This window comes from Ochotona curzoniae, unplaced genomic scaffold (assembly GCF_017591425.1).
Source record: "Ochotona curzoniae isolate NIBS_2020 unplaced genomic scaffold, NIBS_Ocur_1.0 contig_883, whole genome shotgun sequence".
Lineage (NCBI taxonomy): Eukaryota > Metazoa > Chordata > Mammalia > Lagomorpha > Ochotonidae > Ochotona > Ochotona curzoniae.
The window spans coordinates 55,120,027-55,264,205 of NW_024466599.1; the positions used below are offsets into that span (position 1 = coordinate 55,120,027).

Below are 144,179 nucleotides of genomic sequence, written 5' to 3' on the forward strand. Positions count from 1 at the left end.
CTGCGAACTGCCCATCCACCTTGCATTCCAACCCTAAGCTCTCCCTCCTTGAAGCTGGCCAGGAACTATTGGGTTACATCTGCCCTCCTGTCCCTTGCCATTCCCCAGGGAGAGAATTTCACTGTCCAGGTGAACCTTGTCCTGTGTTTGTTTTCAATCGCCTTGTGTCACCCTCCACTAACCACCCTGGGCAGCGCCTTCTGCACCTGGGGTTACAGGGCTGCTGGGCCTCCCTGCCCTTCCACCAGGGTCCGCCGCTGCTCACTTCCCCAGCCCAAACCCCGGCTCCCCCTCCCACAGTGGTGGATCCTTACAACTGTGACCTGGGGACATGCTCACAGCCATGGAGTATTGTGTGATGCTCTACTCTAAGAACTAAAGTTTGGACCTATGCAGAGACCTTTCTTGTTACTGGAGTGTACGTGAACAGGGTCCTGTTCTGAGAATTTTTTATAAAAAGGACATCCGGGTCAAGTGCAGTAGCCTAGTAGCCAAAATCCTTACTTTGCATGCTCTAGGATCTCATATGGGCCACTGGTTCTAATCCCAGAAGCCCCACTTCCAATCCAGCTCCCTGCTTGTGGCCTGGGAAAGCAGTAGTGGATGGCCCAAAGCCTTGGGACCAAGAATCTGTGTGGGAGACCCTTGAGGAGGCTCTTGGCTTCGGATTGGTGCAGCTCCAGCTGCTGCAACCACTTGGGTAGTGAATCACCAGGTGGAAGATCTTCCTCTCTGTATATCTGACTTTCCCATAAAAATAAAAAAATCTTAAAAAAAAAAAAAGGCATCCACTTGGCCAAAGCACAAAGCCGAAGGTGATTTGGCACGGTAGCAGGTCGAGCAGCAGCTTGGAGATCTGCATCCCCATCAGAGCACTGGCTTCCTGCCCTGCCGCCCACTTCTAACCTAGCTTGTCAATAACGCGTGTCCTGGGAAGCAGGTGCTGGCTCAGCTGCTTGGGTCTCTGCCACTGACACGGGAGATCTGGACGAGCTGTGGACTCTTGGCTTTGGCCCAGTGAAGGCCCAGCTGTTACAGATGTCTGGGGAGTGAACCAGCAGAAGATCATTCTCTCTACTTTTATAATAAACCTTAATACAAAGCCAGCCACAGCAATTGTATCTATAACTGCAGCCATAAAAGGCAACACAGCTAATTCTATTTGTTCAAACATTCCAATCATTTTAGGAAAGTGAATGAGAAACAAGAAAGTCATGAGCCAGATTTAACTGTTTTGGTCACATGCCAAATCCCATCACTCTGTTATTTCCTATCCAGAATTAGTGATGCCCATGGTATATTCCCAGGCAGCCACAGCTTCACAGGGAATACTGGAGGGGGCGGAGGGGCTCCACTCCTCCAGACACATAAAAATGAAAGATTCCAATGTTCTCTGCAGATCTTACCCTCCACTGTAAATGTTTGGGTTCTTGGGCCTGGTGCAGTGGCCTAGAGGCTAAAGTCCTTGCCTTGAATGTGACGGGATCCCATATGGGCGCTGGTTCTAATCCTGGCAGCCCTGCTTCCCATCCAGTTCTCTGCTTGTGGCCTGGGAAAGCAATCGAGGATAGCCCAAGACCCTGCACCTGCATGGGAGACCCAGAAGAAGCTCCTGGCTTCGGATGGAACTAGGCTCTGGCTGTTGCGCTCACTTGGGGAGTGAATCATTGGATGGAAGATCTTCCTCTCTCTCCTCTCTGGATATCTGATTTTGCAATAAAAATAAAAATAAATCAATCTTAAAAAAAAGACATTTCTAAAATAAATAAATGAATAAATGTTTGGGTTCTTTATGAATGAGAATTTACATTATTTTCACACAGGAAGTAAAGACTGTAGAACCTTGAGATCTGTACTCTGAACATTCAAAGCTTAAACAAAAGCTCAGATCTGGTCCTTAGGAATTTCAAAATGTAATCAAAATAAACATATATTCTGACTTGGCTCCTTTCCATCAAAGCCTTTGTGATTTATTTTTATTTCACAGTACTTCCAGTAATATGATGTTGATTCAGAAGCTGAAGAAAAAGGACACAAGAATTTGAAGGGCTTAAATATATTTTTATATTGATATTCTGTGTCTTTCTAAACCCTAAAATAATACATTATCATTGATACATACAGGATGAGGTGAGGTATTTGTAAAGTATCTCATAAAAAATAATTAATATACAATATTCTACATGAGATGGAATTTTATGAGTCTTTAGGTTTTCTGAGTGTTAAATTGATCATCTAAATTAAACTGCCCTGAATGGACTTACAGTTGTTCCCGAAAACCATGTGAAAAAATGAAGGATCATACATTCTCTCCAGAATTTGTGCAGAAAAGGGAAAGCACATAATTGGCAATTTATTTTTCTCACATTCAAATAATGCATTCACACAAAATCAGAATCTTCATGTTTAGCATTCAGAAGAAAAAAAATACTGAATTAGAGATATAAAATCTCTGAGTAATACTTAGGCTAATTTACCAACACCAAAGAAATTCAAGTGGTCAACAGTCTTGAAAATGCTTTATTGAAATGTGTGACTTATGTGCAGAAGATGCGTTTGTAAAGACCACAGTTTGAAAAATGGGTTTTGAAACTTCTCAACAATCAATTGGAAAAAAGAGATCCTCGCCAGCCCCGACTCCTAGTGTGACCAGAAGCCTGGGGAATCTGCCTCGAAAGCATTGCCCATTCCAGAAACGGAGAACACAGCTGTTCTATGTGGAAACCACGGGGGGTTTCAGAGAAGCAACAATTTCTGAGAGATGTAGGGTGACTTCTTTTTTGGTTCCATTTGGATGAACATGGATTTCACAGTTCTCGAAAGAACACCCAAGGGATGTTCAAGTCTGTATGCTTGTCGTGTGGAGGAAACGGAAGGACAGACAGCCAAGGAAGGGGGGGACTCAGAGAAGAGAGAACGGGAACAAGACATGATTAGATTAAGTCTAGTTATAAATTTATCAGAAGCTGTGCGCACCTTTTTTTTTTTTTAAAGTCCTAAATTTACATTCCAAAAACTGCCCCCCCAACCCAGACACCTGCTGTCCTGCCTCGGAGCTACCGTGAAAGCCTATGCACAAAAACGGAAAACAGAACATAAAAAACAACCCAGCCCCTCCAAACCCAAAACAAAACCAAAAGCTGTACATTTTGTTTTTTTTTAAACACATAGGATTAATATAGGCAAGGTGGCATGATTCAATTTTTTTTAAAAGGCTTTTCTTTTTATGCCAGGAAAAAAAAAATCCCAATAAATAAAAGGTGCTAAGGTTAGCAGTAAGAACTTGGTTGTAATACCATGACAAGATGTGGGAAGGCAAACCCTCAGCGCTCCGTGATGCTGTCCTGTCTCAGCACACTACAAAGCAGATACATAACGCAAGGTACGATTGAGAATGTGAGATTTTTAAAAACAAAGACAACATAATTCAGGTTAACTTTGTTGAACAGTGAATAAATGAAATTCATCTACACCCGAATAAAACATATTTTAACAATTGGAAAATTTTAAACAACCACAAAAAATAAAAACTTTAAACAAACATGAACAGGATTTGTTTTCAGGGCACACAAAGGCCCCTGCAGCAGATTCTGATGGTGGCTGTACTGGTATGTCTTCCACGGAGGACTCAGACAGGCCGAGCTCCACACGGGCCCGATGACGAACACGGCGACAGGACAGTCACACAGGGCAGAGCGCCAGACCTGGCTACGACCCCCAGATTCCACTGCAGAGCTGGCCTTGTGCATATAGGAGGCACACAAAGAAAGGTGATTCAGGCAGACATTATTCAAAAGCTACTCTATCGTGTAACCATTGAATAATGTTTGGGAAAGCTTTGGGCTTTTTATTTATTTATTTTTTAAGTTTTACTCCTTGTATTTAATTTTTTAAATAACAAGGTCACTAAAACTCATGCACGCTGCAAAAAACCTCATGCAGTAGTTAAGGTAAACCATCCAAGCAGTTTTTATTCATTAATATTCATAAATACACACAGCAGCTTCATTAGAGATTTCAATTTTCCTCTTCAGTTTGAATGTGGAGTATTAGGAGAGCCTTTTGCATGTCAAGGTACAGGAAGCAGAGGTCACCCCTGCACTGCTACCTACATTTACCTGCTAGAAGTAAAAATTAGTTAAGTGGAAATGATTATCATATATATTTTCTCTCTTCCTTTTGAATGTACACAATGTAACAAGAGTGACAGACCTGAAATTACAATCACCAAACAAACCCAAGATAGTTGTTGTCCACTTTCATTGGCAAATACAGCACAGAGGACATCGTCTGCGGATTGGGATGTCATCAAAGAGGAGGTGGTGGAGGCTCATTTCCTTTATTACTCTCTTTTAAATTTAGATTTTCTAAAGCAACATCTAAAGGCATAATATCTACACAGCCCATAGCACCAAAATCTGCCATCTCCCCCCGTTCATCCTCATCTGAGGACGAGCTCTCTTCGCGCACTAGAGTGGACAGGAGGAGCTCTTGCACAAACAGGCTGCGATCTGCACGCTCGCTCTCCATGGACTGGCGCTCCGTTTCAGACATTTTAGGATCATTCAACCTGTGTAAGTTAAAAAGAAAATGCCTTATTGGTAAAAAGTCAATGAACAATGTCGTGGTCAATTTTTATAACGTCTTCCACTCTGCAGGCTTTGCAGGTTACAAAGTTCAGAACTGCCTATTATTGGAACATCTGCTTCTCATTTATTACTTTATCTACATTGAGATAAAATCCCCACATTTGTGGCAATATGTTGCCTGGAAGTGCAAATCTCTGCCATAATCAGATCCAATGAGAAAAATGAAAACCAAAAAACATTTAGATCTCACCTACTGTCCCTCCAGAGAAAACTGTTGAAAACTCTCCTGAGTAAAAAGTATTTCTAATAGATTATTAGATGCTTAGGATAGTAATTAGTTGACAAAAACAAAAGCTGTCGTGGCCAGCGTGGCCAGTTGAAACACACTGCCAAGCGCGCCCCTGACTTTTTCTCCATTACCTCCACCCCGCCCCTCTTGGAACGAGTCCAGGAGCCTGAGAGGACAAAAACCACATGCTTCTCCCGCCTCTCTCTTACCAGGGACCAAAAGGAGGGCAGGGCCCTACCTGCCCTTCACACTACAGACACTTAAGACACCGAGGCTATGCTGGGAAACTTGGCCCATTGCACAGTCTGGACAGAGAGCAAGAATCAACAATTCCACTTTCCTCTTACTAAACAACTTAAAAATATCAATTCTCCAATTTAAAGAGGCAAATTCAGCCTAGCTTCAGCACTACTTCGTTGTCTCTATGCTTTCTGTTGCAATGAAAGGGAAATTAGTGGGAACTCCAGGACCAGGAAAAGTAATAGGAAGGATGGGAACTGTGAAAGGACAATCAGTGGCCACACAAGACAGGTGCTTCCCTCTGTGCCCAGACTCCATATTGTTGCCAACCAGCGCAAGTAAGAAGTACCACGAGGTCATCACGGATGAGCCTTACCAGGCTCTGATGCGGGCCAGCCTCTGAACTTTCTGGGTGTACTGGTTCTTTTAATTCTTATCAGTTAGGACCTGTTATTACCAAGTTTTTACAGGAACAGGAAACAGAAGCAGAGATTAACTTGCTCAAAATCTTATATAGCTGTTAAGTTTAGAACCATCATGGAATGATTAGATCTATGGCTCAGAAGTTAAAAGACCTAACTTTTAGAACTTAAAGAAAGCAAAAATTTCTGCAAGGTCATTACATACAAGCCACTAAATCAACACTGAAGGGGAATGACTGGTGACAGTTATGGTTAACTGAATAATATGAGAGTGCATCTAGCAGTATAGGAGGTTAGGCAGTGGGTCAACACAATCTCAATGCAAAAGCAGACAACTGTTAAGAACTGAAGTGTACTGCAGAAAAATCTAAAAGTCAATGTTTTACAGAAAAGATTAAAGGGTACAGAGAAGACTATCCACAAAACCAGAAAGAGATTGCTGCCTTCAGCACTTCAGAGAACACAGGGTTCCACCATTACTGTTTTGATTTTCAGGGAAGTAACAGAGAAAGTGCCCCACTCCTAAGCAGCAGACAGACTGATTTCCTGATGGGACAAACTTCATTTAGGATCTGAAAAGAAATGCAAAGTGGTGAGAGCCTTAAAATTGGGGTTACTAAAATTAGTTGGTCCCATCTGACCTAAATTCTTAACCATCTTCTCTTTCTTTAACCCTCAAGAAACTGTGTATTGGGCCCGGAGCGGTGGCGCAAGTGGTTAAAGGTCCTCGCCTTGCACGCCTGAGATCCCATATGGGCGCTGGTTCTAATCCCGGCAGCCCCGCTTCCCTTCCAGCTTCCTGCCTGTGGCCCGGGAAAGCAGTCGAGGACGGCCCAAGGCTTTGGGACCCTGCACCCTGTGGGAGACCCGGAAGAGGCTCCTGGCTTCGGATTGGCATAGTATCGGCCCGTTGCGCTCACTTGGGGAGTGAATCATCGGACGGAAAATCTTCCTCTCTGTCTCTCATCTCTGTATATCCGCCTTTCCAATAAAAAAAAAAAATAATAATAATAAAAAAAAAGAAACTGTGTATTGGGCTTGATGTGATGGCTCAATTGGCTAAGCCTCCCATTGTAAGTGCCAGGATTCCCTATGGGCACCAGTTTGTGTCACTCTGCTTGTGGCCTAGGAAAGCAGTGGGATGACCCAAACCTTAGAACCCTGCACCCAAATCTATCTTTTTGAATCTTTAAAATTTTTTTTTAAAAAAAAGTAAGATTGATTTATTTTTCCTGGAAAGGCAGATATAAGGAAAGAAGCAGAGACAGAGAAAGATCCTGTCTGTTGGTTCACTCCTCAGGTGGCTTCAGCAGCTGCAGCTGAGCTGGTCTGAAGCCAGCAGCCAGGAGATTCTTCTGGTCTCCCCCTACTGCTTTCCCAGGCCACAGGCAGGGACCTGGGTAGGAAGTGGAACAGCCAGGACACGAACTGCTGCCCATATGGGGTCCCAGCATTCCCGGGTGAGAATTGCCATTGAGCTATTGTTCTAGGCCCAAAACCAAGCAAATCTTCAAAAACATCTCTGTCATTAATTCTAGGGCAACATGAATAGCTACTGTCATGGGTCAAAGAGACCAAAAATAAAACAGCCCATGTGTAACAGGAGTGCTCTGTGGGCAGAGTGCAGCATGCCCCTGCACAATGTAGCTGCTCTTTTTCCCCTGAAGTTTCACAGTGCAGGTTAATATGTTCAAAGTCCTGAAGAGTATAATGGTAAATGAATTCTTTAGTTTTCCTCAAACTTATTTGTCAGGACAAAAACAAAAAAATCCCCCAAAACAGATAATGTAAAAAAAATTTATATTTCGTATAAATATAGTTTCATAGAATTTTTTTGGAAACACTGTCTTCAATGAACCATGGATCAAAAAGATGTAATAAAAGATGTAGAAAGCAGTCTGCAAGCTACAAGATACTGAGACTAACAGCATCAGATAATGCCACAAGAAAATCCAAGGAGGCCACCCGTGGCAGGCACCAGGAGTTGGCTGTAAAGTGTAGAGTAGCTGCACAGAGAAGCAAACAAAACAAAACCAGAGCAGGCCACTGCAAGGTGTGGGGTTAAAAAAAACATAGGGCAAGAGTGGGAAGATGTCTTTTTCAAAGGGGACTGGCAGGACTTTTCAGTACAATCAGTTGCTTAGGGGCAGTCATTACAAGGCAGCAGGTGGATCCACCTATGATTCTGTGATGCCTTCATGTTGAATCAGTATTTCCCAGGAGTGATTGGCAGAGGAATATATACATTGCTAAAATCGGTTTCAGAAGCAAGTAAGAACTGCATTCCCCTCAGTGGAGAGGCTCGCTGTGCTTACTATGTGGTCGTTACACTGATGAACCACTTCCGTAAAGGTACTGCTGCACTAAACAAAGAAATTTAAATACAGCTTATTTAGAAGTACTTTGGGTAAACCGCCCCCCTTGTATTGAAACTTCTTTTGTACCTTTTAAATTTCACAGAAGAAATTTAAATGGACAATTAAGAAAGCAAAATTGGTTATGCTGATTAACACATCTACCATGTCCCATATGTAGTGTTTTAAGCTTCATATTCATATTAGGAAAAGAAAATTCATATTAGATAATAATATTCACCTTAAGAACAATATTCTTAGATTACCTAAAATTATTTTTTCATATTCTTGTGGAAATATACTACACATGAAATTTTGATTAGATTTGGAAGTTTTAACAATGTGGTTAAAGGTAGAATTTCTAAGGTTATAATACATGCATAAAAGAGATGATACAAACTTCATGGGACAACAGCATTAATTCTCGTGAATAAAATTCTAATAATAAATAGGCTAACCTTGTTAAAAGAAACTGGGAATTCTGTAGAGTTTGCTGGCTGCTTTCTGTATTGGCTGTGTTGCTTGTGGCTGTGGACTGTGTGACTGTAGTGGTGACACTGCTCGTGTTAGGACGCCGCGTGGCGTTGCGTGCGGTCTCCAGTTGTTGCCGGGCTGCCTGGGCATGCTGCCGTTCAAGCTGCAGCTGCATCTGCAGTTGCTGTAACTGAGAAGCGGAAGGGCCAGAAGAATTAAGCTGTCCTCCTGCAGACCGTCTCACTCCTGATAACTGAGATAAAAGCTCTGCCAATGGAAATGAAGATAATTAATGTCTAATTCTGAGGAAAACAAAATGTTACAGATCACTTTTTAAACTAGAAGACTACAAAAAGTAGAAAGAAAAGATCTTAATTTCATTGCCCCAAACTGTAAAATCTATGCATATGTGACATCTTCAAGATGTTCGTGGAGGAGTGGGTGTTGTGACACAGCACATTAAGCCTCCAGTCAGGATGTCTGTATTGTATACTGGAGTGCCTGGGACCAAATCCCATCTCCACCTGGGAGGCAGCAGCTGTCTGCCCAGGGCTTTGGTCCCGGCCGCCTGCACGGGAGGCGGGATGGAGTTCTCTGTGCTAGCCCAGCCCTGCCTGGTGGTTGGGGCTACTTAAGGAATGAATCAGAAAACAGATCTGTTTCTTGCCTTTTAAAACAAAACAAAACAAAACAAAACAAAAAACAAAACAAAAAAAACCCATCTTTATAAAGTTTATGGAAAATGACCATTATGAAAAAATTTTTCTACACCAAAATGAATACTTTTAAGTATACTCTTCTGGGAACTTTCTGACAGAAAACATTTTTATTCACAGGAAAGAATTAAAGTACTGGAGAACATTTCTTCAATTTTTAATTTTGCTCCCAGAAATTACTGTAACCTTCAGACACTTCTTTCAAAGACAGCAAGCAGGTAATCAGTCTCTTTGGACACATCAGTATTTTTATAGTGCCCAAACTTAGTTTGTTGGGCCCTTTCAGTTGTTGCACATTCAAATACACATTCAGAATTTTAATGTATACTTTACATTTAGAGATTCTCTCCAGTAACACTGTTCTGTGTCTATAAGACAGATTTCAGTCTCAGCACATTTCTGGCGTTTGGTACCTCCCAGGTGCATGTTCATTTCTGGAACGATCTGCTTTACACTAACATACTTTGTCTTTCCATTTGTCTGCTTGATGAATCTTGCAGATTCTTAGGCTTCCCCCCCTTTTTTTTTTAAAATAATTTTAAACAAGATTTATCTATTTTTTTTAATTGGAAAGTCAGATATACTGAGAGGAAGATCTTCCTTCCGCTGGTTCATTATACAAGTGGCCACAATGGCCGGAGCTGATCTGATCTGAAGTTTTTCTGGGTCTCCCATGTGGGTGCAGGGTCCCAAGGCTTTGGGCTGTTCTTGACTGCTTTCCCAGGCCACAGAGAGCTGGGTGGGAATTGGGGCAACTGGAACAAGAACCGGTGTCCATATTGGATCCCGGCATGTGCAAGGTGAGGACTTTAGTCACTAGGCTATTGCGCTGGGCCCATAGATTTATTTTTTAATCGACAGTTACATATGGGGGAAGAGAGAGATTTTCTATCTGCTTGTTCAGTCCCCAAATGGCTGCAATGGTCTGAGCTGGGTCAGTCCAAGGTTGGGAGCTAAGAGCTTCTTCTGAGTCTCCCATATGGGTGTAATGGCCTAAGAACTTGAGCCATCCTCTGTGCTCTCCTAGGACATTATGAGAGAGGAGTATTGGATGTTAGCAGCTGGGACAAGAACTGGTGCCTACATGGAATGCCAGTCCTGCAGGTGGAGGATTAGTTTGATACACCATTGTGTTGGCCTCTTGACTGACTTCGGACATGTTGTTCTGTCTCTGATGCTCTTGTACCAACTTCCCAGGTTACATGGCAAGTAGGCTTAGCAATTTGGTCTTCAACTATAAATTCAAATATTTTACAATTTCCCAAAACTACTGAAAATATATACGTTTTAGTAATGTTCTATAACATAGCTCTCAAATAAAGGTAAGAACAGTTCGGGGGGGGGCGGGGGGGGGTTAGAGTAGGCAGTGGGACACCACAGTGGCACTGCAGGCTAGTCCTCCACCCTGTGGCTCCAGAATCCCATATGGGTGCCGGTTATGTCCCAGTTGTTCCACTTCCAATCAAGCTCTCCGCTAATGGCCTGGGAAAGCAGGAGAGGATGGTCCAAGTCTTTGGAAACCTTCTAAAGGATGGAAGACCTTGTTTCTTCCTCCTTCTCTGTAAAACTGCCTTTCAAATAAAAATAAAAATAAATCTTAAAGTTTAGAAATTCCTACTTCACATTAGTTTCTTTTATTTAGTGGGGGATATGCTCTATGTTCCCCAATGATTCCTGAAATTTCATAGTGGTGAATCACACATATGCTTTTTTCCTACACAAACATCTATCAAAAGTTAGTACTTTTTTCCATCTTAATCAAGTAATTATCATACACTACAGCTCTTTTAGTTTGAGGCCCAACAGCAACAGTTCTCAAATTCCGTTTTCCTTCTTTACAATTTCATGGATAGATTTATTCTTACTGCACATCCCAGCAGTCTCAGTGTAATTTCTTCTCCATTACTTATTAGGTCAAGAACCTTCACCTTTTCACATAAAGGAAGCACTTTATGACTTCTTTTGGCCCATTCCAATTGCCGCTATGCAGGTCACTGTAAAGGCTGCCCAAGCACAAGTCCTGTGATGACGTCACAGTGCCAGTGGACACTGGATCTGAGAACTGAGACAGCTATTGCATGACCACAGGTGGGTAACACACACAGTGTGGATATGCGGAACAGAGGGATGCTTCATGCCCAGGGGAAGACAGTATGGAGTTTCATCAAGTGATTTAGAATTACGTATGATTTAAAACTACAAAACGTTTATCTGTGAGGTTTTCTTTTACTATTTTTTGCATCATGATAATTGCAGGTAACAAACTTTGTGACACCAGAGATAGGAGAAAAGTAATTAGCTTTCTTCCATGACAAGAGCCTATTTCTCCAGTCCTACTGACTAGCTCTATTATTGATGTACTCGTAGAGGTTGGACCATGAAATTTTGAAGGTCTTCCAACTTCTGTCATCTTTTCTGGGGTCATAAATACAACATGAACGTGTTTCTTACTATCTTATGCTTCTAAGCACCAAAGATATGCCAAAACAACAAACTCAATTCTTTATATGGTTTTAAAACAATTTATAAATACTTGGGAATTTTATAAAAGAACACAGGTGTATGGTCAGAGGTAAGAATAAAGACAAATCCTTGAGGCAGACATATGGACAGACAGTTTAAGTGTCCAGATGATTAGGGTGCCAATTTCCCAAACCAGGTTCAGTATTCAGCTCTGGCACCTAACTAACTTCTTAATGCAGACTCTGGGTGGGAGCGGTTATGTGTCAAGCAGTCAAGTTCCTAACACACATGTGGGACACTTGGCTGGAGTTCCCCCGCCATAGTTTCAGCCCTGGCTCTGTCCCAGCCACTGGAGGACTGGGGGAGTAAGTTGATAAAAACTTTCTCACTCAGATACATAAAGAATTTACAAGACAAATCCCACAAAAATAACCCTTGCCATTTTCTCTATGAACGTGAAACCAACTTACCAGCTATAGGATCCATGGCTTCCCTATTGCTTGGAGAATATGAACTCTGAGAAGAAGAAAGTCCACCAGTAGAACTGCTAGTAAAGTGCATGTTTGATCTACGAGCACGAGGACCTCCTAATCCCCGGCCAGGGTGAAACATTCTACGTACATGTCGAACACCACTCGATTCATCATACTCAAAAGTTAAGGACTAAAGCATTTAACAGAAAGGAAAAAGTAATTTTTTCCTACCTTTTTTAGACATACATAAATTTCTTAAGGTGCAAACACTTTTAAAATGATACACTATCTTACAAACATGAACTTGATCTATGATGGCTATCAACTCTGAAAAAGAAGATGCTCAAACATAAAGTTGTGTGAGCGCAGATGTGTGCATTCTGTTCCTGGGCTCCTGCTATGGTGACCAGAGTTCCTGTCCCAGATGCTGCTGCATATCCAAGGTGAGATGTTCCCTTACTACGATCTCAGTGTTGAGTTTCATACATTTTTATATCCAAGGAATAACAATTAGTATTAGTCCTTATCTATGGGAAGAGTTATACTAATATATAGCTGATAAAACTTTTAACTATCTGTAACCAAAAACAAACAAACCACCACCACCACCAAAAACCAAAACCAAAATAAAAAAGGAACAGCATGAATAATTTGAGCCTAGGAAGATTAAAAAAATTTCCTTATGATGATTAATTTTAACCTGTCCTTACTTCTTTCCCAATGTTGCTGATAAACAGAAGAGACTGAAGTTTCTTATGTAAGTGGACATACAGGTTAACATCAAATTTACCAAGTCTTCAAATTTTCCATAGTCCCACCCAGAAGACAGAGCTCCTGTGATTAAAAAGAAGATCTGGAGTAGGTAACAGCTGTCAAAACTCACGCAGACACTTCCAAGGTCTGTGGAAGGTCAAGTCCAATACTGTTCCAGAAACTTGAGTTTTACCATGTAGGTTTGGTTCTTGAGGCTTCCCATTTTCAAACTGATAGCTTTTGAGTCATTTAGCAGTCCTCAGGTGCCACTGTAATGTGCAGTTTCATGGAGCTTCCTGACAATGGCTTGTATTTCTGAGCAAGTGGTATTAGGACTACTCTGTTTTGTTTTTAAAAGGCAGTTTGGTGTGAAGTCCACTTTAGGCAGAAATCCATCAAAACAATGAAAGGAAAAAGAAAAATGCTGATGCCGAGGAGGCTTACCCAGAAGAGACCCTTCCTAAAATCACATACAAAAAGCTCCTACTCAGATTTACTGGACAGGCAGACACAGGGTTTCCTAGAACTTACTGGAAAGAATCTAAAATGCAAAATGTCTTTTAATATTGTGAAATACTTTGTCTTTCTTATTTTCTTGGTAACTCCGACTCCTGAGGCTGGGGGTGGGGTGGGGTGGGTGCATTTCTTCACCTTTCTCCATTAGCTTGCATTTATCTTCCTCTAACTCTAAACGGTCATATTTGTTAGAAAATTAAAAACTCTGAGCAAGGGATGGGAGCTGCAAAACAAGAAAACTACTGGGCTGGCATGAAGACTCAACTGGCTAATGCTCACCTTGAATGCACCAGGATGCCATATGGGTGCTGGTTTATGTGCCAGCTGCTATACTTCCCAACCAGCTCCCTGCTTGTGGCCCGGGAAAGCAGTAGAGGATGGCTCAAAGCCTTGGGACCCTGCACCCATGTGGGAGACACGAAAGAAGTTCCTGGCTCCTGGCTTTGGATCGGCTCAGCTCCAGCAGTTGCGGCCACTCAGGGAGTGAACCAGCAGACAGGAGATCTTTCTTTTTGTATCTTCTTCTCTCTATAAATCTGCCTTTTCAATTAAAATAAAAATCTTAAAAAAAAGGGGGGGAAACAATTACCAGTTTCTTCTACAAAAGGTCCCAGGGCTAATTTTGATTGTCAGCGACAAGAAAAGGAATCAGAATAAGCCTGGCAGAAAAAGCTCTGGTTTAGTGCTTCAACTGCAATGAACCTCTCGTGAAAACCGTTCATTAGACCTGAACCCTAAAGCTAATAAGTAAAAAAAAACAATTTATAATCTGAACCCAAAAACAGAGAGTACAGAATTAATTGCTCTGGTAGGTCAGAAATCTCAGGGAGCACTCTTGTGTCAACAGGGAAGGGATGAAGAAATGAAAGCAGAAAAGGAATTCAGAGCTAGGTTTGACTTCATTATTGTACTCAGAAACTAGGCAAGAAATGCTTCTCTCTAGGGCCTGCAAAACCAAAGGTCCCAGAATGTGACACTCCTACCAATCCACCACATCACATTTACAACAGGAGAAGGTGGCAGAACACAGAAGGAAGTGAATAGGGACTCGCCTGTATATAAGTAAATAGATTTTAATTTCCTTCTTTGGCATGAAAACTCTACTGGTTATAATCAAATTGCCTTAAAAATCTGACTGTGGATCGTGGATCATGGATAACAACTCCGAATCAGGAATAAGTTTCTAGTGTTACACAGCATGAAGGACTGATTGCTGTTCCTATAACCTATGTTATAGTTTATGAGCAATACAAGAGAGGAACTCCAGGGATGCAATCCTGAAGCAGTAACAAAGAGGGGATATGCTAACCACACTGAGCTGATCAGAACACAATGAATATATATGCTGAACTTGTCACATACCATACGCCATAAATATACATAATTACTGTTTATAATTTTTTTACATAAAAATATGTAGTGAACTAAAATGATGGACAAATCAACTTTCATTTAGTAAACACAGGTCGTTTAACAGTCAACCTTGTGTAAAAACAGGAATAAAGAAATTGGAGATGGTGCACATTTGGCACAGGGGGCAAGACCTGGCCTGAGAAGCTAGCCTTCCATCCTGGAGTGTTGGTCTGAATCCTGCTCCATCTGACTACAGCTTCCTGCCAGGACAAGCACTGAGAGGCAGACGCTGGCGCAAAGATCTGGGATCCCAGCACTCACCAAGACCAGACTGAGCTCTCTCAAGCTTAGGTCTGGGGCAGGCCTGGCTGTGGGTAGATTCTGGGGAGTGTGACGGCAGATGGGAGAACTCTGTCTCTTCCTCTCTCTCAGCCTTTCAAATAAAAGTAAATTAATTTTGAGATTAGTTTTTCTCTTTCTTAGGATATTAACCTTACAAATAATCAAAATGACAAATGTTACAAACACTTCTTTCCCTTGTTGACTCATAAAAGGATATTAAATCTCTAGGGGCTCTGTGTTCAAGTGTCAGATGAGCTGCAAAGTCATCTGTGACATGATTAGGATCGCCTCCAGGTAACGCTGCACATATTGGACAAATCTGAAACGAAAGGTATACAGAGCAAGTTTAGTAAACAGACATCCTTCTGGATCAGTATTTTCCTACAAGTTTTACTATTATCAAATTCTAACTAGGCAAAGACACAGCAGATCCTGAACTGGTAGAAAGGAGCACAGGCTTCAGGAAGAACTGCAGCACATCAATTCTGTCACTTGAGAATGAAAAATGTCTCTCGGGGTCAGATAAACAAATCTAGGCAAAAAGGTCAAACTCTGATCTCTGGCAAGGCCTTCTAACAGCCTACATTGTAATGGAAAAAGTTGTCATCACAAATTTAGAGGAGCAGGTATTTGGCACAGCATTTGCCACTTGGGATTCCTGTATTCCATACTGGTGTCTTCATTAAGAGGTCCAGCCCCTCCACTTCTGATCCAGCTTCCTGCTGATGTGCACTCTAGGAGGCAGCAGATGATGGCTCAAGCACTTCTTTGATCCCTGTCGCTTTGCCATCTATGTAGGAGATATGGACTGAACTCTGGGGTCCTGGCTTCAGCTTGGCCCAGCCCTGGCTGTTCTTGGCTTTTGGGAGTGAATCAGTAGGTGGAAGATCTCTCTCTTTCACATAAAAAGAAAAATAAAAATTTAAAATGAATTTGAGGATTTTTTACTTAGTGCACCTTTATGTCTTGAATGCTGTAAAGACAGAAGTCTGTGGCATATTTCTTCAAAATAGCATTAAGGGATAGCAGAAGTCTGATTACAATGCAATCATGCAACTTACAGGCAGGGAATATTACAAGATAGGACAGAAAATAACTACTAGTAATATGCAAATATGTTCCATAAATCAAAGAATGGGACTTCCAAAAGAATGAGGAAGGCAGGAGGGTGTGGCCAGTTGAAGTTCTAAGAGGAAAAATGTACTTCCCTGTAGTCCTTATAGCAAGAGACATAAGAAGAAAATAGGAATAAAACAGAATGCACAACTGGCAGATTTCAAGGAAAGACTTTATAGTTGACAGAAATTAGTGAAATGGGAGCAGAAAGAGGTAAAAACAGAAAGAGCAACATTAACAGGGTAGGCCATTACTCTATCAGAAATCCAAATGGGCAGATGATGGTCTAAGATTTTTTTTAAAGATTTATTCATATACTTGTTTATATTGGAAAGGCAGATTTTACAAAGAGGGGAGACAGAGAGGAAGATCTTCCATCCACTAATTCACTATCCAAGTGGCCACAACAGCTGGAGCTGAGCCAATCCGAGGCCAGGCACTTCTTTTGGGTCCCCCATGTGGGTGCAGGATCCCAAGGCTTTGGACCTCCTCTACTGCTTTCCCAGGCCATAAGCAGGGAGCTGGATGGGAAGTGCAGAAGTTGGGACTTGAACTGGTGTCACTGGTGTCCATGTGGGATTTTGACACTTGCAAGGGCAGAATTACCCAACTAAGCCACTGTGCTGGACCAATGGTGTTAAGAATTTTAAGTGTAAAGAATTTGAATCTTAAGGAACAGGGCCAAAAAGAGAGGTCTGATGCAAAGGGGCATGGTCAATGGGGATTGCAGGCTTGTGTCTCACCATGGGTAAGGGGGTTAAAGATAGGATTATATAATTCACCTAGCCAGCATATGAACTATGTGTAAAATTTAAGCAATCAGTTGGCTTCTTTATCATCACAGCACAAGGGCAAAAAGCGTTAAGAGATGAGGAAGCTTGGATAAGGTGAGATTTAGGAGGACAATTTAACCTTAGATAAGTTTGAATATTAAAAAAATATTTATTTTTTTAATTGGAAAATCAGATTTACAGAAAGCAGAGACAGAGATTTTCATCTGCTGGTTCACTCCAGAGGTAGTAGCAACAGAGTGAACTCCAATCCGAAACCAGGAACCAAAGCTTCTTCCAGGTCCCTCACGTGGGTACAGGGTCCCAAGGCTTTGTTTGGGCGGTCCTCTACTGCTTTTCTAGGCCACAAACAGGGAGCTGAAAGGGAAGTGGAGCAGCCAGGACATGAACTGGCGCCCACATGGGATCCTGGTTCATGCAAGGTGAGGACTTTAGCCAGTAGGTTACTGTGCTGGGCCCTGAATATAATTCTTTTGAAATTCTTATCGGAGAGATACAGATACTTTCCATCTGTTGGTTTATAGCCCCAAATATTTGCAACATCCAGAGCTGGGTTAAGGCCAAAGCTGAGAGCTAGCAGCTAAAACCAAGTCTCCCACATTGGTGGCAGAAACCTAATTACTTCCATTATTACCACTGTCTTGTGAGATCTACACTGGCAGGAAGCTGAAGTTAGGACCCACAGCCAGGTATCAAACCCAGGTACTCTGATAAGGAGCATGCATGTGTTAATTGCTAGGCCAAATGCCAGAACCTCTTCACTTCATTTATTTCAAAGGCAGTGAGAAAGGAGAAAGAGAAAGAAGGAGGGATGGAGGGAGAAGGAAAGGGAGGCAAGAGGCAGAGGGAGAGAGATTTTCCAACCCCGGGCAACAGGAAGTAGGGTCAAGCCCAAACCAGGAGCCATGAGCCAGAAGCTTCTTTCCTGTGTCTCATGTGGTTACAAGGACCCAAACACTTGGACCAGCCTCTTCATTCTCCCAAGCACATTAGCAGAGAGCTGGATCGGGAGTGGAGCAGCCAGGACTTGAACCACTGCTGTTATGGAATGCCAGGTGCCACAGGCAGTAGCTTTTACTGGCTATGTCAGCACCAACACCCTCCCCTCCAATCTTAATTTTTTTTTTTTTTTAAAGATTTATTTTTTTATTATTTTTTCATTGGAAAGGCGGATATACAGAGAGGAGAGACAGAGAGGAAGATCTTCCGTCCGATGGTTCACTCCCCAAGTGAGCGCAACGGGCGATACTATGCCGATCCGAAGCCAGGAGCCTCTTCCGGGTCTCCCACGCGGGTGCAGGTTCCCAAAGCTTTGGGCCGTCCTCGACTGCTTTCCCAGGCCACAAGCAGGGAGCTGGAAGGGAAGCGGGGCTGCCGGGATTAGAACCGGCGCCCATATGGGATCCCGGGGGTGCAAGGCGAGGACCTTTAACCACTTGCGCCACCGCGCCGGGCCCCAATCTTAATTTTTAAAGAATTTATTTTCAGGGCCCGGTGGTATGGTCTAGTGGCTGAAGTCCTCGCCTTGAATGCCCCGGGATCCCATATGGGCGCCGGTTCTAATCCTGGCAGCTCCACTTCCCATCCAGCTCCCTGCTTGTGGCCTGGGAAAGCAGTCGAGGATGGCCCAAAGTCTTGGGACCCTGCATCCGTGTGGGATACCTGGAAGAGGTTCCTGGATCCTGGCTTTGGATCGGCATAGCATCGGCCATTGTGCTCACTTGGGGGTGAATCATCAGACGGAAGATCTTCCTCTCTGTCTCCTCCTCTCTGTATATCTGACTTTCCAATAAATAAATAAATCTTAAAAGAATTTATTTTAAAATGAGAATGTGCACATAGGAACAACACTAGCACATGGTTCACTCCCCAAATGCCCACAAGAAGTTTGGGATGGGCCAAACTAAAGCTGGGTCTATTGGGAACGGAATTTAGATGGCAGAGATCCAAATACTTCAGCTACCCCCTGTTGCCTCCCAAGATGCACATTAGCAGAGCTAGAGTCAGGAGCTAAGCTGGGACTTCGTACTTTCACTACACAATGTGAACTTCCCAACCACGGTGCCAAACACTCACCACACTGATAATATTTTAAAATAATATTTCTCATTCTAGTTTCCTTTTTTGTGACTTATTTGAGTTAACCACGGCTCTGGGCCCAGCTACAAAGCTTTAAATAAGAGTATGCTTACTCTCAAACTTACACTTGATGTTTATGTACAGATTCCTGAGACAGTACTCACTTTATTCCTTACTAAATTTCAGTATACATTTTATGTCAGATGCTGTTGGTGTCACAGTATCTGGTGTTGAAGGGTTCTCCATAGTTTCAACATTAAGCTCTAACAATAAACTTTAAGAATGCAAACAAACGTTGTGCTGGACCATTGTGTTTCCAGATAGAAAATGAGGCAGGAAAACTCAGAAAGGACTATGAAACTGTTTTAACGTCTACTCTTCAACAGATAATAGTTATCTGTAGTTTTACATTTTGTTGCCCCTGAACATGTTCCAAAGGCATGCTGTTTAAAGCGGTGAGATTTTTAAGCCCTATAGGAAAGTGCAAATTAACAGTCAAAGGGCACATGCAGGAAACACAGGTGGACAGGTTGGCAAAGCAAGACAGCAAATTGGGCATTTAGAAAGGAATATGTTAAGAACAACAGACAAGAAGACACAGCAAGTTGTTATGTGAATATAGTCTTTCACCAAAGTGACAGACGTCGCTCTTGAACTCCATAAAAAAAAGCTTGACTCAACACAGTTGGAGAACTACTGCAGTAGTTGAACACCGACACATAACTAAGTATAAGAAAGTTGGTAACATGCTACATAGAAGTGTATTACAAAACGTTTGTGGGAAATAGTGGGTGTGATGGACATTTGGCATAGTATTTAGGCACATTCAGTCACCCACATTCCCTAGTTAGGGTGACTGAGTCTGCATTCCAGTTCTGCTTCCTGGTCATGTGTGTCCTGGGAGGCAGCAGGTGATGGTTCAAGTACTGGCAGCTCTGCTACCCACACGAAGAGCTGACCATGTTTCTAGCTCCATGCTTTAGCTTGGCCCTGCCCTGGTCACTGTAGAGTGTTATCAGCAGATGGGCGATTTCTTACTGTATCTCTCTGCCTTCAAAATAAGATAGAAAAACTATACATATTACACAGTTTCCACAAATTCTGTGAAATATTCACATATACAAACAGGCATTAGAAACAACTGGTGCAGCACAGGTACCAATCCTCCATCATAGACAGCAGTCAGTACAGCACACTGTGTAGAGTGTGCACACAGCAGAGCGCAGCTCTACCTTGAACATCTATGTGACTCAAAGATGAAAAATCCCAGTAGTCCTGTATGTTTGTTCTTTTTCATATTGAAATGTCTAGGTGTATAACTGGTGCAAACAGGTGGATGCGGGTATTAACAAAAGACAAGGCTAACAAAGATGGCAAGATTCTTAAACTATTCCACAAATCCTGGGTGAATGCCTCAGGCTTTAAGGCAGGCATGTAAATGAATGCAACTTACAGCAGATGGACCAGAAAACCGCTTGGACGTGGCAAGCCATTAATGTCCACCCTCTGTATCAGATACTGAGCAATGTAGAAAAACTATGACATTTATTTTCATGAGAGAAAAAAAAAAATAAGGCAAGGCTGCTAGGTTTGGATTCCTATTTTCTAAAATTAAGTAATTTTGGGCAGGCATTGTAACACTACAGGTTAAGCTGGTAGTTGAAATGTGTGCAATCCCTGTCAGAAAAAAAGATTTTTTGTTTTAAAGACAGAGTGACAAGAGTAAGAGTGAAATTTTCCATTTGTTGGTGGTTCACTTCTCAAACAGCTGCAACGGGGCTGGTGCTGGGCTAGGCCTAAGGGATGAAGAACTCCATTTCAGGTCATGTGAGAGGGTGGAGGAGGAGGAAGGGAAGGAGAGGGAGAGACAGAGAGGGATCTTCTATCCACTGGTTTACTCCCAAAAATGGGTCCAAAAGCCAGGGCAGGGCCAAGCTCAAACCGGGGCCAGGAACTCTATTCCACGTGTCCCTAGTGTGGTAGCAAGAACTTGAGTACTTAAGCCATCACTGGCTGCTTCCCAGGCACAGCAACAGAGCACTAGATCAGAAGAGGGACAGCTGGGGTCAAATTGGCACTCAGTGTAGGATGCAGGTATTCCATGCAGCAGCTCAGTCTGCTGTATCACAAACCCTGTTGTGGCTACTCTTATGATCCAGCTTCCTATTAATATATGCTGAGAGGCAGCAAAGGAGTTTCAGGCCCTTGGCTTTGGACTAGTCCACCCCTAGCTGTGATGGGCATTTAGGGAATGAATCTACAGATGGAAGATCTCTGCTGCTTTGCCTTTCAAGTAAACGAAAATAAAGAAAGACTCTGTCTTAAAAGCATGTGTGTGCACCCATATACACAAGAACATGCTTTTAATTTATAGACTAAAATCATCACTGGATTCTCTAATTCTGTATGTGAAAATCTGTTTTGTCTCAACAGGATAAAGGATGAAACTATGGCCTACTGGCAAATAACAAAAAAAAAATTATTTTTTTGGGTTAAATTATTTATTTGAAAAGCAGTATGTAGAGTCAGGGGGAGGGACAGATATCTTGCACCTGCTGGTTCACTTCCAAAAAGGCTCCAACAGCCCATCCGGCCAAGGCTGAATCAGAAGCTATGAACTCCATCTGGGTATTGCACCTGGGTGGAAAATACTCTGCTACCTGCCCAGGCATATCAGCAGGAAGCTGGATCCCAAGCGAAGCATCCAGAACTTAAATCACTACTAACAGTTAGGATGTTGGAAATTGCTTGATCTTGGTACACTACAATGCCACCCCCAGCAAACAACGATTTTAAGAATGTTTAACTAGGGCTCAGCATGGTAGGCTAGTGCCAAAGTTCTCACCTTGCACACACTGGGATCCCCATATGGGTGCTGGTTCTAATCCTGGCTGTTCCACTTCCAATCCAGCTCCCTGCTTGTGGCCTGGGAAAGCATTATAGGACAGCCCTAAGTTTTGGGAACCTGCACCTGCATGGGAAGAGGCTCCGGGCTCCTGGCTTCAGATAAATGCAGCTCCGGCCACTGTGGCCACTCGGGGAGTAAACCAGTGGATGGAAGATCTTCCTCTTTGTCTCTCCTCTCTCTGTATCTGACTTTCCAATCAATCAATCAATCAATCAATCATCAAGAATGTTTAATTCATGACAAGGGAAATTTCTTCCTCCACCCTTTGCTGTACCTTCATCTAAGCAAAAGAAGCACCCAAACTTAACACAAATCAAATCAAAGATAATGTAAGCTCTAAAACAACCAGACAATGCTGCAATTAAGGCAGGATATATGGGGACTGTAGTAAAAGGAGGTAGTCACTTTATAGAATACAAAAAAAGAACTAAGAACAGTCGCACACATGACAGTGGCTTTCTGAGGCTTTCTTGGGTTTAAGATGACAGTACTGCTGGGGCTGGCACACTGCCTGAGGTGCCAGCATCCTACATGGGTGATGGTATAGACACAGAAGATGCTCCTGGCTCCTGGCTTTGCATTGGCTCTGCTCTGGAAGTTGAGGCAACTTGGGGAATGAACCAGTGGATGAAGATCTTTTTCTTGGTCTTGCCTTCTCTCTGTAAAATCTGCCTTTCCAATAAACATAAATAGGACCCAGTGCAATGGCTCAGTGGCTAAGTCCTCATCTTGGAAATGCCCGTTTGAGTCCTCGCTGCTCACGTCTCATCCGGCTCCCTGCCTGTGGCCTGGGAAAGCAGCCAAGGATGGCCCAAAGCCTTGGCACCCTGTACCCATGTGGGAGACCTAGAAGAGGCTCCTGGCTTCATATTGGCTCAGTTCTGGCCATTGTGGCTTCTTGGGAAGAGACAGTCTGTCTCATCTTTCTGTATTTCTGCCTTTCCAATAAAAATAAATCTGGGAATACTACTCAGCTATTAAAAAAAACAAAATGCAGTTCTTTGTGGCTAAATGGGCACAACTGGAAACTATAATGCTAAGGGAAATGAGCGAGTCCCAAAAGATTAGATACCACATGTTTGCCTTGATTTAACCTGTAATTTTTTGTTTGGTTGTTTGTTATTTTTTGAACCTGTCATTGATACTGTCTCAACCCAGATGTTTCGAAGAATGGAACTTGCATTATTTTTAACATATTGTTTACCCAATACTATGTCAATTAATTCCATAATGTTGCATATTGATACTGAGGCCTTGTTGGGGCTTTTAACTGACCGGATCTTTACTCTGTTAGACCTATCTTCAGACCATAGAAGGTCTCCCCAAGAGGCCACTGAACTTATCTGGACAATAAGACGCTGAACTTTATGCTAGGCATGTGTTTGCAAGCAATGAATCTCAACTGAACTTGAACTATGGTTATGCAACAAGGTGGAGGAATCCACCATGGGGGGAGGGGTATGGGAGGGGTGGGGGGAATCCCCAGTGCCTATAAAACTGTACTACATAATACAATGTAAGCAACAATAAAAAAAAAAAAATCTGTAAAAAATTATTTTTAAAAACGAGCATCCCTGAGCTATTAGTAAAATCTGGCTTAAAAATATATATAACAGTTTCCCAACTGTTGGAAACTTTATATAACAATGTAAGCACCACACTAGCAGTGCCAGTGGAAATAAAGGGGTACTTACATTATTTACGACCACAAAAGCAGATATGCAGTAAAGTTCAGGAGAGACTCTAGAATTCAGAGGCAGTTTAGACACCTGCTGTTACCAATTAGCAAGTTGTATGCCCTTGAACACGAGGCTGCTTTATTTTCCTGGTTTTAAGTAATGCATTTTTAGTACATTTAGGGGATTATTAATTGACACATATAAAACTGTTTTGTGTCAAAATGTTCCAAATTCATTACCTATAGTTCCATACAGAATCTTCACTTTACCTAATATTACCAATGGTTAAAGAGGTAAGAGGTAGGAGGGAGACTCTTCTTTTTTTTTTTTTTAAGACTTATTATCTTTTTTAAGATTTTTAAATTTTTTATTATTTTTTCATTGGAAAGGCGGATATACAGAGAGGAGAGACAGAGAGGAAGATCTTCCGTCCGATGATTCACTCCCCAAGTGAGCGCAACGGTCGATGCTATGCCGGTCCCGAAGCCAGGAGCCTCTTCCTGGTCTCCCACGCGGGTGCAGGGTCCCAAAGCTTTGGGCTGTCCTCGACTGCTTTCCCGGGCCACAGGCAGGGAGCTGGAAGGGAAGCGGGGCTGCCGGGATAGAACCGGCACCCATATGGGATCCCGGGCGTGCAAGGTGAGGATCTTAACCACTGCGCCACCATGCCGGGCCCGGGAGACTCTTCTGATTTTAGTATTTCTTGAAGTTGGATGCCTGCTGACTCAGTTGGCAAGCAAACAATCCAAAAAGTTTTAGAGCAAGACTGTGCATTATTCTGGATCCTTGGCATTTAGCCACTGGATAAGATCAGGGAAGGAAGAACTTCAGGGGACCTTAGGGTCTTGATCTAAGAAGCAAGAGATCTGACTTGATAAAGACCAAGAAAGGTCAAGTGTAGCAATGGATTACTACTTCAACATGTGACCAAAAGTTAAAAAAAAATTTTACAGAAGAAAAATCAAGCAGGCAGCACTGGCAAGAATATAATAAAAAAGAGGTGTACTATAGCTATGTCCCTTAACCTTTTAATAATGCATTTAATAAAGAGTTTCAAATTTGTTCAAGATTCCATTCTATGCTTTTAGTCACAGGGCAAAAAAAAGCTGGTGGGGTCAAATAAAGAGCTTTCTCTCATACTAATGCAGCCTCCATGGACTGTAATATTTACTATTTAATATCATTTCAACAAAGATACTGCAAACAGTATCAGTATACTGAGAAGACATATGGTAGTGATTTAGTTTGGTTAATGTTAGTAATAATGTACTGACAACAGCATTTCAGACACAAGGCTGCTCCACTTACCACTTCTGTTGATGTTTCTGCATGTTCAGAAGTAACATGTTCTTGAAGAGATGTCTCCGTATAGCCCATTTTTCCACAATAGGGACAAGTAAAAGACTGCGGTTGCTCTACAGAGAAAGCTTCCCCACCATAGTACAAATCTGAAAAACAAAGTGCAAATGCTTTGAGAAATATTTTCAGTTCTTATAAAAATGTAGTAATATGATGCAATAATGTCAAGAAAAAGGCATGCCTGAAAAACCTGCCAATAACTCCACTATCAAAGAGTGCTTAGGCATCTGTTTACATTTGTAATATTTTTTTTCTAAATATTTTTTTTTTTTTGGAAAGGCAGATATAGAGAAAAGGAAAGAAAGATCTTCCATCTATTGGTTCACTTCTCAAGTGGCTGCAACAGCCAGAGCTGAACCAATCTGAAGCCAAGAGACAGGAGCTTCTTCCAGGTCTCCCCCATGGGTGAACGGTCCCAAGGCTTTGGGTCATCCTTGACTGCTTTCCCAGGCTACAGGCAGGAAGCTGGATGGGAAGTGGAGCAGCCAGCATTAGAACCTGCCCATGCGGGATCCTGGCATGTGCCAGGCAAGGATTTTAGCCACTAGGTCACCAAAGTTAATTTCCCAGATAGTTGCTATGGCCTTGAGAGAAAACAAAAACAATTGTCTTTTCCTTATTTAATTGTGAAGCATCACTTATTTCATGTCTTGTCTGGCTCTAATTTTATCATAATTTACTTTTTCCTGATTATATTGTGTATACTGTCATTAACACAAAAGAATCAGCAGAGTGTGCCACGCATAAGGAAACAAATGTTCAGAGGGAATAGATGAACAAAGTAAGAGGATTCTTGCTAACTTGGTTTTTTTAAAAGGCTTATTTTACTTTTATTGAAAAGGCAGATTTACAGAGAAGGAAAGAGAGAGAAAAAAGATTATTCTGTTGGCTCACTTCCCAGGTGAGCCATAACCGCTGGAGCTGAGCCAATCCAAAGGCAGGAGCCAGGAGCTTTCTCTGGGTCTCTCATATGGGTACAAGATCCCAAAACTTTGGTCCAGCCTCTAATGCTTTCCTGGGTTACCAGCAGGGAGCTGGTGTGGAGCAGTTGGGACATGAACTGGTACTTATATGGGATCTCTGTTGCATGCAAGGTGAGGATTTAGCCACTGAACCATTGCAATGGGGTGGGTCCTTTGCGAACTTTGATGAGATACTACCATTACACACTCTGCCCAACTAGGAAATTAAAGAAGCAACCAGTTAAAAGATAGCAAAGGAAAAAATATTTAGGAATATATTCAAGAAAATGAATACAAAACTTACATTCTCTCAAAAAAATTCAAAGAACATGTCAATAAATGGAACAATATTCCATGTAAATGCAACTATTGATAGTGATGTTTTCCAAACTTATACACAGATTCAACATAATCCTTATAAAAATCCTAGTGGGCTTTTTCATGGAGATTGAGAAACTGATCCTAGAATTAATATATACTCAAGCAACTTGTAAATACCCAAAATAATCATGAGGAAGAACACAGCAGGGATACAGATGCTTCTTACCTTCAAAACTTACTACAAAGCCACAGGAATCAAGGCAGTCTAGTACTGGCTGAAGACAGAGATACAGATCAGTAGAACTGATTCAGGGTCCAAAATTATACTTTAACTTATGGTCAGCTTTTTTTTTTCAACAAGCGCCATGCCAATTCATTGCATGAGAAATAATCTTTTAACAAATATGTAAATGTGCAAAAGAATGAAGCCAGTCCTCTACCTCATTCCATATATAAAAATTATTGTTATTATTTGGTTCTAGCTTACCATCATTGTTTGCATTTTATTTTCAGTAAACAGAGGTGCATCTTGGAGTAAAAGTTAAAAAAAAAAGTCACTGGCTATTCCTTCTCCAAGTCTACCTAACACTAGCCTACCACACACCCCGGTCACCTTCGAGTCTTGTTCATTATCAATCAAGGCTACTTAACCTCATGATTCTTCAGTTTCTACTTGTAAGACTAAAAATTGTCAGGCCTGGCCAGAAGAAAACTCTAAGCGGCTACTCAGACCCACTGCCCTCACTACTTCTGGTGAATGGGCTGCTGCTCTTCCTACTCCTGCAATCTGCTTTACCGCAGCAAGGCAAAGAGGTGGGTAGAGAGGAGGTGGACACAAGCAACAAAACAAATGAGTCTGGTTAATTTTACCACCTATTTAGGTCACACCAACAGGCAAATTGCTACTCTGTGGCCCAAGAAAGTGCTACGGTCAGCTAAGAGACTCCATGAGTGAAGTTTCACCTCCTATCTCCCATCAGTTCAAGCCCGGACTTGAGGCAGTTGTACATGGCTTATTAATATATATTTCAGAAAAGATGTGTTGAGAGATAGACAGACAGACATACCTTTCATCTGCTGTTTCACTCTCCAAATGGTTGCAACTGCTAAAATGAGCTAGGTAGAAGTCAGAGGTCAGAAGCTTCATCTGGGTCTCTCATGTGGGCATAGGATCCCAAGAACTTGGGCCATGTACCATTGCTTTCTCAGGTGCATTAGCAGAAAGCTGGACTGGAGGTGGAGCACTTGGGAGTGGAATGAATTCCCAAATGAGATACCTACACTGCAGGTGGCAATGCCACAGTACTGTTCCCTAGAAATAAAGTCTAACTGGAACAAGATCTAAATAAATGCTAAAACCATAAAAAGCTTAGAGTAACATATAGGCTTAATTAATGAATTAGGCAGCGGTTTTCTATTCATTATACTCAAAATCACAAAAATGGAGAACACAGCTAAATTCAACATTTTTGGACCCAGTATTGTGTTGTAACACATTAAATCACTGCTTGCAATACTAGTATTCAATGTCAGAGTTCAAGTTCAAGTTCTAGCTATTCTTCCGGCTAATGGGATGGGTATGCAGGGAAAAAATGCTCAAGTGAGACCTTGCCACTCTGAAGAGTTCTAAGTTCTTTGGCTTTGATTTGGCACAGCCCAAGCTGTTATCGTCATCTGGGGAATGAACCAGCACATGCAAGCTCTCCCTGCCTTTCAAACAAATCAAGCAAACATAAATAAAACTCAGCATTATCAAACTTAAAACCTCCTGTGTTTTAAAGTATACAATCTAAAACACGAATAATCCACAGTATGAGAGAAAAATTTTATAAATCATCTGATATCTCTCTGATAAATAACTTATATGGAAAACAAAGAATGATTACAATTTAATAATTAAGATGCCTTATCCATCTAAAAAGTGGGCAAGAGATCTAAACAGACATTTCCATAGAGCAGAAATACAGATGACTAACAAACACAGGAAAGATGCTTACATCACTGGTTACCAAAGGTTTGCATATCAAAATTCCTCAAGATTCCATTTCTCACCCTACTAGCATGGCTATCATCAAAAAGATTGTGACAAACGCCAGCTAGCTAAGGAATGACAGCAGTGGAGGTCTTTCCTCCCTTGGAGCCCCCTCCTGTCACTATGGCAGAAGACTTTCTCAAATAAATCTTGTTTTGCACACTGAGGAAAGAAAGATGACAGCATGAAATGCAGATCTTACAGTTTGATTGTATTTGTTCTTTACTGAAGCAATGTTCTATTTATCAGTTGTATATATGTTGGGACGGTTTTCATAAACAAGTGAATTATGATGGGTCAGAGTTTCTTAGAAGATAAAAGCAAAATCTGCTTTTCTTACTTATTTTTCTTTTATTTTTTTAAAAGATTTATTTGTTTTTATTGCAAAGTCAGATATATAGAGAGGAGACACAGAGAGGAAGATCTTCTGTCTGATGAGTCACTCTCTAAGTGACCACAATGGCAGGTGCTATGCTAATCTGAAGCCAGGAGCCAGGAACTTCCTCCAGTTCTTCCATGTGAGTGCAACGTCCCAAGGCTTTGGGCTGTTCTTGACTGCTTTCTCAGGACACAGGCAGAGAGCTGGATGAGAAATGGAGCTGCCGGAATTAGAACCAGCATCCATATGGGATCCCGGCGTGTTCAAGGCAAGGACTTAAGCCTCTAGGCCACCACGACAGGCCCTATTTTTAATTTTTAAAAAGGATCTATTTATTGGGCCTGACACCATGGCTCAATTATCTAGTCCTCGCATTTCAAGTGCTGGAATCCCATACTGGTGCCAGTTAGCATCCTGGCTGCTCCACTTCCCATCCAGCTCCCTGCCTGTAGCTGGGGAAGGTAGTGGAGGATGGCCCAAGGCCTTGGGACCTCGCATTCACGTGGAAGACCTGGAGAAAGCTCCTGGCTCCTGGTTTTGGATTGGATCAATTCTGGCTGTTGCATAATTGTTGCACTTGGGGAATGAACTAGCAGAGGGAAGATCTCCCTCTCTCTCTGTCTCTCCTTCTATCTGTAAATCTGCCTTTCCAACAAAAAATAAATAAATTCCATCCACTGGTTCACTCCCTAAGTGGCCACAATTCCCAGAGCCGAGATGATCCGAAGCCAAGAGCCAGGAGCTTCATATGAATTTCAAGCTTGGGTGTGGGGGCTCAAGTACTTGAACCATCCTCTACTGCTTTCCCAGGTAGTAAGCAAGGAGCTACACTGGAAGTGAAGCAGCTGTGACACAAACCAGTGCCCATATGGGATGCTAATGCTGCAATCATAAGATTAGTTTGCTAGGCCACCATGCTAATCCCAGTTCATTTTATTTTTAATAAATTCTGGACTTTACATATGCCATTGGGAAGTTTTAGAATAGCTGTCTTTACTACTTCACTCAGATATACACACAATATTTTGAATGTCAATTTATTAAAAATTTCCTCTAATACTTACCAAAATCTACCCTTGTTAATATGCACTGCATTGGGTGGTCAGTTGTATGCCTTGTTGTCGTTGCACCACTTTCATAACAAGATGCACAAAGATCGTAATCGTAGCAAATTAAACACTTGTATCTGCGACCTCGAAAATTTCCTTTTAAACATGCATCACAGCTGACACCTAAGAAAAAAGAAGTGCCTTTAATTAGAAACTGTAAAAAAGACCACTCTCATTTCATTTCATTTCTGTAAATGTTTAAGATGCTCAATTAACCCCATATCCTTAAAATTTTTTTATTTTAGAGATTTTTATTGGAAAGGCAGATTTATAGATAGAGAAGAAGATACAGAGAGAAAGATCTTCCAAACCCTGTTCACCTTCCAAATAGTCAGAGCTGAGCTGAACTGGAGCTTGGAGTCTCTTCTGGGTCTCTCACGTATGTGCAGGGTCCCATGTGGAGCAACCAGGACAGGAACTGGTGTCCATGGGATCCTGGCTCTTGTAAGGTGAGGATTTAGCCATTGAGCCATCGCACTGGGCCCCCGACAGCAGATTTGTTAAATAAAGCTTTTATTTTGTAGCCTCAGAATTGGATTCTGTATTCACACTCATTAACTTCTATGTAGTCATTGAGTTTCTAAGTATTCACAGATGACTTCTCCCAATCAGAGCACACGGTCTCTATATGCCAGAAACTCACAGGGGGGTGAAGACTGAACAATTTACTGGGCAGTGGCATCAGAGTCTATAAGCCATTCAGAACACTTACAGTGTGCAGATAACAGCAGGCAACTTCTGGCCTCCAAAGACAGCATTAACATGCATTTGTAAGAGAAGAATGCCATTTCAAACAACTCAGGGATGAGACATTTACAATGGGATTTCCCATTCCCTTGGAACTTCTGGGACTAATTGTATCTAAGCAAGCACCATTCAAGTAATTTTTTTTTAAAAAAAATCACGTGAAAAGTGACAGAAAGATGAAGAAAAAAAATCTTCAAAGTTACCACTTAATGCTATCTGAGCTAGAAATGGCTCCACATGCATGTGTGGTAAAAGTTCCAGTCATGTAGGGCACGTGACAGCTTTTTCTACTTCAATGGAAAAAGATCTGCCCTAGATTTATATTGGGAACACAATTTCCTCAGCCAACTAAATATTCTGAGCATTTACAGCATCCATTTAGTGCTTAAAGCTTAAAAAAGGTAACTCAATACGCATTTAAATACCGCATGGAGACTAGAGGCAGGTTACTATGCTGCTGCAGGGGGCAGAGATAGCATGGGTGGGAGACCAACAGCCTCACACTGACAGCTTCATCCTGAGCAGAGCCTGAAGTACTCCTCTTCAGAACACTAAGTCCCTTTGTTATGTGTTCTCTACACACAGGGCATTCACCCTAAATCCAGCCTCAAAAACCCAACACAGACAAATATTAACTCACTTGCTCCTCTTTTATAGACAAATCAAATTAAAATCTAACAAGTCCTCCAAAGTCCTACCTTCAACTATTAACATCATTTTTCTTTATGTCTGCTCCAATTCCTTCACGGATTTTAAATTGAAGGGACCTACAACAGACATAAAACTGCAGTCAGGACTAGGAATAGCCAAGACAAAACAGAGAATGCTCTGTTTCTATCTGGTTTAGGAGGCATGCCAGCCTACTCTGGGACATTTTAGGTTGAGCTGACATTGGGATATCCAAGTGGAAAGGCACAGTGACCTTTTAGGTTGATAAATTCTTTGGGAGGTGTCCTTTAGAGATCACCTATCTTTGTATCATTAAGGGTGACTTAAGACAATTTGCAAGAGAAAATGGAAATGATTAAACAAAGAAAATGTGGAGGATGGAGAGGGTTTCTATCATCTGGAATCTCAAGGAAATCAAAGTATCCAAGTTTACAAAAAATTAAAACACTGCTTTATTATAAATGTTATTCTTTATTTCTCCATTTATGACTATTTTCGGCCACAGCAGGATACTACACAGAAAACTCAACCAAATGACAACATATAAATAATGACTTTGAAATACAACACTCAAAAAATCAGTTCACTCAAAAACTATTAGAAAAATAATTCGGATCCAGAAATTCTAACAGCAAAGAAACAAATACCAATTCCATCAGCAAGGATCTGAAACCTTTCAGAGCACAAATAGAATCCTGCTTCATTAATATCTGCTTTCCTCATCAAAAGAATGGGGACAAGCATCTGGTGCAGTTGTTAAGATACCATCTGAGACACTGGCATCCCATGCTGGAGTGCCAAGATGCAAGTACCAATTCTGCTGTAGATTCCAGCTTTCTGCCATGTGCTTCCTGGGAAACAGCAGGTGATAATTCAAGTAGTTAGACAACTGGCATCTATGCAGCAGACCTGGAATAAGCGCCTGGTTTCAGCCTGGCTCAACCTGGCTCTAATTATAGTAAGCATTTGGTGAGTGAATCTGTGGACAAAACCAGTCTCATTCAAATGAAGTAAGTACTTAAGAAGAGGGGAGGGAGGCATAGATTTCAATAAAGTGCTTTCTTTGGTTCCTGGCTTCCTACCAGTGCAGACACTGGGAGGTAGTAGGAGCAATGGACCAAGCAACAAGGCACTAGCACACATGCCAGAGCTTGGGATTGAATTCCCTACTCCAGCCTTGACTGCTACTTCTCATAGGGAGGCATCTGGATGGACATATTCTTTGTTGTGTTGCTCAAGTTCTGCTTTTTTTTTTTTTAAAGGCGGGGAGGGGGGGCAGAGAGGAGGAGAGATTGGGGGGACTTTTGAGTACTGGCTCTGGGTCCCAGTTCTAGCTTTCTGCCAGTGAAGATTCTGGGGTTCTGATTATACAATTTGAAGTCTTGGCTCCCAACTTTAGTTCAGTCCAGTGTGGACGTCATCAGTTAAGAGAAACTTTGTCTCTAAAATAATAAAGGAAAACCATGATAATGTCTACCAGGGCCATCTTGCTTCACATTTCAAGTACTGCTAGTGATTATCATCATTTCCTAGCTCCAAGCCCGCTTTTCCATGTTCTGCTCTGCAATGTTGGGCCTAGGAAATGGTTCTCAATTAGAAGCTACTGAGAAGCATCTCTCCATCAGTATTCCTCCAAGTAGCACCATGGCCCCAGTCCAGCCTCTGCAGGAACTCCTCACTAGGCAGCAGTATCCAACTAAGAAGGCAAGGACAAGTTGTATGGAGATGGATGGTGGCCTCTGAGCTCATAAATTTTGCTAATGCCAACTTTCTTTTTTGTAACAGACATGTTCTATATCTGTACTGTCCAGGGTAATAACCATAATTCAAATGCCTTGTCAGCTACAAGGGCCTAGAAGCAGTGAGATCCAGTGGCAACAAGCAATACCAAGAAGGAGTTCCTATCTTGATGTGCAAACAGTATCCTCGCCAACTCCACTAAGAGGAACCAAAGCTCCTTGGAGAAACAGATGGTTCCAGAGGATGGGGCAGGACAAACACATGAACATGTAACATCTAGTTCTAGAACAAACAATCCAGAAATAATAAGGAGAGAATGACAGGATGGAAGGAACTTGAAGGAATTTCTATGGTCAAACCTGAGATAATCTGAGTGGGAAAGTATGTAATGTAACCCATACCTTGTAACTCATTAAATAAGGCAGGAATTCATGACTCCATAACAATATAAATGATAAAGTTTAAAAAGTTAAGTAGAGAGGCCAGTACAGTGGCATAACAAGCTAATTCTTAACCTGTGGTGCTGGCATTTCACATGGGCTCTGGTCTGAGTCCTGCTGCTCCACTTCCAATCCAGCTCCCTGCTAATAGTCTGGGAAAGCAGCAAGGGAAGATCCAAGTCCTTGGGCACCTGTACCCATGTGGGAGAACCAGAAGCTCCTGGCTCTTGATGTTGGATTAGATCAGCTCCAGCTGTTAAAGCCACTTGGGGAGTAAACCAGAGGATGCACTTTTCTGTCTCTCCTTCTCTGTAACTCTGCCTTTCAAATAAAAATAAATAAGTTCATTCAAGAAATCCAGGCAGAATAAACAAGAAAAAAACAAAAACAACAACACCTTCTTTTGCTAGATACATTAACTAGAACTTAGTTCCAGCTTCTGCTTCTCCAGTGTCACGTAGGGTAGCTACAAGCCAAATGTGACTACGTAAAGAGGTATCAAGCTCCTTGCTCTGTACCTGGAAAACACCAGAAGACAGCTCAACTCCTTGGACTCCATGTTGGAGTCAACCTTGGCAGAGTTGCAGGCTCCTGGTCTGGCCCAGCCCTGGCAACCAACAGTCATTTGGGGAGCAACCCAGTGGATAAAAGTTCTCTTTCTTGTGCAACACCTTCCCTGCCTCTCCTTAACTATGCCTTTCAAATAAACACACACCCTCTTTAATGGTGCAGAGGGTTAAGCTTCTGGTTATGATGCTGACATCCCATATGAGTGCTAATTTGAGTCCCAAACTCACTCCCCTTCCAGTCCAGTTCTCTGTTAATGCACCTTGGAAAAGCAATAGAGGACCAGCCAAGTGCTTGGGCCACTGCACTCTTGTGGGAGACCTGGAAAAAGTTTCTGGCTTTGTGCTGGCCTATCCTTGTTCACCGCTGCCATTCAGGAAGTGAACTAATGGTTGGAAGATCTCTTTTCTAATTCTGTTTTTCTTTTTTTTTTTTATTATTTTTATTTTTTATTGGAAAGGAAGATATACAGAGAGGAGAGACAGAGAGGAAGATCTTCCGTCTGATGATTCACTCCCCAAGTGAGTGCAACAGCTGGTGCTATGCCGATCTGAAGCCAGGAGCCTCTCCGGGTCTCCCACGTGGGTGCAGGGGCCCAAAGCTTTGGGCTGTCCTCAACTGCTTTCCCAGGCCACAGACAGGGAGCTGGATGGGAAGCGGGGCCGCCGGGATCAGAACTGGCGCCCATATGGGATCCCGGGCATGCAAGGTGAGGACTTTAACCACTGCGCCACTGTGCCAGGCCCCTAATTCTGTTTTTCAACCAAATAAATCTTAAAAATCACTTCTGAGAAGACATGACACAAAGCAGAGTGTGTCAGAGACAGAAAATAGAACAGAGAAAATAATTGGAACATTAGGAAATTCAATATCTTGAAAATGAAAAATTGGAGGGAAGGAAATTAACAGAAAATCTCAACAAACATTTTGAGTAAAAATACACTGACAATATTCACAAAATCCTCAACATAATAAAAAGGTTATACACCAATGTCATAAAAAGGTAATGTATCAAGTTTCAAAGAGGGCTGGGCTATTTGCCTAGTGACTATGATACTTGCAGGGCCCTATGTGATGGCTCAGTGGCTATGTCCTCATCTTGCATGCACCAGGATCCCATGAGGTGCTGGTTCCTATCCTGACTGCTCCACTTCCCACCCAGCTCCCTGCTTGTGGCCTGGGAAAGCAGTAAAGCACAGTCCAAAGCCTTGGGACCTTGCACCCACATGGGAGACCCCAAAGAAGCTCCCAGCTCCTGGCTCCAGATCAACTTAGCTCCAGCTGTTGTGGTTACTTGGGGAGTGAACCATGGGATGGAGGATCTTTCTTTCTGCCTGTCCTCTCTATAAACCTGCCTTTCCTATAAAAATAAACAAACCTTTGTTTCTTAAAAAAAAGTTAAGCTGCAATTTATTGGACATAGCTGTGGATCTTTTTTTTTTACAAAAGATTTACAGTGGCCACAACAGCCGGAGCTTAGCCAATTTGGCTGTCCTCCACTGCTTTCCCAGGCCACAAGCAGGAGCAGCCAGGATTAGAACCCGTGGCCATGTGGGACCCCGGCGTGTGCAAGACGAGGACTTAAGGTGCAAGGCTACCGCTCTGAGCCCACCTAGCTCTGGATCTTAGCTCCAGTGTTCTGATGGTATGTTCCCTGGGAGAAGTGGTTGGGTCTCTGCCACTCACTTGCATCGGAGACCTGTACTGAGTTTCTTGCTTCTGGTTTTGGCTTTACTGAATGTTGACTATAGCAGGCATCTGGCGAATAAAGACAGAGTTCTCTGCCTATTACTTGTTTTAAAGACTTATTTACTTTACTTTTTATCTGAAAGGCAGAGAAAGATGAAGAGGGACAGAGTTCTTCCATTCACTGGTTCAATCTCCAAATGGCCAGCACAGCTCCAGCTAGGCTGATCCAAAGTGGGAGCCAGAGGCTTCTTCTAGTTCTCCCACATAGGTAAAGGGGCTCAAGGTCCTGGGCCATTTTTCATTGCTTTCCCAGACACATCAGCAGGGATCTTGACTGGAAATGGAACAACCATTTATGGGATGCTGGTACTGTTGAAGTCTGTAGCTTAGTCAGCTACGCTACAGACCCTCCTCCCACTGAAACTTGCTTTTGAAAGGATTTTTCCATATTTCACTGAACACTGGTGCCATTTAAATTGGAGGTCAAAGGAAATTAATATTTATCCTGGACTTTGAAAATCAGAACGTAAAGAGCAAATCTAACTGAAACAGACCAATTCTAGGAAAACAGCAATCTTTTTTTTTTTACACATTTTATTATTATCATTTTATGATATAATTCCATAGGCTCTGGCATTTCCCTTATCCTCTCCCCAAATCCCCTCCCCCCCCCACCTAGTTCCTCTATATCATTACTAACATATAGTTCTTCATACACAGTCATATGTCCAACATTGCAGGCATGGACAATGGCAGAGAGTCCAGTATCCTATTGTTAAGATATAGTGAACAGTTTCATTGTAAGTCCATGTTTGTCTGGAAGTAGAAATGCACATTGTATCCTCACATCTGGATGTTAGTCTCCATTTCACAGCTACTGTACATACCCTCAAATGAAAAGTCATAATACAAAATCAACAACAGAAAGAAAAATAGAAATGTACAATGCCATGAAGTTAAATGACATGTTACTAGATATGACAGTTTCCATTACACAGCTACTATACATCCCCTTAAATGAAATGTTAATTTCTTTTTTCTTCCTGATGTTGACTTTGTTTTGTGGCTTTTCATTTAAGGAAAATAGCAATCTTGACTATGTAATCACATTAGAAATAGTTTACGGGTTTCAGGTATCCCCAGACTTCCTTTAGGTGGTGTGAAAAACCACTCATGTCTTAGCCTGGGGAAATTAGTCAGTCTAACTCTAAACCTGGAGGTTAACATGTTAAGGGGCATTGTAGAACTCCGTGGTGGCTATTTTCGGTCCTCACAACGCTTGGTGACCCTTCTGCCATTTGTTAGGACAAACTACCAAAAAGGCCATGCTTTATGCAATGCACAGAAAATGCAGCAGTGAATGGTCTGGCATCCCAAAAGAATTTCCCCCTCAAGCATTCAAAAAGGAAACAAGCAAACCCACAAAAGAACAACAAAAACAACAAAAACAAAAAACTAGTAACAAGAAAACCTAACTTTAAAAAAACTCAGTATATTAAATTCCATTTTCTCATAAATATAAAACAGTATTAATTCTAATAAAGACTATTTTCCAACCATGTCACTGTGATGGTTAATTTCACATGTCAACTTGACTAGATTAAGGGATACCTAGGTAACATGGAAAGCATTCCTCCTGAGTGCGTCTTCCAGGAGACTGGGTGTGAATCAGTGCATCAAGTGGGGAAGACCTCCCCGCCCCTCCACGCAGGTGGGCACCATCTAATCAGCTAGGAGCCTGGATGGAACAATAAAGGAGAAAAGAATCTCTCAGTCTTTCTCACTGCCTTAGACTGAGACTCACTCCATCAGCTTCCAAGGTAGAGACTTCCGAACTTCAACTGAGCCATGTTAGTGGAACCTTACATCTCCCCATCACAAAGAGCCTGCACTGGCAAAGTTTGGTCACCATAATTGTATGAGCCAATTCCCTGAATAAAATCTTTTTCATCTTTCTCTTTACACATATCCTGTTGGTTCTTTCTAGAATCTGAAACAGCCACTGCCCCCTTTTAAGAATAGATTGCTTTGCCTCATTTAGAACTTCACCAAAGACGGTAGCATTTCAAAAAATCTGATGACAAAGCTGTTTCCAGCAGCTGAGTTCCAGTACAACATTTCCATACAAACTCTTTTTATAGCTATTCCTTTTAAATATACAACAGAGGTATTTGGTAAACAAATTTCCAAACAACACTAAACTAGTAGGAACCTATGAACTGGGACTTTCACTAAATTTTATGAACAAAAGCATTCCATATCCAAGTGATCGTACTTACAATTTTTTTAGACTGAATTATATTATTTGTCTTTTACATTCCAATACAAGCATTATCCTAGTGTCCACAGCACAGCTGTTACTGTCTGCCTCATTCCCATCCATCCCATTAGCAGGCATCTGCATCTAAAGTGGAGTAGTCAGGACATGAACGGTGCACATAAGTGGTGCCAGTGCTGCATGCAGGTGGCAGTTTAATTTCTTTAGGCCACAACACTGGCCTCTCGATACTAAAAAAAATCAGACTCACTGGATGATAATGTGATACTACTTTTATTTCTCTGTGTTAGCAGTCTGTAATCTGTCATAAATTAACACTGCAATAAAGATTATTTCCTTTAGGGCCAGCTCTGTGGCAGAGCAGTTTAAGCCATCAACTGTGACACCAGCATCCCAGGGCGGAGTACTGGTTTGAGTCCTGGCTGCTCTGTTTGCAAAACAGCTCCTTCCTAATGTGTCTGGAAAAGCAGTGACAGGTGGCCCAAGGGCCTTGACCCCTGCTACCTACATTGGAGGTCCATTTGGATTTCTTAGCTCCCACCTTTAGTCTCGTACAATCCCAGCTATTCTGGACAGTTGGGAAGCAAACTAAATGTCTCATGGAATATCTTTCTCTCTCTTTCTCTTCCACTGCCCTATCTCTGTTATCCCACCCCTATTACATTATAAATGAAATAAATCTTTAAAAAAAAAGGGGGGGATTTAATATTCCTAAGAACGGCAATGAATGCAAAGAAACAGACAGTTCTATGAGAGGAAAGAAAAAGTACAACAAAAATTTTAAAATGAAAATTTAATTGTGTATCTAGCCTATGACCCAGCACTTAAAAAAAAAAAAAAAGATAAAGCCCAGGATTTGCTCTTGGTACATTCCTCAATGATGATAATCAGTGTTACCTTTAAGGGCTTTCTCCTTAGCAAACTGTTCATTGTTCGCATGTCTCCCTTGCTGTGTTTTCTACATCTATTCTACCCAAGCAAGCCCTTTCTCTAACAAAAATTACTCAAACTTTTTTGCTTAAGGCCTGGCCCAGTGGCATAGTGGGCAAGGCTCCCATATCCCATATAGGTATTAGTTCCAGTTCCAGCAGCTCCAATTCTGATCCAGCTCCCTGCTTACACCCTGGGAGAGCAGTAACAAATGGCAAGTTCTTGGGGCCCTGCATCCATTTGGAAGAACAGGGAAAAGTTCCTGGCTCTGGATCAGCTTAGCTCGGGCTGTGTTGGCCATCTGGGGAGTGAGCCAACATTTGGAAGATCTCTTTGTGTCTGTGACTATGCCTTTCAAGAAAGTAAAATGAATCCTAGGGGAAAACACACACACACACACACACACACACACACACACACACGCGCGCACACACACACACTAGTCTTCTTAGCCTTGTGGCCTTTGTCTGAACTCAACTCTGAAGTACAGATCATCAGAAAAGAATGAGATTCTTCATAGCTCTCACCACCCTATTATTTTAAGTAGGTAAGTCTTACATCTGTATATTATACTTTCTTTCCCACTATGATGCAAATTCCTGGAGGGCAAAGACCACACCTTGTAAAATGAAATATACCTTATATTTTATGAGCTCTCAAATCATCAGAGGACTAAGTATGTAAAGTAATACAAATATTAGTTTAACTATTCCATAATGCATACATATTTCAAAATATATACAAAATTTAAATGACAAGTTAAATACACATATATACAAAAAGATCTTTTTTAAACTTCCATTTTATTATTATTACAAAAAGATCTTTAAAAAACTATATGTGAGATAGTTAGGACAATGGACACTTATTTTTATGCCAAGATAAAGATGATGACAACTAGTTTGATCCCAGGTTTTGGCATCCCTCCACCAAAAAATATGACAGTTACTAATAGTGAAAACAGTGACAAACATATGTCAGGTACTGCCATAAACATTTTTTTAATCAACCACCAAACACAATCACCTTCTATAGTTTATTACTAATGCCTATTTATGCTCATTTCACAAAATAAGATGGACAAACGAGAAACACAACCTAAGGTCAGTCTATAAGTGACTAAGCTGGGTATGAACCCAAGCAGCCTGGCTCCAGTATCTGAGAAAAGAGCGAATAGGAACACTTCACTCAGACCGGCATCTGGGTCTCAGGGCATGCATGAACTAATCATTTCTTTCAGAGCCTTTAGGCTCGGGTCTAGACTGAAGGAGTCATGAAGTCGGATTCTAGTCCCACTGCGTCCCCGCTGCCTTGTACGACTCAGCCTTTCTAGACCACAGCTGGAGGCAGAGAATATGAGAAAGAGAGGGGAAGCTGCTGGGGCTGATTTCCTACTGCACAAAAAGGTCCATTATCGTCCTCTTGATTTTATTGGAGAGAAAAGGACTAAAATAAATCAACTCATTATCCAGCTGCCAAGCTGGCCTAAATCACAGTAAACACAGCAAGTCTGGATGTGCACTGCTCTAGCACTGGCACAGAAAACTCAGTGGGCTGCTCTCCACCTCCAGCCACCAAGGTGAAGTTACCAAACAAACAGTCTAGGGGACTCAAGTCCAACAAACTGGAAAGCAGGGTAATGTAACCATGTGAAGTCTTGACTTCAAGATTCAGCATGGGGTCAGCACTGTGGCACAGGAAACTAAGCCTCTGCCTCTCCAAGTATCAACTGTTCAACTTCTGACCAGTTTTCTGCTTATGATCTAGGAAAGCAGAGGAGAGAGACCCAAGTCCTTGGACTCCTGCACCCACATGGGAGACCTGGAAGAAGCCCCTGTACCCTGGCTACAGACCAGCCCAGACATGGCTGCGGTGACCACTTAGGGAGTGAATCAATGGACTGAATATCTCTCAATCTCTAACTCTGTGTTTCAAATAAAAATAACATAAATCTTAAAACACACACAAAAACCAGCATGTATTGTTTTATTTGTGCTCAACCACTAAACTCCTGTCTGTTCAACAACTGGCCTACATTTCTCTACTTGACAGATCTGAAACAGGACTTGATTTCCATTTTTAGTAGGCTTTTCCCCACCTCCTGCTTTCCCCCATCCTTAGTAAATGGTTCCTTATTCCCCACCTGTTTTCCCAGCGAGGACCTGGTTGTTACTCAGCTCAAACTCATCACTGTCATACCTTTATCCTAGTTCAAGCCACCTTTATTTTTTCCCTAAAGCCTTTAATCAACTGGGTTCCCCACCTTCCGTTCTTTAACTTCACATCATCCTGCAGATAGAATGATTTCTTAAATACAAATCAGGTTAAGTTACTTATTAAATTAAAATTCCTTATTCTACCCCATACAACATAGATCCATCCTATTCCTCATCTTTTTGGTCTCTCCTTTGCCTCGTTAGGTCCCAACTGCCCTGTTACTCCTCCAACAATCTACCTTCCTCTAACTCCATTATTTTTCTTCTTTATGGAGTCTTCAGCCCAAGGACTCTTCCTCTGAAATGCCTTCTCTTCTCTAAAATAGCCATAAAGATCACTCACCTACTTTCTATTAAGAATCCTTATTTTCTCTCTGATTTCTTCAGAATATTTATCATCCAAAATTTTGTTGCGTTTCATTTTTGCCCTCTGTCTCTACTAAGATTTGGCTTTCATAATAAGAATTAATCATTCACTGCCCTATTTCCAGCTTCAGTAACAGTGTCTGGCACAGTATTTGAATGAATGAATTTCCTATTCTCTGCCTTAGGTCAAACCCTATGCTAGGTGCTAGAGACCTCCAGCTGTTGTTGTCATCACTCATTCCCTTCACAGCCAAACCTTTGGGTAGTGTCCCTGATTTCCTACATTCATCAAAATTTCACACACTACAGTCTGGGTCTCAACTAACTCCTCTCACACTGCTCGTTAAATCCCACATTTTTCATCCCCTCTAGTGGCCTAAGCCAAAGCACACTGAACTCCAATCTTTGTGACTCTATTTTCCTTAAATATTTATTTGTTTAGTTGCAAGGCAGACAGAATGTATATGTGTGTGTGTGAGAGAGAGATTGGTTGATTGATTCCATCTGGCAATTTACTCCTTAAGTGGCTGCAAAGGCAGGCCCGAGTCAGGCCACAGCAAGAAGCTTCAACTGAGTCTCCCAACCAGGTGATGGGGCCCAAATACTTGAGCCATCTTCTGCTGCTTTTACTGAGACCTTTAATAGGGAGCTGGATCAGAAGTGAAGCAGATGAAACTCAAACCAGTGCCCGCATGGGATGCTGATGTCTCAGGCTGCAGTTTTAACTCCTGCACCACAACACTGGCCTCTCTGTGAGTTTTCTGGAGCAGTATCAACCAAATTCTCCTTTAGAAAGCCACTTTCCTATGTTTCAACATTAGTATTCTCTTCTCTTGGTTCTTTCGTCCTTTCAGTTCTCAGTTCCTTCAACTTTAAGTATCCCCTAGAGTTTTATGACTGGTTTCTTCATCTCAATCCATAAACTCTCACCATCCGTGCACAATTGATTCTATTACCAAGGGTTTGTCTCAATGCAGATCTCCATTTGACATGGTTGGTCACATATAGCTGAAAGCCTCAAAAGCCTGCCAATACCAAAGTACTTAAAACCAAAGTTACTTTTCTACCCCTGCTACCCACATCCACCCTTAAAGCAGGCTTCTCTGGTCTCTACGTACGTTTTGAAGAACATGACTACCAACCCATCAGGCCAGAAATCTGAACATTCTTTAATTTTTGATCCTTTACAATTCCTATGTTTAGTAAATCACTAAATATGTGTATTTGACCCCACAACTACAACAATTATCTTACTGGTCTCCACTCCTCCCTCCCTCCCTGCAAATCCATGCTCTAGAGCGTAACTTTCAAAAACAAAAAAATCGGATGTTAACCCACGGCTTAAAATTCCCTAATCTGCCTTACTCTCCACACTTGATCTTAGCCAAAAGGCCGAGAAGCGATGCCTTACTCTCCTATTATTATTTTCTCATTTACTGTCCAGTATTGCTATGCCTTCTACACCATAAGCTTGATGATTCATTCTTTGTAAACTGACCTATGTACACCTTTTTTCAAAAAGTATTTTTAAAAATTTATTTGAGGGCCCGGCGCGGTGGCGCAAGTGGTTAAGTCCTCGCCTTGCACGCCCGGGATCCCATATGGGCGCCGGTTCTAATCCCGGCAGCCCCGCTTCCCTTCCAGCTCCCTGCTTGTGGCCTGGGAAAGCAGTGGAGGACGGCCCAAAGCTTTGGGACCCTGCACCCGCGTGGGAGACCCGGAAGAGGCTCCTGGCTTCGGATCAGCATAGTATCGGCCCGTTGCGGCTCACTTGGGGAGTGAATCATCGGACGGAAGATCTTCCTCTCTGTCTCTCCTCTCTGTATATCCGCCTTTCCAATAAAAAAAAAATAATAAAAATAAATCTTTAAAAAAAAAAATTTATTTGAAAGGCAGGTTACAAAGAGAGAAAGTGATATAGAGGGGGAACTCTTCCATCTCCTGGTTCACTCCCCAAATGGCCACAACGGCCAGTGCTGGAATAGGCCAAAACCAGAAGCTTCATCCAGGTCTCCCATGTGGGTGCCGGCATTGCAACACATGTGCCATCTGCTGCTGCTCTTCCCAAGTGCATTATCACAGAAGTGGAGCAGCCAGGACTTGAGTGCAGCCAGATGGGATTCCGGAATTGCAGGTAGCAGCATAAGTCATAACACTACAATGCTGCCCCCACCACTCTTATTTTTTAAGAGTACATTTATTACAGTTCTCAGTACACAGCATTGCAATTACTTGCCTTACCTTAGACCACTAGAATTTCACCAATGCCCAGCACATCTCCACATAAAGTATATATTCAATAATATTTATTACACAGACGGATTAAAATAAAGGTTAGCAAACTATGGGCCATGGACCACATCTGGTCCACCATTTGGTTTTATACAGCCTGCTAGCAAGAATAGTTTATCACTTGTAAATGACTGGAAAGAAAACGTTTAAAACACTATTTGATGGTACCCCAAATTATATAAGATCCAAATGTCAGTGCCTATGAAGAGTCACAGGAACATAGCATGGTCATTTGTTTACACACGGTCTCCTGGCTGCCTTCACCTACAACAGCAAAGGAAGGTAACTGCAATTAAGACCATTTGGTCTAGAAAGCTACACTTGCTATCTGGATCTACAGGAAAAGGCTTTCCAACTTCTGAGTTAAATTAAGTGAATATGGGCTTTACTTTCAGACAGAACTTGATTTAAAACCCTAGCTTTAGCATACACTACTTGTGTGACCTGGGACAACTAATCTAAGTTCTCTGAGATTCAGCTTCCTACTCTATCATGACTCTCCTCTTAGTTCTCTGACTTCTCCTAACTTCGTTTCTGTCTCCTGACCCTAAATATGAATTCTTTCTTCCTCCTTTATGTTTCCTTCCTTAGGAATCTAGCCAATATCCTGACTGCAATGCAGAAAGTGGTAATTAAAAATATATATTTATCTAATTTATTTAAAAGGTAAAGTGACAGAAAGAGGAGGAAAGAAATCAAGGTTGAAGAGAAGATCTTTGGCTCAGTATTGAGATACATCAGATTAAATAAGCCACTGTGATGCTGGATCCTACCATCAGAGTGCATGTTCTAGTCTCAATTGCTCCACTTCCAGTCCAGCTCCCTGCCACTGTACCTGGGAAAGCAGCAGCAGATAACTCAAATACTTGGAACACTATATCCACATGAGACCCAGATGGAGTTCATGGTTTTGGCTTAACCCACGCACAACCATCACAGCCATTTGGGCCATCCTCCACTGCCACAAGCAGGGAGAAATGACTGTGTCCAAATGGGACCCCAGCACTTGTAAGGGGTCGATTAGCTAATTGAGTCATGCTGAGCCCAAGACTCAATTTCTTGAGGGTCCCAAGGCTGTGGGCCACCCTCTCCTGCTTCCACAGGGAGCTTAGATGGGAAGCTGAGCAGCTGGAACACAAACTGTGGTGTCCATATGGAGTCCTGGTGCTTCCAAGGTGAGGATTTAGCCAAATGAGCTACTGTTGGGTCCAAATGTAAGGGAAGGCTTGTAGAGAAATGTTTCTTATAGGTGTTTCAAACAATACCTGCTATTGCTTTCAGCTTCTGCCATCTGCTCAGCCAACAAGACTCTTCTATACATGTAGGGTTTCTAAAACATGTGACTCACAGTTAAATTGTCTGTAAGGATTCATTGCAAGGAAAGGTGTGGTCTGGTCACAACTATGACAACTTCATAACCTATCCCCTGCCACATGAATCACTGCTTTGCAGCTACAACGCTTTAGGCCTCAGCATTTATTATATCATCTCTCCTTTAACTATATCCTCCCTGAGACATCCTGCATTCAGGTTTTTCTTTAAATGTCACATCTCTACACAGGCTCTCCTTGATCATGCTATCTAAAAGAGCCCCACTTTATTCCTTGCTCTATTTCATGGGCTTTACCAATAGTTGTCATATCTAACATATTATTACGTGTTTCCTCACAGACTATCCCAGGAATTCCACAAACAGCCAGGCAGTACATTTTTTCAGCTTTCTATTTCATAGCGGCTCAACTCTGTCGCTGTGGTACAAAAGGAATTTAAATGGATGACATAGCTGTATATAAAACTTTACAAACATGATGTTTGCCTAGTGGTTAAAACCCTCAAGTCTCACACCTGAGTGCCTGCATTTGACACCTTTTTCAGCAAACTAAGGTCAGTTTCCTGCTGATGCAGATCCTGGGAGGCAATGGTAACGGCTCAAGTGACCGGCTTCCTGACACCTATGACACCTACAGGGGAGACTTGGAATGAGTTTCTAGCTGCAGCCAGGTGGGAAGAAAACCTACAACCACAGTTCTCTGTTTGCCTCTCAAATAAATGAAAAATAAGACAAAACAAAACAGGAAGCAGCCATGAACCACAGCTTGCCAACTCACGGTATACACCTTTTACAATATGATGTATTAAAGGGATAGGAACTTTGTTTTGTTCACAGCAGTATCCTGCAGCAGAAGAGCACCTGATACCAGAAATGCATTCAATAAAAATGTGCAGAGTGAATGAACAGTACTAGATTGGAGTGCAGAACTGCGTCTTTCTGTTCCTTCCTTGGATAATAATTCCATGTATCAACAAGCATGCGGCCAAGGCCAGCAGACTGCACTCCAATTTGATAAATGGTCTTTTCACCAGTGAGGCTCCAGTCACTAGCAATAACCACCTTACGCACAAATGTCTCCAGTGCATTCTGGGACTACCCCAGAAAGTCTGATCAATGGGGATCAAAGAATCTGCGTTTCTAGGAGGTCCCAGATGATGCTCATACTGTTGGTCCTGGGATACCAATTGCAGAATTACAAGAATAACAGTACCCAATTATAGTTATAACATTTTCACACTGCTTTTTAGTTTTGTTTTTTAAATCACTCCTGGAATATTTTAGTTATTTAATTAGTGGGGAAATAAAACTTGACTGCCTAGTGGATCTGCTGCTTGAGTAAAATAAAAAAAGAAAAATGCTTGGGCTGGGCACAATGGCTTAGCGGCTGAAGTCCTTGCCTTGAACACGCCAGGATCCCATATGCCATGGGTTCTAATCCCAGTGGCAGTGCTTCCCATCCAGCTCCCTGCTTGTGGCCTGGGAAAGCAATCAAGAAAGGCCCAAAAACCTTGGGACCCTGTACCCACATGGGAGACCTGGAAGAGCTCCTGGCTCCTGGCTTCAGATTGGCTCAGCACCAGCCACTGTGGTCACTTGGGGAGTGAATCATCAGATGGAAGGTCTTCCTCTTTGTCTCTCCTCCTCTCTGTATATATATCTGACTTTGCAATATAAATAATAAGAAAAAGCTAGACCTAGGTCTCTAATTTTTTTCATTTGTACATGTGGGCATGTGTATGTTCAAAAAGGTGATACATGCCAGTCTTTCCTGCTGTTCTCTGTGCATGTTGATATTTGTATTCTCTACTCACTTGCACTCCTTATGTTACTGATTTCTTTTTTTTTTAAGTTTTTTTTATTGCAAAGTCAGATATATATATATACATACATACATATGGGCCCGGCGGCGTGCCTAGCGGCTAAAGTCCTCGCCTTGAACATGCCAGGATCCCATATGGGCGCTGGTTCTAATCCCAGAAGAAGTTCCTGGATCCTGGCTTCGGATCAGCATAGCATCAGCCGTTGCCCTCACTTGGGGAGTGAATCACAGGACCGAAGATCTTCCTCTCTGTCTCTCCTTCTCCTCCTCTCTGTATATCTGACTTTGCAATAAATAAATAAATCTTAAAATATATATATATATACATATATATACACAGAGAGAGAGAGAGAGAGAGAGAGAGAGAGAGAGAGAGACCAAAGATTTTCCATTTGTCCATTCATTCCCCAAGTGGCTGCAACAGTCGGAGCTGAGCTGATCCAAAGCCAGGAGCCCAGAGCGTCTTCTGGACCACTTTCCCAGGCCACAAGCTGGATGGTAAGTGGGGCTGCCAGGATTTGAACTGGCACCCACACGGGATTCCAGTGCATGCAAGGCGGGGACTTTAGATGCCAGGGTACCACACCGGGCCAACAGATTTCACTTTATTTTCTTATTGTTGTGATATGTAATGAATGACCTCAAATGTTTTCTCTTAATAATCATTTACTATTTTTAAAATTAAAAGATAGAAAGATCAGTTCAATCCCCAAACACCTCTAAGAGAGAGGACTGAGCCAGGCCACATCCAGGCATTTGGAACTCAAAACGGGTCTCCCATGCTGGCTGGATCAAAACCCTGGCACCAGCACTGCTGCCTCCCAGGGTACACATTCCTAGGAAGCCAAAACTAGGCATTCTGAAAACTTACGTGCTTTAGGGGGTGTCTTATCTGCTGTGCCAAATGTTTGTCCCCAGAGGCTCTACCTTTTAACAGACTACTTCCTAAATCTAGTTTTAACTACCTTAAACAATAGGCCAAACAGGAAAGAAAGTCTAATCAATAGTGGGTGGTTAACCTTGATAGTGGGCTAAATATCAGCTCCAGATCAGTTTTCTTAAGTTAATTTAGAGAAGCATCATCACCATCTGTTTTTCTATTGTTACATGTTAACAGCCCTTTCAGAATGGACACTTAAGACCTAATCTCATCACAATGAAATACAATAGGAGGTCAGTTTATTCAAATGATGAAAGTTCTATCTCCACCACACAGAATTCACAATTGTCTTTACAACTTGCACCTAGGACTCCAGAGCACACTTAAACACTTGCATCATCTCAAAGCCATTACTTACTTACTCTCCCAATCAGAACCACCAGAAAGGGATTAAAATGCATATACCCGAGTAGCTGTTTATAAAGTGGGGTTCTATATGGTGATGGTTATTTATTGCTAAAATAGGCTCAAATCAATATTAAGGTGAACAGGTAATATCAAATGTAGGTTCCTAGAAAAACTGAGGCAAAATCCATAACATTCACTCATGAATGACCCAACAAGAAGGCTACACTTTACCAAAAACGTACCTACCCAGCATATGATGAAAAAAGATCAATTAATAGATCCCTAATTCACAAGTCTAAAGATGTTAACCAGATATAATCAGTTATTTTTCTTGAAGAGTTAGTACCCAGCTTAAAACATGCAGAGCATAAAAATGCACACCAAATGGGGCACATGCCATGGCATAGTAGGATAAGCTCCTCCTTCAACGCTGGCACCCCATAGAGGCACCAGTTTGTATCTCAATGCTCCACTTCTGATCCAGCTTCCTGCTTATGGCCTGGGAAAACGCAGAGGAAGGCTCAAGTCCTTGATAGCTCAGATCCTGCTTATGGCTTGAGAAAACAGAGCATGCACCCTCATAAGAGACCCAGGAGGAGGCTTCTGGGTTTGGACAGGCTCAGCTCCGGTCACTGTGGCCATTGGGGGAGTGAACTAGTGGATGGAAGATCTCTCTTTCCTTTCTGTAACTGTGTACACTGATATAAAACATTGTTGGGGAAAAAATTCATTAACAAATTACGTTACAATCTGAAACGATATTTTAGACAAGATGGGTTACATGACCAAACTACTAAAACTAATTTCACCTCCTTTTAATTTTTAAAAATGCTGCTACCAGAGAATTTAAAAATACATTATGTAGTTTACGTTACATTCTTATTGGGTAGCAATGGTCACCACAATTCTGCAAATAGATTTGCTACCTCTTCTCCATTAGGCTTCAGAAAAGCTTGTGTGACACAGCAAGATAACCCTCTGTCTGTGGTACCAGCATCCCATATGGGCTAGTTTCTGTCCTGGTTGCTCCACTTCCAATTCAGTTCCCTGCCAATAGTATGGGAAAGCAGCAGCAGATTGCCCAACAAAGCAAAGACCTGGAAAAAAAGCTCCTGGCTTCCAGCTGAATACCAGGCCAGCTACAACAGTTGTACACAATTCAGGAATGGGGCCAGGCACGATGGCCTAGCAGCTAAAGTCCTCTCCCTTCCACACACCGGGATTCCATATGGGTGTTGGTTCTAATCTGCAGCCCCACTTCTCATCAGTGCCCTGCTTGTAGCCCGGGAAAGCAGTTGAGGACTGCCCTAAGTCTTGGGACCCTGCACCCACATAGGAGACATGGAAGAGGCTCTGGGCTCCTGGCTTTGGATCGGCTCAGCTTTACCTGTTGCGGCTGCTTGGGGAGTGACTCATAGGATGGAAGATCTTCCTGTCTGTCTCTCCTCCTCTCTGTAAATATGACTTCACAATAAAAGTAAATCTTAAAAAAAAAATTCAGGAGTGAGTCAGTGAATGGTAGATCTCTCTGTCTCTCCCTGACTTTTGAGTTAAAAAAAAAAAAAAGCTTGTAGAAAATGATTTGAAGTAATAAGTTAAAGAATGTGAAAGATTGGGCCCGGCGCGGTGGTGCAAGTGGTTAAAGGTCCTCGCCTTGCACGCCCGGGATCCCATATGGGCGCCGGTTCTAATCCCGGCAGCCCCGCTTCCCTTCCAGCTCCCTGCCTGTGGCCCAGGAAAGCAGTCGAGGACAGCCCAAAGCTTTGGGACCCTGCACCCGCGTGGGAGACCAGGAAGAGGCTCCTGGCTTCGGATTGGCATAGTATCGGCCCGTTGCGCTCACTTGGGGAGTGAATCATCAGACGGAAGATCTTCCTCTCTGTCTCTCCTCTCTGTATATCCGCCTTTCCAATGAAAAAATAATAAAAATAAATCTTAAAAAAAAAAAAAAAGAATGTGAAAGATCCACAGTAGGTCGGAAACAGAGTGAAGATGCTAGATCCTTCCCTAATCAAAGGCCACTCACTGTCACTTGACCATCTTTCCTAGGGAAGAAAAATCTATACTACCTCTTCCATCATTATATACATGTGTATCTACAGCCACACAAACAAAAACATTGCACAATTTACATCTATTTCAAATTATAATGAACTGGGGTCAGTGTAGTGATGTGGTGAGTGAGAGCTGCCAGTGGTGCAGATTCCCATAGGGCACCTGGCTTAGTTTCAGCTGCTCCATTTCTCATCCAATTAACTGCTAACACACCTGGGAAAGGCAGTGCGATGGCCAAAACGCTTGGACCCCTACAATCAATGTGAAAGACCCAGAAGCCCCTGGCTCATAGCTTCGGACTGGATCAGCTCAGGTCTTTGTAGCCATCTGGGGAGTAAATCAGCAGGTGGAGGGTATTTTCTTTCTTGTCTCTTTGCAACTCTGCCTTTAAATAATTAATATTGAAAAATGGAAATAAACTGGGCTTGGCACAGTAGAATAGTGGCTAAAGTCCTTGCCTCTCTGTGCTGGGATCCCACGTGGGTGCTGGTTCATATCCTGGTTGCTCCACTTCCCACTTAGTTCCCTGCTTGTGGCCTGGAAAAGCAGCAGAGAATGGCTCAAAGCCTTGGGACCACGTATGCGTGTAGGAGACCTGGAATAAGTTCCTGGCGTCTGGTTTTGGATTGACTTAGCTCCTGACATGGATATTTGGGGAATGAACCAGTGGAGGATGGAAGTTGTCTGTCTCTTTCTCTCCGTAAACCTGACTTTACAAGAAAATTAAATAAATCTTTTGGGCCTGGCGGCGTGGCCTACTGGCTAAAGTCCTCACCTTGAACATGCCAGGATCCCATATGGACGCAGGTTCTAATCCTGGCAGCTCCACTTCCCATCCAGCTCCCTGCTTGTGGCCTGGGAAAGCAGTCAAGGATGGCCCAAAGCTTTGGGACCCTGCATCCACATGGGAGACCTGGAAGAGGTCCCTGGCTCCTGGCTTAGGATCGGCATAGCATCGGCCGTTGCGCTCACTTGGGGGGTGAATCATCGGACGGAAGATCTTCCTCTCTGTCTCTCTTCCTCTCTGTATATCTGACTTTCCAATAAATAAATAAATCTTTAAAAAAAAAGTCTTTTAAAAAATTGTAAAACTGTGTATTAGTAGGTTAAGCCATTGATTGGGTTGTCCACCCCCCATGATCAGAGTTCAAATCCCAACAACTCCATATTTCCTTTTTTTTTTTTTTTAAAGATTTACTTTTATTGGAAAATCAGATTTACATAGACAAGCAGAGACAGGAAGATCTTCATCTGCTGGTTCACTCCCCAAGCGGCCACAATAACCAGAGCTGAGCCAATTCGAACCCAGGAGCTTCTTCTCCCATGCAGGTGCACGGTCCCAACACCCTGGCTGTCCTCCATTGCTTTCCCAGACCACAAGCAGGGAGCTGGATGGGAAGTGGAAGAGCAGCTGGGATACGAATCAGCACTCCTATGAGATCCTGGGTATCAAGGTGATAGTCACTAGGCTATTGTGCTGGGCCACTGCTCTGTTTTTAATCTAGCTTCTTACTAAGGTACCAAGAAGCAAAAAATGATGATCTTATTTTTGAGTTCTTGTCATCCACATGGGTTATGTGAATGCAGTTTGTAACTCCTAGCTTTGAACTAGCCAAGCTTGGGCTGTTGTAGAGATTTAAGAGCGTAATCTACTCTCTTTTTTTCTCTGCTTCCCTCCCCTTCTCTTTGTCACACAGCCTTTTAAGTAGGTAGATAAGTTTCAGGAGAAAAGAAACAATAATCCCCACCACTGTTAATAACGCTGAATGTCAAGATCTCCGAGTATAAAAACTATCTGGGGCCCGGCGCGGCGGCGCAGTGGTTAAGGTCCTTGCCTTGCACGCCCAGGATCCCATATGGGCGCCGGTTTGAATGCCGGTGGCCCCGCTTCCCTTCCAGCTCCCTGCTTGTGGCCTGGGAAAGCAGTCGAGGACAGCCCAAAGCTTTGGGACCCTGCACCCGCGTGGGAGACCCGGAAGAGGCTCCTGGCTTCGGATTGGCATAGCATCGGCAGTTGCACTCACTTGGGGAGTGAATCATCGGACGGAAGATCTTCCTCTCTGTCTCTCCTCTCTGTATATCCGCCTTTCCAATTAAAAAAAAAGGCACTATCTGGTTCCTTTCCACGTAGTTCCTTTCATAAGGTAATGTCTCTCTGCTCCCAGCATGTACTTCATTTCTACAGAAGAGAAAACTAGTATATAATCCCAGCCTGCCTTAACTTCAATGTCTTAACTCCTAACTTACAATGCTTCTCATTTGCTTGACCTGCCATATCTCCATAATCAGATGGCATCCAAGAATTAAAAACAGCAGGGTCTAGCTACCCACCCCAACAACTATTAACTACCTAACCAGTAAGACTTCATGAAACCTATACTGAACACAAAAACTAAATGTTTAATTTCTTGAGCTGTTTTCCTAAGTATGAAAAGATAATTACACACATACTAAAGACTCTATGTGGGGGGCAGATGTAATAATACAACTGACTAATCCTACACCTGCAAGTGCCAGCATCCCATATGGATGCCAGTTTGTGTCCCAGCTGCTCCACTTCCCATCCAGCTCCCTGCTTGTGGCCTGGGAAAGCAGTTGAGGATGGCCCAAAGCCTTGGGACCCTGCAGCCACATGGAAGACCCAGAGGTTTCTGGCTCTTGGGTTCGAACTGGCTGAGCTCTGGCCATTGAGGCCACTTGGGAAATGAAGGATGGAAGATCTCTGTCTTTTCTTCTCTCTGAAAAATCCATGTTTCTAATAAAAAATAAACGAATCTTTAAAAAAAAAAACCTTGAGTACTTTTACACAAGCAGGTGTAAGACTTCAGTGACACCACAGTAGAAAGACATACTGTTAAGGAAAGAATTGTATTGCTGGGCAAGAAATGTAAAGGAAAGTAAACTCAAATTGGGGCGTGATGGAAAGTACATAAACAAATATTGCCAAAACATCAAAATACTTACATGATTTGACTTAATTACCCTGTCATACAGTAGAAATTCCAAGGCCTAATTCTTCCAAGTAAAATAAATACTTTTTTTTAAAATTTGAAAGGCAGGTTTATAGAGAGAAGGAAACAGAGAGAGGTCTTTTGCTGGTTCACTCCCCAAATGGATGCAATGCCCAGAGTCAATCTGAAGCCAGGAGTCAGGAACTTCTTCCAGTCTGCTGCATGGATGCAGGGGTCCAAGAACCTGAACCTCCATTGCTTTCCCAGGCCATAAGTGGGGAGCTGGATAGGAAGTGGAACAGTCAGGGCTAGAGCTAGCATCCAGAAGGATGCCACACACCGCTAGGCAGAGCATTAGCCATTGAGTCACGGTGCCAGTCCCAAAATAAATAAAACTTAAAACAAATAAACAGCACTCAGTCTTGACTGTTGGGGGCACTGACAATTTCCTGCCCTGTGATTGGCCCTTTGCCCTGATTGGTCTGCCTTGGTTATCTTTAAGCTGATTGGACAGGTTTGACAGATAAGCAGGGGGGGAGGTTTGGCGGGGGAGGGGCTGGAGCATAATGGACTTTTTCAAGGGAAGATCGGAATAAAGCGCCTTGGAGACTCTCAAGTGTTGGGTGATTTCTTCCTTGGGACGGGAGGACCCCCGATAATTGGTGCTGTGACTCGAATAAAAGATAACTGGTGCTGTGAATCGGATAGAAGCCAGCTGGTGAACGCCAGGAAGGTAAGCTGAGCAGATCGCTCAGAGAGCCTCTTACAGCGGGAATTAGTTTACAACTGAGTTTTTTGCTCAGGAAGCCGCTGATAGCAGTGGGACGTGCACGTCAAGTTCGCGGGGTAGCAACCATTAAAGCTCGGGTTTAGCGACCATTAAAGCTCTTGGTCTAGCAGCCATTCAGATTCATTCAGGTTCACTCACAATCGTGTTTACCGCCCATTCATGATAGTGACCGCCATTCAGGGTCGCTTTACCGCCCATTCAGGTTAGAGGTTTAGCAAGCCCATTCAAGTTCGCGGTTAACAATCAGTCAATTTTGCGATTTGACGATTGGTCAAGTTTACAGGTTAGCAACGATCAGAGGTGTTAGAAATATGGGCAATTTAACTTCTTCAGTACACATGCAGCCTTTATTGCAGAAACTGCTGACAATACTGTTGTTTTTGCAAACTGTGCAGAGGATTGCCCCATGGTTTCTGGAGAAGGAGAAGGGCCTTTTGATCCTGCCACAATGGAAGCACTTACGCAAAGACTTATCTAAGGTAGAACAGCAGGAGCCCCTCCCTCTAGGAATGGTAAGGTTCTGGACATTGATTAAGTCTTGCCTGACAGATGGCACTGATAAATTCAGAGGACTTATACAGGAAGGTGAGAAAGTCTTATGGAGATGCAAAAAAAAAAAAATCAGAATGGATGGTTTAAAGACCCTTAATGATTTCCAGCAGGTATTGGGGCATATTAATTGGATCCGACCATATTTTCATATTATTAGAGAATGCCAAAATTGTGTCTCCTTTTTATCCCAGCCTTGCTTTGGGGTTAATCCCCATGGTCTTATGCCTAATCATATATGGCAGATGGATGTTACCCATGTTTCCAGTTTTGGTCGCCTTTCTTTTGTTCATGTCTCTATTGATACCTGCTCTGGGGTTCTTTATGCCTCAGCTCATACAGGAGAAAAGGCTCAAGATGTTATATCTCACTGCCTTCAGGCTTTTGCAGCCTGGAGCGTCCCCCAGTGTTATAAGACTGATAATGGACCTGCCTATACAGCCAAAGCATTTGATAAGTTTTGTTCTGAATTTGCGATTAAACACTCCACTGGCATCCCATATAATCCTATGGGCCAGGCTGTGGTAGAGCCTGCCCATGCAACTCTCAAAGCATTATTAATAAAACAAAAAGGGGGAGAAGAAGCCACCCTATATCCCAATAGTCTTAAACATCAATTGGCTTTAGTTACTTATATTTTTAATTTTTTGATTTTGGATTTGGATGGCCATTCTGCTGCCGAACGCCACGCTGTTGGCACAGGCCCCTGCAAAGATTGGGTGACGTGGAAGGATATTTTAACAAAGCAATGGATGGGCCCGCATCCTGTCTTACGACGGACGCGAGGAGCGGTTTGTGTTTTTCCGCAGGATTCTGAAGGACCAGTGTGGGTGCCAGAACTGACGCAAGTGATAAGAAAGCCGGAGCAAGATGAACCTGTGGACGTGGTGGATGCTGACCAGCCTGACGTTCATTCAGATACCGAGAGGAGACAGCCAAAATCTCCAGCTAAAACTGCACCATAAAAGGGGTGCAGCAAAGTTGCCTCGCTGTCTAGGGCCTTGGAAATGGCCCCCAGAATGGACTGCTGTCAAAGTACTGTGACTCCTAGCAGAGTAGCACCTGATCTTGTTGTGACCAATTTATTTCGTACCTGTTCAAATTCTGCCTTTGTGGGGTATAACTATACATATGGTAACCTTATTCAGTCTGTTTCTGCTCAGTCTTGGAATGTCTGGGTACTTTGTACTAGTAGGGGTGGGTGTTCAGATATACCAGCTTTTGCATTTATTGATAAGGTAGTGATAAAAACTTGTAATTATTGTAGTAATAGTTCTAGAATATGGGAAGATGTTACAGTTAATTGCAGTCGTGATGTTATCTATAATGCTATTTATGTATGTGTACAAGCTCCATTTATGTTTATTGTTTCCATGAGTGCTAATGTTACCCTTTTGAATTGCTCTGTAGTTAAGTGAGCCCTTAGCCAGTGTTGGAATGGCTCTGGCACTGCGGTGCTGGTACACATTCCACAACTTATTCCCATGCCTGTTCAGGTGAAGGAAAGTGATCTTCAGGTTCTTATTCATCATACATTTTAAAAGAGGCGTTTTACTTGTTAATCAGAGAGTGGATCTTTTGCAGGAGGCAGTGGAACAACTTCTCCATCATAGGGGGACCTCCTGTGTGCTTAGTCTACCTGGAATGTGTGTCACTCCCTCTATTGTCACCAATGGTTCCTGAGTATTGAATTTGTCCAGAGAGTTATCTGCTATGCTATCCCCTAATGGAAGCTGGTCCATACAATTTGATAATTTGACTTAGGAACTAAGATCCCAAATTATAGCCATAAATAGCACCAAAGTAGATTGCCACAGTAGAGCAATGGACAAACTGGCTACTATAGGATCTTTCCTTTGCACGCCAATGGGCCGGCATAGTAGCCCTGGGCCTTATCTTATTAATTATCATTCTTTGGGGTTTGTGGATGCTTCATCTTCAAGCACAGCATCAGCAGCAGTAACAGCGGCTGCTAGTGCAAGCTGTGCTTGCCCTTCACAACAGAGAATCCCCAGAAGTCTGGCTAGGCATGCTGGACCGGTAGCCAGAGATGGGTAAATATCCGATACGGCTTCACCAACCTAAGACAGGCGCCACATTCCCAGCCACGTGCTTTGCCCATGACAGATAAGGGGAGCCCAAACTCGGAACACCTAAGACAGGCACGGTCTCTTGCTTAATAAAACAAGAAGGGGGAGCTGTTGGGGGCACTGACAATTTCCTGCCCTGTGATTGGCCCTTTGCCCTGATTGGTCTGCCTTGGTTATCTTTAAGCTGATTGGACATGTTTGACAGATAAGGGGGGGCCGTGGCGGGGGAGGGGCTGGAGCATAACGGACATAACGGACCTAACGGTTTTCAAGGGAAGATCGGAATAAAGCGCCTTGGAGACTCTCTCAAGTGTTGGGTGATTTCTTCTGCGGGACGGGAGGACCCCTGATACTCGACCTAAGCCATCCTCTTGAATCAGGTAACCAAAGCTATTTTTGATTTATGTAATTTATTAACTCCTCATATATCTATGAAAAGTTCCAAGTCCTCTATCACACAAGCCCCCTCCCTCTTGACTAGTTTCAACAGATAGGAGGACATTTTCCAGTCGCATCACTTTTTTGGATCAGTATTAACATACCTAACAATCATCCATAAATGTTCACCCTATGGGGCCCGGAGCGGTGGCACAGTGGTTAAGGTCCTCGCCTTGCACGCCCGGGATCCCATATGGGCGCCGGTTCTAATCCCGGCAGCCCCGCTTCCCTTCCAGCTCCCTGCCTGTGGCCTGGGAAAGCAGTCGAGGACAGCCCAAAGCTTTGGGACCCTGCACCCGCGTGGGAGACCCAGAAGAGGCTCCTGGCTTCGGATTGGCATAGTATTGGTCATTGTGCTCGCTTGGATGGAAGATCTTCCTTTCTGTCTCTCCTCTCTGTATATCTGCCTTTCCAATAAAAAAATAATAAAAATAAATCTTTAAAAAAAAATGTTCACCCTATGAACAAAGGTTCATAGGGCCTAGGTCAGGTGGCAGGTACAAAGGTAAGCCTACACTGCACCTGCCCCTCAGTTATGATGTTGGGAAGGCAGATAAGTAAGCAATTACAGCTGGAAGAACAAAGCAGGAGTGATGCTAGGACATTTAACTTTCAGTAGGAAAAGCAATGATAGACAAAGGTCATAACCAACAAATTACATGGCGACTATTCTAATAGTTAACTTGTTAACTTGGCACCTTTAAACTGTGATTCTCCTAATGAAAATCCTCTTCTTGTTAAGAAACAAAAACAAAAGCAAAAACAGTGAAGCTCACTGACACTGGCATTGAGTTACAAAAAGAAAGAGAAGTTTCCCCCCATTCCCCTTTCCAGAATTTCAGAGAAGATATATGTACAGATATAAATGGTCATGAGGTCAAGGGCCTTTACCCATTTACTGGGCTATCCCTTCTAGCTGGAACTGACACAAGAGGCCTGCATTTGTGATCTGCTGTTTGATTCTAGCAGAATGTACCCACATGGACTCCTACATGCTTTCTTCACAATACTCCTGAGAATGGGTGAAGCTGGCAATCACTGTGGAAGAGATGAGACTTTACATGAACTGTGAAGACCCAAACTTCGTTACAATTCAGAAACACAACTGAAAGCCATCTTTTATGCAGCAGCAGTTATAATTAACCAACACCAGGAAGGTGTTGGTAAGGGAGGTAGGAGAGAAGGCACTATAAAAAATCCTAATAAAAGGCAATTTCTCTCTTGTTCATTTCTTCTTCAAGTATTCATTTATTCATATGGAAAATCAGATGTACAGAGAGAAGGAGAGACAGAAAGATCTTCCATCAGCTGGTTCACTCCCTAAGTGGCAGCAACGAACAGAGCTGAGTCGATCCGAAGCCAGGAGCTTTCTCTGGGTCTTCCACATGGGTGCAGGGTCCCAGGGCTTTGGGCCGTCCTTGACTGCCTTTCCCAGGCCACCGCAGGAAGCTTGACGAGAAATGGGGCAGCCGAGATATCAACCAGCACCCACAGGAGATCCTGGAGGTTGCAAGAGGACTTTAGCCACTAGGCTACCATGGGTCCTCTTGTTCATTTCACTGAACCTGAGTTCTCACCTCCTGGTACCCAGTTCTCAAGGGCATGCCATGAGGCCTCAGAGTAAGTTTTTCATTTTTGACACTGTGTAGATAAATAAAGCTTTACTCCACCATGCTTGTTGTTAATCTGCCAACCTCTGCCTGGTCTCTCTAGTCTTTCCATCCTCAAATCTCCTAGTCTTTGCTTAACTGCTCATTCCCTTGCTGTATGCAATCTAGGTCATTTATAAATTAGGGCACAACTAACACATAAAACTCAGTATTTCAAAAATGTTGAGTATACTTCTTAAGAACTCTTTCCTTGGGTGCAGTAGCCTAGCGGCTAAAGCCCTTGCTTTGCACACCTGGGATCCCATATGTGTGCCGGTTCATATCCCAGCTGTTCCACTTCCCATTCAGCTTTTTGCTTGCGGCCTGGGAAAGCAGTTGAGGAGAGCCCAAAGCCTTGGGATCATGTACCCTCATGGGAGACCTGGAAGAAGCTCCTGGCTCCAGGCTACAGTATGGCTCAGGTCCAATCATTGTGGTCACTTGGGGAGTGAACCAGCAGATGGAAGATCTTTGTCTCTCTTTCTGTTAATCTTTCCAATAAAAATAAATAAATATTTAAAAAAAAAAACAGCCCCTTCCTCAATTTTAGTTAAGTTCAGTGATTAAAAATAGTTCATCATTTTAAGAAAAAAACAAGGCCCTATGCACAACAGTAAAGTAAAAATTCCTGTGAATGATTCCTCAGTCAGTATTCATGAAAGCAGCTCCACAGTAAGATCTATAATTTAACAACAAAAAGCCACTTTTCAGATAATTCAATGATAGTGAGACTATCACTTAACAAACACAAAAATCTTTTTGAACCACCACTTTGAAAAAAAAAAAAAGGTTGAGGGTGGTTATTTGGTAAAACGGCTAAGAAGCTGTTTGGGACATCCACATCTTTAATCAGAGTACCTGGGTTCAAACCCCAGCCCTAACTTCCCATTGTAGCTTCCTGCTAATGTATATTCCTAGAGGGCAGTAGGCAATGGCTCAAATAGCTGGGTCCCTATCACCGATGTGGGAGAAGTGGACTGACTTCTGGACTCCCAATTTCCATCTGGCCCAGCCCTGGCTGTGTTGGGCATTTGGGGAGTGAATGAGTGGATGGAAGACTGCTCTTATGCCTTCCAAAAATGAAAAATATTTTGAAAATCTGGGCTACTGTATGTGGTAGGTGTTATAAAGCCAGCACTCCATATGGGTGCCTGAATTCTAGCTTCTACTTCCAATCCTGCTCCCTGCTAATGTACTTGGGTAAACTGCAGAAGATGGTCCAAATGCTTGAGGCCTTGTACTCGGGTGGGCGACCTGGATAAAGTTTCTGGTTTCAGTCTTACCCAGCTGAAGCTTTTGTGGCCCTCTGGGGAGTGAACCAGTGGAGACACTCTCTGCCTCTCTATCTGTAATTCTGCCTTTCAAATAAATCTTTAAAAAGTTTTAAAATTAAAGGGAATTTCTCCCAAGCTATACTGCCAAACTAAAACAAATATTATATTTTACATTTTGATCTAAACAAAAATGTCAAAATACAAGAAAACTTTAAAACAAACTTTATATGAAATCCTAGAAATTAAAATATGATGTATTTGCCCTGAATTTACCTTTTTATTGACCTTTATCCAAAATCAAGTGAAATGTGATTCATGATTTATAAAGAATGTCATATATAATCTTTTAACATATGGAAGTAAAATAAATTTTAAGAGATGATAGTAAAGAGTTTTACAGTGGCAATCAACTTACTTAGCTACAGAAAGGTAAAAGGCACAATAAAACCGTGTGCTAACTCTCATTCTTGGCTTCCCAGCCCTTGCTTGTTTCCTACAAAATCATCATGACAATTCATTCCAGCATTATTCCTATATGTGTTCTTAGTACCAGACAACACTTTAAGAACAGGAAATTAAGATGCACTAAAAGTGAAACCATTTTCAAAAAGAACTATCATTTTTCAATATATGTTTCAAAGCATCATGCTATACATGATACATGTCAATTTAAAAATAAAAAACAAAATAAAAACAGCTGAGATTAACTAATTTAATGATTTATGTAGTCTTGTACTTCATTCTGAAAATAAACAGTTACAGAGGCTTCTGAATTTTGTACACGAATACATCACCGGGCCTGGCATGATAGCTCAATGGCTAAAATCCTTGCCTTGCATGTACCAGGATCCCATATGGGCGCTGGTTTAATTCCCATGGCTCTGCTTCCCATCAGCTCCTTGTTTGTGGCCTGGAAAAGCAGTCTAGGATGGCTCAAAGCTTTGGGACCCTGCACGTGCATGGGAGACTCGGAAGAAGCTCCTGGCTTCGGATCAATTCAGCTCCGGCTGATGCGGCCGTTTGGGGAGTGAATCGTCGATGGAAGATCTTCCTCTTGGTCTCTCCTCCTCTTTGCAAATTTGACTTTGCAATAAAAATAAGTCAGTCTTAAAAAAAAAAAAAAAAGAATGCACTAACATTTTTACATGTGAAGACCTAGAAAAAGCTGGGGGATCATAAATTCAGTAAAGATAAGTAATCTATTTGTCATCTCAAAGAATTCTTTAAAAAAGATTTACTTCTTTGAAAGGCCTGAGGGAGACAGAGAAAGAGACAGAAACAGAGAGAGAACTCTTCCACCTACTGCTTCACTCCCCATAGGGCCACAACAGCCAGAGCTAAGCTGATTTAAAGTCAGAAGCTGGAAGCTTCTTTCTGGTCTCCCAAGTGGGTTCAGGAGCCCAAATACTGGTCTATCCTCTGCTGCTTTTCCAGGTACATTAACAAGCAGCTGGAATGGAAATGGAGCAGCCAGGAACCATACAGGATGCAGACACTGCTGGGAGCAGCTTCATCTCTAACATTACAGCCCCAGACCCATCTCAAATAATGTTACCAAAGATCAAGAGGAATCAGAGTTGAGAAGAAACTCGGGGAAAAGTGTTAAAATCTGTGCAAAAAATCAGTAAGAAAAAAGCTGGTAAATACTTAAGCATCATTTTGTGTATCACTTCCTTATAGCACATCTCACTTGGTGCTGTGAACTCTATTTATGAATGCATCTTCCTCAACGGGTTTCACAAGAAGAATTGTGTCTCATTCATTGGCTCCAAGTTCCTTGTACCATGACTATGACTTACACAAAGTAGCAACTAAGAAAAGGCTGGATGATTTATCAAGGTAACTGATAAATCAGTAACTCCAATTCACGCAACAGTCGTAATTTTATTTTAGCTAATAAGTTTTCAATGATTTGATGAGTTATTTTTTTCTTAAATCTGTGAAATGATGGCATGGGTCTTAAGCTATGAGTAACATACTTTAAAGGTACCTAAAAGAAAATAGGGGACTGGTGCTGTAGCATAGCAAGTTAAACTGATTTCTGTAGCTCTGGCATGCCATATAGTGGTTGTTCCAGTCCCAGCTGTTCCACTTCCAACCCAGCTCTCTGCTAATACACCTAGGAAAACAGAGGAAGAAAGCTCAAGCCTTTGGGCTCCTGCAGACAAGCAAGAGTACCAGATGAAGCTCCTGGCTTTGTCTTAGCCCAGCCCTGGCCAATGCGGCCCTTCAGAGATGGCCATTTAGTCAAGGGATGGAAGATCCTTCTCTCGGCCTGCTTCTCCCTTTTCCTGAAACTCTGCCTTTAAAACAGACAAAAAAAAAAAAAAAAAAGAAAAGAAAAGAAAAGAAAAGGAAAGGAAAGGAAAGGAAAGAAAGAAAGAAAAGAAAGTAAGGTAGTTTAACTTTTAAAAATACAAATAGAAAAGGACTGATTTTGCTGCTGGATGACCCACAACTAGACAGTGTTGGAATGAACACAAAATGAGCATTAGTGTTTGTAAAACGTTAACTTGTCATCACAGAGCGAATGAAGAGAAGCTGCAGACTTCTGGCTGGTAAAGCTACAGTAAACTCACGTACAGTACTACCATGTCCACTCAGGGTCCAGACAGGTCGGGACCTGGCTCCGCACTCTGAGGAACAACTACTTGAACCTTAACCAACCCGGTGATGCTTCAAAAATACAAAAGGGCTGGTTTAGCCCAAGGGCCCAGCCCTCAATAGCCAAAATAAGAGATGGAACACAGAGCACAGTGGGTACTTGTGGATTCCCAACAGTTCCAATTCCAATGACGGTTATCCAGCTCTAGTTGACTGCTGAGGTAAGCTAGAGCCCTCGGACCTAATATGGCCATCATCAGTTGTTTTTACTGCTTGCAAGCCAAGAATGGTTCTTTATATATTTTTTATTGATGAAGAATGAAACAAATGAAGAATCAATCATATGACATGAAAAATTAATAATTTCAATGTTAGTGTTCATCAGTAATGTTTTTAACTGGGATCAGGCCACACCCATTTGATGACATCTTAGAGTGGCTTTCACACAGTACAGCTCACCAAGCCTGCAGTGTTTACTACCCGGTCCATTACAGAGAAAGCATGCTGCTTCTTGAGCTCAGCACGCTTCTCCCTGTTCTGAGCTGGATCTCTTTTCTTAGAGGCAGATCACTGCTTTGTCAGGCCAAATCTCTAAGTTTAACTGGTGTCCATCCTGCTGGCTATCAGGTCCCAAGTTACATCGCCAATAATTTATAACACAGTGCGATTCACTGGAGTGGTCACAAAGTAACAAATGACTTGCACACCTAATGTCATGAAAAGGAAGTAGGATACAAGTACAACCTTACAGGCCACACAGTTCAGACTTTTTACCAGACTGCTATACGCAGTTGTGGTCATCTTAATGAAAGGAAAGCAGACCGAAGTGAACCAATAATAAGGGCTTCAACATCGTATTACTAAATAAATACTACAAGAAATGGCATTAGTTGGACCAAAGAAAAAGGTGAAGAAGAAGAAAAAGATAACAGCATCCTACTGATAAAAATAATGTTCTAAGGTGATATTCCATGAAATAACTAATGAGTTAAATGTGGTTCTTCAAACTGCCGTTCCTATTTTAGGCCATTCACTAGGACCTTAAAAGACAACTTCTTGTCAAATATACTGCAGATCTGCAGCAGACACACCAAGGAATGCTTCTTTTTAAGAAACATCTGGCATTATTACAAGTTACCAAGCAAGGTGTGCTCTGTGGGGAGCTTTAGTAATTGTCAATAACTAAAAGGTAAACTGAATTTTGTAATTACACACTGCTCCACAGGACCAAACAGGGATAAAAAGGTTTAAATTACAAAATGCTTTTTACTTTTGAAAGTGTCTTTAAGTAGGGAATTTTAATTATTCCAACACAGAACTAAGGGTAAAGGGCTTTACTTCCCAGGGACTTCATTCACCTACGATACTCAGATGGAACTATCTGGATGTTTTACAACAAGAGAAAGCGTCTCCAGCTTGTTTCTTCCATGGCTACAACCCTGTAGTTTTAACTCTCCTAGTTGTTATGATTAAGAGATTGCCACAATCGCTCACCTTCATTTCTTCTTGAAGGTGGTCAGTGCACTTATAACTGTCCAAGACAAACTTTAAGAACCCAAAGCGAAACTTCATCATAAATTTAATCACAATTTTTACAAAGTCAAGCTACATTTCCAACAGGTAGATAAAATGTACAAACAGGTATGGCTTCCAAGTATTGTTACTTTTCTGTTGCTGAAGCAAAATACCTTTACTATTTCAAAATGTCCAACCCTTGAATAGTTTTCAATAAGTGCTTTGTGCAGAAAGTAATTTCCTATTAGTTGTCTAACTCTTAAAATACAGAATCCTTGAAGACAAAATGGTCTTTCAGTCCACCTCAACACTGCAATTAGTAATGCAAGTTCTCAAACTTGCTATGAATATATTATTAACCAACCTGAGATTTCCAACCTTGAAATTCTACTGTCTCTATTTCCCTAGGAATATCTTCCCTACCTTGTGAAGCACATACTAACAGATCTGACTCAACTTTCCCCACTCCTACATCACCTATGCAGAATTATAAAGTCAAGAATATACAACACTTGCAAGCCACTTCTACAACCCTGTATTAACTTTACCAGAATAAGCTTCTCCCCAAGACTCTCCAAAACTTACTTAAAAATCTGTAGTAGTGAAACAAAGGGAGCACAGCCCCCTCCCCTTTTCTGAACCATATGGCAGTAAATGGAAGTTAATTTATTATTATTATTTTTGCCAGCTCACGTCTATACACCGGCCCTACAGCTTTTTCTCTTTGTGCCCTAGCACTGGGCTACCCAGCACTTACTAGATAGGGCTGCCTGCTACTCTACCCCAGTCGTGTTTTTAAACCGTACAGCAAAGTACAGAACAGTTCCCCCAGACCATTCAGACCTCAGCACGGTCATTCACCAAAGCCAGATCTGGGAGGCAGTGCACGCCAGCAGGGCTCCGGGGCCGACCGGGAGCGAGTGCCGCTCTGCTGGGGTGACTGAGCAGCGAGTTTGCTGGCCGCAGCCGCGCCGGATCCGCCCCGGGAACTTGGTTACCCGAGCCCAGGGACGCGCCGAGGCCTAGCCGCGAGGCCGGGGCGGGCTCCAGGCAGCCAGAGCTTCCCGTCCCCCGGTCGCAGCGCCTTCCCGCCCGCCCCGCGGTCGCTCGCAGGCGGGGGCACTCGCCGTCGTCTCTCGGCGACCGGACGCGCCCGCTGGGTCCCGGGTCGGCTTCCCTGCCTCCTGCCGCCGTCCGCGGCCCGGCTCCGCGATCGCGCCGGGCCCTTCCGGGGCGGCGGGAGCGCTAGGCCGCGCCAGGGCCCGCGGTTCCGGGGCCGGCCGGCCGGGCCTCGGCGTCCGGTATCAGTCCCGAGGGCCGGGCTCCCGCCGGTAACGGGCCCCGCCGCCTCCCCTCCCCCTCCTCCGCCCCATGACAGTGCAAACCCTCCCGGCCGCCCCGGCCGCCCCGCCTCCGGCTCCAGGCCCAGCTCAGGGCCGCGGCCACGACCGTGGCGGCAGCGGCGGCGCGGCTCTCCGCCTTCGCTCGCTCCAGGACCCCGAGCTTCGGGCCCCGCTCGGCTCAGCCGAAGTCTCCGTGGCTTCCCGACCGCCCTGCGCGGCGCCCGGCCCCGGGCGGGGTAGGCCAAGGCCCGGGCGCTGGGGGTGGGGGCGGGGGGTTCCTCTCACCTTCATGTCGGGACATCCTAGTTGAGACGGTGGCGGCGCGGCCCCTCCCGGGCTCCGGCTGCAGTGTCCCCCGCGGGGTCCCGGCGCTGCCCGCGCCGGCCGGCCGACTCCCACTCGACTCCCGGGCTCGGCCGCGGGGGCGGGGTGGGCAGGGGAGCGCTCCCGCGGCGGCGGCGGCGGCGGCGGCGGCGGGGAGGCGGCGCGGGGTGGGAATGGGGCCGGGCCAGGCCGGGGCTGAGCTCCTCCAGGAGGCGGGTCCGACGCGGCGGCTCCGCCGGCGCCCGCCGTGACTCGGTCACTCTCGGGCCCGCCGGCTCCCGGCAGCGGCGCCGCGCTCCGCAAATCCCGCTCCTCCCCTCCCCCGGCCCACCCCCCGCCCCTCTCCCCCGGCTCCCGGCCGCCTCCTCCTCCTCCTCCTCCTCTTCCTCCTCCTCCGCCTTCTTCCGCCGCCCGCACGCCGGCCCCGCCTCTCGCTGCCAGCGCCGGGCCCAGCGGCCGCCCGGAGGCCCCGCGGCCGGCGAGCGCGGCGGGGGCGGCGCGGCACTTGCCCGCGCTCGTCAGCAGGCCGCGGTCGGCCGCCCGAGCCCAGCCCCGGCCTGGCTGCTGCTGCCGCCGCCGCACGGCGTGTAGGGAGGAAGAGGAAATGTCCTGCAGCCGGCAGTCGCTGCTCGCTCTCACGGCGATCTCCGGCTCGCTGCCCCCGACCCGGCCCGGGTGCGCCGACTCCGGGAAGTGCGCGCTGCGGCCCCTCAGGGACCCCGTCCGTCCCCGGGCGCGTGGCTGCCGGGCCGGGCCGCGCGCTCCGCCTGGGAACGTGTTAGTGTTTCCAAGCCGGCAGCCCCGAAGGGAAGGGCGGCCGGCTCGGGTCGCTGCGCGGTGTTCCCCGGCCGGGTGACTGGGCGGCCCGGGGAGAGCGTGGACACACGGAGCGAAGCCGGGAGGTGGTCGGGCCTGGCTGCGGCCTGAGACACCGACTCCTCGGAAACCAGCTCTCTGCTTCTCCGGCTCGGCGCCGGCCACTCCGCCGCCGGGCACCCGCTCAAAGTTTGTTCCAGCGCCCCGGCTCGCCGTGAAGACGCTGCCCCCCCCCCCCCAAAGTTGGCGCTTATTTTTGTTTCCTGCCGGTGGACTACTTTTCTGTTTTGTCTGTCTTCTATTTGCACCTTCTTATTATCAACTTTGGTGTTCACGCATTTTTTAATTCAGCAGATTACTTGTACTGAACCTTACCACGTGGTCGCTATGGCGAGAGTGAACCGCGCTTTGGAGCAAAGGCCGGACGTGGAATTGTGTTTCTCATATCCTCTGTGTAACCTTGGACAAGTGATTTAACCTTGCTGAGGTTTTGTCTTGTCTTTGATTTGCTTGTTTGATTTTAGTGGCTGTTTCGATGTATGCTTTGCTGTTTGAAGTTGCTCTGGGTTTTTGCGTAAAATACAGCCGTTCCTGGGCTAAATCTGGATTGGATTCTAGGGTTCTGTTTGCCTTGAAGTTAATTTTATCATGCCCACCGTTCACTGGCTTTGTCACCTTGGGCAAATGACTTATTTCCTCTCTTCCCTAACATCCTTATTCTTTTTTTTTCTTTTTTAAAGATTTATTTTTATTTTTTATTGGAAAGGTGGATATACAGAGAGGAAGATCTTCCTTCCAATGATTCACTCCCCAAGTGAGCGCAACGGGCCGATACTATGCCGGTCTTTCGAAGCCAGGAGCCTCTTCCGGGTCTCCCACGCGGGTGCAGGGTCTCAAAGCCTTGGGCCGTCCTCGACTGCTTTCCCGGGCCACAGGCAGGGAGCTGGAAGGGAAGCGGGGCTGCCAGGATAGAACCGGCGCCCATATGGGATCCCGGGCGTGCAAGGCGAGGACCTTAACCACTGCACCACCACGCCGGGCCCAACATCCTTATTCTTAAAATGGGCGTTGAGTGAGATGTTTGGGAGGATAGGTGGTAAAATGTATATAAAATATCTAGCACAGGGCACAGTGAAAAGTGTTACAGAATTTTATATTGCATTTGTCTTTAAGGCACCACCTGCCATCAAAGCTATTTGAGTATTGAGTATTAGGTTACTTCAGTGTGCTGAGGGACCTGTATTCGGTAGCAACCAAATGATCGTAAGCTAGGATTCAAGTAAGGGCTTTGTCACTAGAAATGTGAAAGCTCATTGAAAACGGAACTAAAAGACAAGATTTTGGTCATGAGTTGAAATCATGGTACACTTTTTGCATTAATGATGTGAAGACCTCGCATGGAGCTTTTGCCTAAATTCTCTCCGCGTAGCTGATTACAGGACACCCAGCCTAGTGGTAACTGGAGTTCGGTGCCTGTGGGCTTAGCCTGTGTTAGTGCCTTGCTCAACCATGTGCCGTCCTGGCATATGTGACCCTGTGTATCAGGAGCTCCAGAGCCTCAGTGTCTTGAACTGTGAAAGTGCAGATAACAACGCATACACCCCCATAATCTCTGTGACTACAAATGAGTGAACGTCTAAATACATAAAGAGTAAGGCGTTATCAGTAATGTAGGCAGCTAGAATTCTGGAGCAGATAAAGTACAGAGGCTTCATTTGGGTTGTTAACAGAAGCAGTATAACTGTAAACCTCAAGGGAGTATAAGACAGTTGTTTTAAAAGTTATCAATTCTTTTGAGAGATCTGCCATCCGCTGGTTCACTTCTCCAATGGCTGAGGCTGAGGGGGGACCAAAGCCAGGCACTCAATCCCTGTCATCTAAGTGGGTGACAGTTGAGCCATCGTTGCTGCCTTCCAGGGAGCTGGGGTCAGAAGCCAGAGCTGGGTAGTCAAACCAAGAACAGATGAAAGATGTGGATGTTTTAACTGCTGGGTTAAATGCCTGCCCTGGGATAGCAGATCTAAAGTTACTGTTTTCCTTCAGGTGAAAAGCAAGAAAATGTAGGGAATAACGATTTTTGTGTTAAGCAGGAATATTTTGGGTTTTCATGACCTGCCTTTAGTTAGAGGCCAGGCCTTTGAATCGAAACCTCTTTGTTAACGTCTGGCCCTTCCTCTCCCTGCGCCTTGTGTGTGGCATTCTGTGGGCAGTGGGCCAGGCCAGCCTGTCGTCCATAGCATGGGCCAGTTGGGTTCTCTATTCTATAGCACTAGCTAATGCACGTAAACGTTGATGCAGTGTAAGGTCTAAGCTAGTTGACAGTGCTGGGCTGGTGTCAGTTTCCTGGCATTCAGTGTCCCATTGTTTTGTAAGATGTCCCGATAAGGATGTTTTCACAGATGCTCCCTGCGTCTTATTTCACAGTTTAAAAAAAAAAATTTAAATTGCTGGGATGAAATGGCTAATGCTTAGCTTGGAGGGGCTATTAATACGAGGGACACTGAATTGAGGCAAGAACTTTGTGAAATGAGAATATTTTACATCTTTATTGTGGTATTGTTTATGTAACTGGATGTTTGTCAAAACTCAGAACTATTCCCTAAGGGAACCCGTCTCACTTCTGTGTGACTATTTTAAAGATTTTTAAGCTATTAAAAGAAAATATTAAAAAATATTTTTTTAAAAAAAGAGCAAGTAATTGTCACCCCATCTCCTGTGGTCTGTGAAGTAAGATTGAACTTCCCTTTTAAGTTTGTTTTTAGAGACTTATTTATTTGGAAGGGCAGAGTTAGAGGGAGGAAGAGAAAGAAATCTTCCATCCCTTGGTTTGATCCCCAGATGACTACAATGGCCACAGCTGGGCTGGGCCCATCTGAAGTCAGGAGCCAGGACCTGGAACCTTCTCTAGCTTTCCCATGAAGGTGCAGGGGCCCAGGGACTTTAAACATCCTCTACTGCTATTCCAGACACATCAGCAAAGTAGAGTATCCAGAACCTCAAGCAGGTGCTCTTTGACACCACAGGCAATGGTTTTACTTACTACACCACAGCAATGGCCACTGTTTTTTTTTTGTTTGTTTGTTTGTTTTTTAATTTATGGGGTCTGGCATGGTAGCCCAGTGACTAAAGTCCTCACCTTGCATGTGACAGGATCCCATATCGGTGCTGGTTCTAATCCTGACTGTTTCATTTCCCTTCCAGCTCCCTGCTTGTGGCCTGGGAAAGCAGTTGAAGATAGCCCAAAGCTTTGGGACCCTGCACCTGTGTGGGAAACCGGGAAGAGAAACTCCTGCCTTCTGGCTTTGGATGGGCTCACCTTCAGCTATTGCGGCCACTTGGGGAGTGGACCAGCAGACAGAAAATCTATCTGTCCTTCTCTCTGTAAATCTTCCTTTCCAGTAAAAATAAACAAATCTTTTTTAAAAAAAAGATTGCGTTTATGTGAAAGAGTTAGAGGGAGGGACAAAGCCATCTACTGGTCCACTCCCCAGATGGCTTCAATGGCCAGAGCTAGGTCAGGAACTTCAATGGTCTCCCGCCCTCCATGTCACAAAACTATTCCCTGCCATGTAAGGTTTTTTTTTTTCATTTTTTATTATATTTTGGACAATCTTTACATAGTTAATTAGGGTAAAAAAGTTCAAGGGCTACAGGAAAGTGGGTAAGACTATTGTTTCCTTCATGTATCTGAGGTTAAGGGGGTATTGAGGGGGAATACCCACCCAGTCTCCCACCGACCCCAACCATGTAAGATTTTAATATGTTTTTTAGCATACTGACTTTCCCTTGTGCTGATATGCTATGTACCTTTTTGTGTACAGTGATTCTTGACTCTTGGCCTTTGCACATATGCTTTCTGCTTAACAGGAGCATAGGAAATTCAAGCTATAGTTGAAATTCCCTCTTGTATTGTAAGCCTTTCCTGTTTCCCCTACACACACTGATAACTTCCTAACTTCCTTTTTGGTGCTCATTCATGCTATGTAATATTTGTCTATTTATCCATATATCTATCCGTCTCAAGCTCTTTTGGGGTAATGACCACATGATTCTGTCTCCAGGATCCAGTAGGGTGGAATGAGTGTGTGAATCAATGATACAGAGGTAGGAAAGAGCCTAAAGTAGCAGTTTATGAAGCATGGCTCAGAGTTCCCAGGAGCTTTCCTGGGGGGCGGTGAGCAAACAGAACACCTCCACAGGAAGCTGACAGTAGAATTCAGCTGTCTTCAATCAGGCAAGCTTCAGAGGTTTGTAAAACTGTATAATAACATGACCCTTTCACATTAAAAAGTTATTCTTAGAAATATTTACTAGGTGTTATATTGACTTTTTAAGTGAATAAATATTTTCTTTAATTTCTGATGTGAAAAAATATTGGTAATATATACATTTTTAATGTTCTTAGGGTTTGTGGTTTTTGAGTCAGAGAGAGAATTGCATTTGCTGATTCACTTCCTAGTTGTCTGCAATGGCTGAAGTTGGGCTGGACTGGTACTAGGAGCCAGGAAATCGATGCCTACTACTGTGCTTGAAATCTGGTTTCCTCCCAATATGCTTGGGAGGCACTTGATGATGGCCAGTGGACTCTAGTCCCTACCATCACCATGTGAGATGCAGTTGGCGTTTGCCTTCTAGCTGTTGCCAGGCATTTAGGGAATAAACTAGAGCATGGATGACTGTCTCTTGCTCCACATTTCAAATAAATCCATCTGGGCAGAGGGTAGGGGAAAAACAGGGTCTTCCCCTTCCAACTGGAAACCTCCAAAAGAATTTGTCTACCAGTGGCCTGTTGCTTTGCCTTTCCATCCCAGGAAAATGGACATGTCCTTTTCCTGGACCACGCCCATATCTGTATAGGATCTCAGGATCTGGCTCTCTACGCATCTGTACTTTCACTAATCTCAGCCAAAAAAAATTTTTTTTTGCAAGGGGCTGGCACCATAATATGCTAAGCCTCCACCTGTGGTGCCAGCATCTTACATGACAGCCAGTTTGTATTCTGGGTACTCCACTTCCAACCAGCCCCCTGTTAAGGCGTAAGAAAACAGCTGAGAATGGCCCAAGACTGGCTGCTGGCTTTGAGTCGGCTCAACTCTGGCTATTGCAGCCATTTGGGAAGGGATCCAGCATACAGATCTCTCTCTAAATCTGCCTTTCAAATAAAAAATAAATATATATATATTTTTAAAAAGTTACTGCTTCAGTCCTGTGCTGCTTCTGGTTATCACCCTGTTGTTTCTTTGCCTCCATTGACAATTCTTGAAAGAATTGCTACTCTCATCTTTTATCACTTGAGAGGGGAGGTCCATCCCTTCCCTCTAAAGCCTCACTAATTGGATCTGCTGAAACCAAATGGCACTAGATTAACAGAGAAAAGGGAAATGTATTTAACATATTGTGTAAGCATGGGAGCCCACAACTGAGAAGTTGGGGCCATGTAGCTGAGATTTAAGTATCTTCCGGGGGAGAAAGGAAAGGAGGGAGAGGTGGAGGCCAGTGCTGTAGAAAGGCACATAAAGCTGTCACTTGCCATGCTCGCATCCCACATGGCTTCTGGGTTCAAGTCTTAACAATTCCACTTCCCATCTAGCCCCCTGCTAATGCTCCTGGAAAAGCAGTGGAAGATGACTTGGGTCCTTGGGCCTCTGGCTTCTGCCATTAAGGCCATTTGGGGAATGACTCAGTAGATAGAAGGTTTCTGTCTGCCTGTCTCTGTTTTCAAGTAGAATATTAAAAAAAAAGAAAAAGAAAAAGAAAGGCAGAGGTGCAGACAATTTAGACAAGGAGTGATGGTTTTAGGGGACAGGTAGACCCAAGAAGCAGACGGTGGCCTGGTATGGAGTTCCTCTGGACTCCTGGTGTGGTAGTTTTTCAGTGTCTGCCTCTAATATGAGTATAATCTTCCTTGACTAATGAAATTTCAGTTAAACTGAAGATAATTGGATTCCTCTTTGGTAGATCCAGCCTTTGGGTGGATTCCATTTATCTGAAAAAAGAAGGAAGATGAAGGAGGGGATGGGGAACCGTGGCCATGATGGTCCCCCCTGGCTAGGCACCTGCTTGTGGAGGATTTTCTGACTTCATCTTATTGCTTGCCACTCTGCCACTGTTATCCTTTGTGCTACCTTTAGATACCTTTGCTTTTCCTATTTTTTTAATTAAAAGTTTTAATTTTTAATTCTGGGGAGGATGGGTAAGGGAAAAGATCCCGCCCTCCCTACTTGTGACCACTGGAGGCAGAGGAATTGGGGGGATGTACCACTCCTTGTTACCTGGTCACATCAATGCCAGGGGACACAGAAGGTCCCCTGATTTAGTTACAGGGACTGTGAGGGGAGAAGAAGTCCAAGGGTGTTCCTTGAGTAGTCTCAGTTATGAAATGGTATTGGCTTTGTTGCGCTCTCTGTGAGGTACCACTTACTCCACCTGCTGGCTCTCTCTGTTTCAGTATATCCATAGCTTTAGATGCTTGGTGAAGAATATGGCCCATAGCGTTGCTCATCCTGATCTTTCCATCTTCCAGTGAGGTACTAATGATCGTCTGTTTAGTAAGAGGATGTTGTCTCTCCTTACATGCAGGCAGTAACGGGCGGCTCACAACATGTGCTCCGAGAGCAGACCTGATGTCCTTGTGGGGTTCCTTGAGGTTGGGAGCTAGATGGAGTGGACCCATGAGTCCTTACTGAATTGGTTTCTACACCTGGGACTCAAAGGCTCCAGCAGGCATTGTAGCCCAGCCCAGCTCAGCTCAGCTTGGCCTGCCTCTAGACCCAGCCTCTAGATCCAGCCGTGAGTGTGCTGGAGGATGCTATGGCCTCGTCAGGGCATATACTTTTCTCTTAATTATAGTACTTTTTTTTTAAATCATAAAAGTAATGCATACTCAAAGAGGATGACTGGCATGGCCGTTAGATACTGCTTGGAATACGCTTGTCCCATTTCAAAGCGTTTTGGTTGAAGTCAGCTCTACCTCTGATTCCAACTTCTTGCTATACCATGCACCCTGGGAGGCAGTAGTGATGCTTGAAGTAATTTGGATCCTGCCACCCATACAGGACTTGGGTTGAGTTCCGAGCTCCTAGCTATGCCTTATCCAGCCCCAGCTGATGCAGGCACTTGGGCAATGAACAAGTACATGGGAAATTTTCTCTCTCTACCTTTTAAAGAAAAAAGTTATAGAAAGTAATACATGGCCATTGAAAAAAATCTCAAAAGCAAATGCATATGGAAAATAATAAAAGTAGCTCAGTATCTCCTAGAGAGAGACCTTGCTGCTGTTTGATGTATTTCCTTCTTGGAACTGTTGTTGAGAAACACATCAGATCACGTCCTTCCACTGTTTCAAGGGGAGATCTGTGCATCCACAGTGTTCGCTGTTTGTGTCAGATCGCTAACTTCAACTTCCTAGCCAACCTCTCAAGTCATGTAGGGTGTGCCCCTGCTTGTTCCTCCAGCTTTTCTGCCACACATCCTTGGCCAGTGACTGCTTTAGGGTCTCCTTTCCATCCTGCCTCAGGCCTTTGCGTTTGCTTCTCTGGAGTGCTTATACCTGGTCCCTCCTGTGATGGGTTTACCTTTACGATAAACTCAGAGAAGCCTTTCCTAATTAGGGGCCCTTCTCACTGAACTTTGTTTTAAAGATTTATTTATTTTTATTAGAAAGGTAGATGTACAGAAAGGAGAGACAGAGAGAAAAATCTTCCATCCACTAGTTCACTCCCCAGGTGGCCACAATGGCCGGAGCTGAGGCAATCCAGAGCCAGGCGGCAGGAGCTTTTACTGGGTTTCCCATGTGGGTGCAGGATTCCAGTGCTTTGGGCCATCCTCTTCTGCTTTTCTGGGCCACAAGCAGGTAACTACATGGGAAGTAGAGCAGCCAGGACACGAACCAGCATCCACATGGGATCCCAGCATATGCAAGGTGAGGATGTTAGCCACTGGGCTACTGTGCCAGGCTCTCATTTTATTTGTTGTTGTTGTTAGGATTTGTTTATTTTTATTAGACATATTTACAGAAGAAGGAGAGACAGATCTTCCATCTGCTGGTTTACTCCCCAAGTGGCAACTATGACCAGAGCTGAGCCAATCCAAAGCCAAAATCCAGGAGCTTCTTATGGGTCTTCGACATGGGTGTGGGTCTCAAAGCTTTGGGCCATCCTCCACTGCTTTCACAGGCCACAAGTAGGGAGCTGAATGGGAAGTGGAACAGCAGGGATTCAAACTGGCTTGTGCAAGGTCAATATTTAGCCACTGACCTTTTGTTCTGGGCCCCACTTTTTTTAAAAAAAAAAAAACTTATTTTTTAAAATACTATTTTAATTTTTTTGTGATGTTTATTCACACTCGGTTATAGTTTTGCGTTATTGTTTGTCCCTGGCTTCCTCTACTTCCCTATAGGCTCCTTAAGGCAGGGATCTTTTCTGTTGTGTTCATAGCCCAAGACCAGCATTTAATAAATAATGTTTGTTTAGTAAACAAACAGTTGCTTGAAGGAAGTACTGGATAGGAGAGGAAGTAGAGGAGAGAGAGTTGATGAAATCCTGAACAGAAGCCATGAAATGTCTTGAAGATGTGAAGTTGTCAGGATTTGGTGTCTGTAGGGTATGGGAATATTGGAAAGTTAAAAAAAAAAATCCAGATGAACTTGCAGGGTGGTGCTGCAGACCCGGAAGATGATGTCACTGCTAACAGCGCAGGGTTAGGAGCAGGAGCAGGTCGGGTGGGTGAGATGGAGGGTTCCCAGTTGAAGAAGCCGGAGCTTTATCCAGTGAAATTTGGAAAAGATGAGGGCAGTGACTCCTGCATTACGGTGGGAGGGACCACCAGCTACCTGGGGCAGTTATTGGAGACAGGAGTCTAAGGAAGAAGATGTCCAGGGTGAGTCACACATCAGACCGCCGGCAGCAGTGATGCTGAAGAGGTCTTTAGGAAAGTCATCTACGGGGCCAATGCAGTGGCTTAGTGGCTAAATCCTCTCCTTGTATGTGCACGGATCCCATATGGGTGCTGGTTCTAGTCCTGGCTGTTCCACCTCTGATCTAGCTCACTACTTGTGGCACAAGAACACAGCAGAGAATGGCTCAAGTCCTTAGGACCCGGCACCCACGTGGGAAACCCAGAAAAAGCTCCTGGCTCCTGGCTTTGGATCATCTTGTCTCTGGCCATTGCAGCCATTTGGGGAGTGAACCAGTGGATGAAAGATCTCTGTCTTTCCTTCTCTCTGTAACTACCTTTCAAAGAAAATTATCTGTGCCAGAGAATAAAGGTGACCATGAGAGATGGTTACAGAAGCCAAAGCAACAGAATCTTCAGGATGAGTACAGAGCCCATAGGGGAAAAAAAAGAGGCTTAGTTGGACCTAGCTTTTGGAGGTTTGCAGTCCCAAGACGGCTCAGCATCTGGCATGGTATTCTTGATAGATTCTTAAGGTAGTTTAAAGTGTCCCATGGCAAGTTGGGAGCACTTGTTTGGTAATTCTACTTGATCCCTTAAAAGCCTGATGGAAGTTAATCCTGGGGTGGAGTTATCTTCTGATAACTGTATTATCAGTTACCTGGATTGGAATTGGAGCAGCTGGCACTAGAGCCAGTCCCGTGTGGAATGTGTGTGTCATAAGCAGATGCTTAGTGTGCTATGCCACAGTGCTAGACTCTTTAAATTATATGCACTCAGGAGGCAGTAAGTGAGATTCCCCTCCTGGGAGAATGAGTTCTGGGCTCCTAGCTTCAGCTTGGCACAAAGCTATCTGTTACAGCCATTGGGGGAGTGTTTTTTCTGTCTTTATATATCATTGCTTTCAAGGAACAAATGAGCTTATATGAATAGGTAATGGACTAGAAATATGTCTATGTTTTTATTGGAAGAGCAATTTTAAGATATATTTTCCTAAAAAATAATAATTTTACTTTTTAATAAAGTAAATAAAGGCTGGATTACATGTGACAATATGGTTATATAGGGTGGAATATACATCATTTGTGGCTAATTAGCACATGTTTTGGGGAATCTGTGTTTACCAGGGACACAGGGGTGATAAAAACCATGTCCCAGCCTACAGGGTTTTGACATTCTGGTGACAGAATTGAAGCACTTCTGGTGAGTGTTTTGAGAGTTTGTGACAGAGCTGTAAAGAGCCTTTTCCTCCCTTAATTTTAAAGTTTTCCTTAATGAGTATGTTACTGGTTTCATAGCCTAGCATTCCTTCCCTCCTTTCCATCTTTCTTTTTTTCTATTTAAAGAAGCTTGGGAACTAGAAGGTAATAACTTGAGGGATCCACATTAAAGACTCCAGTGTGTTTAGAAGTTTAAGGGAGGATTCAGGCAAGGACATGATGATGATGATGATGATGTTTTGGTGGGGAGCGGTGAGGATGGAGGAGCAAGAAGGGGCCCAGATGGGGCCAGCTGTCAGAAGCAGGCAGGAGGCCTCATCCTCACTGAGGCTAGGAAGGTTGTCAGGGAGATGCGGTGCCTGGTTGGGTAAGGCAGTGATGCCTCACGGCCTTCACTTTCTCAGAGAAGGTAAGATCATGCTGTTTCCTGCTGCTGTCTGCTAAATTTATTTATTGTTTTATTGGAAAGGCAGATATACAGAGAATAGGAAATACAGAGAGAAAGATCTTCCATCTGCTGATTCACTCCCCAATTGGCTGCAACAGACGGAGCTGAGCTGCTCTGAAGTTAGGAGCCAGGAACTTTTTTTTCTCCCACGTGAGTGCAGGGTCCCAAGGCTTTGGGTCATCTACTGCTTTCCCAGGCCACAAGCAGGGAGCTGGATGAGAAATGGAACATCCAGACACAAATGAGTTGCAAGGTGAAGATTTAGCCATTGAGCCATTGTGCAGGCCTGTTGCTTAGCTCTCAAGAGGAACACCTGAGGGCATCAAACAGGCTTCTCAGGTCCTGGTAATTTCTGGGAAAATAAAATTAAATAAATAAGAACAGGATAAATTGCAGGTGTGGCCTGAGTCTTATACATTTAGGACAGGTGACTGTTAGAAAAGAAATGCAAAACGAGCCTCCGAAGCAGTGTTTGAGGAAGCAAGGCACCCCGCAGCTGCAGCTTCAGTAGCATGCTAAACCTGCTGGTGTGTCCATGCTGGAGCATGATAATACCTCGTGTCTGTAATCTCAGATCAGAGAGCTCTCTTTGGTCAGCTGGAGGAAGGAAGAGACAGTGGTGAGAGCAACTTCAATGTTTTACTTCCTTGATCTTGTTCTAAATACCACCCTCTTTTCTCCATCTTTCCACACTTGGTTACATATATATATATGTAATTTCCCCAAAATGGCTGCAATGCTGGGGTTGAACCAGGCTGGTGCCAGGAGCCTAGAACTCCATCCTGGTCTCCCACCTCAGTGGCAGGGACCCAAACACTGGGGCCATCTTCCACTGCTTTTCCAGTGCCCTAGCAGGGAGCTGGATGGGAAGTAGAAGAGTAGGTAGTTGAACTGATGCTTATATGGGATACTGGCCTCACAGTCAGCAGCTTAATCGTCTGTGCCACAGCAATGGACCCACTGTTACAGGGTGGGTCCAAGTGCTTGGGCCCCCTGCACTCAAGTTAGAGACCTGGAAGAAGCTCCTGGCTTCTGGCTTTGGCCTGGTCCAGCCCTGGCTGTTGCAGCAAGTAGAAGATATCTCTCTGCTTCTCTGTATCTGTCTTTCAAATAATGAATGAATTATCAAGCAAGAACTGGGTCTTCTGCTACTTTCTCCAACTCTAAATTATTGAGAAAGTCTTAGAGGCATGAGTGGCCTCCAGTTGGAATGGGTGCTGGTATCAGTACCCTCCTGTGTGAAGCACACAACCCTGCTTTGTGCCTCAGTCATACAGGAGTCTCTTCAGCGTGTCTTCCATCTCCATCCTCAATGGACTTGCCCTCTCCTGGCAACTCCAGTCCTTGTCGTGCCTCCTGAAATTAGTTTGTTTGCTAAGCCTCTCTAGCCTGAGATGTGGAAAGAAAGTCTACAAGCCGGCCCTATGCTTCCTGACGGGCTATCCTGCCAGCACCCTGACAGGTGGCACACAGGCCCACCTACACCTGAAGGAGCAAGCTGGGAGTAGTTAGCCCCAGCTGAACCCGGCATTACTGTGGTGATGTTTCCCAATTCTATGCTCTATATTTTGAGCCCAGGAGCCAACAGCTACTGAGACACTTAGCTCACCTGTTGTTTCAGAAGCTATTGCGTGCTCTGCTGTGGTGCCCGTTCCAGACCCTGGTACTGTGTCTTGCTCTCCTGTAGATGGGCTCTCGAACTCAGCACTTCTCCCAGAGTACTCAATCCTGCCCTCTTTCTCCTGCTGAATCAGAATCCAAGGGAACTCTGGGATTGGAAACTGACTCTTCTATTTTCCCTGCACTTCATATGCAGGTTTGTGTCTCACCCCAAGGGTCTTGGCCTCAGACTGCTTTCCTGTGCATTGTGGAGAACTCCTAATGTAGACCTGGATTAAATCTGTGCTCTGTGAGAATTCAGTATCTATCTCTCCATCTTTTGCTTTTGGAAACTCACTTCCCACTTTGATTTCTTTCCTTCCTCCCTTCCTCTCTTTCCTTTCTATTCCTTCATTTATTTATTTGAAAGTGAAAGTTACAGAGAAAGAGGGGGAGAGACCGAGATCTTCCATCTGCTGGTTTACTTACTAGGTAGCCTTAACAGCCATGAACTCCTTCCTGGTCTCCTACAGGGGTGGCAGGGACTCTAGCACGTGAGCCATTTTCCATTACCTTTCTCAGGCCATTAAGGAGCTGTATTGGAAGTGGAACAGCTGGGGCTCAAACTGGCATCCATATGGCAGCTACTTAACTGGGTAAACCACAGTTGTGTACCTTCCCAACCCGTTGCCACTCTGATTTCTTTACCAAGCCCAATCTGCAACCTAGATTCTGATTTTGAACTTTACTTTGTCCTCTATTTGCTGCACATTATGCCAGGTTATTCTCTGTAAGTTTCTGGGTTTTAGTTCTTTTGAACCTAGTACCACAAATATTCTTATTCTATTTTATAAGATTGATTTATTTGCTTGAATTTCAGAGTTACAAAGAGAAGGAAAGACAGGCAGAGGGATCCTCCTCCATCAGCTGTTTCAACTCCTCATGTCTGCAATGGCCAGGACTGCAGAGGCCAAAACCAGAAGGACAGGAGCTTTCTCCAGGACCCTATCACTTGGACCATCATCTGCTGTTTTGCCCAGACCATTAGCAGTGAGCTGGATTGAAAGTGGAGCAGCAAGGACACAAATTGGTGCCCACAAACCATAACAACATTGCAGGTGGTAACTACCTGTTATGTCACAACATTGGCCCTAAATAATTTTTTAAAGATTTATTTATTTTTATTGCAAAGTCAGATATACAGAGAAGAGGAGAGACAGAGAGAAAGATCTTCCATCCGATGATTCACTCCCCAAGTCACCACAACAGCCAGAGCTGAGCCAATCCGAAGCCAGGAGCTAGGAGCTTCCTCCAAGTCTCCCATGCAGGTGCAGAGTCCTAAGGCTTTGGGCCATCATCAACTGCTTTCCTAGGCTACAAGTAGAGGGCTGGATGGGAAGTGGAGCTGCCGGGGTTAGAACCGGCGCCCATGTGGGATCCCGGGCGTTCAGGGTGAGGACTTTAGATGCTAGGCCACTGCGCAGGGCCCTACTTTTTAAAATTTTTTAGAAAGATATATTTGTTTTTATTTGAAAGAATTGTAGAGGTAAGAAAAGGCAGAGAGAGAGAGAGAGAGATCTTCCATCTGCTGGTTCATGCCCCAAATGGCTGCAGTGGCTCAAGTTGGTCCAGTCTGAAGGTGGGAGCCAGGGGCTTCTTTCAGATCTCACATGTGAGTACAGGGGCCCAAAGGCTTGAGCCATGCCCTGCTGTTTTCCCAGGTCATAAGCAGGGAGTTGCATCAAGTGGAGCAGCCGGGACACAAGCCAGTACCCATATGGAGTAACAGTGGAGGATTAACCAGTTGCATCATGGTTGCAACCAACTCTTGAAGTACATTTTAAAAAATTCATTTATAGGGTCTGGTGGTGTGGCCTAGTGGCTAAAGTCCTCATCTTGCATGCGCCGGGATCCCATATGGGCGCTGGTTCTAATCCCGGCAGCTCCACTTCCCATCCAGCTCCCTGCTTGTGGCCTGGGAAAGCAGTCGAGGACCCTGCACCTGTGTGGGATACCCAGAAGAAGTTCCTGGATCCTGGCTTCGGATCGGCATAGCACCGGCTGTTGCGCTCACTTGGGGAGTGAATCATTGGACGGAAGATCTTCTCTGTCTCTCCTCCTCTCTGTATATATGACTTTCGAATAAATAAATAAATCTTTTTTAAAAATTCATTTATATAAAGACAGTGACAAAGAGGGAGAGATAGAGGCACAGAGACAGAGAGGAAAAGAGAGAGATTCCTTTTGCTGATTCATTCCCCAGAGGACTTCAATGGCAGTTGCTAGACCAGGGCAAAGCCAGGAGCCAAGCATTCCATCTGGGCCTTCCATGTAGGTGGCAAGAACTCAAGTAAGTAGGCCATCATTTGCTGCCTACCAGGCACGTTGGAAGAAAGCTCAAATGGAAGTGAAGCAGCAAGGACTTGAACCAGCATTTGATATAAGATGCAGATGATGCAAGCAGTAACTTAACACAGAAGGCCACAAAGTCTGTCTTTTCAAGGTTTTTAGTGAATTCACAAAGTTATGAAACCATTTCCATGATCTATTTCTAGAACACATTCTTCATCTTACATCCATTAGCAGTCACTTCCTACTTCCTCTTGTGGCTGCCAACTGATTCACTTTCAGTCTCTTTGGTTGTGCTTATTCAGGACATTTCATACAAATGTAACCATGAAATATTTGGCTATTTATGTGTGTTCTTTCACTTAGCGTAATGTCTTCAAGTATCCTCCAGGTAGTAGCATGTATGGGTAGTTCTCACTTCTTTATGTTGCCACATACTATATAGATCTATACACTATATATATATCTGTTGTATAGAGCTGCACTTCATCATTCGATGGCCATTTGTGTTGTTTCAACTTTTTGGCAGTTGTGAATAATGCTGCTGTGAAGCATTTGTGCTTAAGTGTTTTGAGGATACATGTTTTAATTTGTCTTGGATATCTGAGTGTACCTAGGAGAACTGCTGGATCATATTGCATCTCAGTGTGGAGTATCCAGCATGTTTTCTTCTTCAATATTTACTTATTTATTTATAATGCAGAGTTACAGAGAGAGGGGAGAGAAAGAGACTGAGAGAGTGAGTGAGCAAGCTTCCATTTACTGGTCCATTCCAGAGGCCAGGGTCAGGAGTGTCTGCATCTTCCACTTGGATGCAGGGCCCAACACTTGGGCCATCCTTCACTACCTTTGCAGAGCATTAGCTGGGAGCTGTATTGAAAGTAGAGCATATGGGACTCGAACTGGCACCCACATGGAATGCCAGCATCATAGGTGGCAGCTTTACCCACTGTGTCCAACACCAGCACCCAAAATATCAATTTTCTAGACATCTTTGCTAACACTTGTTATGGTTCATCTTTTTATTATATCCCTCTAGCAAGTATGAGGATCCTTTACAAGTACCTCATCCTGTTGTTTTGTTGTTTTGGGGAAGTTATTTTGAGATTCCACCCCCGCCCCCACCGCTTTAAGAAAAAAAGAAATCTTTTATACCTAATTAGTTTTTAACAGACTTGGCATAATTTTCACATCCAATTCTTTCCTTTTTTAAAAAAAATTATTTATTTTTATTGCAAAGACAGATATACAGAGAAGAGGAGAGACTGAGAGGAAGATCACCCAACTGATGACCCCCCCAAGTGACCGCAATGGCCAGAGCTCAGCCAATCTGAAGTCATGAGCCTGGAGACTTTTCCAGGTCTCCCACATGGGTGCAGGGTCCCAAAGCTTTGGCCCGTCCTCAACTGATTTCCTAGGCCACAAGCAGGGAGCTGGATGGGAAGTGGGGTCGCTGGGATTAGAACTGGCACCTGTATGGGATCCTGGCACATGCAAGGCAAGGACTTTAGACGCTAGGCTACTGCTCAGGGTCCATCTTTTTTTTTTTTTTTAAGATTTATTTATTTTGGGCCTGGTATAGTGGCTCAATTAGTTAAATCCTCCCCTTGCAAACACTGTGATACAATATGGGCACCAGTACATGTCCTAACTGCTCCGGTTCCCATCCAGCTCCCTGCTTGTGGCCTGGGAAAGCAGCTGAGGATGGTACAAATCCTTGGGACCCTGAACCACCATGGGAGACCTAGAAGAGGCTCCTGGCTCCTGACTCAGCCCAGCCTGGTTCCAGCTGTTGCATCCGTTTGTGGAGCAAACCAGCAGATGGAAGACCTCGCTCGCTCTCTCTAATTCTGATTTTCAATTAGTTTTTTTTTTTAAAAAAGGAATTACAGAGAGAAAGAGAGAATTAGAGAAAAAGGGAGAGACAGATCTTTCATCTGCTTGTTTACTCTTTAATGGCTGCTATAACCAGAGCTGGGCTGGTCTGAAGCTGGGAGCCATGAGCTTCCTCTGGGTCTCCTACATAAGTGCAGGGGCCTGAGGACTAAAGCCATCCTTTGCTTCCAGGGCATGCATTACTTGGAAACTTGAATCCAGAACAGAGTTAAGATTTGAACTAATAAGGGTTAGGGACATCCCAAGCACCATCTTAACTGTTGTGCCAAATGCCTGCCCCAGATTGCTTAAAGTGACAATAATGAGAGATTCCCAGCATTTATGAGGCATGGGAAAAAGACATATATACTCTGTATATATACCACATTTTCTTTATCCATCCATCTGATGATGGATACCTTGGTTGGTGCTGGCTGTTGTGGCCAGTGCTGCTGTAACCATGGTGGTGCAGGGGTCTCTTGGACCCATCGTGGTCAAGTCTTTAGGGTGTATACCCAGTAGTGGGATTGCTGGACCATATAGCAAGTCTCTTTCTGGTTTTAAAGACGTCTCCACACTGCTGTCCACAGTGGCTGCACTAATTTGCGTTCTCACCAACAGTGGATAAGTGTTCCCCTTTCTCTACATCCTTGCCAGCATTTGTTACTCTGTGTGTTTTTGGATTTTAGCCATTCTGACAGGAGTGAGGTGATACATCATGGTGGTTTGGATTTGCGTTTCCTTTATGGCTAGTGATGTTGAGTACTTTGTCAGAATTTGTAGGCCACTTGTATTTCTTCTTTTGAGAACTGTCTATTTAAGTCTTTTGCCCATTATTTAATTGGATTGTTTGTTGTTGTTGAAATTTTTAAAGTTGCTTAAATATTTGGGATGTCAATCCCAATTAATTCTTTTCCATGCCATAAGCAGGAAGCTCAGTCGGAAGTGAAGCAGCTGGGACACAAACTGATGCACATAGGATGCCAGCACTTGCAGGCTGAGGATTAGCCTGTTAGGCCACCAGAGTGGCCCTCCAAAATTTCTAACTCTTGTTAATAAACTATCTTCTTGGTAATATTTTAATTCTTGTAATTCACTCATTTTCTCATTTCTTTAATCTGTATATCTATATTCCCTACAATTTCATTGAGTTTTCTACAAACATATTTTGAATTCTGTGTCTGTCATTTCATCGATATGCTTCAGTTCAGGATCTAATTCTGCAGGGTTACTGTGTTCCTTTGGAGACATCATACTGCTTTGCTTCCCCATGTCCCCTGTGTCCCTACATTGATGTCTGTGCATGTGGCATACTAGTCCCTTCCTTATGGAGTACAGCTTACTAGGAAAGAGTTTATGGTTTAGCTGGAATGTAGGGTATCTCTTGGCTTGTTGCTTTGGCTTTAGTTCTATGTATGCTCAAGAATTTAGTTTCTAAGATGTCTTAATCAGTGTCAGCTATGTGTAGCTGACAACGTAGTCTAATTGGTGTAGTTTGTGGGGACAGAGGAGTGGTTTTGACATGAAGAGGAGTTTCCTTATGTGTGTACCTCTGGCCCACAGGGTTGTTGTCGGTCTCTCTGTTGAATTTAATTGTCAGGACTTTGTAGTGCTGAGCAGGATCAGGGTGGCTGCCCCCTTGTTCTGCTGGCAAGGCTGCATGATGCCTGGGCTTGTGGCTCCAATTTCTGGGGCTCTAGGACTGTGTGATATGAGTGGACCCTTTCTTCTGGTCCTGCTAAGAGAGTCCAACTGGTGCTGTGGCTTATAATAGCCATTGCCCTAGCCCTAGGACTATGGGGTGTGAACTGGACCCTGCTTCAATCCTACAGGTGACTCCAAGGTATACAGGAGAGTGAACTCTGGAGGGTTTAAGTTCAGAGAAGTTGAATGCATGTAAGTCCTTCCTTTTTGTCCACAAGGTGGATTCTGGTGGAACTAAGACATTTAGAACGAATTGTCAATAGTTCTTGTGTTGTGGGGTATAGTGAGGCTCCCAGAGTGGGAGCAGACTGGTTTTTATGGTGGACTTCTGAATTTAACTTCTAGAAGCTAAGGTGAATCTGCCTGAATTTGGGGTTTGAGACCATTCAAGCCCGCTAAAAGCTGTGTGAATTCCAGGGGTAAATGTTGTAAGGCCATTCTGTCTGGGCCACTATCTCTGCCCTGTGTTAGCATGTACACTGATGGTCAAGAAACTTACTGTTTGTTAGTCGTCCAATAACACCTTCAAGTGGACAACAGAGGAACTGCCCAGCCATTTCCTAATTGGTTAGAGATCACCAGTGTGGAGAGTCTTTCACAGGTTCCTGCCCCGACAGGGAGTCTGGAAACCCTTAAAAACGCAAGACACTTCCAGAAACCTCAGTGTCTCTCACCTTTCGGGAGACCCCCCATCTTGTGGAACTCCCAGCAGGTGCTTTCCTCTTCCTTCTCATGTTCACTTGGAAAATAAAACTCTGTCTGCAACTGCGTCCTGGCTTTTTATTTCTATACTAAGCTGAGCCGGTAACAAGATGCATGAGCGCAGCTCTGGGCCTAATGTCTGGAGATTTCCCACAGCTTCAGGGGATGGAGGTCTGTCCTTTGCCCCACGTACTGCCCTGATTCTGACTATATTGCTGGGAGGAGCAGAGCAGAGTGCGTTGCTGGGCTTCTTGCCATATGTGATCTGGGACAGGACAGAAAGGAAAGGACAGGGGCTTCCCTGCTCTACTCCCAAGAGGGTTCAGACCCCAATCAGTTCTCCAGGCCCATGTAAAATGCCATGTGTGACTCTGGGATGCTCTCTCAGTGAAAACTACTTCCACCTTGAGTGGGTAAGATGACAGCACACAGCCTGCAGCCACCTGGGAAGCCAGCGTCTCCATCTTCTCTCCTGTCCAACTGAGTCTCCGCTGCTCTTTTTCTTTTCTTTTCATTGTTGAAAGTTTCCATTAGTCAAATCTTCAGAAACAGTCATTTGTTCTTGTCATGTTCCAGAGCTGCTTAAATTAGTATGGCAATACCCTCTTAGCCATCTTGGATCTCTCATTCTGGCATTGATTTGTACTTCTCTAAAGACTAATTAATAGTTTTGAGCCCATTGTGAGAACTCAGTGGCTAAATCCTCCCCTTGCATGTGCCAGGATTCCAAATGGTGCTGGTTCATATCCTGGCTGCTCCACTATCCAGCTCCCTGCTGGATGAATGCAGTAGAGGATGACCCAAAGCCTTAGGACTTTGCACCCTCATGGGAGACCTGGAAGATGCTCCTGGCTTGGATCAGCTTAGCCAGCAGCCGTTGTGACACGGGGTAGTGAACCAGTGGATGGAAAATCTTTCTGTCATTTCTTTGTAAATCTGCTTTTCCAATAAAAATAAATCTTTTTAAAAAGAATACTAATAGTGTTGAGCATCTTTTCTTGGGCATACTATTCATACAGACCTTTTCTTTGACACAGCATATGCAGCAGTGGGTGACTTGAACTCAGTACGTGCATGTCTGAATTACCCAGTAAAGTCTGAGATGGCCACAAGTTTGCTTCCTTAGTTACCACCAGGAGTTAGAATGCAGGGAACCACCTGAGACTGACTTGGAGGCAAACAGACACTGCTGGGCTTGATATCGTCCTTTGGTGTTGCTTCTTTCAATTGTCAGGTGCAAGAGTACTGAGGGGATTAAATTGAGTATTGTATATACATGATGTGTTATTCAGCCACTCACAATGGCTTATGGGGCCAGCTCCTTAGGGTCTGCTTCTGTTCTGACTGTCTGATGTAAGTGCTGCCATGCTGTTGTACCACTTGGAACACCATGTCTACACCAAGTGTATCAATTACACATGCCAGGCACATGCTTGTATTTGCTCATTGGCTTGCCTTCCCTTCCTTTCTCTTTAAGGCTCCTTCTTGTCCCTCTGTATTTGATCATAGGTCATTGGTGGCCAATATCTAATTTTCATTGTTTGTAACCCTAAATTTTTACCTTATCTTGGACCCTGGAAAGTTCTTTGAGGCTTTTTACTGTGTGTCCTGATTTTTTCATTGTGAAAATGAAATCTTTCTTGAAAGTCTATTTATTCATATTTATTAGAAAGGCAGAAAGAGCGAGAAAAAGAGAGGAGAGAAAGAGAGACCTTCCACCTGCTTATTCTCTTCCCAAATGCCCACAATAGGCAGGACTGGGCCATGGTAAAGCCAGATGCCAGGAGCACCATCCATGCCTCCCATGTAGAAGATAGTGACCCAAGTACTTAAGTCATCTGCTGCCTCGCAGGTACACATTAGAAAAGCTGGATTGAAACAGATGTGGAACTCAGTTCTAGGTGCTGCACTGTGCTGCCAAGCCTGCACCCAGAAGGAGCTCTTTTGGTACAGCCCTTCACCTTGACAGTTTTGGCAGTTACTGATATCTTAGTCATCCCTTGAGGTGCAACATTTATTAATTTCAAAGTCTCCTTACAAAGATGGTCTTTGTATATGGACTCATTATGTTTCTATGCGGTCATATTCTCAACCACTGATCCCTGCGGTGGCCATCCACCAGTGTTGTGGTTAGGCACCACAGGAGTTCGGTGCAGAGCACAGATGCTGCTGGGGACAGTCTCATCACCTTATCAGAGTGCCTGGATTTGAGTCTCAGATCCGTCTCTGATCCAGCTTTTGCTAATGAGAACCCTAGGAGGCTTGAGCAGCTAGGTTTCTGCCTCCCACATGCGAGATGTGGAGTTATTAGCTCATAACTTTGCAGGCATTTGGGGAAGTGAAACAGTAGATAAATCTTGCTATTTCCCTGCCTTTTTTTTTTTCTGTTCTCCCTCTCCTTTCTTTCCCTTCCCTTTATTCTTCCAAGTGTATTATAATTATGTTTTAAGTTTTACAGATTTAAAATTTATTTGAAAAACAGAGTTAGAGTGAGTGCACTCTTCCATCCACTGGTTCACTTCTCAGATAGCTGCAATGACCTGGGCTGGGTCAGGCCAAAGTCAGCAGCTGTCTTCCAGATGGATCCAGGGGCTCATGCATTGAGCTACCTTCTGTTTTCCTAGGCACATTAGCATGGAGCTGGATCAAAAGTGGAACAGCCAGGAATTAAACTGACACCTATATTGAATGCTGGCACTGTAGGCAGCTGCTTGCCTGGCTATGCCCTATCTTTCAAATAAATATGAATAAATAAAAACAATCTTTAAAAAGGAAAAGTGCTAGTTGTGTGTGTTTTTTGCTTGTTTTGTGGGGGTTTTTGGGGGTGGTAATGTTGAAAAGATACAAATAATTTCAATGTCTTTTTTTTTAAAGATTTTTTTTAAAGATTTTTTTTTTTATTGGAAAGGCAGATATACAGAGAGGAGAGACAAAGAGGAAGATCTTCCGTCTGATGATTCACTCCCCAAGTGAGCACAACGGTTGATGCTATGCCGATCCGAAGCCAGGAGCCTCTTCCGGGTCTCCCACGCGGGTGCAGGTTCCCAAAGCTTTGGGCCGTCCTCGACTGCCTCCCTGGGCCACAGGCAGGGAGCTGGATGGGAAGCGGGGCTGCCAGGACCAGAACCAGCGCCCATATGGGATCCCAGGCGTGCAAGGCGAGGACCCCAACCACTGCACCATCACCCCGGGCCCAATTTAAATGTCTTTAAGAGAATTGGTTGAAGGCAAGATGTATTTTAAAGAGCCTGAGGACAAACTTTCTGTAAAGGACAAGATAATAAACAGTTCAGGCTGTGTGGGCCACACGTCACTGATGCTGTGGCAGAAGTAGCCAGGTACATAGTGCAAGCCAGAAGGTGTGGCAGTGTTCCAGTGGAACTATATCCTAGCTGGTATAGCTGACCTCGCTATAATGAACTTTTTTGTTTTAGGTTCATTTATTTTTATTGGAAAGGAAGGTTTATAGAGAGAAGGAGAGACAGAAAGATCTTTCATCTGCTGATTAACTCCACAAGTACCTGCAATAGCTGGAGCTGAGCCAACCTGAAGCCAGGCGCTTCTTCCAGGTCTCCCCTGCAGGTGCACGGTCCCAAGGCTTTGGGCCATTTTCTACTGCCTTCCCAGGTCACAAGTAGGGAGCTAGGTGGGAAGTGGAGCACAAACTGACACCCATATGGGATCCTAGCGCTTGCAAGGGGAAGGATTTTGCTACTAGGCCATTGCACCTGGCCCCATAATGAACTCTGACTTGGTGATCACTAGAAAAACATCAAATAGATTGATAGGCACTGACCAATCTGTTTATCAAGTTAATTTTTGAACAAAAATTTGTGGCTTTCACAAATACTTTTGAAATTATTTGAAATGCAGAGACAGAGAGAATGCTATTCCATGACCCTAAATAGGTTCACTCCCTAAATACTGGCAATAGGCAGGGTTGGCAGGAATCTATTTAGGTCTCTCACGTGTGTGGCAGGGCCCCAAGTACTTGGTTGTCTTCCTCTCCCTTTCAGGATGTCCATAACAAGAAGCTGGACTCTAACATGGGATGTGGGCCTCTCACACAGCATCTAACCATTACACCAAACCTTCATTCAATTTTCAGCACTCAAGTAAACTTACCTTTTTATTCCATTTTCAAGAACTTTCTGCAGCGACCATCATGTGCATGTATATATGTGTGTGTAATTTTGAGACCTGTGTTTGAAATAAAAATTTAATGGGGTTTTAGTTTTACCACACAAAAGAGTTTTACTGGTCTTAATTGTAATATCTACAAACATATATTCCAAATAGAACCTAATCATTTCATAACCATGATCCTACAACACGGTAGCCTGGAGCTTCTCGGGTCCTCATTGGAGGTTTCCTTCTATCAGCAGCCACAGAGGAGGGAACGCCAGGTGAAAGCCTTGACTGGGAATTGTGGGCTGCATCTAGAGCCAGGGACAGGGAGTCCCTGGGACAGAGGGAATCAGCCAGTATGATCTTCTGAAGTTAGTACATTGCTCTACTGAGCTCCTTCTGCGTCCAAAGGCTTTCAGGAATGTTCTTGCTGCTTCCATATTTCTGATCACGAGCTGCAGAGTCACCTCCAGGAACCTCCACTCCTCATGGGGACTAGACTACTGAACTTCCTGTCCTGGGAGGAGGCGGGTAGTCTCACAGCTGGAGCCGGAAGACTTGTCAGTTCGGGAAAGTCCACACCCTGGAATCTGGGCACCCAGGAGGTGAGCATGAGTGAGAGGGGCCTTGGTAGAACCAGTCTCCTCTGAGTCACCTCTGAGTCACTCAGAGACATGAGTAAGAGGCCACAACATTCACCTAACGCATTACAAGAAATTATAGGCAGGAAGAAGAAAGGGAAGAAGGGCAGGAGAGTGGAAACACCTTAGAAGGCAGAGCAAAAGAAAAAAATGTTTATGTGCAGAGGTGAGGCTGAAAGATTGCTTGGGGATCAGGAAGGTGAGGCTGCAGAGAGTCACAAGCAGGGCAGACAGGAAGTCAGGTTTGACCTCTAGTGAGATTTTTCTGGTGTCTTGGGAGGACAATGGGTGGGGAGAGCTGTTTATGATCTCTTGTTCAGGTAAGAAGTCATGTGGAAGGCGGGGACTGTGGATCAGGTTACGTTACTCTGTTGGGTTACCTATGTCCTGTAGGGGAATACCTATCTGACTATGCTTCTGCTCCAGCTTCCTGCCAATGTGCCTGGGTGGCTCTGGTACCTGAGCACCTGCCTTCCATGAGACCCAAATGGAGTTTGTGGTTCCTGATTTCAGCTTGGCCCAGTCTCAGGCATTCCTCTTTGTCAATCTGCCTTTAAAATAAATAAATAAATAATAGTAATAATAATAGAAGAAATACTACAGGCCACAAAGGGGTTCAGAACTTTTTTTTCCCTCTACTAGCTGTCCCCTTTCTCTGAATGTTGTAAGCTCTCTTTCAGCTTTTGATTTTTATTTATTTAAAACATTTTAACAAATTCCCTTTCATTGTATTTATAAACACACACACACACACACACACACACACACACACACGACTCTTTCAACTGGTGCCCAACAATTCAATCCTGACATTATCTACCTGGAATTAGCATGGGATCTCACGAGAGTGTCCTCATTGAAGATTCTAGTCCCCAGTTCCAGGTTGCTATCTATATACTTATGAGCCCATCAATTATAAAATGATGGGTTCCCACAGCTACTGCTTCACAGTCAGTAAGTTGGCTCATAGAATCCAGGGAAACATTTCTGTTAGGTTTACCAGTTGACGATAAAGCACTTACATTGGAACCAGCCAATTAAAAGAGCTGCCTGGGGCAAGGCATTGTAAGTGGTATGGTGGTTAATGGGGGGAGCTTGCAGTTTCCATGCCCTCCCCAGGAGTATTGTAATATTCTAGTATTGTAATATGCTTGCCAGCCTGGAATGTCTGGACCTCATCATTTATGAGTTTTGATGGTGGTTTATTTATGTAGGCATTCCAGAGTTCATCAGTAACCAAGGGTTTTTCAACCCCCTGAAACTCCCTAGGGTGGAGGTACCAACTCTTTTAAAAAAATTTTTTTTTAAAGATTTATTTTTTATTATTTTTTTATTGGAAAGGCAATATACAGAGAGGAGAGACAGAGAGGAAGATCTTCCGTCCGATGATTCACTCCTCAAGTGAGCGCAACGGGCCGATACTATGCCGATCCAAAGCCAGGAGCCTCTTCCGGGTCTCCCACGCGGGTGCAGGTTCCCAAAGCTTTGGGCCGTCCTCGACTGCTTTCCCAGGCCACAGGCAGGGAGCTGGAAGGGAAGCAGGGCTGCCGGGATTAGAACCGGCGCCCATATGGGATCCCGGGCGTGCAAGGCGAGGACCTTTAACCACTTGCACCACCGCGCCGGGCCCTAAAAATTTTTTTTGAAGATTTAAAAATTTATTTTTATTGAAAAGCCAGATATACAGAGGGGAGGAGAGACAGAAAGGAAGATCTTCTGTCCAATGATTCACTCCCCAGCTGATCTGAAGGAGCCAGGAGCTTCTTCCGGGTTTCCCAGGCAGGTGCAGGGTCCCAAAGCTTTGGGCCATCCTCCACTGCTTTTCCAGGCCAGAAACAGGGAGCTGGATGGGTAGCGGGGCTACTGGGATTAGAACCAGTGCCCTTATGGGATCCCAGCATGTGCAAAGCGAGGACATTAACCGCTAGGCAACCGTGCAGGGCTGGTGACAACTGTTAGTTCTGCCTTGGTCTTGCTGGTGACCCACCCACACTTCCTGAAGCTCCTAAGGGTCTCCAGCCATTTGTCATCTTATTAGCATATGAAGGACATCACTCTGGAGGTTCCAAAGGTTTTCCTAGCTGTGTCTGGGACTAGGGGCAAAAACAAAATGCCCTGTATGCTTATCATAGGTGTGATGGGAGATTCTAGAAGAGGAGATAAGGGAAAGAGCAGTGTAGTGGTGCAGTGATCTGTCGTGCATTTATGAAGACCTCTCCTGGTGCTGCGGGTTGAGGGGCACACCTGCTTGACCAAGCTGACCCTTGCCCACTCTCTTATGCAAGTTTGCACATCTGTTGCATCCCCAGAACATGAGGAATGCCTCTGATCCACCTCCCACCAACCAAAGAAGGATCTTTGTGAGCTCTTACCTGTACTAAATCTGAGAACCGCTGCTTCTTGGCAGCTTTGTAGAAAGAACAGTTTCCCCGGTCCAATGTCTATGTTTACAGGGACTGGAGGGTTTTTTCCTTGCATAAAACCAAAAGCCTGATTGGAGAGAACAGTGAGGGAGAGGAGGGGAAACCACAATGCTTATTAAACTGTGGCATAAAATAAAGAATTAAAAAAACAAAAAGCCTGACATGCATAGATTTTAAGCAAAAAAAAAAAAAAAAAAAAAAAAAAAAGAGTCTATTGACTTATAAGTGGCAACCCCAGAAGGCAGACATAAGTTGGGACATGGGTGAATCCGGAGACATAACTATGACCTGCTGGTTGATCTCTCTTCCTCCCTCCCTCCTTGGAGGTGCAGTCTCACTTCCTGTCTTTCTGGTCTACTCTTGGGAAATTCTCCCCATATAGTGGCAAGAAAAATAGTTGTGTTCCAAGTCCAAAACAGCTCTTATCTGTAAGTGCTTATAACAGACCCAAAGAGTCCTGATGGGGCCAGGATGGTCATTTTCTTGGACCATGATTGGATCACTGAGGTCAGAGTCCCAAAACAGGGAGGGGAGTGTATTCTGGACTAGGGGACGACAGCAGGTTTTCATTGTGGGAGCCCGTGTTTGAAGATGCCCTGGGCCCAGCAGACCTCAGACAGTTCGGATACAGTGACTGCACATTACAGCCCACAGGGAATATTCCTATGGGGCTTGAAAAAATATAGTCCTACTGAGCCATTACCCATAAAACAGAAGCTATATCTTGGCTCTGAAATAAGTGTTGGCCCAGAAGACCCAGAATGTGTGCTGGCTGGGTCAACATACTCTACATGTTCACAGGACCTTTCAGTTATAGGTATTTTTTTGTTTTGCTTTGTTTTACAGATAAGTAAACATTTTGCTTTATCTTTTCTTTTTTTTCATTTATTATTATCATTTTATGATACAGTTCCATAGAGCATGGGATTTCCTCTACTCCTCCCCCACTGAATTCTCCTGTACCATTACAACATCATAATTTCTCATAGACTTTCATAAGTCTGTCATTGTGGTCATGGATAATGGCAGAGTCCACATCCCATTGTCAAGACACATCCAACAGTTTCACTGGGGGTCCATCCTCCATCCGAAAGTACAGATGCACACTGCACTGAATCCTTATATCTGGACATGTCAGTCTCCACTACATAGTCAGTATAAATCCCCCCAAGTGAAAAGCCACAACAAAATCAACAACAAGAAGAAAAACAGAAATTTACAATGCCATTCAGTTAAACATGCCACTGCATATGATAGTCTCTATTACACAGTTACTATACATCCCTTAAATGAAAAGCCACAAAACAAAAGCAACAACAGGAAGAAAAAATTGAAGCTTATGATGCCTTGAACTTAAACAACATGCTACTGAATGACTGTGTCACTGAAGAAATGAAAATTAAGAATGTTCTTAAAGAAAATGATGCTACTCTAAGATCTATGAGTCAGTGAAGAATTTAATGAAAAAAAAGTGTTTTGAAGAAATGAAACTAAAAACAAAACCATCAGAATCCGTGAGGTATAGTTTCCGCTGATCTTTGTTGGTGAGATTATCTCCTGTTGGCAATAAATAGATGGGTTTTGTGTTTTTAATTCAGTCTACTAATCTATGATGTTTGATTGATGAGTTTAATAAGCCATTTACATTCAGGGTTAATATAAATAGGTGGTAATTTGGTCTTGTCATTTAACAATAGGTTGTTCATTGATTTAGTCTTCTGTTGTTATTTTGCTGGGATATTCTTCACACTTGCCTTTAGTTTTGGTGGGTGCTATTCCTTTTCTCTGTCGAGAGAACATCTTTAAGTATCATTTGTAGGGCAGGTTTGAAAGAGGCATATTCTTTTAACTTTTCTTTACTGTGTGAGAATTTTATTTTACTTTCAAAGACAAAAGGAAAGCTTTGCTGGGTATGTTATCCTGGACTGACAATTTTTTTGCTTTTAGATCTGGAATATGTTATTCCATTCTCTTCTGACCTGTAGAGTTTTTTTGTGAGGGATCAGCTGTGAATTTAATTGGCATTCTTTTATACGTCAGTTGATTTTTTTCACGTGCACATCTAAGGGTCTTTTCCTTTTCCTCATGTTCGATTGAAGAGAGCTTTATTATCATGTGTCTTTGTGAAGATTGCTTTTGGTCAAGCCTGTTGGGAGTTCTGTACCCTTCCTGGATGTCATTTCCCAATTTTTTCTCCAGAATAAAGGGAAATTTTCCTTTATTATTTCATTAAATACATTTTTAAAAAAGATTTATTTATTTATTGGAAAGCCAGATAGACAGAGAGGAGGAGGAGAGACAGAGAGGAAGATCTTCCGTCCGATGATTCACTCCCCAAGTGAGCGCAACGGCCAATGCTATGCCGACCCAAAGCCAGGAGCCAGGAACTTCTTCCAGGTATCCCACATGGGTGCAGAGTCCCAGAGCTTTGGGCCGTCCTCAACTGCTTTCCCAGGCCACAAGCAGGGAGCTGGATAGGAAGTGGAGCTGCCAGGATTAGAACCGGCGCCCATATGGGATCCCGGGCGCGTTCAAGGTGAGGACTTAAGCTGCTAGGCCATGCCACTGGGCCCTCATTAAATACATTTTTAAGCCCAGCTTCTCTTTCTGCATCTTCTGGAACTCCCATAACTCTTATATTTGGCCTTTTAATAGTGTCTCTTAATTTTTGAATACATTTTTTAGCTTGACTCAGCTCTACTTCCAGCTTTTTGTTTGTTTCCTCTTGGTGACAGGAAATATCTTCCAGTTCTGAGATTCTTTCTGCCTCCTTCATTCTATTACTGAGACTTTCAATTGAATTTTTAATTTGCTCTATTGCATCCTTCATTTCCAATAATTCAATTGGATTTTGTTTCAGTGTTGCTATTTCCTTCTTGATCTATTCCTTAAATTTCTGCATGTGCTTCTTGTTGTTGAGAAGTTTTATAACAAGTGTTTTGAATTCTGTACCCCTTATTTTCTTGATGTATTCTTCAGTTAACTCTGAGATTGGCAAAGGCTTTTGCTCCTTTGCAGGTGAGTCTTCAGTAATATTCATTGTGCCTCTGTCTCTTTTGATCTTGGTCATTGTACTTCTGGTTAGCAGATTCTTCTCCTTAGAGCAGGTATCCAAGCTGTGTCACCCACAGGTCTACAATTCAGTTTTACTTATTGCAGTTGATACACGGCTCTGTTTGCAGTCACTTGTGCCACTCCCTCCAGCTAGTTCCAGGTCTGGGTTCTTATGTTAGATTTCAACCATGGTCTCTGTAGCCCCAGCTCCTGGCTCACCACTCTCCACTTCCTTTGATACCATGCTGAGGCTGCCACATTGTCTGTATAACCTTTTCCCCATTTCTGGTTCGTGCAGTTTCCAGGATTAGAGACACCAGGTGTCCAGAATAGCTAGGTTGCTGGTGGTGCTGATCCTGCTGGAACCTGCTGGCCATTAGATCTGAGGGCTGAAAGGACCTATTTTAAGTTGTAAGATGCCAAAGTCGGTATTATTTTCCCTGTGGGACCAGTGCAATGCAATGAGTTCAATGAGTTTGCTCCCAGCTCAGCACATGTACATCTCACTATTGTCCCTGCAGTCTCAAAGCCTTTGCTATACTGTACAAAATTGCAGCTGATGTGCCACTTGTGGAGTTCTTGACCTGCTGGCCATTAGATCTGGGGGCTACCACGTAGGTGGCCATTTGGTCTGAGAGATGCTATGCTGTTGCAGTTCACAGCCCAAAATGAATTTGCTCTCAGCTTAGTGCATACAGAGTCCTGTCCCATAGCCTTTGCCTCCCCGCACAAGATGACACCTAATTTAGCTCTCTTGGGGGGTCTGGGATGTGAAATCCACCGTTTTCACACTGCCTGCTTGTGATCTGCTGTTCTGTCCCTGCTCCTGGTCAAATCAAACAGACCAGCAAGATGGGCAGTTCTTTGTCTGGGTTCACCTCCTGAGTTACCAATGAACACCCTTTCCCCTCTGGTTGCTGGTGGAGTTCCAGCCACTAGTGCAGTTCAGATCACTGCTGGCTGAATGCTGCTGGAATGTCTGGTCACTGCAACACCACACTGTTGTCTTTTCTGCTTTCCTGTATCCATCAATCTCCAGGTGCCCCTCTACAGTCGGTCTGTCTTCTATTTCCTGGAATGTGCCATCTGTGCTTCATCCTGGCTAATGTTTCTCTGTTTAAACGTGTCCTCACCCTATTCTACCGTCTTGATTCTTTGTTTTGTTTTGTTTTGTATTAGAGATTTACTTATTTTACTTGAATGTCAGAGTTACAGAAAAGAGGGAGAGACAAAGTGAGGTCCTCCATCTGCTAGTTCACTCTCCAAATGGCTGCAATGCCCAAAGCTGTGCCAAAGCTGGGAACCACAAGCTTTCTCAGGATCTCCCATATGGGTGCAGGGTCCCAAGGCTTTGGGCTATCCTCTGCTGCTTTCCCAGGCCATAAGCAGCAAGCTGGATTGGAAATGGAGGTCCTGGGACTTAAATCAGCATCCATAGAGATGCCAGTGTCTCAGGCATATGATCAGCTTGCTGTACCACTGTGATGATGCCTCTGTGCTGGCCCCAAGTTTTAGGTATTTAATGGCCAGTCTCCCTAGGGAAATATGGAGGAAACAAGATCACAAACATGAAAACACTGCAGAATCAGGAACTCTCTTAAGGTTCTTAGAGAGCTCAGTCCTTCTGTAGTTTCTGATTTATTTTTTTCCCCCTCAATATAACCCAGAAGCCCGACTTACTACTTTGTTTCCTCACCTAAAAAACTTATTGATCACTGCCTCTGGGCCAGGGAATAGAGCTTCAAAGGTGATTAAGGCTCAGTGACACAGTCACAGTTCTTAAGTTTGCAGGCAGAGTGGGGAGACTCACTCAATGGATGACCAGGAACACCTGATGACTTTAAATAATAAAGCTTAAAGGGAGAGCTTTGGAAACAAGACCTCCCCCAGCCCTCTGCCCTGGAACTGGTTCACCTGTGTGCCCTGCAGACCACGTGGCTGCCTCCCTCTGAGAAGCAGTTTCTTAGCGCAGACTGCTGGTCTGGAAATCTGGAGCGACAGAGAGGATAAACTTAAGTTGACATTAGCGTTGCCACCATTTTATCTTCTAGGACTCTTGATGATTGTGCAAGAAATCACATCACATACAGGCTCTACACTTAGCCTGGAAATAACCTCAGTCTCAATACAGATGACAAAGACAGTGTAACCATACCACAGAATCCCCGGCAGCTGTAAGAGCAACAGGAAACTGTTTATGTGAAGGTCTGGATCATTTCCCAAGACATACCGGTAAGTGAAGAAGCGTCTGAACAGTGCTACAATAATATGTTACCTTTTGTCTTTTTTTAAAAAAGGAACAAGCTGCTTTTTTTTAAAAAAAAAGGAACAAGCTACAAATGCGTATTTGGAGGGAGTCTTCAAAAGGTTTATGGAAAAGTGGAATGGAAAGGAAGTGTGGATTTCATGAACTTTTTGTTTGGTGCTCTCTGGTACATATGTGGCACTTGCAAATGTATAAACTAGCCTTGGAAGGAAATAAAAGGAACAGGTAGGCTCTCCGGGGAGAGGAACTGAAGTTCACCTGGTACTCTTTTGCACTTGCCTTTTGAGTGCCAGGGGTGAAGGGTGAAGCAGTTTGGATCTCAAGGAGGGCTTGCTAGGCTGGTGGCCTTTCTGCTTCACCAAATGGCTATCTTTGGGCATTTCTTCCTTCATGTTAATTGACATGAACTTTCCTTGCTCTCATTAGCTACTGCTGCTGAGTTTTTTTTTTTTAAATAAACTGAGGGTTTTTTTTCAAGATTTATTTTATTTAATTGAAAGCAGACTGAGAGGCAGAGAGACCAACTCATCTTCCGTTTGCTGATTTGTTCCTTAAATGGTCAGGGTTGAGTCAGGCAGAAGCCTGCAACTCCATCTGAGTCTTCCCCATGGGTGGCAGGGGCCCAAGTGCTTGGGCTACCCTCTGCCGCTTTCTCAGGCACACGAACAGGGAGCTGGATGGGAAGTCCAGCAACTGGAGTCTGAACCCAACAGAGCCCCAGCCCCCACCTGCAGCTTCTTAATCTGGTATTTCATGTCTTTGTCCCCTCCGTGAAGGGCCTTGCACCTTCATACACTTATGCATCTGATCTATGGAATGTCCCGGGTCTCAGACTTGACTGTCACCTGTCTGCGTCTTCTGCTGGCAGCTGTGTGCACACCTCAGCATCCCTAAGCATCCGCTACTTGCTAATGGAAACTGTTTCTGGCTGCATTTATTTCTTGCTGAGGGCTGCTCCAGTTGTCAGCTCTTCCCTCCTGCCTGGAAGGGCAAGAAAGTCCCCTATAAAGCCATGTGCTTAAAACTGAAAGCAAAGTGTACAGACCAGCCACCGCAGAGGTGGGGAGTCCACACTCATCTCCCTAGTGCTTTCCTGATCCTTGTTGTGGCCACCTTCCTAGGAAGTTCACGGCATCCATGGCCTGAGGAAACCAGCCTCTGGCGGTTTCTAAATCCAGATGAATTTTCCCTCCGGAGAGGGACATTTCGCCTCCTATTCCCCCTCTGCACCAAGAATGACAAAACATGTTTCTAGAGGAGATAAGAAACCACCAGGTGATCCTTACTTAGTTTGGAAGCCTTAAGTCGGGGCTGGGGATTGGCCCGCAAGGCTGGACAGGTGAGGCAAATCTGAGAAGCCCTGTAGCACTCACCAGGTAACGGTGATGGAGCGGGCAGGGGGTTGAATGCTGGACAAGCTGAGGTTCTGGGGCTCACCTATCTGGGGCAACTGCTGCTCTGCATCCATTTTCTTTGGGATTTTCTTGGCTGGGGAGAAAGCTGAAGAGATTCTGAGATGAAATTTCCTGCATATTTTAATGTGTCAAAATCTACCATATACATCCAGGAAAAAGTCTACTCTTCTGGTTGTCCCTCTGTCTGTTCATCTGTTATTGGGTTTTCCTTACGGCAGGTGTGCAGTCCTTGACCTTGTACCTTGGAGTCTCATGTAGCCCAAGCTTGTTTGACCAATTGGGCCGCTCAAGGTGGGGCCCGCCTGGATTCAAACAGTGTAAATATTTGTTTTGCTTATTTTTGCTGTTTAATGTGCATCCCTACCCTTCAGCATTTCAACATCATTTAAAATTGCTTTTATTGATTATTTAGATTTCCCTTCTTCCTCCCTGCCCTCCACTTACTGTTCTGAAATCAGCTTTGCTGAGGCAGTCACACACCTAGAGTCTGCCTAACTGGATTGTACAACTCAGGGCTTTTAGTGTAGCCGTGGAGTTATGCAACCATCATGGCCTTCATTCTGAAAACATTTCCTGCCCCCTTCGCTCTCCATCCAAAAGAAGCCTTGTTTGCAGTGGCTTATGTTTTCTCCCAGGAAAAAAAGTTGCCCAGCCCTGGGCAACTGTTCATCTATTTTCTGTCTGTCAATTTGCCTATTCTGGCCACGGTCTATAAATGGAATCAAGCAACCGTGGTCCTTTGTGTCTCTTCTTCCACACAGAATAATAATTTCAAGGTTCTCCCAAGCTGTGGAATCTGCAATCATTTTTATTGCCAAATAATATTATATCCGTGGACCACATGTTGCTCACCCATCAGTTAGTGAACACTTGGGTGGTTTTCAGCTCGTGGCTATTGTGAGCAGTGCTGCTGTAAACATTTATGTCCTTTTATGGTTCTGATATATTTATTTATTTGAAAAGAGTTTACAAATGGACAGAGAGGTGTCTTCCATCCATTGGCTTACTATTGAAATAGCCAGGGTTGGCCAAAACCAAATCCAGCAGCCAGGAATTCTGCTTGGGTTTCCTATGTGGGTGGCAGGGGTCCAAGTATTGGGGCTATCATTTGCTGCCTCCCCAGGGACATTAGCAGGGTGCTGGATCTGAAATAGAGCAGTTGGGACTTGAAATGGTACTCCAGTATTAGATACCAGTGGTGTGTCCTGGGCAATGGCTTAACCTGTGTGTCACAATGCTAGTTCCTCATGTACTTTTTTTTATTATGGTAAAATATACTTAACAAAACCTATCATGTTTTTGTTATTATAACATATATTATTAAACATATGAAATATTTTGCTTAAGTTTATAGTACTATACTTGTATTTGTTTTAGTTCTATTTCTTTGCTGTTAAAATTTCTTTAGAGAGCTGGCATTATGGTGTAGTTGGTAAAACCTCTGCCTGTGACACTGGCATCCCACAGAGGTATTGGTTTGAGTGCCGGTTATTCCACTTCCAGTCCAGCTCCTTGCTTGTGATCCAGAAAAGCAGATGAGGATGGCTCAGGTGTTTGGGCTTTTGTATCCATATAGGAAACTTGAAACAAGTTCTTAGATCTTGATTTTGACCTGGCCCAGCCCTGGCTGTTGCAGCCATTTAGGGGAGTGAACCAGTAGGTAGAAGACCATTCTCTGTGTCTCTCCTTCCCTCTCTCTGTAACTCTTTCAAATGAAAAAAATTGGACCAGCACGATAGCCTACTGGCTAAATCCTTTTCTGATATCTGCCGGGATCCTATATGGGTGCCAGTTTGTATCCTGGCTGTTTCACTTTCCATCCAGCTCCTGCTTGTGGCCCGGGAAAGCAATAGAGAATGGCCCAAAGCCTTGGGACCCTGTACCATCATGGGAAATCCGGAAGAAGCTCTGGGCTGCTGGCTTCAGATTGACTCAGTTCTGGCTGTTGCAGCCACTTGAGGAGTGAACCAGTGGATGGAAGATCTTTCTATCTTTCCTTTTATTTGTATATCTGCCTTTCCAATAAAAATAAATAAACCTTTTTAAAAATGTGGGGAGTGAAATTTAAGAATTGTAGTGAGAGTACATAACACACAGTGTGTGTGGTGCTGCTGGAAGGCGAGGCCTTAGGGGAATGTCTCAGTGCTGGTGCTCTCGGGTGTGAATCAACACAGTCGTGCAGAGGGCTTTGGGAATGGGCTGTTTCCTGTGCTTCTGCCGTGTGAGGGCACAGTGCTGGAGGATGCAGTGCTCTGGAAACAGACAGACTGGGCCCTGACCTGTAGCCACCTCGATCTTGGACTTTGCAGACCCCAGAACTGGGAGAAATCCATGCCTGCTCTGTACAAAGTACCCGACTGGCAGCGTGTCAGCAATGGCAGCACAAAATGGACTGGGACAGTATCCTGTTTATTTTTTAAGCAAATGTTACTTATCTGAAAGGGGGAGAGAGAGAGAGTGAGTGAGTTAGTTCCTTCCATTGATTTACTCCCCAAATGACTTCAATGGCTGGAGTTGAGCTGATCCGAAGTCAGGAGCTAGAGGGCACCCCCTCTGGGTTTCTTTTTTCCTTTTCTTCTTCTTCTTCTTTTTTAAAATTATTTTTAACAGCCTAGGACTCAGTCATCATGTGGCCACAGTGACCATGGCCTGAGTCCCAAGCATTGGGTCTGGCCTGGCTCAGCCATCCCCAGCAGCAGCCATGGTTCAGGGGTCTCCTTTCGCCCCAGCTCCACAGCCGAACACTGCCCTGGCTCTCTCCCCTGGGTTTCTTACATGAGTATAGGGGCCCAAGGACTTGCTTCTCCAGGCATATTATGAGGGAGCTGGATGGGAAGTAGAACAGCTGGGACTTGAACTGGTGCCCATATGGGATGCTGCTGCCATAGTCAGTGCCTTAACTCACTACACTGTAATGCCAGCCCATCCTGTTTACTTTTGTGGACATTCAAAACAAATAGCAAAGTAAAAGTCACCTACTATCTATTCTGTCACCAGCAATGTATTCGCTTTCAATTTTTAGGTTTTGTCTTCATCATTTTATATCAAAAAAGTATAAAAGGCAGAAATACTGCATGCAGCATTTTTCAATCTGCTGTTATCTAACTCAACAAGAAACAGTATTGTTCCATACATTAACTTTATTTTATGGTTGTTCCACAATGTAATTGTAGCAAAGATGTTGTGTTTCACTGTGACACTTCCTGTTTGGGGACAGTCTCCCAGTGCCTGCTGGTGCTTGCAAGATGAGGATTTAGCTACTGATCCATCTCACTGGGCCCCCAGATTTTAGTTTCCTAATGACTGCCCAACTAAAGGCTTTTATGCAGGAGTTCTTTGCCTCTTTATGGTACGCACAAAAGAGATTCTGCAGAGGTGCCAGGTGGGTGCTCCTGTACCATTTATTGTGGTGATGTCATTGTGTTTTTACTGTTGCATGCTGACAAAACAGTTGTTAAGATTAAGACCAAAGGGAAAGAACGTGAAGGTGGTGTTTTCAGGAGCTGCCTTCCTAGCCAGGTGACATGTCAGCCCACCCAATTCCCCCACCCAAGGACAGTCCCTTCTAGCTTCCCAGAAATTAGAGCCAGGCTCTTGTCTCCATCTGTGCAGTGACCACACCAGGGCAAAAGCAGTCATAAGTTCCTGATGGCCTTGGGGAGGTGTGCCCTGCTCTCCCTTCTTTATAACTTCCTTCTAGTTACTGGGCAGCTTTGTAGGACCTCGAAGAATCGTTACTACTGGCAGGAATCAGAAAGACAGGCCTTTACCCACAGACAAGGAGATGGCTGGGTTATATGGAAGGCCGAAGGAGGGAGAGGTGGAGTCCCAGCTGTGAGAACTGTTGCCTTAAAAAGAGGTCCCCAGTTCAGTGAAACTGATATTCAAGCCCTGATTTTGGGTAGACATGCCCTGTCTCTTGCCTGGTTTAAAAATGGCATCCTAAGCCAGGGAGCTGGCAACTGACGGCGTGAGGGCCCAATCCAGCCTGCACCTGCTGCCATAGCCCTTGTAAGATTAGAACGGTTTTTACTTTTGAAATGGTTGAAGAAAAGACAAACGATGAATGAATGACACGACAGGCCATGTGGGAAAATGGCATGTAGTTCAGATTTCAGTGTTCAGAATAAAGTTTTACTGGAACGCAGCCATGCATGTTCATTTGCATATGGTCTGTGGCTATCTTTGCCCCAAGAGCAGAGCTGAGTCACTGCAGGCGTAGACATAGCTGTGGGAGCTGCAGGGCCCAGGCCCCAGCGGCACCTCGGCAGAGAAAAATCGCCAATCCCAGATAGCTGCAATCAAGTTCCCTTTACAGCTCTTTATGTATGTAATGTTTTTGAAAAAGAAGATTTCTTTTTATTTGAAAGGCAGATATATAGAGAAAGATCTGTCTGCTGGTTCACTCCCCAAGTGGCTGCAGTGGCCAGAGTTGAGCTGATCTGAAGCTAGGAGCCAGGAGCCGGGACCTTCCTCTGGGTCTCCCACATGGGTACAGGGTCTTCCACTGCTTTCCCAGGCCACACACAGGGAGCTAGATGGGAAGTGGAGCAGCCAGGATATGAACTGATGCTCACATAGGACCACGGCACTGGCAAGGTGAGGACTTTAGCCACTAGGGCCTCTATTTATGTAATTTTTAAAAAAGATTAAATAATTTGTAAGACAGAATTTAGAGAGAGGGTGAGAGAGCTCTTCCATCTGCTGGTTCACTCCCCAGATGACCGCTTTGGCCAGATCTAGGGCCAGGAGCTCCCTGGTCTCCCATGTGGGTCCAGGGGTGCAAGGACTTGAGACATTTCCTGCTGATTTTCCAGGTGCACTAGTGTGTGTATGTATTCTTTTATCATATGTTTTCACCACGTAAAACATTTTAAAAATTTGAAAAGCAGAGAGAAAGAGAAATCCACTAGTTACTGGTTCATTCCCCAAGTGGCTGCAACAGCCAGGGCTGCACCAGGCCAAAACCAGGAGCCAGGAGCTTCTTCCGGGTTTCCTGCATGGCTGTAGGGTAGCACTTGGGTGATCTGCTGCTGCTTTCCCAGGTGCAATGGCAGGGAGCTGGGTCAGAAGTGGAGCAGCTGGGACTCGAAGTGGGCTCTTGGGATGCTGATGCTCCAGGCAGCAGTTAAACTTGAAGTGCCACAGCACCAGCCTCATGTTTGAGCCTCAACTTTGAACATTTATCTTTTGGGTCAATTAAGATAAATAACAATTTAAATACTGCTGTTTTCATTTGTTCCTTCTAGATCTAGAATGCTGTATAATGTATATTTTTAAAATGTGAATTTGTTTCTGACTTATGTCATTTCTCCTTTCAGAAAAACTTCTCTTGTGATTTCTTTTTTGTTATTTCTGGTCCCATGTGGCATTTAAGTACATTATTATTATTATTATTATTTTCCTGTGCTTTGCTCAAAGTCACAGAAGGAGTGAAGTGGAATAGGGATGAACATATGATGTAGCAATTCAGACAGTGATTGGGAGGTCTGTGTGCCCGGCCCCAGCCTGGACTCCAATTTCCTGCTAATGGAAACCCTTGAAAGCAGTGGGTGGGGCCCGACGCGGTGGCCTAGTGCTAAAGTCCTCACCTTGAACGCACTGGGATCCCATATGGGCGCTGATTCTAATCCCAACAGCCCCACTTCCCATCCAGCTCCCTGCTTGTGGCCTGGGAAAGCAATGGAGGACGGCCCAAAGCCTTGGGACCCTGCACCCATGTGGGAGACCCGGAAGAGGCTCTGGGCTCCTGGCTTTGGCTCAGTGCAACACCAGCCATTGTGGTCACTTGGGGAGTGAAACATCAGAAGGAAAATCTTCCTCTCTCTCTCTCCTCCTCTTTGTATGTCTGACTTTGCAATAAAAAGAAAATAAATCTTAAAAAAAAAAAACCAAATCAATTAACCTTAAAAACCTATAAAAAAAAAAAAAAAAAAAAAAGCAAGCAAGCAAGCAAGCAAGCAGCGGATGGTGGCTCACATAGCCAGCCATGGGTGAGTTCCTGGCTCCTGGCTCCAGCCTGGCCTGATTCTAGCTGCTGTGGGCATTTGGAAGGTGAGCCATCAGATGGGAGATCTCGCTGTTGTCTCAGTAAATGAATTCTGAGGTGGGCATCTGACATGATAGCTAACACACCCACTTGGGAAATCTGCATTTCACGCTGGGGCTCCAATTCCCGACTCCATCTGTATGCAAAAGCCAACCCTGGGAAGCCAGAGTGACGGCTTTAGGCTAGGTTCCTGTTGATCTCAGAGAGCTGGACTGAGGCAGTGGATGGACGGCTATCTCTTTGCCGAAGTCTCTCCAGGAAGTACGTGTAAAAAAAAAAAAAAAAAAGTACCAGTTATCCGCTGCCATTCCAAACATGGACGGCAGGTGGCAGACTTTCCAGTTTTAGAAGGCAGTCGGCCCGTGTCTGAGTCAGCCACAAAGGCCAGCAGGATCCGCACCCTGTTAGATCTGGGAGGTGGGAGGCGCTTAGCGGTTACAGCTGCCAGCAGGCCTGGGGGTGGTTTAACTTTACATGACAGATGATGTCTGTTCTCACTTTGAAACAGCCAGTGCCTCTTTGAGGAGGGTGGGCAGAGCCTCAGAGAATGGAATTCTGACCAGGCTGGATGAGATGGGGGCATCCCAGACAGGAAGGGGGACAGGAGAGCTGGCCCTGTGATACTTGACCTCTGTGCCTGGGCTGCTGCAGGGGCCAGGCAGCAGCCCTTCCAGGAGCCCCGGCATCTGCAGACGATGACCGCACCCATGCTGCTACGGGCAGCAAAGTCACCCAGGACCTTCCAGGGTCACAAATGCTACATGCCCAGAGAAGTGAGTTGGGGCTAATTCAGGCTACTGGTAGAGCTCTGCTCTTGGAGACAGTCAAGTTCACAATAGCTTAAAAAGCTGTGCAGGCTTCCCACCTCCTCATCTGCAAACTACTCACTGTAAAATGTACACATGCAATGAGCTGCTCACAATGAAGGCATCTGGCTTAGGATGACGCCCACACTCCCTGGCAGGGCTTGGGAACCTCCAAAGCCAGTCCTCCCTTCCTTTGGCATCCCTGACTCTGGGCTCTCAGCATGCACCCGTGTTCTGGCCAGACTGGCCTGCCACGTTGTTTCTGGGCCACATGCCCATTGTCTGGAAGGTTTTCCTTACCCTTCCTCACCTCCTCCAGAACCCAGCTCAAGTGTGGCACTATTTCACTGCAAGGAAGTCCTTTGGAACTGCAGCATAAAAACCCTTATCCTACTAGGTCGCTGAGATCAGGACAACTCCATCACTGGGTATGCAGTGGGCACTTAACACATCCTGAGTCCCTGGTCCGGCTCTTCTTGGGGTCACCATTTTCAAAGCCAGCTGGCAGTGGTACTGTTCCCCTCCCCAGGGCCTCTGATTCGCACATGGCTTGAGAAAGAGGGAGCTGGCATGTGTACATGCAGGTGGCACCCTTGAGTCTCGGGCTGTGCAGTCTTCCAAAGGGCCCGGACTTCCCGGGCCTAGAAGCCCACCTTGAGACACATCTTCACCACCTTCTGTCCCATGGCTGCTCTACAATAACAAGTTACCCTTGCGGGGCAGACATGAGCTCAAGGAATTTTTCCTAGGCCTGTGTGATGGCTCAATTGGATAATCTTCCCTTGCATGTGCCAGGATCCCATGTGGGTGCTGGTTTGAGTCCTACTGCTCCGCATCCCATCCAGTTTTCTGCTTGTGACCTGGGAAAACGGTAGAGGATTGCCCAAAGTCCTGGTACCTTGCACTGACATGGGAGACCCAGAAGAAGCTCCTGGCTCCTGGCTTTGGATCGGCTCAGCTCCAGCTGTTGCAGCCACTTGGGGAGTGAACCAGCAGATGGAAGATCTTTCTCTGTCTCTCCTTCTCTCTGTAAATCTGCCTTTCCAATAAAAATAAATCTTTTTTTTTTTTTTTTAAGAAATCTCACCTTTCCTGATGCTCAGGCTGTAATCAGGCTATACGGTCACCACGCTGCTTAGCCACCCCTCTGCCTGGACCGTCCCAGCAGCACCAGGAAGTGCATGTGGAGGCCAGCAGAGAGCATTCCAGTGCCGTGATGGAGGGAGAGGCTCTGGAAGGTCTTAAAGCTCCTTTAGCAGGTAGGCAGAGGAAAGGAGCGTGTATGAGAAGGCCTTGCAAAGCCCCAGTCCCTCACACGACAGCTGAGAGTAAGGGACGGGAGGAACTGTGGCTAAGGACCTGTCATCTGTCTTGGCTCATGTTATTAATAGCATCTCTAGAATTTCTAGAAGGGGCTCAGGGACAACAGTAAGGTGGGAAGTGAGTGGTCTGTAAGGTGGGGATGAGAGGGCAGGCACCTACAGAATTGCCTTGAGGATTTGGGTGCCTCAGTCAGATGCTGATTTTGCAGCTTAATAAAAACTGATAGGGTCAGGGTTGTGGCATAGCGTGATAGGCCACCACCTGTGAAAGCAATATTCCAGATTGGAGCACTAGTTCCAGTCCTGGTTGCCTTACTTCTAATCCAGTTCCCCACTAATGTGCCTAGGAAAGCAGCAGCCGATGGACCAAGTACCCTGACATCTAGTGCTAGGCCAGGACGGGAGCTCCTGGTTTCCGGGTTTAACCTGGTCCAGCCCCTGGCTGTTCTAGCCACTTGGTAAAGTAAACCAGTGGATGGAAGATCTCTCTCTCTGTGTGTTGCTCTGCTTTTTGAATTAATCAATTAATGAAAAATTTTTAAATAATACTTTCAAAAGAGGTCTTCATTTACATTAAAAATTATTTATTCTGAAATGCCAAGTTACAAAGAAAGCTACTCGTTCACTTCCCAGGTGGCTGTAAGGACCACTGCTGGGCCAAACTGAAGCCAGGAGCTTTGTTCTGGTGTCCCGTGTGGGTGGCAGGGCTCAAACATTTAGGCTATCTTCTGCTGCTTTTCCCAGGCCATTATCAGGGAGCTGGATTGGAAATGGAACAGATGGGACATAGATTAATGCCCGTATGGGATGGCAGTGTCACAGGCAGTGGCTTCACTGACTTTGCTACAATACTGGCCCCTCATTCACATTTAAAAAATTATTTAAAAGGCAGAATGACACATGTACATACAGAGAGAGAGAGAGAGAGAAAGGAAGAGAGAGGGGGAGAGAGAGAGGGAGGAGAGGAAAAAAGAGGGAGAGAGGGAGTAAGGGGGAGAGAGAGAAAAAAATATCTTTCATTCCATGATCTACTCCCTAAATGACCACCAAGAGTGTTGGGCCAGGTTAAAGCCAGAACTCCTTGTGGGTTTCCCACATGGGTGCAGGAAGCCAAGTACTTGGGCCAGCATCCATTGCCTTTAAGGTGCATGACAAGGGAGCTGGGTCAGAAGCATGAGTAGCCAGGACTCAAATCATATACTCTGACATGGGACACAGGCATTCCAGGTAGTGGATTAACCACCTGTGCCACAGTGTTGGCCTAGCCATCTTTTTAAAGCACAATACAAATTGCAAGAGTCATAAAAGCTTAAAAATTAAATACAACTTCAGAAGTGGGATGGCATTACAAAGTTAAAGGACAAGCAAAGGGCTGGGAGACAATAGTTGCCATATGTGCTGATTGCAGTTAGCGTCCTGAACACCTACACATCAGTAATGAAAGTGCAAAAAGCCCAAGTGAAATAGAGAAAATGGACATGGTTAGGAGAGTCACTGAAGAAGAGATGCAAATGGCCCGTAAACTTGCGCAAAACACTCAACCACAGTGTCCATCATGGAAACGCTGAGTCAGATGGTATTCTAGGATAGTTAATTTTGTTAATAAATAATCTTGATTTCATAAAGATTGTTATTATTATTAAATGCTTATTTTAAAATATTTATTTTTATTTGAAAGAGTAACACAGAAAAGAGAGACAGAGATCTTCCATTCACTGGTTCACTCTTCAAACAGTTGCAACATCTGGAGCTGAGCTGATCTGAAGCCAGGGAATCAGAAGCTTCCTGCAGGTCTCCCACATGGGTGCAGGGACCCGATGGCTTGGTCTATCCTTCACTGCTTTCCCAAGCCATAAGCAGGGAGCTGGATCCGAAGTAGAGCACTGGGCCTTGAACCACTGTCCATATGGGATTGCAGGTGCTGCAGGCAGCAGCTTAGGCCACTATGCCATGGTGTTGGTCCCTGTTGTGTTTTTGAAAGATTGAAGAGGAGAGAGAGAGTTTGTTCCCATATACTGGTTCACTGCCCAAATGCCATAACAGCTAGGACTGAGCCAGGTTGAAATTAGGAGCTAGGAACTTTGATCTCCCAAATGGATGGTAGGAAGCCCATCACTTCAGCCATCACTTCTGGCACCCATGGTGTGCGTTACTTGGAAGCTGGAATCAGAGATCTTCCATCTGCTAGTTCCCTCCCAATCTGGCCACAACAGCTAGGGTTAGGCCATGCAAAAACCAGGAGCCTGGATCTCCACATGCAGGTCTCCCACATGGGTAGCAGAGACCCAATGTCCCAGCCATCCTTTGCTGCTTTCCTGGGCGCTTCAGCAGCCATCTAGATCAGATGTGGAGCAGCCAGGACTGCTGGCCCTAGCAACACTTATTTTTTAAAATATGTTTTTAAAAAGAAATAAGATTTATTTATGCATATTGAGGTTGAAAGATGGTGTAGTATAACAGGAAGAAATGAATTGATGAGTATGTGTGTCTTAAAATGACTCCCACAAAGGTGATGCTGCTTCTCCCAGTGTGTGCCTGGATGTATTGTGTCCACGTACGGGAGCCTGGGGCATGTTCGCCACTCTGCCAATATATAAGTTAGTGAAGATGAGAGGTCCAGGATAGGGAACTGCTCAAGGAGGCATTGGTGTCAGCCATGCTGCTTGGATGGTAGCAAGAACAAAGTCACAGGGTGCTTGCTGATTCACAAATAAATATTGAAGACACTTGGGTCCTCAAGAGACAGAATAAGTGACCATAAGTCTCCTATAATTATAGTCCATTGATTTTACTGTGTGTGAAAGTAAAAAAAAAATTTTTTTTGGTTGATTTCTGAATGTAGAGTTTAATGTAATGCCAGTTTTTAAGGGCAAGAAATTGGGTTCTTCAGAATGCTACAGAAAGCAGCTGGTTTTTCCAGGAAGTGAGTAAAGAGCTGCAAAGAGAAAGTGCAACCTGTGTGGTTTGCAAGTTTTACCTTTAAAATGGCTCACGTCTTGCTGGTGGCACCAACTGCTTTTTTTTTTTTATATTTAATTACTTATTTGAGAGGCAAAGTTACAGAGAGAGGGGGACAGAGACATCTTCCATCTGCCAGCTCATTCCCAAATGGTTATATGCTGACTGTTGATTCTCTTCCGTGACATGAGAATAAATGGGAGAGCATCAAAATTTAAAACTTTTTTCTCACAGATGGAGTGAAAACATTTATGAAGCACTGTGTTGGTTTCCTGTTGGCACTGTAGCACCTTGTCCCAAGCGTAGTGGCTTAACACATCATGAATCTGCTCTCTGAGAGTCCTCGGCTGTGGAGTCTGGTCCAAGCACCTGCCTGGTTGGGGTCGGGTTCCTCGCAGAGGCTCCAGGGCTCCGTGTGTTTCCTGGCCTAGGCAGCTTTTGGAGCTGACAGCTACTTCTTCCTTCCCATCTTCCTCTTTGGTCCTGACCTCTCCTGATCTTGGTTCTTAACAACTCCTGGAACTGTACTGTGCATGCTTGGATCATTCATTTCATTCCCAGTTGCTTGGCCACACCTGCAAATGCTCTCTCGCCACATCAGGGAGCCCAGTCACAGGTTCTGGGAACCCGGATGCGGATGCACCTGAGGGCCCACGACTTTGTCCACCACAGACTCATATATGACTCATAACTAAAGCACATAAAAACCTCTCAAAACTGCAGTCTGAAATAAGGGGTGTGGCCATTGCGGTGCAGTGGATGAAGCCGTCGCTTGGGAAGCCCACATCCTGGGAGACAGCAGATGGTGGTGTCAAGGCTTGGGTCCCTGCTATCCATGCAGGAGACTCAGAGTGGTGGGCACCTAGTTTAGGCCTAGCTCATTTCTGGGTAGAGTGAACTAGAAAATAGAATCTCTCTCTCTCTTTCTTTGCTACTCTGTCTTCTAAGAAGACGAGACTAGAGGGCTGGCACTGTGGCACAGAGAGTTAAGCCACAGCCTGAAGTGCTAGCATCCCATGTGGGAACCAGTTTGAATCCTGGCTACTCCGCTTCTGATCCCCCTCCCTGCTAATGCACCCGGGAAGCCAGCAGAGAGTGGCCCAAGTGCTTGTGCCTCTGCACTGAGGGGAGATTTGGAGGAAGCTCCTGGCTCCTGGCTTTGGCTTGGCCCAGTCCTGGACATAAAGGTCATTTAGAGAGTAAATCAGTGGATGGAAGATCTCAATCTCTCTTTTTCTTTCTCTCTCTGCCTTTAAAATAAGTCTCTGTGTATATGTAACTGTCTTCCAAATAAATAAAATTGATCTCAAAAAAAAAAAAAAAAGATGGGAAGGACTGACACAGGCTAATCCTCCACCTTGTCATGCTGGCATGGTCACCGGTTCATGCTCTGGCTACTCCACTTATGATCCAGTTCTCTGCTTATGGCCTGGGAAAGCAGTGGAGGATAGCTCAAGTTCACAGGCCACTACACCCACAGGCGAGACCTGGAAGATGCTCCTGGTCCCAGCTTTGGATTAGCTCAATTCTGGTCATTGCAGCCACTTGGGGAGTGAAGCAGCAAAGGGAAGACCTTTTCTCTCTTTTTCTGTGTGTAAAATCTGCCTTTCAAATAAAAATAATTATTTGAAAAGGAGAATAAACATTCAAAAATGAATAATCAATCTAATTAAAATGGACAAATCATATGAGACATTTTATGTGAAAAAATACATGGATGGAAAAGAAACCAATAAGAGAATGTTCAGCATCGCTAGCCACTGGAATGTGTAAATAAAAGGTCTGACAAAATAACAACACACACCTGCTAGAACAGCTGAAATTGAAGACAGTACAATGCCAAAGGCTGGCGAGAGTGGATAAACAGGTTCCTTCATACGTTCTGGTGGGACTAACATGAATTGCAGTCACTCTGAAAAATTCAACGAACATTCACCATAGAACTCACAGCCTTGGATTACGCGCCTGGGCATTTGTCCCAGAGATGTAAATTTATATCCATATAAAACTCTGTGCACAATGGTGCTTGCAGCCTGCACTCTCGTAGCCAACAGAAAGCAAATAGTCCCTTTGTTTCCTTTTACCAATTCATGTGCTGGTAGTGGATTTCTGATCAAAATAGCCTTACAGTCTTGGTGTCTTTTGTTTTCTGCTTGTGTTCTATAACAGAACACACAGAATGGAGTGATTTGTTGATAGAAGAGGCTTCTTTTGGCTCATAATCCTCGTGGCCTGGACGGGCAGGCCAGCGGGGTGACTCAGTCTGAGACCAGTGGCTCAAGGACCCACAGTGTTGCTGGGATATTTCCTGGAGATTGAAGGGTGAAGATCCTGAGGCCCTAATGTTCCAGAGTGGGGGGAAGAGCACCTCAGCTTCCAGAAGGAGAGAGAACAGGATGAGCCTTTCTCTCCCGTTTTGTTTGATGCGAACCTTCAATAGATTGGGTGGCTGTCACTGCTGTTAAGAGCAAGTCTTCCCACGCAGTCTCATGGGATGGATAGGTACCCAGATCCAGACAGGCCAATCCTCCGGTAACACCCTTGTAAACATTGCCAGAAATGGTGCCAGGCCAGCTCCCTGGGCATTCCTTAACCCTGTCAAGTTGCCTCCGAAATTAACCTCAAAGGGGCACATGTGCTGTAGCATATTAAAAGAGGTTGAAGTTGTTGCTGTCTCGCAGCTCTGAAAGAAGTCATCTGTGAAACCATCTGGGCCTGGCACACTCCTAGTGGTAACAGTGTGTGTATGTGTCACATGTACTGGAGCACTTGTGAATGTGTGTGTGTGTGTGTGCGTGTGTGTGTGCACGCGTGCACAGGAACACCATGTGACTTCCAGGAGTACCCATGAGTATGTGTGAGTGAGTGTATGTGTGTGTGTCTGAGCAGGAGCACCTGTGAGTGTGTGCATGCATTTGCGTATGTGGGGGTGTGATTCAATGTGTAAAGATCTGTGGCTGATTTTTAGGTAGTGGTAGGCCAATATTAAAGTCCTATTCCTAAGTGTTTGCTATTTTTTTAGCTTAAATTTTATTTTGTTTAATTTTAACATCCCAATCTTACCTTTATGAGAAAAAAAAAATGTTTCAGATGTGCCTTTCTGGGAAAAAAATATGGTGGAAAATGCTTTAATCTTAGATTCTCAGACCAGCCTTAGACTCTTCCACAAGGTTTTTAGGGAAAACTAGTTTATATTCATGGTGGAAAAATGGCTAGTCTTATTTTGGTCATCTTGAGTTACCACTCTTTCAAAAATGCTCACTTGCTTAGTCCTTTGTGCATCACGAATCTTAAATGAGTTGGATTTCTTTTTATTTTTACATGGACTTGAGCTCAGCTGCATACAACAGAATCCCCTTCTCCCTACACTGCTTCCCACCCCATGCACTCCAATCCCTCCCTGGCCAAGACTCAGAAGCTTAAATATCACAAAAGTTTAATTCAGTCTCTGATAAAGATGTTGGAAGTAGCACCCCAAGGCTGATAGAGTCAGGGGTCATGGGTAGACAGAGAGGGTGCTTCTACCTACAGATTTGTCCCCCAAATGTCTAAGTGACTGGGAATGGGTAAGACTGAAGCCAGGAATAGGAAAATCAGGTTGGGTCTTCCACACAGGTGTCAGGAACCCATCCCTTGAGCTCTCACTGCTTGCTTCCCCGGGTCTGCCTGAGCTAGGGTCAGGAGTGGGAGTGGAGCCACGTCTTGCCCTCAGGCCCTCCTATTTGAGACAAGGGCATTCTCACCAGGGTCTTTATTGCTAGACAAAGTGCCTGCCTTGGGATGGTGGCATTGCGGTCCTAGGCTCAACACTGAGGTTTCATTTGGTATTCTGCTCCAGCATCCAGTTTCCGGGCCTTGCTATCAGCGGGTTCAAATCCTGGCTCTTCTGCTTGTGATCCCTGCCAATGTGCATTCTGGGAGACACGATGATAGTTCAGGTACGTTTTTTATGGGCTTTGTAAAATGTACTCCCATGTGGGAGGCCCAGATCGAGTTGCAGGCTCCTGGCTATTGTGAGTGTTTGGGGGAATGAGACAGTAGACAGAGGAGCTCTCTTTTCCTTTCTTTTCTTTCTATCTGTCTGCTTGCCTTTCAAATAAAAGGAAAATAAACATAAAAATATGAAAGAAAGAAACCCTCTGTGGGTGTGTGTATCCCACTGGTTGTTTTCCTGGAAAAGCCTTACTGATATAAGTACCAAACACTGTGCTGGGACCCAGGAACAACTTCAACCGCTACTGTTGGGAGTGGCCCCATTCTGAAGCCTGACAGACACCTGCCTGAGATCCAGCTCCCTTCCGTAGCCCCACGCTGTGCTGTTGAGTCCCACCCACTGTGGTTTTTAGCTTTGACTGTCTGAGCTGTTCACCACAGCTGTATCTGTGGTTTGGGTCTCGATTTGCTTTAGTGGAGCATCATGAAGGTAAGCACTCACGAACAGCCCAGTTCACTGTACTAGTGTATTATTTAACAACATCTTTGAAACTCCAGCCTAAAATAGAAGAGTGTTACGAGGAGTAAAATCCACTGTCTAGTCTTGCATGGTGTTGGACTCACAGCATGGCACCTTCTATGATTGGAAACGTATATTCTGTTTAACTTTATGAATTTTGAAATGCTTTTAAGTGTACAGAGAACTTATAAGAGTAGTACCAAGCTCTCTCCTACACCTTGCACCTGGATTCATCAAGTGCAATATTAAGCTTTTGCTACACTTGCTTTTCTCCCTATAAACACACACTCCCACAAACACTCTCTGTTATTGGTATTTTGCTGAACTAGCTGACAGTAATTTGCACACACAGCCCTCTTCACTCCTAGATTCTTCAATCTGTATCCAACAGTGATGACATTTTCTTACATGATCACAGATCACATATTAAAAATCATAATATTGATAGACTGCTATTTTGAAAAAATGATTTATTTAATTGACAGGCAGAGTGGTAGAGAAGGGGGAGGAAAGAGAGTGATAGAGAGAGAAAGAGAGAGAGAGAGAATCTTTTACCTACTAATTTACTCCCTAAGTAGATTCAAGGATGGGTCTGGTCTAGGTGGGAGCTGGGAATCTGGAACCCCATCTGGGTCTCCTACATAGGTGGCAGGTGTACAAGCCCTTATTGCATCTTCCACCGTCTTCTCAGTGCATCAGCAAGGGAGCTGGATGGGAACCAGAGAAGTCAGGACTCAAAACCATGTTTCAAGTGGAAGTTTAATGCTCTGTGCCATGTCAGCCCTGAGGGACTGTTAGAATCTAATGATAGTCCAGACCAGAGATGGTTTCACCAAGAAATCGTTAAACTCACTAGGATAATAAGGTGCTGGACTTTATGCTTGGTAAATACTTCCAATGAAAGAACCTCAACTGAATTTGAACTGTGGTAATGCAACAAGGTGGAGAAATCCACCTTGGGGATAGGGCTTGGGGACGGGTGGGGGGAATCCCAGTGCCTATAAATACTGTGTCACATAATGCAATACAATTAAAAAATCAATTAAAAAAAGAAAAGAATCTAATTCATTCAAATGTCTCCAACATCCCAACAATGTCCTTTACAACATTTATCCTAAGTCAGGAATTACATTTGGCGGTCCTGACTTTTAATCTTTTAAAATTGGAGCCTTTTGTTGTCTTCTGGGTTGTTGATCCTTTTGAAGAAGAGTCTAGGCCGAATGGTGTGTTTTCCTTAAACTGCATTTGGTTAATGTTCCCTCATGCTTGGACTCAGACTGTGTGTTTTTGGGGTGATGCTGAGTTCCTTTCAGTGTATCATATCAGCAAGTTTAGTCCATTATTAGTGATGTCAAAATTTAATAAAAAAAATAGTATATGTCTTAGGTTTAAACCAATCTGTCTTCACTTTAGCCAGCATGATTGGGTCAGGAATGGTACCTGACATGATTCAAGCCAGTGAAAGTGAGGCCTAAAAGAGAAATTCTCTCCTGCTGTGCTTACACTGGAGAGGGGTGTGATCTTTGAGCTGCAGCAACTATATTGCCACTGTGAGGGCAGGCTGGACCTTGCAATGAACAAGCAGAGGTGGAGAGAAGCCAGGTTCCCATGGTATCAGCCACACCTGAAGCAAAACCTATTCTCCAGGCTTCTCATTTGCTTGGCTATATAATAATTCACACACACACACACACACACACACACATATATATATAAATTTTTGTTTTTGTTTGTTTCTGACACAAACTAAAGAATCCTCAGGATACAGTGATGCATCTTACTGATTTTTTTCCCCCTAGGAAAAAGCCAGATTAAATAACCTGGATACCCAAGTAGCAGGAAACATAAGTAATGGCATGGCAGGAGAGAACATTTAGCCAAAAAAAAAAAAAAAAAAAAAGTGGGCTGGGCTAGGCTGTAGCACCTACCAGTATGATGAGTTGGAACTGGGGGCAGACTGGGCTAGGCCAGACTACAGCACCCACCAGCAAATACTAAGGTGAGATGGGATGGGCCGGATAGGGCTGAAGCACTCATTAGCACATCTAAGACCTGGGGAGGGGGCAGGGCAAGCCTGGCAGTGGGGCAGGAAGAACTCCTCTGCTGGGCCACTGCTTCTGTTGGTGAGTGTGAGAACTGGGAGGGGGGTGGGGGAGTGCAGACCAGGCTAGGCAGGGCTAAAACACTCATTGGACTGCTTGTGAGTTGGTTTAGGGGGAGAGCCAGGCTTGGTTAAGCAACTCTATCTGCTGGTACAAGCATGAACCAGAATAGGTTCAGGCTGACTGGGCTTTGCTGCAGCATTTACTGGCAAGTGCTGGGACTCGGGGAAAGTCCTGTCAAGCTGGGCTACAGAACCACCTGGAAAGTACAGGATCCTGGACTGGAAGTTGGCCCAGTAGGGAAACTGTGGCCCATTCTCTGATGAATTATAACTCCCACTGGTAAGCATGAGAACCAGGGCCAGGGGTGGGACTGGCTAGATAGGCGATGGCACCCATGAGCACAAGTGTGGACTAGATAGTAGGGTTGGGTAAGTTGAGCTAGGCTTCAGCACCCATTGACGTCCACGATAGCTGAATGGGATGTGGAACAGATTGAATCAGTCTAGTGTGGATACTGGCAAGCATAGGAACCAAGGCTAGGGGCAGGCCTAGTGGGTTATTGGGGGTTGCTCCACCTAGGCTGCAGCTCCCACTGGTGTACATGAGGGCTGAGTGCGTGGTGGACAGGGTTGAGCTGGATCATAGGATCCACTGTTTTACATAATAGATGGAGCTGGAGACAGAACTGACCCTGCCATTGCAACTGTGTATATAGGCTGATGTGAGTGATGGACTGAGCTGGATCCTGTACTGGCAAGCACACAGGAGTCAGGGATGGGATCACTTCAGACGAGGTTTCTTTGGTGATCCCCTCAACTGAAAAGCTGGACTTAGAACTCCAACCATGGGAAAGTGGCAGAACATGTGGTCTGACTGTGGAGTGTTTGTGTCAGAGGTGGGCTGTCTCAGTGGCTTGGATGAAGCAGTGGGAGGCACACCCAGGTGCACATGGACGTTATAGCTGTCCATTAGAACCTGTAGAGGGCATCTGATACCATAACAGAGGAAGGAGAGCAGAACAAATCGATCAACTACCCCCGCCAAGTGTTGACAGCAAATATCTGGGCGGATGGAGACTGTAGGGTGGACTGTGTAAGCCCATGGACCTTGAAAGGGTTTCTTTATCCTTGGATAGCAAAATTGACAGCATTTCAGAACTATTTAACTGTCAAAACCACTTGAGCAGAACCTCAGAGCATGTTCCACATTGGGGACCCTGGGATGACACCGGGTGGCTGTTCCCCATTCCTGAGTATCGAGGTGAATGGGAGGCTGGGTACGGCTTCTCCCCTTATCTCCCTCCTGCCCCAGATATAGGAAGAAGAAAAAATGAAATGTGGAAGCAATGGTCTCACCCACTTTCCCTTAACTCTTGACCCTTTTCACCCTAATCAACTATGTAAAGAGCATAAAAAGTAAAATTTAGAAAAAGGACCTCAAAGAATACATTCTTGGGCCTAGCACGGTAGCTTAGCGGCTAAAATCCTTGCCTTGCATGCACTGGGATCGCATATAGGCACCACTTCCCATCCAGCTCCCTGCTTGTGGCCCAGGAAAGCAGTCGAGGATGGCCCAAAGCCTTGGGACCCTGCACCCACGTCTGAGACCTGAAAGAGGCTCCTGGCTTCAGATTGGCTCAGCTCCAGCCATTGCGGTCACTTGGGGAGTAAATCATTGGACAGATCTTCCTCTCTGTCTCTTCCCCTCTTTGTGTATCTGCAATAAAAATTTTAAAAAATCTTAAAAAAAAGAAAATGGTGAAAGTGGTGTCTTTTAAGCACAAATAGAGCAACTGATAATTTTAAAAAATGCATTCTTCTTAACCATAAATAAGGCAGATGAAAATTTGGGGGCTGCCTTACTGCAAGAGAGTTTTTCTCAGCAGAATGGTTTTCCTAGAGAACAGAATTTCTCCACAATGTAGATAATAATTTCTAGAATGTTTTAGGCCCTTAAGACCCTAAATAGCACACTTGTGGTTTTTATCTTCCAACCAGCAGCTAGGTCCTTCTGATGTGGTGAACTTCCATGAAATGCCGCAACTTCAACATTGTAGTGGTAGAAATGGAGATAAAATAAACTCAATAGCTTTTTAGTTTTAAGTCAGGACAAAGAATTTCATTATCTTATATTGTGGCATGAATTTTTGTAATTATTTAAGTTATCTGTTCATTTTACTAGAGAGACACTGGAGTTTGGAAGAATCTATTTGATTTATCCCAAGCAACTTCCTCCTGGCCCAGAACCTAAGACTTGTATGTTCATTATGTGTGTGTGTGTGAGAGAGAGAGAGAGAGAAAGAGAGAAAGAGAGAGAGAGAGATGGGGGTAGGAGAGAGAAGGAATAAAAGAACAAACTTTCCTATCTTCTGCTCACTCTCCGAATGATGGTACTGGCTGGGACAGGGGGCCAGGCTGAGGTTGGGGGCAAAGTACTGAATCCAGGTCTTTCATGTGGTTAGCAGGAACCCATTCACTTGAGCCCTCCCTGCTACCTCCAAGGGCCTGCGTTAACAGAAAGCTATAGAGTCAGGAGCCATAGCCTAGTCCAGAACCCAGGTTCTCCAATAAGGGATGCAAATATCTGATTAGCATCTTAAACTCTTAACCACAAGGTAAAACTTCCACCCTGAGGGCCAGCATTTTGGTATAGCCAGCTAAGCCTCTGCCTGCATTGCTGGTATCCCAGTATGGGAACTAGTTTGAGTCCCTGCTGCTCTACTTTTCATCCAGCTCCCTGCTTATAGCCTGGGGAAGCAGCGGATGATGGCCTGAATGCTTGGGCCCCTGCACCCATGTGGGACAGCTAGAAGAAGCTCCTGGCACCTGGCCTTTCAAATAGATATAAAAATAAACCTTAAAAAGTTTTCACCCTGACAGTTGATTAATAAATTGGATCAATGAATAATTGTTTACCCCGATAGGACTGCAATACCTGCTGGTTTGTTCAAGGGCTGGGGTGGTGATGGGCTGAGTTAGGCATGACAACAGAACTCTAGACACTCACAGGAACCGGAATTTTGACCATGCCGGCCTGGGCTAGGCTATAGCACCCACAAGCATACCCAAGAATTGGGTGTGTGGCAGGTCAGGTTGCAACATCCACCAGCACTTACAAAAGTCAAGACTTGGGGGGCAGGCTATGCCAGCTAAGGACCTAGCACCTGCTGGTACATGTAAGATCTGGGTCTGGGAATGGGTGTGGTGGGGGAATGTGGGGACCTTCCCCAATGGGCTGTAGCTTCCACTGGTAAGCACGTGGTTTAGGCTTGGGTGTTAGTTAGGGTGGGCAGGGCTGATCCATATGTTACCAGGGTATGGAATTGGCTCTGGGATGGTGGATCATGCACGGCTGGACCAAACTGTAGCATACTGGCATGCATGGAAGTCAGGGTAGGGTGTGAGCCATGCCAGAGTAGGCTATCACACTTACCAGTTTGCATAAAAGCCAGGGATGGAGGCAGGCTGGGCAAGGCTAGGCTACAGTACCCACCAGTGGGTACTGGGTTGGGACTAGGAGTGAGTTGGGCTGAGCCAGGCTGCAGGATCCAATGGCAAGGGCCAAGAGAGGGGTTAGGCCATGCCAGGTTGGGTTGGAGCAGCCACTGACACATACAAGATCCAAAACTGGGAGCAGGGCCTGGTAGGGGAGCTAAGGGAGTAACCCTACTGAGTTGTAGTTCCCACTAGTGAGGGTGAGAGCTGGGAATGGATGTGGACATGAACATGGCTGCAAATCCCTCAGTGTGTGTGGGCTGGGTGTGGGATTGTGCCAGACTGAGCTAGTCTCCAGCACCTGCTGATGCTCACAAGAGCCAGAGAGAGTGTGAGACAGGTTGGGCTAGGTTGTAGCACCATCCCCCCTCCTCCCTAATATGAGCTGAGACTGGGGGCAGGCTGGGCACAGCCAGGCTGCAGCATCCATCAGTGAATGTGAAGGCAAGATGGGCCATGACAGACTGGGCTACAGCACCTACAGCACATGTAAGACCCTAGATTAGGAGTGGGTTTGTTGAAGGGACTTTGGCAGCTCTCCTGCTGGGCCATTGCTCCCATTGGTGAGGGAGAGAATTGGGACAGGGGTGAGCCAGGGGAGCAGGGCTACAACCATTAGCCTGCATATGAACTGGGTTTGGGAGAGGGCCAGGCTAGGACAGGCCACTGCATCCTCTGGCACATGCAAGAGCCAAGATAAATGCTGACTAAACGGGCTTTGCCATAGCATCCACTGGCAAGTGCCAGGACAGGGTGCAAGTCATGTCAGGCTACACCGCAGTAAACCCTGGAAAGTATAAGATCTGGGACTGGGAGTGGGCCTAGTGGGGAAACTGTGGGCATTCCTCTGCTGGGCTGCAGCTCCCACTGGTAGGCATGAGAACCAGGGCTGAGGCAGGCCAGGCTAAACAAGGTGGTGGCACCCGTTAGTATATGTGTGGACAGGATTGTGGGGTGGACTGAGCTAAGCTGCAACACCCACAGGTATATACAAGAGCCCAACTGGGATGCAGCACAGGCTAGACTAGTGTGCTATACATACTGACACATTCAGGAACCAGGTCTGGGGGCAGGCCTGGTGGGGGTTATTTTTGGTTGCCCCAACTAGGCTGCTTTTCTCACTGGTGTGCACAAGGGCCAGGTATGTGGCAGGCTGGGCTGCAGCAGCAGTAGGTTTGCATAGGACATGGAGCTGAAGACTGAACTGACCAGGCAACTATAATCACCAGTGTAAGCATAGTCTGATATGGGTGATGGACTGAAGTGGACCTATACTGCAAGCACCAGATCTGGGGACATCCCGGGTGAAGTTTTTGGGGGACTCCCAAACTAGCCCACCGAACTCAAAATTCTGCCCCACAGGGAAGACCATAGAATTTGTGGTCTGACCTTAAAATGCACGTGTTGGGACTGGGCCATCTCAAATGCTGATGCCTGTGCAGTGGACAGCATGCTCAGCTGCATATGAAGGACAAGATGGTCACCTCACTAGGGCCTGTAGAGGATGACAAGTGCCATGTCAGAAGATGGAGAACAGACTGGGTTGGACAACTCTTCTGGCTGAGCATTGGCAGCAAGTGTCTGGGTGAGTGGTTGCACTGGGGTGGACTCTGTTAGCCAACAGAGCTTGGAAGGACATTGGACCAATGACACCAACAGTGGCTCAGAAGTCTCAAAAACCAGCCCAGCAATATACTCAGAACATTCTTCTCCACATCAAAGTTTCTAAGATGATATCAAGTGGACATCCTCCATCCTCAGATACTGATGTAGTTTGGCAGATGGAAGCAGCTCTCCTACCCTCCCCAGATACAAGAAAAGAAGAAAGAAAAGGAAAATTGGAAGCCTATGTCCCATTCCCCTTTCCCCATGCCTTCCCACCCTAGTCAGTGGTCCTCATGGGCATGCATCTTTGTCAACTACAAAAAGAACATCAAACACAAAAACAAAAAAGGTATTATTTCACAAAGTTTAAAGGTAAAGCACTTTCGGAAGATTGTGGCCCAAGAGTTTGTTCCCCTGCACTCATGTGGAAAACCCAGAAGAAGCTCATGGCTCCTGTCTTTGGACTGGCCCAGCACCGGCTGTGGCAGCCATCTGGAGAGTAAACAGTGGGTGGAAGATATCTCTCCTCATACTCTCTAAATCTGCCTTTCTTTTCCTTAATTGTTTTCACTCATGGTGTCAACAATCAAAAAAAAGGAAAGAAAAAAGAAGTGCCACTTCTAAGCTACCATATGACTCTTTTCTTTTACTCCATTGTGTTTTTATTTGAAAGGTAGAGTTATAGCAAACAGAAGACAGACTGAGAGATCTTCCATCTGCTGATTCACTCCCCGAATGGCTTCAATGCCAGAACCAGGCTGGTCTGAAACCAGGAGCTTCCTTTGGGTCTCCTCTATGGGTGCAGGGGCCGAAATACTTGAGGCATCCTTAGGTGCTTTCTCAGGCCATAGGAAAGGAGCTGGATGCCAGTTCTACACGCGGTGGTTTCACTCACTATGCTACCATGCCAACCCCTTTTCTTTTCCCTTTGCCATAACGACAGCATTTTTCCTTTAGTCTAGGTCTCACAGTGAGAAGGACAGCAGCAGAGTAGTGACTGGTACATAATACGAACCAGAAATGCAGGTTTGTTGTAAGTCATTAGGATTCTTGGGGTGCTTGATGTTGTTACTGCGGTATATCCTAGGACATGTTGACTGCTACCACATGGCTCAGTGATGTTCTAGCTTGATGCAGGCAGAGTGCCTTATGAATATTTCACTATATGAACATATACTGTGATACAACAGTTTTGAACATGGACACAACTGTGCTGTGTGAAACAATTCATAGATCAATGGGCTAGTGCCATTGATCTGAGGAAAACTGGTCTTCTATTGGCCACTCAGAGGCAGGGGAGGAAGATAGGAGAAAATGGGTTGTTGCAGATGATGTTAGACCAAAGTGATAATCACTACACTAGGGAGTCCTCCTGGCGATGATGGTGTAACTGGTGGTGGGATGGTGGGCTTGATGATGGTGAGTAGTGATGAAGCTGAGAGTGGACACAGTGGTGTTGGTGATGCTAAGAGTGAAGACGCTGGTGATGGCAGCGGTAGTGGTGGTGATGGTGATCGTTGCGAGCATGGTGGTGGCAGTGGTGGGGATTAGGATGGGAGTGGTGTGGATCATGGCAGTAGTTGTGGAGACAGCTTCCTGTGTCTGCCACGGCATCCCTCATGTGTTCTCCCACACCTCTCAGAGCACTTCGCCTGAGCCTCCACACCTGCATTAGCTCCCTGCTGACTGCAGGATAAGGCCGTTGAATCCTCCTAGGCCAGTTCTGAGGCTGCTTCTGTTTGCACTGAACTACTGCCTCTTTTTTTTTTTCTGCCCCTGCTGTGGTATCACACTTTGTGTCACTCCTTCTCTTGAGAAACCCTGGTTTTCCGTTCTCGTTTCCCTGGGTCTGCATTCAGGTGCTCCCTTCTCCAAGGTGCAGGCTCCAGTCAACCGCTCCTTTGTTTACCTTAGTCTCCCTTTAGCATTTACTTAATCCTGCCTTGTATGTAGCTAGTTGGCAACAATCCTTTTCGGCCTCTCCCAGGCCTGGTACAGTGATAGGCATTCAATGGGTGCTCAAAAAATACACATTGAATTCAACTGAGGAAGAACATAACCTTTGGAATTCAGAAATCAACAACCTAATAAAACCGTTCAGCTGGTTGAGCGGTGAAGTTCCATCAATAACCTCCATTGTGAATAAACTGTACTTCCTTCCCCTCATTGTAGTGAGATTACATCCTGTACTGGGCTCAGGGAGGGAAACCAAGATGTCTGACTTCCCTAAACAGGGGCCATTTCCCCCAGTTCACAGCGCTCAGGCCCTGTCAGTGTCCAGCAGTGAACAGCTAGCCAGGGAACAAGGCACCTGCCAGCAGCCTGGGGTTAGCCCTGGGACCACAGATGAGGGGAGGGCGGATGTCAGTCACAACTCAAGAGCCTTTCTTGCATGCCGACCAGTGTGAGTCACCGGCAGCAAGCAACCAGACTGGAGACTGGGTCCCCATGCCGGGTACCAAGGTGCAAGCGGCCAGGCACCGGTGGGTGGGGAGGTGCAGACTGGAGGGCTCTTTGGCACAGGCCTGTCAAATCACTCCTTTAGGCAAAACAGGTAGCACCTCTCTCGCACCCCTCCCCCCTCTTCCGGTGTGCAGCGGCTGCCGGTTTCGCTAGTTTTTAATTCCGAGAAAGGGCAGGGACGGCACCTCACTTGACAGAGAGCAAGGACGGTGCCTCATTCGAGAGAGGTTAGGGACGGTGCCTCATTCGAATCCACTGCCCTCGGGAGGGGCCCAGCTAGCCCCTCGGGGGCCGAGGCAGAACGCAGGCAGGCACACATCCCTAGGCAATATGTCCTCCTCCTTCTCGGCGGAGAACTCCACCCCTAGAATCGCAGCCTTTCCCTCTGGCTCCCCTTGCAACAGGCCCCACCCTTCCCCGTGGGTGCAGAGGGTGCGACCCGCAGGGCTGCCAGTCACAGCCCGCGCCCCCTAGCACTGCCTCTAATGGCTAACGCTTTTGTGGGACCTTCTCAGCTTAGGGCTAAAAGGACAAAAAGCTAGGCTTGCTCCCTCCACCCCCCAGTCCATTCGCAAGTCCCAGTTGCCGTCTCCCTAGCTCCCGCCTTTGTTTTTTGTGTTCTGATCTCCACCCTCCCTCGCTCTGGAGCTTCAGACGGAAGCCTTTGGGAGACTTCCCAACCTCGCCCAATTTCCAACATTCCAGATTGAGGACCCCCGCCCCCAGGCTTCCTATCACTGTTTGGTTCTGGTGTGAATTCAAGCTAGAGACGGTGGCGGGCGGGGGTTGGGGAAACCACAGTGAGTTCACATCTTGTTCTTCGGAAGAAAAAAAAAATTACAAAAACATTTTCCGGAGCAGCTAGCCTCAAAGTGGGGCTACATTGTACACCAAGAGCTTTCTGGGCCAGAGCCCAACAGCCGAAAATCCCCGAAAATTTACGGAAAAGCAGTTGAGGAAGAGAAAAAAACCCCAAAAAACAAACAAACAAAAAACCCCAAAAAAGGCGCCTGCGAGCCAGCGGCTTCCGCGATCCCCCTCCCCCGCTTCTGCTGCAGCGGCACCGCCCACGCACACTCAACCCAGAGACTGAGACCACGCCAGCCATGCCACGAGGTGTGTTTTATTTTTACTCATCATACAAATAATTTTCTATAATATCCCAGGGCAAACCAGAGGAATTTGGCAGTCCGATTAGTTGGGGGGGTCTCGTTAAGAGACCCACAGGCCGGTGGCGGCGGCACGGAGTGCCCGGGTTCACAGTGCAGCTTGTGGCTCGCGTCCATTTTGCAGGTGCCTCGTCTTCCACATCACGCCTTGGGGTCTTCGAAGTCGATGGGGGAGGGTGGGTAGGGGGAATCCTCCCAGACTCTTAGGAAATCTCGCTCCGTTTCTCCTGCTCGATGGCTGTGCGGGAGTGGGAAGCAAGTAGCGGGAAGGTGAGGCCACTAGGCAACCCCACTCCCCAAGCCAGGCGCAAACCTGCGGTGGGCGAGGCCCCCACGAAGTCTGGGGTGGGGGATGGAGGAATGAGGCGTGGGACTGGGGATAGCCAGGGTGCTTTGTGTCCCTGCAAGGGTGCCCGGGAGGCCGCCCAGACCCGGGGCACTGGCCGCGTTGAGGGTGGGGTGGGCGAGGGGCTGGACTGGCACAAGCAGGGCAGGGTGGGGGTAGGCTGGAGGGGTCCCCCGCGGTCCTGGGGGGCACTCACTCTCTTTGGTCGGCAGGGTGTTCTTCTCCTGCGTCTCGGTCTTCTTCAGCTTGGCCTTATCGAAGCTGGCGATCTCTCCCATGTCCGGTTTGTCTGCCATTTTCTTACACCCTGCCGAACAAACCAGAGCGGTTGGCGCGGAGCTAGCGGGGTTTTGGGGGGGAGCGAGCCAGGGTCTCCCTCTGCGCTGACCGTCCCGCCGACGCCCTTCTCGACGTGGCACTCCGGCCGGGGCGTTGCCGGCAGCCGCCCCCCGCCCCCCACACAAGCGGAGAGGACCCGGGCGGGACCCCGCTCGGAAGCCCCAGGGCGTGGCCGCTCCGAGCCTCTCCCGTCCGGCTCGGGAAGCGTGCCAGGGGCGAGCCGGCCCTGCGCCCCCAGCTCCGGCCGCACCCTGCAGGCCCCCTCCAGCTCCGACCGCACCCTGCAGGCCCCCTCCCCAGCGTCGTGCTCACCTCGAGTTCGAGTTCCTGCTCCGAGCCCGGGTCCTGGCGATCCGCTCAGTCGCTGCAGCAAGAGACAAAAGAGCGGCGCCAGCCCCTCGCCTTATATACACCGCGCGCGGGTCCCTCCCCTCGGCCGCCGCAGCGGGGGCGGGCCTGGCAGCCCAGGGGCGGGGACGCGCGGGTGCCCGCGCTCCCGGCCGCGCCCTGCGCCCCCAGCCCGCCGAGGGCGCCGCCAGGGTGGCCACGGGGGCCCGTGGGGAGCTTGCTTGGGGGGCTGCATTCGCCCTGGGGCGGGAGTCTGCTGCGCATCCCCCCCCCAGACCAGGCTTGGGGGGTGGTGGCTGGTGGAGGAGGGTTGTTGCTATGTGTGCTGAGTGTGAGGGTGGGTGTGCACCACCGCTCTGTTGCACTCCTTGTTCGCTAGACACACTCCACCCATGTTGCCGCCACATGCTTTGCCTGGGTCCCCTCCAGAGTTCCCCTTCCCTGTCCCCTTTTCATCTTTGAGGGGTGGGGGTTCTCAGCTGTGCAGAATCCTAGCTGAGGACGGCGGAGCTGTGAGAGGGGACTGAGAGCCAGGCAGGTCCCGGGTGCTTTCTGGTCCCTGGGGAGGCGGTGGGCCACGTTTCCCGGAGCTGGGCGGCTCCTGCAGCGGTGCTGCAGCCCACACGCAGTCCCAGCATTGTCTGGCGGGCGGAGGTGGAGCGGGAGTGCAGCAGGGAGCCGGCCTTGCTCCTTATCTAGCTGTGTTCCTGGGAACAGCGGATGGGAGGGGGCTGGCTTAACCTTGGAGGCGATAGGCACCCCCGAGTCTGCCAACGGGCCTTGTTTTCTTCTTAACCCATTATGGGAGTGATGCAGTGCAATGATTTAGGTTATTTCCTGCTTGTGCAACAGCTTTTGATAGTTAATTTCTGGGGATGAAGCTGGTCGTCCTTCCATTCAGTCTCAAGTTTTCCTTTTTCCCCAGCGTCAAGGAATCCAGCTCTGTTAACGGTGGGGTTTGCAGGAAGCATCCTGAGTTCTGTGCAGTGCCTTCCTGTTTTTCTCTGCTTCCCGCAGTGTGTCTGAAGCAGAGGGAAAGGGACGAATCCCCTGGTGTACCCTGGGGTTTTCCACCTGTTTTTTCAGCTGTTAGTTGGATTTGGCATAAACTTAATGAGAAAAGAAACATGTATCAAATGTATCTTTAATATGGCAGCTTCATTGGAGTGCCACCCTCACTTAAAAAAAAAAGTGGTTTTTCTTTTTTTTTTTTTTTAATTGGAAAGGCAGATTTATAGAGAGGAGGAGAGATAGAGATCTTCTGTCCACTGGGTCACTCCCCGATTGGTTAAAACGGCCAAGGCTGAGCTGATCTGAAGTCAGGAGCTTCTTCTGGGTCTCCCACATGCATGCCAGTTTCCAAGGCTTTGGGCCATCCTAGACTGTTTTCCCAGGCCACAGGCAGGGAGCTGGACAGGAAGTGGAGCAGGTGGGACATGAACCTGCATCCACATGGGATTCTGGGAGTGCAAAGGGAGATTTAGCCACTATAGCATCATGCTGGGACACCCTCATATTTAAAATATATATATATTTATTTTTATCTGAAAGGTAGATTGTATAGCGAAAAAGGGAGAGACAGAGAAAGAGGTTTTCCATCCACTGGTTCACTCCCCAAATGTCCACAATGGCTAAAGCTGAGCTGATCCAAAGCCAGGACCTGGAGTTTCTTCTAGGACTCCCATGTAAGCACAGGAGCCCAAAGACTTGAGCTTACCTGTGCCAGGGAGCTGGATTGGAAGTGGATCAGCTGGGACACAAGCCCCTATGGGATACAAGTGCCACAGGTAGAGGATTAGTTTGCTACACCACTGAGCCAGGCTCAACCTTCCCATTTTACTTGCGTATGAGTCAATTATTGAAATAATATACTGTGCAACACACACCTCCAGACTCAAGGGCTTAAAATGGTGATGTAGTCTCAGTCGTTTAACTGCAGCTCACAAGGTATTGGGCTGGGCTAGGCTGCACTTGGCTGGGGTTGGGTCTAAACATCTGACGGGGTCCCAACTGATGTCTTGCCCTGTGGCCTGGGCCTAGCTGGGGCTTGTTTTGGCAGGACAGCGTGTGGGCTCTAGTGTAGGAGAGTGCAGAAATATGAAGTATGAAATATGTCATGTGTCATATCTGATAACAAATTCCAGTGTCAATGGAATGAGGAAATTTTTTGCACCCATGGGGGAGATAAGGATAGTGGAGTGAACATTCCCTGCATGAAACTTGAACTTCACAGTCAGGGTAGGAGAACAGCTGCAGCAAACAGCCTCCAAGAAGGCTTAGGGCTGGGACCAGTGTTGTGTTGCAGTGGGTGAAGCTGTTGCCAGACCTGCCCTCCCGATCAGCTCCCTGCTGATGTGCCTGGAGTAAACCTGTGGATGGACGATCTCTCTGTCTCTCCCTCTCTATCCATAACTGTTTCAAATAAATGAGAGAGAGAGAGAGAGAGAGAGAGAGAGAGAGAGAGAGAGAGAGAGAGAGAGAAAAGTTGGCTTAGGGCAGCACAAATCTGTTTTCTGCCCTGAACTCAAGTTCCTTGTCAGTTGACTCCTCCTGTGGTGGCTCAGGCACCCAGTCTCTTGTCGCTATCTAGGTCCAGGGAGCTCATCCCGGGAGAGGATGGGAAAGAGAAAGGATTGGCTCAGCTGTGTGATCTCAATCTAACTGTGAGGGAGGCTGGAGAATGTGATCCAGCAGCATCCATCAGGAACAGAAAGTACGACTTGGAGCAGCCTCTGCCATATGCCGTGGCAGGATCCGCTGCATGAGAACAAAAACACATCCAGACACGGGGAAGCAGGGACATTTTGGAGGGCGTCATTGGCCCTTGGTTTCTTTTTAGATGCAACACTAGGCATGATTTTATGGGAATATTCAGTTGTCCAAATTTAGTCTCATGTGGAATTTGAATTTCAACTTCCCTTCATTTGGGAAACAAGGGAATCTATTTATTTTTCTAAATAAAGCTATGATGACTCATATTTTTAGACAGAACAACTGTGAGGAATGTTAAGTGGACTTACAGACATTGCCTACTCTTACTCAGTGAACCTCTGTGGCCTGTCTCTAACAAAGCTAGCAACCCTGATGGTACTTGGGACTGGAGAACAATGGTCATGCCTGGGGCTGTGGAGAGTTAATCCTCCAACTTCAGCAGGGCCAGCATCCCATATAAGTGCAAGTTCAAGTCCAAGCTACTTCACTTCCCATCCAGCTCCCTGCTAATGCACCTGGCAAGGCAGCAGATGATGTCTCAAGCACGTGGACCTCTGCACAGACATGGAAGACCCAGATGGAGTTCCTGTCACTGCCTTCAGTTGGGCCCATTCCTGGCGATTGCAGCCATTTGAGGAGAAAACCAGCAGACGGAAAATTCCTTTGTTTCTTCCCTTTTGTTCTGTCATTCTACCTTTCAAATAAATACACTTTTTTTTTTTTAAAAAAAAGGGAGAACAATGATCATCTCTATTGCCTTCACTTAATCTGTTGGGCCTTTGACATTTCTGTTATAGTTTCTTGGTTATGGACTGGACCTAGGGACTTTGTTTTAGTGAATAAAAATGGTAGAAATGATGTTTTGTGCCTTGTGATACTGGGTCATAGTGCTGCCTGGTTCTCTGAGGATCCCTGCAAGCTGCTGGGAAACTGAGCCAGAACCCTAGCTGAACTCAAAGCTTAACACCAGTATGAGCTATTCAGCAGGCAAGTGCATGAGCTCTCCTTAGAAAAATAAGTTTTATTGCCATTTAAAAGAATTCTACTGAGTTTTTATGTTCCTGAAAGATAGAGAGAGACCAACCAACCGATCTTTTATCCATTGGTTCAGTCCTCAAATGCCCACGATAGCCAGGGCTGAGCCAAGAGGAAGCCAAGAGTCAGAGACAGAATCCAGGTCTCCTGTGTGGATGCCAGGGACCTGTGTACTTGGACCCTCACTTCCTGCCGCCCACGGTACGTACTAGCAGGAAGCTGGATTGGAAGTGGTTGGTACTTGAACCAGGCACTAATGTGGGTTGTGAATGTCTTCACTGCTGTATCAGGCATCCTCCCCAGATGGGCCTTTAATGTGTCCAACTTTCAGTGGAGCAGAGACAAGTTGCTTTTTTACAAACTGCAGTTGGCAGGCCCAGCAGAATAAATGTTGCAATTGTGTTAAGCCACCAAGTTTCAGAATGTTTTGTTATAAAACAGAAGGGAACTGGGACACTATGAGACAGAAAAATTCACATGGCTTCACCAGGGTGTTATGTCCTGCTTGGGAATGTCCACTGAGCATCTTCCATATCACGTACCTGCTGTCTGAATTATCTTCTATTTTTAAAATTTTTTGAAGATTTTATTTATTTTTATTGGAAAGTGAGATATGCAGAGAAGAATATCTTCCATCTACTGATTAATTCCCCAAGTCACCGCAATGGCTGAAAGTGAGCCAATCTGAAGCCAGGAGTCAACAGCTTCTTCCAGGTCTCTTACTTGGGTGCAGGATCCTAAAACTTTGGGCTGTCCTCAACTGTTTTTCCAGGTCAGAAGCAGGGAGCTGGATTGGAAGTAGGATTGCTGGGACTAGAACTGGCACCCATATGGGATCCTGGCGCGTGCAAGGTGGGGAATTTAACTACTAGGCCACTGCCCCAGGCCTTATTGTCTTAAGTTTTAAAGAAAGATTTATTTTTATTGGAAAGACAGATACCTATCTATCTGTCTGTCTATCTATATCTATCTATCTATCTATCTATCTATCTATCTATCTATCTATCTATATATATATATATATAAAGAAGAGGTACAGAGAGAAAGATCTTCTTCCACTGGTTTGCTTTCCCAATAGCTGCAACAGCTAGAGTTAAGCTGACCCAAAGCCGTGAGCTAGGAGCTTTTTCTGTTTCCCACAAGGGTATAGGGTCCCAAGGACCTGGGCCATCTTCCACTGCTTTCCCAGGCCACACGCAGGGAGCTGGATGGGAAGTGGAGCAGCCGTAACATGAACTGGCACACGTATGGGATCCTGGCGCTGAAAGGGGAGGATTTAGCCACTGAGCTAGCTTGCTGGACCTGTTCCCATTGACTTACAATAAATGTTCATTAGGTGCCCATGAAGCATCTGGTAGTGGTCTGCATGTGGAATATGTAACCAGTCTCACCAGTTACAGGTTTAATATAGTAAATGAATGAGTCAAAGTCACTTAATGATGCTCAGGCTTTGCAGTTACTTATGACTTTGGGCGTCATTTATACGCGACCAGCTTTCAGTCCACTGCTTGGAACAGGTTGTGTGCAGTTCACAGACATGTAGAGAAAGTGAGAAAGTCGGGCCTCTGCACCCCAGCTGCTTTTCCATCTTTGTTGAGGAGGAAGGTCTGGAAAAGCTAGACTTGTGAGAGGGACCTACAGACTATGTTGATGACTGTCAGTCTAGTGGTGTGTGTGGTCTTTGTGAAGTTTCCATGGGACTTTGTCTCTCATTCAGCTTGACATTTCTATTGGAGCCTGGAATAAGGGTGTAGTTAGAATGCTGACTGTGTTACGAGTGATGCAACTGTGTAAGCTCCAAATCCTGTTGGTTCCAGCAGGGAAATGGACAACATATGGTGAAATGAGCCTGATATGGGCAGATGTGGTCTTATTGGCCCCCAGATTAGGGCTACAGTTGTGGTCTTGTGGGTTAAGCTACTACTTGAGACACTAGCATCTCATTATTAGAATGCTGGCTTGAGTTCTGGGCACTTTCTTGCTAATACACCTTGAAAGGCACTAGATGATGGCTCAAGTGCTGTGTTCATAATACCCCTGCCCCAGATAGAGGTCCTGGTTCCTGACTTCATCCTGCCCAGCTCTGGTTGTTGTGAGTGTATGGAAAGTGAAATAATGGATGAAAAAATTCTTTCTCTTTTTCTGTGTCTTGTATGTATGAATGTATGTTTGAAAGACAGTTACAGAGAAAAATAAGAGAGACACAGAAAGAGCGCTCCATCATTTGCCGGTTCATTCTTCAAACAGTTGCAATGGTCAGAGCTGGGCTAGTCTGAATTTGGGAGCCAGAGACCTATTCTGGGCCTCCCAGGTAGGTACAGGGGTAGGTATAGGGGCCCCTCTGGGACTTGAGCCACCCTCTGCTGCTTTTCCAGGCTGTTAGCAGGAAGATGGATTGGAAGTGGAACAGCTGGGAGTTGAACCAGTACCCATAGGGGTTGCTAATGTTGCAGGCAGAGGCTTAGCTTGCTATGCCACAGTGCGCGCCCCCCCCACCCCCGCTTTGCCTTTTAAGTTAAAAAAAAACAAGCAAACAAACAAATCAGTAAATCTTTTAAAAAAAATCACAAGTTCTGGGAGACATGATTAACATGGTTAGGGAGAATTAACATGCAACACCACCGTACCAGCCTGTGTACTTTCTTCTTTCAGGCATCTGCTTACATGTCCCTCTCCTTGTGGCCTCTTCCTGTCACCCAGAGAAACGCCTTGGTCATTCTCTAGTCCTGTACGGTTTTTTTTTGGTAGCATTATCTCTGTCTAGCATATGACCAAATATATTGTGTTTACGTTTTATTGTCTATGTCCTGCAGTAGGAAATACAGTAGGAAATGGGAAGCCTAAATGAATGCCTAGGATATGATAAGTGGTCAGTCGACATTCTTTCAACGAGTTTTCTATTCAAAGTGGAATACGCTACTCTGGGTACGGTGACTGAGTGCCCTGTTTTTGGAAGCGTTCAGTAAGTGGTTATCCAAGTGCTGCAGAGACGGTGCCTCCGGCCAGAGCAGGCTCTCACGGGAGCCACGTCTCCTCTTCCTGGATGACCTTCTGGCTCTCTGTGGCTGCTGTGCCACCTGTGAACCTGTTTTTCCAGCCTGAAAAGACCTGTATGATTTTCACACTGAGAAGGCGCAGGAGGGGGAGCGAGGTGACTTCCGTGTCTCCTGTACCACCAACTACATACAGGCTGTTTAGGCAACAGAATGTGATGGTCTCAGCCGAGACAAAGTTGTGAGGCTTTTGAGGTTCAGAATCTGGTAGGGATCCTTCAAGGCTCTTTGGTGTGAGGATTTGCTCCTAGGTAAACCTAGGTAAACCTGGGCAGTGGCTTCCGTTGCTCAAATGGCTGATAGCCAAAGCGTGAGTGAGAACATCACCATCTGTTTTTTGTCTCTGCTGCTAGAACAGCAATAGTAACAAATATTGCCAGCCAGTTACTATGTTTCAGATCCTCTGGGAAGGACTTCACATGTGTTTTCATCCCTCAAAATAACACGAGATGGCTTCGCAGTTAACCAGTTAACGTCTCTGCTTGATACTCCAGGAATCTGGGGTGCACAGCTGGGACTTGCTGTTTCTGCGCCTTGAATCCAGGTCTGGATGATTCCAAAACCTGGTAAACTTTTTTTTTTTTTTTTTAAGATTTATTTATTTTTATTGGAAAGACAGGTTTACAGAAAAAGGCAGATATACAGACAGAAAGATCTTCCATCTGCTGGTTCACTCCCCAAGTAGCTGCAACCAAAGTCAGTAGTCAGGAGCCTCTTTCCCACATGGGTACATAGTCCCAAGGCTTTGGGCCGTCCTCTACTGCTTTCACAGACCACAAGCAGGGAGTTGGAAGAGAAGGGGAACAGTTGGAATATGAACCGGCATCCATATGGGATCTTGGCGCATGCAAGGCAAGAACTTTAGTCACTAGGCTATCGTGCCAGGCCCCTCCTGGTGAGCTCTTAACCACTGCACCCCAATCCCTTGCTAGACCTTGCAACAGAGTTTACAACCGGGCAGCATGGGTCTAGTTTGCATCACATTGAATAAAAATTATCAATCAATGCTCAAACATTGGAAGATTTCCATACTGAAGAGCTAGCAGCAGTGGGTCTGTGTTTTCTCAGGACAACACCGTATTATCAGCTGCCAGTTTGAAAGGAGGCACATCGTCTTCACTTTACTAAATTCTTCACCATTCCCTTGTGTCTTCCTAGTGCGCAAAACAGTGTTGATTGGTGCCCCTTTTGTTTGGGTTGGTGTTTTCTTTCAGAGATCTCTCTTGTTGCTAGGTTTTGATCTATGGGAAACAGCTTTCAGGATGGTTCTAGAGGGCCCTGCCTCTTTTTTCCATCCTTGCGTAGCCCTCTCCTGTGATCTTGGCTATAGCAGAGGTAATAGTATGGCGTGACCAAGTTATGAAATACTTTAGTTTCCATTGAACTTCTCTCTGTCACTTGTATTTTTCATTCTGGGCAAAGGCAGTCGCCATGTTGTCAACAGCGCAGTGGGAACTGAAGTCTCTGACCCATTGGCAGGAGCCGAGGCTTGCCAGTAACTGTGCAAGTCAGCCGGCAAGGGGATCCTCTAGTTCCAGCTGAGTCTTCTGATGACCGCAGCCCTGGCTATCAAGTTGATTGTAGTCTCACACGAGATCCTGAGCCAGAAAAGCATTCAGCTATTTCCAGAAACTGTGAGCTAATACACTGCTGTTGTTTTGTGTTGCTCAGATTTAGGAGTGGTTTGTATCTCAGCAATGGATCAACAAATTTACTCTTAAAAGTAGGGAGAAGGACCTGGCACAGTGGCCTAGCAGCTTAAGTCCTCACCTTGAATGCGCTGGGATCCCATATGGGCGCCGGTTCTAGTCCCAGTAGGTCTGCTTCCCATCCAGCTCCCTGCTTGTGGCCTGGGAAAGCAGTCGAGGATGGCCCAAAGCTTTGGGAACCTGCACCCATGTGGGAGACCTGGAGAAGGTTCCTGGCTCCTGGCTTTGGATCGGCATAGCACTGGCTGTTGCGGTCACTTGGGGAGTGAATCATCAAATGGAAAATCTTCCTCTCTGTCTCTCCTCCTCTCTGTATATCTGACTTTCCAATAAAATAAATCTTTAACAACAACAAAAAGTTGGGAGAAAAGGCATGGAGCCTGAATGTGGACAGTGGTTATCAATAGCTGGGGGAACAGGAGGATGAAAATTTCTTGTTTAATGGCACAGGACTTCACAATGAGATTATGAGAAAGTTCTAGGCGGGCTGATCATGATTCATTGCTCAACCATGTGATTGTATATAATGCCATTTTAAAAGTAGTTAATGGTAAATTTCATGTCACATGTATTTTTACTACAGTAAAGAAAAAAACATGGAAAAACAGAAGATAAATCAAACATGTCATGAGATTCAAGAAAAACAAGAAAGAGCACTGTTTATTTGTAGGAATAAAGAGTATTTATATCGTAAAACCTGCCGCAGGAAGAATCTTAGTACATGGGAAAGATGAGCCATGGTGTTCTTAAGGAATCTAGCGTGTTTGCTTGCTTTAGCTCTTCCTGTCCTCTGCTGGCATGTATAGATCTTTGAGTCAGCCACTGCTGGCTGTCAAGCAGTGCTTTTCAGACTTCTTTTGAATTTCGCCCTCTGAGTCCATCCCCGCCCCCAGTCCTGAGAAGTACAAGAAGTACATTTCACACTGTGACTCAGTTCTCAGTTCAGCACACAGATGTAACGAAAGTTCCACCAGAACAATCTTTTCACAGTGAAGGGAGACATTCTGACCTTCTCTGTTCTTTTTTTTTTTTTTTTTCATTTTGTCAAACTATTTTGAAATAATTACAGGTTCACAAAATAATATGCCGAGGTCCCCCGTTTGCTTGTTCTAACATTTCCCATTGGTGATATCTTACATAACTGTAATGCAGTATTAGAACCAGGAAATTGACATTAGGCTTTTCTCTAGATTTCACCAATTTTACATGTACTCATTGTATGTGTGTGTGTGTCTGTGCAATTGAACTTTTTTACTTATTTATTCCTAAAGATTTATTATTTTAAAGACAGATTCACAGAGAGAGACAGGCAGAGATAGACAGGTAGACACAGAGAGAGAGAGGACATCTTCCATCTGTTGGTTTGCTCCTGAAGTGGCTGCAATGGCCAAAACTGGGCCAGTCGGAAGCCAGGAGCCAGATGCTTCCTCCACGTCTCCCACATGGAGACCTGACCATCTGCTGCTGCCCTCCTGGACACATTAGCAGGGAGCTTGATTAGAAGTGATGCAAGTTGAACTGGTGCTGTATGGGATGCCAGCGCTGCAGGTGGTAGCTATACACTACAACACCCGGACCCCCATGCATTTTTTTTTTAAGATTTATTTTAATTGGAAAGTCAGATGTACACACAAAGGAAGAGAGACAGAGAGGAAAATCTGTCCATTGATGCACTCCCCAAATGGCTGCAATGGCTGGACCTGTGCTGATCTGAAGCTAGCAGCCCAGAGCCTCTTCCAGGCCTCCCATGTGGGTGCAGGGTCCCAAAGCCTTAGGCTGTCATTGACTGCTTTCCCAGTTGCTGGATGGGAAGTGGGCCACTGGGATTAGAAAAGGTACCCATATGGGATGTCAACATGTTCAAGGTGAGGACTTTAGCCGCTAGGCTATGGTACCAGGACTGCAATTTTGTTTTATTTTTTAAAGATTTATTTATTTATTTTTATTGCAAAATCAGATATATATAGAGAGGAGGAGAGACAGAGAGGAAGATCTTCCATCTGATGATTCACTCCCCAAGTGACCACAACGGCTAGAGCTGTGCTGATCTGAAGCCAGGAGCCAGGAACCTTCTCCAGGTCTCCCACATGGGTGCAGGGTCCCAAGGCTTTGGGCCATCATTGACTGTTTTCTCAGGCAGCTGGATGGGAAAAGGGGCTGCTGGGATTAGAACCAGTGCCCATATGGGATCCTGGTGTGTTCCAGGTGAGGACTTAAGCTGCTAGGCCACTGTGCTGGGGCCCTGCAATTTTGTTTTAAGATAGCTGTATAATTACCATCACAAGTCCCTTGCACACAAGTTCCATCTCCACCAAGAGAATCTCTTACATTCCTCGTTGTAATCCTACCCACCCTACCCATGACCCATGGAAAGCACTTGTTTCTTTTCCGTCTTAAGAATTTTATTATTTGAGAAATGTAAAGTGGGATCAAGCCATATGCATTCTTTTGAGATTGTCTTTTTCCTTTAGCATATTGTTTTTCATATGTCTAAGTTGTTGTGTGTATGTTCCTTGGTATGGATATTTCACCTGTTGAAGGATGATTTTGTTTTTAAAGAATTGTTTCATTTATTTGAAAGTTAGACTGACAACATCAAAGACAGACTGAAAGAGACAGAGAGACAGGGACAGAGAACAATTTTCTGTTTGTTGGTTCACTCCCCACGTGGCTGCAATGGACAAGGCTGGTTTGGGCTAAAGCCAAGAGCCAGGAACTCCATCCAGATCTTTCATGGAGGGTCCCAAGTTCTTGGAGCATCTTCTGCTTTTTTCAGGTGCATTAGCATGGAGTTGGATTGAAAGTGGAGCATCCAACTGGTACTGCAGTATGGGAGATTGGTGATGCAGGAAGTCTAAGGAAGTTTTGATTGTTTCCAGTGCTGGGGGATCAAAAATAAATCTAGAGGCAGTCATTTGTCCAGGGGTTAATCTGCCAGCTGGGATACCTACCTTCCATGCTGGAGTGTGTGGAAAAGGGGCAAACATGCCTGCTATAGCGTTCTCTGCCATGTTGCCCTCTGCCATGCTGCTCTCTGGCTATCTGTCCCTTGCAGTGTCCTCCTCTCCCCTTTCTGGGCAAGAGAACTGATACTTGGAGCAACTGAAAGAATCTGCAAGAGAAAGACCAGAGTGACTGATGCTCTGTGCTATGGATAACTAGAATAAAGGAAGCACTTTTCCAAGACCCTCAGCGCTGACGGTGGCACTGTCCACAAACCTCCCTGTGACTGTGGTCTCGCTTTGCTTCCAGGAAACTGAGCAGGAGAGGCCTTTGCCCAGGACCTGCATGTTCCTTCTGGGTGAAGCAGGAGTCCCCCAAAATGCCAGCCCCTCTTGCCTATGCCTAACAGGGAATTGGTAGAAATGATCCTACAGTGAATCCAGAGAAACACAGGGAAAAAAAAATCAAACCCATGGAAGTAATTGTAGGTATAACACCCACTGTTTCTTTATAAGTATATATATTTTTGGTAGTTATCACCCATTTCCATTCATTTTTGGTTTCTATTTAATTTGTACAATTTCAAGGAAATTGCCCTCCTCTGCATCCTATGTTTATCTTCGTTCTTAAAGAATCTGAAAATATTCATTTATTTTTAGTTGATTTGCTCATTTCTGAATTGCAGTTTTTTCCTGTTCTTTCATGACAACGTGCTAGCCTTTGGCTTGGAGTCAAAAACATTCTTTTTTTAGAAGGTTTATTTATTTATTTGAAAGGCAGAGTTACAGAGAGAGAGAAGGAGACACACGCACACACAGACCACACACAGAGCACTTTAATCTGCAATTTCACCCCCAAATGACCACAATAGGGGCTAAGATAAAGGCTCAATTGGCTAATCCTCTGTGTGCAAGGGCTAGCATCCCATGTGGGCACTGGTTCATGTCCCAGCTGCTTCACCCCCATCTAGTTTCCTGCTAATGACCTGAGAAAACAGTGAAGGATGGTCCAAGTGTTTGGGACGCTGGACCTGTGTGGGAGACCTGGAAGAAGCTCCTGACTTTGGATCAGCTTGGCCTCTGCCCATTGCAGCCATTTGGGGAGTGAACCTGCTTATGGAAGATCTTTCTCTCATTCTGTCTGTAAATGTGCCTTTCCAAGAAATCTTTAAAAAAGAAAAATGATCATAATAGCCAGGACTTGGCCAGGCTTGAAGCCAGGAGCTTCTTCTAGGTCTTCCAAGTGAGTGCAGGGACTTAAGGGTTTGGGCCATCCTCTACTACTTTCCCAGGTATGTTAGCAGGGAGATGGATTGGAAGGGGAGCAGCTGGGACTTGAACTGGTGCACATATGGGATGCCAGTGTTGCAGGCACTGTTTTAACCTTGTGATGTCATAGCACCAGTCTCTGAATCAACATTTTAGATGATTCCTTTCTCCTTCTCTGCACTTAAAAACCAAACCTTTAAAAAAATTGCCAGTTTACTGGTGGAGGGATTACTAATTTGTAACAGGCAGATACAATACAAGGTTTTATTTGAGTGTGGTAAGTACGTGCTTTCAGGCAGAACCCTCTTTCCCAGTTATGGTGCAGATGCGTTTGTGAAGCACCTTAAATAGTGCCCAAACCTGGGCCCCTGGGTTGTTACCTCGATTCTTCAAACTTTTTTTTACCTGGGAAATAGGAGTGGTTGAGCTACTGTGAGGATTAGTGAGACGATGAATCCAAAAGTTTTTGGCAGATGAGATGTATTATGTGAAAGGGAACAGTTCAGTCACTTTGACTTATTCTTAGAAATCTGCTTGTTAGAGAACAACAAGGAAAGCTTGATCAGTATGGACTCACATATATGTTACCAGGTAGGACACAAAGAGTAAGCACTCCTCACCAAGGTATTGAAGATTTCTCTGCACATCCCTCCTTAAACTGTTTTGCACCTCAATTGTTGAAATGTCGATGAAGCAGCCACAGGATGTGGTTAAGAACTTGCATTTATTTTTAACATGTTGTTTGCTCAATACTGTGTCAATTGATTCCATAACATTATATATTGTTGTTGATGTTATGTTGGGCCTTTTGATTTGATTGGGATTTTATTCTGTTGGCTCTACCTTCAGACCAGAGAAGGTCTCCCCAAGAAGCCGTGGAACTTATCTGGACAATAAGATGCTGGTCTCTATGCTTGGTATATGCTTGCAATGAAGGAAGCTCAACTGAACTTGAACTGTGGTTATGCAACAAGGTGGAGGAATCCACCATGGGGGAAGGGTTAGGGGAGGGGTGGGGGGAATCCCAGTACCTATAAAACTGTGTCACATAATGCAATGTAATTAATTTTAAAAAAATACATGGAAGAGATCACAAAAAAGAAAGAAAGAAAGAAAGAAAGAAAGAAAGAAAGAAAGAAAGAAAGAAAGAAAGAAAGAAATCTGCTTGTTGAGTTTAAGGGTAGGGGAGTGTTTAAGGATGTTTGGGGCCCCACTTGGAAATACAGGGTCATCTGGAAGGCCACCCAGGCCAGGAATTTAAGAAAAGTAGCAGTCTGATTCAGGGAATTTGTGGGGGAAGGGTGGATCGTTAAGAAATCACAGGATGTTGGCTTTGCCTGAGATGTACCAGTGCAGGGATGTTGGTAGCAGGTGCAGTGAGGATCAAGGGAGAGGACAAAGCTAGGGGCACTTCCCTGATGACCAGGAGGCAGGCAAGCTCCTGGGCTGTGGGCTTTCCTGGGGATAGCGAGAGAGTAGAACGCCCCAGAGTCTGAACATTTCTGCTAAGGCGACTGGGTGAAGCTTGAGGAGACTGCTTGACATGGTGGGCACAGGCTCAGCAGGCCCCCTCTATTGGAGTGGGCACCTGGGCACCTCCAGGGAAGTATGGAAAGCAGATTCTCCTCACTCCCACCCAACAGTCATGGTTGTAAGAGTATACACTTTGACCTTCAACATGATACCATTTGAAAGTCTCTGCCACTTGTTTAGTCTTTGTCCTATCCTGCTGTCTGGATGTTCTGTGTAAAGGAGGATTCTTGGTTGTCTCAGCCCCAAGGTGGTGACTCATGGATGATTGTAAATTATACTCTTTGGACGCAAGGACCAGAGACTCATTCAGGCTCTGGTGAGCCGTGGAGATGGGCTGGGGGTAGGGGCGAGGGGTAGTAACAGGTTGGTTTTCCCCTGGGAGAAAACTCAGAGACAGAGCTAATGTGTAGGATGTTTCTTCAGGAGTTCCTGTGGATTAGCTCCAATTGAAGGGGAGGAAGGAAGTGGGACTGAGCAGAGGAGATGGCCAGCTGTGATGTTTGTGGCAACAGGAGGTGTCTGAAACTAGAATTGTCCCAAGATGAACTGAGGTGGCCATTGGAAGGGAGAGCTGGCCCTCTGCTCTGAGGCAAGGCTGACGGTGCTGACCCCACTCAGTGCTAGCTGGGACAAGTCTCCAGTTGCCTCCCCAGCATGTCTGTCCCAGGGCATTTGAGGTGAGGTTTTCTTAGCACTGGAACCTGATTGCTGGCCACAGCCTTAGAGGCTCTGCCTTTCTCCCTCCTTCTTCCTGCTTTCTGGACATCTCTGCTGCCCCTGAAATAGACCAGTCCTACTTCCTCTGTTCACTGGTCTGCTCTTTCCAGGGTACTGCATATAGGACTCTGGTGTGTTCTAACCAAAATCCAAAGGGCTCATTCTGGGCATCCTGGGTGGGTACAGGGGCCCAAGGACTTGAAACATACTCCACTGCTTTCCCAGGCCATAGCAAGGAGCGGGATTGTAACTGGAATGGCCAGAACATGAAGTGGCACCTGTATGAGATGCCAGTGCTGCAAGGCTGAAGACTAGCCTATCAAGCCACCACACTGGCCCCAGAAAGCATTTTTTAAAAAATACTTATGTGTATACAAGTGTCTTCAAAAAGTTCAGAAAAAAAGATTATTATCTCTTCCCAAGGAAAATAGCTTGCTCTGTTTTAAAATAACAACTTCCTTATATTCGACCACTGATCAAAATTCTGAATCAGTAGAAATGTTAAGTTTCTTAGAAAATCAAAATGTGTAGTAAGTACATTTTCTTCTTTGAAATCAGAGAAAATAGTTGAATAGCAAAACCATGTAAATGATCTCCAGCAGCTAAAGTCCTCGCCTTCAACGCCCCAGGATCCCATATGGGCGCCGGTTCTAGGTTCTAATCCCGGCAGCTCCGCTTCCCATCCAGCTCCCTGCTTGTGGCCCGGGAAAGCAGTCGAGGATGGCCCAAAGCTTTGGGACCCTGCACCCGTGTGGGATATCCGGAAGAAGTTCCTGGCTCCTGGCTTTGGGTCGGCATAGCACTGGCCGTTGTGGTCACTTGGGGAGTGAATCATCGGATGGAAGATCTTCCTCTCTGTCTCTCCTCCTCTCTGTATATCTGACTTTGTAATAAATAAATAAATCTTTAAAAAAATATATTTAGGAGAACAATGTGTGTGTTTTCAAGTTAAATCTATTTGTCTTATGTTTTTAAAAAAGATTTATTTATTTATTTGAAAGGTAGAGTTAGAGAGAGAGGGATAGAGAGATCTTCCATTTACTGGTTCACTGTTCAAATGGCTGTAATAGCCAGTGCTGGGCCAGGCTGAAGGCAGAGCCAGGAGATTCTTCCATATCTCCCACAGCGATGCGGTGGCCCAAGGACTGGGGCCTCTCCCACTGCTTTCTCAGGCACATTATCAGGGAGCTGAATGGGAAGTGGAGCAGCCAGCACATGAATCATCACCTTTATGGGTGCCAGCGTCACAGGTGGCCACCTAATTCATTATGTCACAATGCCAGCCCTTGTTTCAGTTCTTGTTCTTGGTTTTTGTTTTTTTCTTTCTTTTTTTAAATCTAAATGCTTATTCATAGTAAGAGATTATGGCATCAGGTAAAGCTGAGGTGAGCAGGGAATAGAACATAATGAACATTTATTAAATAATTACAAATGATCACATATGGGAAGTCCTTGGAAATCTTAGATAAGGAAGAAAAATTTCTACTTTCTGTTCAATGGAGTATTATGAAAAAACTAGGTAGAAACCCCAAAGTTCTTCACTAGCATAAACTTACTTTTATATACAACAAAGATGTCTTTATTTGAATAGTGGAGTTACAGAGAAAAATGCTCTTCCATTCACTGGCTAAATCCCCAAGTGTCTGCAACAGCTAGAGCTGGGCCAGGCTGATGCCCGAAGACAGGAACTCCATCCGGGCCTCTCACATGGACAACAGGTAGTCAAATATTTGCGCCATCATCTGCTGCCTTCCAGGTGGATTAGCTGGGAGCAGGAAGTTGAATCCTAGGCACTCTGATATGGGATGTGGCGTCCCAAGCAATGATTTAACTCTGTCTGCCCCCGGGTTATCATTTAACTCTGTTTTCTCACTGAATTTTGGAAATTTGCTTCCATGTTTACAAGAACCAGCTAGAAACGTTTATTTTAAGGATGCTTCATTTCTGGGAGGATGTAAACCATATTTGTGGAGAGAGATCTTTGGAGTGGGTGTGTCCATGCACAGTTGGAGAGAAATGGCCCCTTGAGCTGGAATTTTGGGTCTATACCAGTGTAAGCAGATCTCTGATGCCACCCGGATGGGGTGCTTCTCGGCCAAGATCTTCCCTCAGCCAGGACCCCTAAGATTCATTTGTAAAGTCACCCCCCTCTCTATAGCCCATTCACTGGCTACCGCAGAAACAAAAGGCCCTGGCAAAGAATGAAAGCAGCAGGCAAGAAGGAATAGCCTCTCCTTCCTCTATTGGGTCATAAAAGAGGAGGAAGGGGAGGTGGTGGTCTTGGGAGCCAGCTGGGGGCTGGAGAAGACACACATCCAGGGAGGTGGCCGCAGGGAGTACTGGCCACCTGCTGCATCAGGCTGGCAGCACCAGCAGCTAGCCAGCAGGTGAGAACAGCAGAGGCGGTCATCTTGATACTTTTGTACAACATTGATTTTTCCCACTGCACTAGTCCCAGCAGTGTTGTTTGTCTTCTTTTTTTTCTTTTAAGATTAGTTTTTTTTTTAATTGGAAACTCAGATTTTACAGAGATAAGGAGAGATGG

General features: G+C 44.9%; 2 protein-coding genes across 4 annotated transcripts; both read right to left on the minus strand.

Moving 5' to 3' along the window:
- Positions 1-2,502: 2,502 nt before the first annotated feature.
- KCMF1 (potassium channel modulatory factor 1) lies at positions 2,503-65,726 on the minus strand. 3 transcript variants are annotated; one of them, XM_040993614.1, is made up of 7 exons: positions 65,637-65,726; positions 29,675-29,842; positions 24,866-25,005; positions 15,202-15,303; positions 12,018-12,192; positions 8,353-8,635; positions 2,503-4,570 (listed from the first exon to the last, which is right to left on the minus strand). In XM_040993614.1, the coding sequence occupies exons 1-7, from the start codon at positions 65,650-65,652 to the stop codon at positions 4,309-4,311; spliced, it is 1,146 nt and encodes a 381-aa protein (XP_040849548.1). In that variant the 5' UTR covers positions 65,653-65,726; the 3' UTR covers positions 2,503-4,308. The 3 variants fall into 3 exon arrangements, with proteins under 3 accessions (XP_040849548.1, XP_040849549.1, XP_040849547.1); XM_040993615.1 differs by lacking the exon at positions 65,637-65,726 and adding an exon at positions 37,183-37,197; XM_040993613.1 differs by lacking the exon at positions 65,637-65,726 and adding an exon at positions 31,165-31,233.
- A 59,843-nt stretch (positions 65,727-125,569) lies between these two features.
- On the minus strand, positions 125,570-126,731 carry TMSB10 (thymosin beta 10). Its single transcript, XM_040993616.1, has 3 exons — positions 126,637-126,731; positions 126,174-126,286; positions 125,570-125,869 (listed from the first exon to the last, which is right to left on the minus strand). The coding sequence occupies exons 2-3, from the start codon at positions 126,271-126,273 to the stop codon at positions 125,835-125,837; spliced, it is 135 nt and encodes a 44-aa protein (XP_040849550.1). The 5' UTR covers positions 126,274-126,286; positions 126,637-126,731; the 3' UTR covers positions 125,570-125,834.
- Positions 126,732-144,179: the final 17,448 nt, after the last annotated feature.

Coding starts and splice junctions, on each gene's coding strand:
- KCMF1 (XM_040993613.1), bottom strand. Junction 8,636..12,017: donor AGCCATGGATCCTATAGCTG/GTAAGTTGGTTT, acceptor TTCCATTGGCAG/AGCTTTTATCTCAGTTATCA. Junction 4,571..8,352: donor TCCCAGTTTCTTTTAACAAG/GTTAGCCTATTT, acceptor TAACTTACACAG/GTTGAATGATCCTAAAATGT.
- TMSB10 (XM_040993616.1), bottom strand. CDS start 126,273: ATGGCAGACAAACCGGACATGGGAGAGATCGCCAGCTTCGATAAGGCC. Junction 125,870..126,173: donor CACCCTGCCGACCAAAGAGA/GTGAGTGCCCCC, acceptor ACTCCCGCACAG/CCATCGAGCAGGAGAAACGG.